Genomic DNA, 144,179 nt, shown 5'->3' on the forward strand with positions numbered 1-144,179 from the left:
AAGCTAGGAACAGAGCTCTTTGGGGTCAAAAGGAAACAAACATTTTCAATTTCATTTATTTTATACTTAAGTGGTAGAAGACGCAAATCCGCTTTTATGAATGTTTTCCAGATTCCTACCATTCAAGACATGTCATAAAGAATGAAATCGGTATTATACCGACTGCAAAGGTGAATTTACGAAGGCAGCACGGGATCATTTAGTCCGTTCGTAAGTACAATTTTGTTGATATTTTACGCAATGCACAACTTGGACCGGATATACTCCATGCTCCGCTTATTAACGTGTAGAATATAAATATCTAAATATGTGTTAACCCGGTTCGGTTTCAATGAACATTATCGGCGATGTGAAAAGAACGGTATGAAATACATATTTTTCTTTGGAAATGAAGCAGTATTTGCAAATATGACTCACGAACCCTGGCGCAGTAGACGTCGATTTAGCGTGGGATATAAATAATGATCATAATGATAACAATGGATCATAAATTTTATCAATGATTATGTAAAACTTTGTTGTAACACGTGTAACATTGAATCCAAGTTACCTAAACTAACGTTCCCGACGCAGATGTTTGAATTACTGGATTTATAATAATGATAGTAATGAATCTATCATGCGATCCTTAGCCAATGCAGTGCATTCAAACAAAGCCTGTGCAAAATTATGTATTTTATTAATGATTACCTAAAACCTTATGACATGAAACATGGAACCCAAAATACCTAAACCAACTCCCCCACCCTGGATGATTTTATTTTTTCAGAAACACTGCAGGCACTCCATTTTCACATTAATTCTCCCCAGTGTTTAACTGTTTAAAGTACTACCGTTCATCTTATTATGAAATGGGAATTCTATTATTTATATCACTTGACAAAAGTTTTCCTCTTTATCTGAAGAATTGTGATCAAAACACCGGATTCTTTGTATCTTTCTATTCGGTCAATCAACAGAAAACTGATTAGCGTTATCTTCACAGTGAACAAATATGTAGGATTGCAGAAAAACAAAATGTAATAAAAGTAAGACTTTGAGAAAAAACAAAACCAAACAACAACAACAATAACAACAACAAAAAACAACTAAAAATAAGAAATTTTATTATCTGTGTAAAGCAGAACCAAAGAACATGTGTTCCGTGTCCGAATGTGACACCTGACTTCATCTGAAGCACAACTAAACGTGAAATGCTTCAAACTTAATTAATTTTAAGAAATACATTCACAGTCAATGTATACATTAATTTAAGGGGGTGATTTTCTACTTTGAACTTTGTTGTTTGTAACTTTTGATGCAACATGTCTTCAACTGAAAACAGTCTTACTGAACTACATGCGTTGACTTAGTTCGAAATCTTACGCCAGTATCTGCTGTCGGAAACAACACATTCTCTGAATATGTGTTCAAACACACACGATTGAAGGGTGTTTGTCAAACCGATTTACGCTTTCCCGTGATGAATCCGCATGATTTATGTGGAAACAGTTCTAATTTGGTTAACATGTATATTTTTATTGGGTCGTTTACATGCAAAGCAAGAGCAAACCACCACCATCCAGGACAAAACCGGAAAATGTCTCACTGAAGAACAGGACATTTTGAAGAGGTGGACTGAATACTGCTCCGAGCTGTACGGTCACAGAGCCACGGGAGACCCTGAGGTACTGAACGTCCCTCCAGCAACCAACAACGACAACCACCCCATCCTTCGAGAAGAAGTGGAAGCAGCTGTAAAATCGCTGGAAAAGGGGAAGTCAGTAGGAGTGGATAATATCCCAGCAGAGCTGGTCCAAGCAGGGGGAGAAGCAATGATCACAGCCCTCACAACCATCTGCAACAAGATCTGGCAGACAGGGGAGTGGCCAACACCATGGACCCAGTCACTGATCATCACTCTCCCCAAGAAAGGCAATCTACAACAGTGCCGGAACTACCGTACGATCAGCCTAATAAGCCATCCCAGCAAAGTCATGCTAAAGATCCTGCTAAATAGATTGAAGCCACAAGCAGAGAAGATCATCGCAGAGGAACAAGCAGGTTTCAGACCAGGGCGCAGTACAACATAGCAAATCTTCAACCTCAGGATACTGTGTGAGAGGTACCTCCAACATCAGCAAGACCTCTACCACGTCTTCGTGGATTTCAAGAAGGCGTTTGACCGAGTATGGCATGCAGCTTTATGGGCCACCATGAGGTTGTATAACATCAATGCCAACCTGACCCGAGTGATACAGAACCTCTACGACAAAGCCACCAGCGCAGTCTACTTCAACAGTAACATAGGGGACTGGTTCAGAACCACAGTCGGAGTGAGGCAAGGCTGTTTGCTCTCACCAACTCTCTTCAACATCATCCTGGAAAGAATCATGACTGATGCACTTGAAGACCACAAAGGAACAGTCAACATCGGAGGCAGAGCAGTCACCAACTTACGTTTCGCCGACGATATTGATGGCCTAGCAGGAAAAGAAGAGGAGCTAGCTAGCTTAGTGGACCACCTTGATAAAACCTCTAGTGACTATGACATGCAGATCAGTGCAGAGAAGACCAAACTGATGACCAACAACACCAATGGCATCAGCACTGACATAAGAGTGGATGGCCACAAGCTAGAAACTGTCCACAGCTTTAAATACCTGGGAGCAATTGTGACAGATGAGGGATCCAAACCCGAAGTACTCTCCAGGATTGCACAGGCGACAGCAGCACTCACAAAACTGAGGTAATCTGGAACGACCGGAACATTCCACTCGGCTCAAAGATCAGACTGATGCGTACCCTGGTGACACCAATACTCTTGTATGCATGTGAATCGTGGACCTTAACAGCTGAAATAGAAAAGAGAATACAGTCCACTGAGATGAGATGCTTTCGAAGACTCCTGGGCATCTCCTACAAAGATCATATCACGAACGAAGAAGTTCGAAACAGAATCAGGCAAGTCATTGGGCCCTACGAAGACCTGTTGACCTTGGTCAAGAGACGCAAGCTCAAATGGTATGGCCATGTCACCAGATCATCAGGGCTTGCCAAGATATTCCTGCAGGGCACAGTGCAATGGGGGAGAAGGAGAGGCAGACAGAGGAAGAGATGGGAGGACAACATCCCAGAATGGACGGACTTGAGGTTGAGCGATACAGTCAGGAGGTCAGAAAACCGAGAGGATTGGAGGATGCTGATTGCCAGATCACCTGTGGCGCCCAAACGGTCCATAAAACTATGGGATAGGTGAAGGGATAGGTGGTTACATGCACAGTAGTAACACAGAAAAGCAGAACTGAAAATTAATATACGACATCGATTGCATTTAAATAGTTGAATAGACTTTTTTTTTCAGAAAATGAGTGTATGTGCTGCAGAAGATAGATGTGTTGACCACCTGTTGCAAGTAAAGAACGTGTAGTGTATTCATGAATGTGCTTGCCTTTGAATGAATAAAAATACGTCAAGAGGAACGGGTTGTTTGCGTCTGTCACGCGGGTTTTTTGCGTAATATTTCAAACTTAATGTACCATTTTTACTGATGATCAATGTTTTATTATCACAACGAATGAATATAGATCAGGTCTGTATGTACTGGATTTTAATCAGGTATGTACTTATTTGTTTCTGATTGAAAACGGAATGGGAAGCCCAGAGTGGCATAAGGCAGTGCGCAACTTTCAGATAAAAAAACTCACATGGTCATACTGCCCGGGACATGCAGGTGTTAAGGGAAATGAGCGAGCTGACAGACTTGCTGGTAACGCAACACCAACGAGCGGCCTACATCTAGGAAAATCGGAAATCCTCAGAAAAGTCAAAGAATATCAAAAAGAACAGGTACAAGGCCATCACACCATCGATCGCCTCAAAGAAATAAAAGCAGAGAGAGGGAGCGGCCGTAAGTCTAACATGAAAGGTAGAGCACGATGCTTTGCAAATCAAACAAATATCGGCATCATTTCCAAACCAACATTGCGCTAATTTCTTCAAAGAGGAACAGAGTCTCTATGGGCTTTTCCAAATACAATAGACTGAGCAACACACTAGACGCCACGTTCTTGGCATCAGAGATCTTTTCCCATCCCTCTTGCAGCCAATCAGTGGCAGCCTCTGTGCGTGTGTGTATGTGTGTGTTTGTGTGGGTCTGTGTTTTTGAGTGCGTTTGTGCATGCGCGAGGGTGTAAGTGTACACAAGTGTCAGGAGAGTTCTGTGCACGTGCGTATGTGTGTGTGTGTGTGTGTGTGTGTGTGTGAGGGGTAGGTGGGGGTGCGGGAGGGAGGGGGGTAGAGGATGAAGTATGTGAGTGTATGCATGCCTACACTGTGGGAGCAACATGATATTGGAACATGCGGGTGTGTATATATATATATATCTTTGTATATATGTGTGTGGGGTTGGGGGTGGGGGATATATGCGTATGTGTGTGTGCTTGTACAAGTAAGTGTTTATCTGTGTGTGTGTGTGTGTGTGCCGTGGAAGCTGCGCTACGTAGCCTAGAAATGAGTGTGTGGAGGAGGGGGTAGAGGAGGTGCAGGGTCATGTGTGTGGCGTGCGCGCGTGTGTGTGTGTGTGTGTGTGTTGGGGCTCATGCACGTTTATGTGTATTTGACTGTGCTTTCATATCTGTAAAACTGCATGTTTGGTGCATATCTGTTATGCATGTGTGGGTGTATGTGTGAATATGTGTCTTCATGTTTTACATTTATTTGCTTATTTATCATCATTGTTGTCTTATTTATTTATTTATTATTATTACTATTACCTTTTTTATATTATAATTATTATTTATTTATTTATGTACGCTTATCTATTATTTATTCACCTTTTTTCTCTCTCTCTCTCTCTCTCAAGGCCTGACTAAGCGCGTTGGGTTACGCTGCTGGTCAGGCATCTGCTTGGCAGATGTGGTGTAGCGTATATGGATTTGTCCGAACGCAGTGACGCCTCCTTGAGCTACTGAAACTGAAACTGAAACTGACCACTTCATGTTCAGACACATTGCCATATCACAAAATGGCGCCGAAATTTTGGATGTTTTTAATAATTTTCAACACATTTGAGACACAAGAACAAACCATATTCTCACAAAATTGTTGCAGACATTTCTCTAATGAATTGCAATCCTAATAACATGTGAAACATTTGAATAATCATTGTAATCTATCTATGTTCCCGTCCACCTACAGCGGTCAAGTTTATAACAGCGTGATCAGTATGATTTATTCTATTTTATCGTGAAAAGAACGGTTTTGTTGCAGACATTTTGACCATTTTTGTAACTGTCCTGGACTGTTGTGTGTATACGCACGTAGAAGATCAACCACGCACGTTAAAGACCCTGTAACCCAAGTCAGCGTTCGGTGGGTTATGGAAACAAGAACATACCCAGCATGCAAACCCCCGTAAACGGAGTATGGCTGCTTATATGGTTGGGTAAATAAACAAAACGGTCATACACGTAAAATGTTACATGTCTGAATGTGAATGTGTGCATGCCTGAACATTGAAATCTGATTAGATGACACAGGAAACGAATGATGAGCGCCTATTGGCAGCCGTCAGTCGGTTCTAACTAGGAAGGCGGCCTGTTGTGCAAATGACACTGCGTTTGTAAAGCGCTTAGAGCTTGGTGTCCGACCGAGGATAGGCGCTTTATAAGTATTCATATCAAATCAAATCAAATCATATGAGCTTGTTGTTAAGGGGTGTGGCGGTTCAGTGGTCTCCACTCTGCAGGGGACGTTCGCTCTGTCTGGCTTCGCGACTAAGCGATTATTGTTGTCAATGGGTGGCTTGGTAGGTGTGTCCTGCGTATGTTGAATCAGAACAAGCACTTCTGAAGTCCATCGATGTGCGACGCAAGTTCTATGGTGTGTGGTCCATCAAGGATCTATACCGTTTCTTGGCGACCTAACATCATCGAGCTCAATAGTATGGAGGGGAAGAAGGGAGGCCGGCCGCGAGCCAGCTGGCTGCCATCTTGCTGGGGGCTACTGCCTGCCGCGTGCACCTCTTCCTCTCTCTGTGTGTCTCTCTAATTAAGCTGGCAAATCAGTTGTGGCTGAAACTTACTTTGGTTTTAATGTATATAAACAACTGGACAAGAGAGAGAGGGAGAGAGAAATTGTAAAATGTTTAATGCGACGAAAACTTACAGGAGGGAGGAGGGCAAAGATAGAAAACGAGATGAAGGTGATGGCACACACACACACACACACACACACACTGTTTTCGGCTGTTGGTTTCTCGTTTGTTTTGTTGTTTGTTGTTGTTTTTTGTGGGACCTCTAACCTCCTAGCTATTTTTTCCCACTTTCTTTTTCCCCTCCCTTTTCTTTGTCACACACACACTGACGATGTTTTTTGGTGTCTGTTGTGGGCCTCCAACCTCCTATTTTTCCCACTTTCTGTTTTTTCCCTCTATTTTGTTTTCTGATTTTCTTTTTTCTTTCGTTTCCTTTTTTTTTTCTTTTGTTTTCTGACTTTTTATTATTATCTTTTTAAAGTCTGCTTTCATTTTCTTTCCTTTTACTTCACCCATTTATGCACAGTTCTTTGTCTGCCTGTCTTTCTATTGATAGACAACATTTGTCGACTTAAGTGTGCGATTTGCTACATGAACTTTGTCCAAGACAAAGCTGCTGCTTTTTTTTTTTTTTTTTTTTTAAGTATGTTTTTCAATTCATTTTTATCTTTTTTTTTGTATTGTTTATTTATTTATCATTTTATTTCATCCTTATTCATCATTACCATTATCATTTCATTTTATTTCTTTTTCATTTCTATTTTCTATTTCTGTTTTTATTTATTTATAATTATTTTTTTGAATATTCATTTACTTCTCTCTTTATTTCTTTTTCTTTCTTTTTTTTTTCTCCTCAAGGCCTGACTGAGCGCGTTGGGTTACGCTGCTGGTCAGGCATCTGCTTCAGTTAGCAGATATGGTGTAGCGTATATGGATTTGTCCGAACGCAGTGACGACTATTTGTCACAGTTGCTTTTATTATTATCATTATTGTTAGTATTATTATTATTGTTGTTGTTGTTGTTGTTATTGTTGTTATCATAGTTGTGTTTTTTTAAAATCATCATTATTATTATTATTATTATTATTCTTGTTGTTGTTGTCGTTTTTATTATCATTTGTTGTTATTATCATTATCAACATCATTAATACTGTAAACATTATTATCATTACTCGTTATCATTATCATCATTATGGTCAAGACTAAGAGGGAAACAGAGAGAGAGAGAGAGAGAGAGAGAGAGAGATGTCAAAAATAAAAGATCGTTTGTTTGCTTATATATATATATATATATATATTTGTATAACAAATAATACTCATTCTCATACCTATTGTCGCAGTTTATTGCCAAACAGCGATTAAATATTTTGCAGAAAATGTCTACACTGTACTACTGTCCAGCAGTGAAATGTACGCTGTCAGCCTCCAGCAAGATGGAGAACCGGCTGTTTATGTTACCGCGGCTGCCACCCTTCCCTTTCATCTCAATGCCAAACATCGATAGTCCATTGTGGAGCCGAAGTTGAAAACTGGCAGAAGAACACGGTGTATCGTCCCCCCCCCCCCCCCCCCATTCCCCCCCGAGGGAAATTCTGGGACGCCCTCCGCATGCTGCCGCTCCCCCCCCCCCCTTCACCCCCCCCCACCCCCATCCATCCCCCCCTCTTCCTGACATCACCGAAGCATCTGTCCCAAAACGTTCCCCACCCCCATCCCCCACCCCAACCCTGAATTTGTTTTGCATTTGCATGCGTGCGCGTGCATTAAAGTGTGTGTTTGTGTGTGTGTTGGAAATGGTGAGAAGAGGGAAAGAGTGTGAAAGGAGATTTTTATTTTGATCACTTTATTATACTCCGTCAATGCCGGGAAAAGCACTATTGGTTTTAAGATGTTTTGAAGAACATTGATTATCGTGTTTTTTGTTGTTGTTTTTAATTTGTTTTGTTTTTTCGCTAATAAAACTTCCTGGAGTCGAATCGCGCTCTGGGGTATGGGTTGAAAGGCACCGTACCTAATTTTTCCCCAAGTCTGTGTGCCGACATGTCTATGCATTAAAATCTCATGTTCCTACAGGTCTGTGGCCACTGCTGAACACAAGACCACAACCTTAATTTTAGTCCTTTGCGTTATTTTGTAATGTCTGTCCATTATTTTGTTAGGCAGGGTTGTTGTTGTTGTTGTTTTGTTGTTGTTGTTTTTACCGCTGCGTGCCTACCACTGACCAGTGCTGACCACATCAGTTCACTAACTGTTAAGTTTGCATTACTTTGTGACGGTTTTGCAGTATTTGGACTTCTCTGCGTGATTTGACTATTAGCTGACTACTACTCATTACTGCTACGAATTACTGACCTTTACTTGCCAACACTGACCGCTGCGCAAGTGTCCATATTTCGTTTATGTCTGTTTGTGCATTATTATCATGCCGTGGCATTTTTTTTTTCATCGTTAATTGACCACTGCTGACCATTACTAACGTCCATCTAGAAACTGTTCAGATTGTATTTTAGTGACGTTTATGCAGTATATACTTGGACTTTTTACAGGATTTACTGACCGCTACAGACTTATGCTATCGTTGCTGACTTCTGCGGACAACAACTGACCACGAAATTTTTTTTATATAATTAGATTAGAATGCCGCATTTGTCATGTCAGGCAATATAAAGTGTTCTTGACTTGGTATTACTGTTTACAGACAAGTACTTCCACAAGCCAAGACTGTGCAGCTTGAGTTATGTCAGCGCCTTTTTGAATAGAGGGAACATTCGTATGCAATAATGAATTTAGTAATTTTGACCGGTTTTGACCACTGGCTGCTGCTGACCACTGCTGACTACTAACAGCTACCAAATTGAAAGTATGATGAAAAAGACATAGATCAGGGGGAATATCTAGACTTGGGGGATAGATCTGATGGAACATAGATAAGGGGTAGGCTAAAAATAAAAAAAGGCCGTAGGGACCATTGACCTGTATTTTCTGATAGCATGCATCTGGAGGAAACATACAACTGGGGGAACACCATGCACACATGCTCCCAGTTCAGCTCTTTCAAATGTCTATCATGTTCATCCAGGCAATACACTACTCATAAACTACTCAAAGTATTTATTTCAGTTTTGGATCACTACTGGATGTGCATTGCAGGGTTTGGTTTGTGTGTGTGTGTGCGTGTGCCTTTGTTCCTTGAGGGATGACACTTCCCCTTGGACCAGTCATGTCTAGAGTTTGTGGTCTGTGTCATGGTGATTGCACCTGTTGCTTGCTGTGCTTCTTTTTAACAAACTGGCGCTTTTCAACCCGTACCTCAGAGCGCGATTCGACTCCAGGAAGTTTTATTAGAAAAAAACAACGAAACACAAACAAACAAAAAACACGGTAATCAATGTTCTTCAAAACATCTGAAATCCAATAGCGCTTTTCCCCATTTACAGAATGTAATAAAGTATTCAAAATAAACAAATCTGTGTTTTCTCCAGATCTCCTTTTACAATTTTTCCTCCATTTCTCATTATTTCCAACACACACACACACACACACACACACCACCGCACAAAACACACACACACACACACACACACACACACACACACATCTCATTTTTTTTCACTTTAGATCTGCATTGGGAAAAGACAAGAACCCAACTTTGATGACTAAGGAAATAATTTTGATTAGAATACATGGGACTTCCTACGCTTTCTCACACATTTCCCACCCCTCTTTCCCCACAATTGAGAAAAAACGTGGGAGGGGAACGACCACACTTTCTAACAGTCTCAGAAATCGTGGGATAGCGAGAAACCGTGGGCTTACAGGAGGAACGACTGGAAACAATTTGGACGACACACCGGGTATGACTGGACTCGGGATGAACGGCGTAGAAGTAAATGCGTGCAGGCGATGACGCAGCAAAGTACTGATGCAAAACATCGAACATATTTCGAGTGTGAGTCTGTTCTTCGTGTTGGGATATCTGCCAACGGCACAGACCTTGCGGGTCCTCACGGGGCTGGGGTGGGAGCGTGACTTGCTCTGGGTGTTGTTGGAGACTGACTTCCTTGTGACCAGCATGGGAAGTGTCTTTGGGCCTTTGGGGGTTACTTGATTTTGTCTCACCCGTATGATACAGAAAAACTGTCCTAAATTATGTGAATTTCACATGTCCTATTACATCTACTTCTGAGGCTCGTCACAGTTCCTGTCAAGTTGAGGGACGGGCGTTGTGCGGTGTCATTTTCAGGGACCGCGGTGGAGGAAGAGGAGTGGGGCGGGAGAACGTTCAGACTCCGTGACCTGGCGATTTTTGTCGTCAGTGGGGGGCGGGGTTGGGGTCATGCACACAGGTATCCTGCATACTATATGTTGATTGTAGTGTGGGTTCTCACGAAGGCTGATCAAATATTGATCAGTGTGCCGGCACTGGGGCTGCCAAGCACGTTAGTGAGCATGCAGTGCACGCACAAACTGGACGACAGGAATACTGGTTCTTTTTAATGAGCCGCATGTTTGTCTTTGATTTTTTCATAATAAAAATCATGTCAGAGTTTACAATGATAACAACGACAACAACAACAACAGTTCTTAGATTGAAAACAACTAACGTGGAACAGAACCCGTCTCAAGGCTGACATTCAATAAAGGGTAATAATTTGAGTTTTCTTTTTTCAAACAAGAGTAGTTTCCGTAATGAACACAATATCGCATCACATCAATCTTACCAGGAGGTCAGCAATGTGTCCTGCTGACGTAAGAACAAGACTCAACCCGGAACGATTTTTATAAATCACATCACGTCTTTTGCACACGCCCTTCACGAATAAGCTGAAACAAACGCGTGCATACATTGAAAGACAAACCCACGAAACTGTTTTCTGTTTTATTTTGTTTTCAATTTAAACATTTTTATGGGGAGAGATGGAGGTTGTACTACAGAGAGAGAGAGTCCGTCTATCATTGTGCCAGTCATGCAGTCGGATCCTCCCTGAAACTCCCTTATCGAAATGCCACACCCAGGTCTCTCCTGTGTTCTCAATTCCAACAAGAATAAATCACTGGCTTGATTCAAATTAGCTTGAACATGTTTTCAGAAGCCATTCAATTTTATTCACCAAGAATATTCACCAAGAATGTTTAGGGTGTGAAAACATTATTTAAAAAAAAATTAATTAATAAAAAGCACACACACGAATCTATCATGTTTATTTAATAATAAACGAAGTCCATATGTGTTGAGGGGGCTGGGAAATGAGACTGTGAGTTAAACCTAGCAATCAAAAGTACGAAATTCATGACGACAACGATGATAAAATGAGGGCATGCGTGTAAACCCGGTTGTTATCGGAGGGGGTGTGCGCGTATGATTCCGTGTGTGTGTGCGCGTGCGCGCGCGTTCGATACATATCTTCATGTGCGTGCATGCAAGTGCACGCGAACGTGTGTGTGTGTGCGTGTGTGCGCGCGCGCGTTTCCTACTTATCTTCATTTGCGCGCATGCACGGTTCATGCGTCCGCGTATAGGCATGTCTGTCTCTCGATCTGTCTCTCTTTTTGCAAGTGCACGCGAACGCGTGCATGTGTGTGTGTGTCTGTGTGTGTGCGTGCGTATGTATGTATGTATGTATGTACGTACGTGTGTGTGTGCGCGCGCGCGCGCGCGTTTGCGTTTGTACGTGTGTCATGTTGACAAAACTGACCCTGATGCTTCTGTTCAGTCATGTGTTGTTGTTTGTTTGTGTGTGTGTGTGTGTGTGTGTGTGTGTGTGTGTGTTGTTTTTTGCTGTTGTTTTTTTTTGTTCTTGTTGTTTTTTTCTGCCCCCTTATCTGCACCCTTTAAGTCGGTGTCATTTCTTCCACGCCGCTCATTCCGAGTGCCCAATACACTGCCACACCCGGGTTCGTCTGTCGCAGTCTCATACATATCTTCATGTGCGTGCATGCATGTTCGTGCGTGCGCGTATATATTTGTCTGTCTCTCGATCTGTCTCTCTCTTTGTAGGTTAACGCGAACGCGTGTGTGTCTGTGCCGTGTGGGCCGTGGGTGTGCGTATGTATGTGCGTGCGTGCATGCCTCTGTGTGTGTGTGTGTGTGTGTGATGTTGACCAAACTGACCATAGTGCTTCTGTTCAAACTATTTCTTTTGTTGTTGCTTTTTTTGCTGCCCCATTATCTGCATCGTTTAAATCGGTGTCATTACTCCCACGCCGCTCATTCCGAGTCCCTAATACACGGCTGCACTCGGCCACGGCCACACGTCTGTCGCAGTCCCAGCGCCGGCAGCCGAGTCCACAGGGAACCATCGATGTTCGGTCGCCAGGAGGCCATACACTAGAGGAGACCCTGTACTGCTGCTGGCTGAATCACGTCGGTGGTGTTCTGTGGTGCCTGTTCTAAATCAATGTACTTAAAACATCACCTGCTGACGACAATATTGGCAGAGTCGCCGGCAGAGCCTGACTGAGCGAACGTCTCCAACAGAGTGGAGACCACCATCTCGTCCCTCCAACGACAGCCCCCCATGAATCCGGTGACACTGAAGACCTCGACAAGACCTACCCCAAGCGGGGAAGTGGAGGGGTATCGAAACTGAGGTCACCGTGAGACCAGGACATGAAACGCCATGTGATTTGGGACTCATGACAAACAGCAAGTACCCAATCATGACCAAGATCAATGTCAGCGGACCAAAGCTGGAAACAGTGAAGCAGTTTAAGTGCCTTGGCGCCATCATAAGTGAAGGGCACAATCATAAGTGAAGGGCACCATCATAAGTGCCACATAAGTGAAGGGCACCATTATAAGTGCCATCATAAGTGAAGGGCACCATCATAAGTGAAGGGCGCCGTCATAAGTGAAGGGCACCATCATAAGTGAAGAAGGGTCCAAGACCAAAATAATGACAAGAGCTACGGAGACTGCAACATCAGTGGTAAGACTGAAGTCCATGCGGAGAGACAAGAACACCAGTCTCAGAATCATACGGAGAGACAGGAAGATCAGTCACAGAACAAAGTGAGTCCTAGACTCTTACAGCGGAGCTTCAGAGACGAATACAAGCAGTGGAAATTACATGCTTTAGGAGACTACTTGGCACCTCCTGCAAAGACCACTGATAACAAATGGAGAAGTCAGAAAAAACCATCAGACAGTACGTTGGTCGGTATGTATGATTGATAAATCGTTAAATGAATGAATGAATAAATAGGTAGTAGATATAAAATGAATACCAACTGACGACAGTGAAAAAAAGGGAAAAAAAAGTTGGTATGGCCACCCGACAAGGTCCGACACGCTGGCTCTGAAAGACCACTCTTCAGGAAACCGTGCATGCAGGCGAAAAGGGACGAGACAGACACCGAAAGAAGTGGACAGACAACATCAGAGTGGACAAAGAGGAGCTTTGCCAAAGCCAAGTCCCTATCCCACGACCGCCAAAAATGGAGAATGTTGGCGATGCTTTCAGCACTGCAGCGCCCCCTCGACCAAACAGGGTTCGGGACTAATGACACTCAGTGGTAGTGCCCTAAACATTTTTTTTTAAATAAGTAGTTATTCACAACTACATTAGAAATGAGAAGCAGGAAGACGCAGGCAGGTGAGGTGAGTATATCAGTATTGTGCAGGCTTTCCATCGCACGGCGGTGTTTGTGCAAATGTGCTTGTCATCTTGTGGGCATACTGGGGTAACAGAGAACATTAAATTTTGTCATGTGACTTTCATCGACTTTCTAATAATCACCTGACAGATTTCTGGGTCTTTATTTACTATATTATGGTGTAATTATGACCCGATGCTCATAGCAAGTATACCTAAGTAATATTTATACAAATCAGTCATATCAAGGATGAATTAAATTTTGTGCTAAAGCTTTTGTCATCATTAATTATGGGAGTCATTCAGTAATCCAGCGCCATTTATGTGTGAGTTAGATTTGTACGTGCACCCTTGACACTCCCCTCTCTCTCTCTCTCTCTCTCTCACGCGCGCGCACGCGCACACAGGCAGCACACCACACTACACACCCATACCAACTGCCCTCTCCAGTTAAACTTCCCAACACTCACACAATGAACAACTGATTTGTCCATTTAATCCACTTCTATGGTATGGATGGCAATAACAAAGAACAAACGTCCACGACTTTAAATAAATCAGTCTGAGCCGAAAGTTAAGGGAAAAAATAGTACTCGCATTAATGTCCCAATAACATTACCATGTGTTTGTTCTGTATTGTCCGTGTGTTCTGTGTGGCTTGTTCAGGATTAAAAAGGCTATGCCAGTCTTGAATAAAAGCTAATTTGTGTTTGCACATTTCTTCTGTCTTTGCTGCTGTGTGCACATGTCAAATGATCGGTATAAGGACAAGGCTTGGCGCTTCCTTTTTTGAGGAAGTGTCTGGGTTTGTTCTAATGTACCTTTTATTTACCTGTATGCTAGCTGAATCGGTAGCGTAAGCAGCATTGACCTACGTTATGTACTTTGTGTGTGTGTGTGCGGTGTGTGTGTGTGTGTGTGTGTGTGTGCCGTGGAAGCTGCGATACGTAGCCTAGAAATGAGTGTGTGGAGGAGGGGGGTAGAGGAGGTGCAGGGTAATATGTGTGTATGTGTGTGTGTTGGGGCTCATGTACGTTTATGTGTATTTGACTGTGCTTTCATATCTGTGAAACTGCATGTTTGGTGCATATTTGTGTGAATGTGTGTCTCCATGTTTTACATTTATTTGCTTATCCATCATTGTTGTCGTTTTTATTTATTTATTTAATTTTTATTATTATTATTATTTTATAATGAAATTGTTATTTATTTATTTATGTGCGCTCATAGTTGACTTCATCAAGTTTTTGCGCCTTATACATATTAGTAGTAGTAGTAGTAGTTCTTTTTTATGTATTTATCTATAATTTATTCACGCTTTTTTTTTCTTTTCTTTTTTTTCTCTTAAGACCTGACTAAGTGCGTTGGGTTACGCTGCTGGTCAGGCATCTGCTTGGCAGATGTGGTGTAACGTATATGGATTTGTCCGAACGCAGTGACGCATCTTTGAGCTACTGAAACTGAACTGTTTATGGAGAGAGTTACCACTCTTTACTATTGTCCCAATAACAGTTTTCATCTCACAATAATATTGTTTACATTTCACGTTATGTGGGATCTGGCTTTTGGGGGTGTTTTTCAAGGTGGTATTATTTTTTAACTCTTCATACAAGTAAGATAACCTGTCTCCAAACAAAATCTATGTTCCATCACTAAATCTGAATAGGGTCGCCATTTAACAGAGAGATCCCGATAATTCCCTTCCATTAGGTGTAATTGTTTTTCTGTTGTAAACTTGTGCATGAGTTCAGCAATGAATGCGTGTAAACCTGGTTTAACCTTATCAATCCTACACTTACACATAAAGAATTTTGCCCATAAAACTATAAAATAATCTGATCAGTAGTTCATGTCACGCGAATATAACGTAACCAAGCATAAAGAAAACATGATCTTTTTTTATTATATAAATGCAGACAGTCATGTTAAACATTAGTACGCACGGACTGTTTAACATACTGCAAAGGCTAAGAATACTTTTTTTTTTTAAACACCACCATAAAAAACAAAACTTCAAGATATCGGTTTGGAGTAAATTGATGACGAAAGGCTGCATGTTTCGGACATCGCCAAATTCATTTATATTACAATTTCTGCATATATTCTTTCTAAATTTTCTCAAAAAAACATAATGGTCGACCCTATTCTGTTTCATCAAGCTTAATAGTTAGCAATGACTTTTTTTTTCTTAATTCTCTTCTTCTTCTTTTCCTTTAAAAAAAAAATTGTTTGTTTTTTGTTTTTTTTTTTTGTTTTGTTTTGTTTTTGTTTTTGTTTTTTTTTAGGGGGGAGGGGGGGAAGGGGGGGGGGGGGGTTCCAAATGTGGTTGGTCTGGTTGCATTGTCGGAAACTTCTCTTTGCAAAAGGCAGATTTCAAATGTTTACATATAATTCACCTGTGACTAAAGTTTCAAGCGTTTCGCGCAATGGTTGAATGAATAATTCACCTGTGACTAAAGTTTTAATCGTTTCGTGCCATGGTTGAATGAATACATCAACCAAAATGATTTCAATATCATGACACAGTGGCACCGGTAGAGCTTCTGGTTTCCAAACATACTGATAACTTGACCAGTGTTTGATATGTTGCTTATGCAGAGGGTCCCAAAATAACCTCAGACATAAAATCATTCTGAGGGAATTGGACTCTATATTTGATTTTTTGTGGGTGGGAGCAGAAAAGGAAGTAATAGAACAGATAATCCCAATTTTGTGCGCCACACAGGAACAACACAAAACTGAGGGAACAACTACACAAAATAAAACTCCAGACGGAAATACTGGCGAAATGATTTATTAATTAATAATACAAACTGGAATTCAGAATCTTAAAAGATGACTAGACTTAATGTATCAAACAATGCAAACACAACAAATGAACTAGTGAGGAATTCAGGCATAAAAACAAGGGAGATGCTGACTGAGCAGAAATGGATTTGGTCCTCTTAACAAGAGATGGCAGCCTTAGCTCAGCTAACAATGCAGCAGCAGGATGAAAAGGCAGAATTGAAGACTGCACTCTCGTTTTACAGGTAGCAAACAGGAAGCTGATTTCAACTAGAGAGAGGAAACTGACTGGCAGACTAATACAAATAAATAATGCAATATACATGAAACTGTAGCCAACCAAGCCATTCCAACGGTGTCAGATGAACCAGTCAAGAGTCCCTGAAAGATGCAAAAAGAGGAAAGGAAACCAAGCAGACAGCAGAAGAAGGCCTGCATACCATAGGCCAGTGTGGCCTTCCTGGCAAATACAAAGTGTGGTGCCTACAGTCTATGCTGATACCAAAGCTCCTGTGGCCTCTCCTGATATATATCAGCTGCAGCACAGTCGAGTCGATTGAGGCAAAGATCAACAAGTACACACACAAATGGCTTGGTGTCCCACCTGGTCTCATTGACGTGGCACTCTACTGTCACCAAGCAAAGCTGAGGCTACCTCTGAAATCCCTTGTCGAAGAATACAAGGTAGCGAAGGCAAGACTTCTCAGCATGCTCGAAGACTCAGGAGACAGTGTTGTGAGATCCAACCAACCCAAGCTGAAGACTGGCAGAGAACGGAAAGTCAGGGAGGCAGTCAGTGCAGCGAAAGACAGTCTTAAGACGAAGGAAATGTTAGGACACACCCAAACCAACAGACAGGGCCTGGGATCGACTAAGATGGAATGGTGGTTCAAGGCAAGGGGGAAAGCAAAAAGAGACATGATCATACAGGAGATCAAGAAGGAAGAGGATGATAAAAGAGTCTACAAGGCAGTCCAGCAAGGCCAGCAGAGGCAGTGGAAAAATGCAGTCCAAAGAAGCCTCAGCTGGAGCGACATGTGGAATATGGCCTTCTGAGGATCTTCATCCTAAGATCGGTGTACGACCTCCTTCCCTCGAAAACAAACTTGGTGAAATGAAAGCAAATCAGTGACCCTGCGTGCCCACTCTGCCATGGCAAACAAACAGTGGACCATGTCCTCAGCTCATGCAAAGCGGCGTTGAGCCAAGGACGGTACACACGGAGGCACAATCAAGTGCTAAAAGAAATTGCACACGTGGTGAGCACTGTCCAAGGAGCGCCAACCCCACCAGAAGTTGCAGTAGCGTTCCGCTCTGCATAAAGCAATAAAGTCTCGCCAGGAACAGCTGTAACATCCAAAGCATGGAAACGTGGGCTGCTTGATGGTGCCGAAGATTGGGAATGCACAGTTGACCTAACAGAGGGGAAGAAACACCCCGAAATCATCAGCAAGAGCGGCATGAGACCTGACACTCCAAAGCAACGAAACAAGCGATTCTGATTGAGCTCACTGTGGTGAAATACGAAAGCAGAGTGGAGGTAGCCCACATCTTCAAGACCGAGAAGCATGCTAGTCTAGCCAGCAGCCTGAGAGAATCTGGCTTCCAAGCCAAAGTCCTCCCCATAGAGATTGGTGCAAGAGGGTTTGTGAGCGCATCTGCCTACAGCCTCATGAAACAGCTGTCGATTTCTGGCAGAGAGAGGACACGGGCTCTCAAAGCAACCGGCGGCAAAAGCTTCAGAAAAGAGTTCCAGCTGGATCTGGTCGAGGAGAAATGAAAGTAAACTTCGTAAAGGAATAAATTTTCCCTACTCAAACTAGGCGTACGATAGCTCAGTGGGTAAAATTTCCGCCAGAAAAGGCCGGGTGACTCAGTCCTGAAGTGGTGACCACCCTGGAGGCGCAGGTTCGAACCTGCTGAGGACCAGGAAAAAAAAAAAAGGGCAGCAATACAAGGGCATCCAGGAGTCATGACCTGGGTCAGCCCGGCCCCCTTAAAGTGTAAGGAGTTAAGGGCCGAAACACTTGACTGAGGGGGACTTTTTCTCTGAAGACCTTGTACTGTTCAGCTCTCCCTACTGACAGTTTCTTATCACAAAAAACATGAAACTTTCATCTTTTCTCATACACACAGACCTCAAAAACCCTTTGTGTCATTGGTCTGATTCTAATATGTTTTTACTTACTATAAAAGGGCCTCAAAAAGGTATTCGTGATTTTTTTTGATTTTTTAATTTTAAAATTTTTTTAATGTGATATCTATAATGAGGTGGTTCTGGTAGAAAGATAAAGTTTGAGAATGAGTTCAGAGTTCAGAGTTTGTTTATTCCCATTAACTCTTTTGAGTCATAGAGAAACAAGGAAACATGACAATAACAGGATGACGGCCACAGAGGAAGAGCGAAGATAATTTAAAAAGAAGAAACAAAAGGGGGAATAATACAAATGGGGGGAAAATAAAATGAAATAAAAGGCCAAATGTAATCATCAGTCTGGTACAATGCAATAGAAATAGACAAATGCACAGATCACAACTTAGATTTACAATACGGCTCTGTATCTGACTAGTTGAGCCTGTACTGGGAACTGGGGGGTTAGTTGGAGCACAGCAGTAACAATGACATGGTGTAACAAAATAAAATACACAATAATTTGCATGTTATTTTAGCACCCATTTGCCAGTAATACTGGGATTGGTTTGATATATACAAGAGAAAAAAGATATTTAAAATATGTATATATATGATCATGCAATTACATATGGATATGTACGGGATGCCGTGTCAAGATTAACACAAGTCATTGTTCTAATTCCTATTCAATAAGTACAGTTAAGGCATAAGTGGCAAAGAATCCGGACTGAAACTGGCTCCTAACGGAACACATTAAAACCTTCTTTAATGAATTTAGCCAAATTTAGTAACTTTTTCTTACTACTAACAGACATTACTGTTGCATATTTGTGGAAGTTGGGACGTGTTCTGTAATACTTAGGTAAATACTGATTGCGGAGATTTTGAATTGCAGGACATTCCATGACAAAGTGGTATTCGTCTCCCACTCGATTCGTGTCACAAAGATGACACAATCTTGCTTCTTGTGGTATGTTCATGTGTCTCCCTTTCTCAACTGGTAGTTTGTAATTACTTGTTCTGAGTTTCAACATTGGGATGCTATAGCACAATGGCAAAATGTCTAGATAATCTTCAAAAGCTATTTGGCTTTTAAATAAACTGTAGTTATAGGCTTTTGTAGAGTTACGACAAGTTTCTACCCATTTTTGTGTATAACTATCTTTAAGTCTTTGGGTCAGATTGTTTATCAGCCATGCGGTTGATACAGATTGTGGATAGTACCACACAAAAGACAGCCCATTTTCATCTAGAATCTGTTTGATTTTAAGTAACAAGTCATTTTTGTGTATCTGTAAATTAAAACATTCAGTTAATGTGTTCAGCATGCGAGAGGAGAATTTTTTTTACCAGTCAATGTGTCAGTGGACAATTTGTGCCAGAATTTGATCGTTCGGCAATATACATGCACAAACAGGGGGAAACGTCCTGTTTCACCATAGATGAAACAGTTCGGGGTGCTTTTCTTAAGCTGGAGAATGTATTTACAGTATTCCAAGTGTAATGATTCGGCAATGTCAACGCAGTTATTACCCCAAACTTCACAACCATAAGTTAATACTGGCATGACAAGTGAATTGAATACGTCTAACTGGCAGGAAATAGGGAGCTGAAGTTGTCTGCTTTTTCTTAACAGTGCCATCATTGCCCGTCTGGCCTGATCTTTTAATTGTTTCACAGCTATGTTAAACTTACCACTGAAACTGAAAGTAAGTCCTAGGTATTTAAAGCAAGTAACGTGTTCTAGAGTATTTCCATTAAGTGTGAACGGGTACTGGTAATTTAGTTTCTTATCGCAGAATACCATTAACTTTGTTTTGGAGCAATTCACACTTATTTTCCAGTCATTACAATATGCTTCTAATTCGTTTAGCACCTTCTGAAGCTTAGCTTCTGAGTCAGCAAATATTACTGTATCATCAGCATACAGAATTAGCAAATAGTTTGAGGTATTCATGGCTTATCCCCATATCGACAGGGGAGCAACCATTCCTGGTAAGGTGGGTTTCCACATCATTCACGTACAAAGCAAGCAAAAAGGGGGATAGGTTTTCACCTTGGCGAACACCTTGGTAAATTGCAAAAGACTCAGAAACGGTACCATTTGAGGAAACGCATGAAACAATTCCTTTATACATGTTCCTGACAATATTGAGGAACTTGCCATTGATCCCAGAGCGAATGAGTTTTGTCCATAAGCCTGTATGCCATACTTTGTCGAACGCTTTCTCATAATCTATGAAAGCACAGAACAATTTTTTTTCTTTCTGTTTCTCATTATGTCATTCAAACATTAATTTTCATTACAAAGATGTGATCAGTTGTGGAATGGTTAGGTCTAAAGCCAGCCTGGTTTTCGGAAAGAATATCTAAGGTATCAGAAAAGGTGCATAGTCTTTCGTTGAGTGCAGCAGTAAAGAATTTAGCACTGCATGAGAGTAATGTGATGCCCCTGTAATTATTCGGGTCGTTTTTGTCTCCTTTATTTTTGTAAATAGGGACATTGGTACCAGTAAGCCAGTCACCTTGTAAGGTGCCAGTTTCAAATATTCTATTGAATAAATTACACCAAAACTGTTTTAATTTATCAAAGGTATGATAAATGGCTTCATTGATAATTCCATCAATTCTGGGGGATTTATTATTCTTTAGCTTTTTAACAATGGAACAAAGTTCTGCTTCTGTGAAGCTTTTATTTAGAATTGTTTTTGCTTCATCTGATTCAATAAATTCTCCCAATAATCTGTCAGTTTCTTCTTCCTGTGAGAGTGTGGTCTGGTCACTTGTATTTATTTTAGAAAAATTTTCAAAGTGTTCCTTGAATTTGTCTAACGGAATTGTTGTTGCTTGTTTATGGTTCTTCCCATTTATGAGAGACCAATAGCGTTTTGGATTACGTTATTTCATTTTTATTATATCATTAACTATAGATTTTCTGTACCTTTTTTCAGCTTTTCGAATTGTGGATTTGCACTGTTTACATGCTGCTTTCATCTCTTGTTTTAGAATTACATTGTCCTTGTCGTTCAGATGAGCGTTTCTGAATGTGTTGTATCTTTCTCTACTTAGTTTACATGCTTGGTCAAACCAGGCCTTGTTAGTGTTGTGTACACATTTGGTGTTTGTTGAGGGTCTTGGAGCTGTTGATTTAAGCATGCCATACTTGTCACATCTCCAAAATTCAGAGCAGAAATGAATGCAGAGACACTTCCATACCAAGGCAGCGACCACCTCCCGGTAGCTTTCAGTCTACAGAAACTGTCCGATAAACCCTGTATGAAACTGTGTGATCCATTTCAGTATGAAACCAAAGAGACAACCGTCATCGAAAAATTAAGACGCAGAAGAAACAAAAGAACGGCACTGAACAGGATGCAAACTATTCAGCCCCCATGGTGGAATACCGACACAGAGAGAGCCTGGATAGAAAAACATGCGGCTGTCAAACTTTGGCAAAAAGAAAGAACAAAACCATCTCCGGACAAAGATATTGAAACAAAAATGAAAGAAAAAACTAAACAGTTTGAAGTCATTGCTCAAGAGGCCAAAAATGACAAGTGGAAACAGTTTTGCGAGGCACTCAGTTATGACACAACATTGACAGTGTTCTGGCAATTTTATCGTCGCATGGAAGGGAAAACGTGCACAACAACAACCCCAGACATGTTAGACACTGACGGAACCAAGCTTAAGACAAATGAAGAAAAAGGATCTGCCTTGCTCAAACGTTTCATACAACAGAGTGATCAAAGAAACTTAGATGAGAAAAAGAAATATGTTGAGGAGTTAAACCAAACCCTTATGCAGACTGGACCTGATGATGACTTGACAATGGATGATCTAAACGAGGCAATAGCTAAATGCAAGAAAGAATCGGCTCCTGGCCCAGACAAAGTTCGTTACTCAGACATCAAGGAGCTATCGGAAGAAGACAGAAGCAAACTTTTCAATCTATATCAAAACAGTTTCCACAATGGACAGGTGCCGGAGGACTGGACACACAGCTTCTTAAAACCCATACCAAAACCAGGAAAGGACCATCGTCAGGTAAGCGGCTACCGGATCCTAACCATGCAAAACATTGTTGGAAAGCTCATGGAACGCATGATAGCCAGGAAACTTGCAAGGGATCTTGAACACAGGCACATTCTCCCTTCAAATCAAGGTGGTTACAGAACAGGCAAGTCCACATGGGAAAATGCAGCTGCTTTTGCATATGAGGTGTATGAAGGATTTCAAAGAAAAGAAGAAACACTAGCAGTAGCAATTGACCTTGAAGATGCCTACAATAAAGTCCAGTTTGCGCACCTCATGGAGCTGCTACTAAGGTATGGAGTAAGTTTGACACTGACAAGATGGATAGCAGCAGCGCTTCAGGAAAGAACCGTCGTCCTACGCCTCGGAGATTGGATGTCTGCACCTTCTAAACTATCCATGGGACTGCCACAAGGGTCTCCACTCTCTCCTGTCCTCTACAATGTCTACACGAAGGGCCTTGCAGACTTAAACAACAATGGAATTGCTCGGGTGCTTACCCTTGCGGATGACGGCCTGGTCTTCAAAACTTCGAAAAATGCTCAGGAAAGAACTGAAGCCGTCCAGAAACAACTAAACAATATTGCTCAATGGTGCAAAGACACAGGATCTTCCATCAATCCAGCGAAAGCCCAAACGTTGCTGTGCACCCTCAACAACAAAACCGCGAGCAAATCACCACCTTCTGTGTCATTCGATGGGATTCAAATTGAGAAAACTGAATGCCTACGCTACCTAGGAATACACTTCGACAGGATGCTGACCTTCAGAAAACATACGGAAAACACTGTTCTCAAATGCAAAAAGGGCCTTTCAGTCTTAAAAGCAATGGCAACCAAAGGAATTGAACAACGCCACCTCTTCCTGCTATACCAATCACTCGTCCTCAGTGTGATCGACTACGGACTTGGGCTAACAACACCGTCTCAAAGCAACCTCTTAAAATTAGAAAGAGTTCAAAATGAAGCTATGAGGCTGATCCTTGGAACAACAAAAGACACGCCCACAGAAACCATGCGATACCTGCTTGACCTTCCTTCAGTGCAGGCCAGAAACAAGTTAGAACAGGTCAAGACCTACTTCAAAGCATTAGAAAACCCTCAAAACCCACTGCATGACGCAGTCAAAGAACAAAAAGGCAGCCGTCTAGGACGAGGAAGATCATGGATGGGGCAAGCAGAAGACACAATCCAGCTAGTATGCCGACTTCAAGACCTGAAAGTAACAAAAGAATGGGAGAAAAACCCCGAAAACCTCAACCATCTATTCAACACAGTCATTTCACCCACTCTAGGAAGACATTGTCGGGAATGGCCAGAGGGCAAAACTGATGCGGAAGTGAAGCTGCTTATAGAAGAAAACAGTAAAGAAGAGGACATCATCATATACACAGATGGCTCAGTCACCAAAGACCAGTCTGGCTGGGGATTCACTGCGAAACAAAATGGAAAAACAATTTGGGAAGAGAATGCTGCCTACAAAGTCACAACCTCCAGCCTAACGATGGAAGTTGAAGCTGTGACACATGCCCTCCAGTGGCTATCGTCCTTCCATACGCCCGGAAACCAACATGCCATGATTCTAACCGACTCAATGAACCTCATACAGAAAATTGAAAACGGAATGGGAAGCCCAGAGTGGCATAACGTAATGCGCAACTTTCAGATTAAAAAACTCACATGGTCATACTGCCCGGGACATGCAGGTGTTAAGGGAAATGAGCGAGCTGACAGACTTGCTGGTAACGCAACACCAACGAGCAGCCTACATCTAGGAAAATCGGAAATCCTCAGAAAAGTCAAAGAATACCAAAAAGAACAGGTACAAGGCCATCACACCATCGATCGCCTCAAAGAAATAGAAGCAGAGAGAGGGAGCGGCCGCAAATCTAACATGAAAGGTAGAGCACGATGCTTTGCAAATCAAACAAATATCGGCATCATTTCCAAACCAACATTGCGCAAATTTCTTCAAAACGGAACAGAGTCTCTGTGGGCCTTTCCAAATACAATAGACCGAGCAACACACTAGACGCCACGTTCTTGGCATCAGAGATCTTTTCCCATCCCTCTTGCGGCCAGTCAGTGGCGGCTGTGTGTTTGTGTGTATGTGTGGGTCTGTGCTTTTGAGTGCGTTTGTGAATGCGCGAGAGTGAAATTGTACACAAGTGTCAGGAGAGATATGTGTACGTGTGTGTGTGTGTGTGTGTGAGGGGAGGTGGGAGTGCGGGGGGAGGTGGGGTAGAGGATGAGGTATGTGAGTGTATGCATGCCTACACTGTGGGAGCAACAGGATATTGGAACGTGTATATATATATATATATATATATATATCTTTGTATGTACGTGTGTGGGGTTGGGGGTGGGAGATATGGGCGTATGTGTGTGTGCTTGTACAAGTAAGTGTTCATCTCTGTGAGTGTGTGTTTGTGTGTGTGTGTGTGTGTGCCGTGGAAGCTGCGATACGTAGACTAGAAATGAGTGTGTGGAGGAGGGGGTAGAGGAGGTGCAAGGTAATGTGTGTGTGTGTGTGTGTGTGTGTTGGAGCTCATGTACGTTTATATGTATTTGACTGTGCTTTCATATGTGCTTGTACAAGTAAGTGTTCATCTCTGTGAGTGTGTGTTTGTGTGTGTGTGTGCCGTGGAAGCTGCGATACTTAGACTAGAAATGAGTGTGTGGAGGAGGGGGGTAGAGGAGGTGCACGGTAATGCGTGTGTGTGTGTGTGTGTGTGTGTTGGAGCTCATGTACGTTTATATGTATTTGACTGTGCTTTCATATATGTGAAACTGCATGTCTGGTGCATTTCTGTTATGCATGTGTGGGTGTATGCGTGAATGTGTGTCTTCATATTTTACATTTATTTGCTTATTTATCACCATTGTTGTCTTATTTATTTATTTATTTATGTTTTATTATTATCATTTTATTAGTATTACTAATATTATTACTACTACCTTTTTCTATATTATAATTATTATTTGTTTATTTATTTATATATGCAAGCTTATCTATTATTTATTCCCCCGGTTTTTTGTTGTTGTTTTTTTTTGTTTTTTTTGTGTTCTCAAGGCCTGACTAAGCGCGTTGGGTTACGCTGCTGGTCAGGCATCTGCTTGGCAGATGTGGTGTAGCGTATATGGTTTTGTCCGAACGCAGTGACGCCTCCTTGAGCTACTGAAACTGAAACTGAAACTGTCGCAAGTGTTCAAGATCACCTTTTTCATGACATCATACATGTCATTAACATCATCATCATTCATATTATTTAAGGATAACATGTCATCATCACTGACAACAAAAGCATCTTTTACGCCAATCTTGCGTTGGATGGAGGCAACTCTGACAAAAAGGGAGGTTATTCCGGTAGATAATTGGTACCTCAATACACAGTTGTCTCTCTTACACTGGAACCGAAACAAACACTCAGAGGTGTAAGCAGAGAGACCAACCCAAGGCCTGATTTTTTTTGATTTTTTTTTCTGCCCAGACCGAAGCTTGAAATTAGCCTGAAATTTTTTTTTCTTCCCAGACCGAAGCTTGAAATTAGCCTGACATTTTTTTCTGCCCAGACTGGAGTCTGCATTTTTTTTCTGCCCAGACTGAAGCCTGAAAATACTACACGGGCTCAAGTGTGACAAAACCGGCAGTCAATTACAGTTTTATTCAAATAAAAGACAAATCACATTGTTTTTGTTACGGAAACAATCTATAATACAATTCTGTATCTTACTGTAAAGAAAAATATGCAAGTGGTACTCTCAACTGTCCACAAGCATCACTTCTTTCAGAGCTGGAGCTACTGAGGAAAGAAAGTACCCGAAGTAATGTGTGTTGCGTGCGCGCACGCATGGGTGGGTATGTGGGTGTGTGCCGGCGTGTTTGTGTGCGTGCGTGCGCGAGCGTGCGTGTGTATATGAGTGTGTGTGCATGCGTGAATTGCAGGTTTTCAATGCAAGCCTCTGTGTGTGTGTGTGTGTGTGTGTGTGTGTGTGCACGCACATAGTGTGTGTGTGTGTGTGTGTGTGTGTGTGTGTGTGTACACGTATAAGTGTGGATGTGTGCGTATATGTGCCGTGTGCACGCGTCTGTATATGTATGTGAGCAGTGGTAAAATGTGTGTTAGTGTGTCCAACTGTGTATCATTATGTGTGGTGTCTGTCACTGCGTGTGTGCATACGTGTGTGTGTGGATGTGCGTGCGTGTGTTTGTATGCACGGTACATGTGTGGATGGTGTTTGCATGTGTGTGTGTGTGTGTTTGTGTGTGTGTGTGAGCACACGCGCGTTTACATGTGTTTGCGCGCGTCAATATCTGTGAATGTATGTAAGCAATAGTAAAAATTAATGTGCCATGAGAGTGTGCACATTTGTGCGTTTGTCTGTGTATGTGTGGTGTCTCTGAAGGTGCGTGCGTGTGTGTACGTAGTTAAAAGACAACGGCGATAGTGAAATGAATCGACGTCCAAAATTAATGACAAAGGCCGCACACGCATTTGAACAAAACATAACGACACTAGATGCAGGTAAAGCGGACGTATACTGACTGCAGCAATGATAGTGTAGCCGCATAATCGACCGACGTGTTCACATAAATACGCAAAAAACAAAAACAACAACAACAAAAAGAGGTATTGATGTCAAGTGCTACGAAAGTTTTTCCTCAGTGAGGAATTCTTCAGCTTCAGTGACTGACGAATACGTATGGCGGTTCTTGGCATTTGCTCTGTGTGTGTGTGTGTGTGTGTGTGTGTGTTTGTGTGTGTTTGTTTCGCGGTCAGCAAAATCGTAGTTTTTCTTTACTCGGACACAGCTGCCCACCGTGCCGTAATCTGGGGGCTTGAATCGTAGAAACTACGGACGAATAGTAGAATTTGGCAGTTCGATGTCCAAATGAGGGACAAGCGGCGCATTGAAATTCAGTAATTATCATCATGCAAGTGATGTAAATGATCTAATTAACGTACCAAACTGCAGCCATGATGGGTATTGCGGCATTTTTGCCGACGTAATTTCAGAAACAGACTGAGTCAATTCCACAAACTTTTTGTCACAATTTATTGCTACTAAGTGATTGTTGCGAAAAGTGACAATGCTTGCAGCCCAGAATTAATGCAGAGTGTGTGCGTTTGTGTGTGTGTGTGTGTCACTTTGTGTGTATGTCACTGTATGTGTGTATGTGTGTGCGAGCATGTAACTATGCGATTTAGTGTGTGTGTGTGTGTGTGTGTGTGTGTGTGTGTGTGCGTGCGCGCGCGTGTGAGTTCCATGTGTGTGAGTGTGCATCTGTATAATGCTTATGTATACGAGTCCGTCCGATGGTAAAATGGGTGTGGGAGAGCGCACGCGTGTGCGTGCGTAGTATGTTTGTGCACGTGTGCATTTTTCCACCAGCCAGACAGTTATACGTAGGTATAGGCGAGAAAAACGTGCATAGTGTGTATGTTTGCACACACACACACACACACACACACACACACGTCCGAGGCGATACTTAAATTCTATTTATGTCCGTGGGCCGTAGGTACATCGGTACGCTTCCGAACACTGACAGGAGAAAATCGTATTTTGTTGACTCACTTGTGTAAACAAAGTGAGTCTATGTTTTAAGCTGGTGTTCGGTTGTGTGTGTGTGTGTGTGCGTGTGTGTGTGTGTCCATGGTAAACTTTAACATTGCCATTTTCTCTTTAAATTCTTTGTCAGTTGACACCCGGGCAAATTTGGCATAAAAATAGGAAAAATTCAGTTCTTTCCAGTCATCTTGTTTAAAACAATACTGCACCTCTGGGATGGGCACACACAAAAAATTTAAAAAACAAGAGAGGAAAGGCCTTCAAGACTCACTTAAAAAAAAAAAAAAAATCTAATCGTTAAAATGTGTTCTGTATTTGCTATTATAAAGCTTCGGGTTAAAAAAAAAAAAAGAAGAAAAAAAGTCCTAACCAGATTCGAAACCCACGTGTTCGGGTGAGAAGAAACTGTCTTACCCATTACACTATTCTGGCTCCTTAACTGACGTTCTAAAATTTAATATTTGAACATACTTTTTTAAAGGGCGATAAATCAATTGCGGTATTCGCAGTGAGAACGCTGTTTAAATCATATTATTCTGGTGTGTCTTGGGCATTCAAAAAATCTTTAAGGGCAATAAAAAAAAATTCTTTTTAAGTCCGCGGTAAAGGAGACGTGGCTATTGCCGCAATCACACTGCAACATTTAGCCGTTTTCTCTAGATCTAGATAGATGTACAAGTTTAGTTACACCCGCCGGGAATGTAGTACAACACGGTCGATTCAATTTCTCTTTCATGTTCATTCTAGTTTTATAGTTTTAAAGTTGATAGGAAAATTGAGTATTTTGTTAAACTAATAACATGTAGAGTTAAGTACAAGTACTTCTAAACGTCGTAAGAAGTGAAAAGGACTTCATTTTGAGAAAAGTCAAGACTGGAATTTTTTTCGTTTCATCGTGATCAGTTCAAGGGTATTAACTCGCATGGTTTACACTTTTTAACTGTGAATTCCGACTGATTCTGTGGATATTTTTATGGCAGTTTGGGGCATAATCCAGTAAGTGATGAGGCATTCACAAACCTTTCTCTGAATAAGTATTTAACGGTCTCCTTCTCCAACTTTCCATCACGTTATCGTGTATTGTCCATTGAATATAGGATTGAACGGACAGGTCAACAACTTGAAACAAAATGGCGTCGTTCACGTTCGCGAAGAATATGAGCACGCGCTTTGAATGTGTATAAATATGTGTACGCAACTGATTTTTGCCCATGACCTTTAGGGCTCAGCCAATAGATCTGTAAAGTCCACTCGTCGTATTGATTTTAGTATTTTCCGAAAAAGACCACTTGGGCAAATGAACATAGTGAAAGCCCTGTACACTGAGAGTAAAACACACAAGCTTTTTATGTATTGAGTATAATTTCAAAACGTAATGTTTAAGATGAGAAAGATCGTTTAAAGCAAATTAAGTCCCCTAACATTAATTACAGATTAATTTCCCTTTTTTATTATCTGCACCAAAACGTTTGCAAAATAAATAAAACTTCCATGCTTAGCAAAAGAAGTTCCTGTTTGAACAAAAAATGATAATAATGACTGCTCTTGTTGTTGTGTCAGAATATCAGATCAAAGTGCCAAGTTTAGAGAATACAAAAAATATAAATATAACAGTAAATGCAGTTTGCATATAATTTGGTTTATTTTTTATTTTTTTGTGCCCATCCCAGAGGTGCAATATTGTTTTAAACAAGATGACTGGAAAGAACTGAATTTTTCCTATTTTCGTGCCTAATTTGGTGCCAACTGACAAAGTATTTGGAGAGAAAATGTCAATGTTAAAGTTTACCACAGACACATACAGACAACCGAAAACCGGGTTAAAACAGACTCACTTTGTTTACACAAGTGAGTCAAAAATGAAGCCAAATTATATGCAAACTGAGTTTACTGTTATATTTATATATTTTTTATTCTCTAAACTTGGCACTTTGATCTGATATTCTGACACAACAAGAGCAGTCATTTTTTGTTCAAACAGGAACTTCTTTTGCTAAGCATGGAAGTTATATTTATTTTGCATGTCTTTGGTGCAGATAGTAAAAAGGGGAAATTAATGCTATGGGGCTTAATTTGCTTTAAACTGATCTTTCTCATCTTAAACATTACATATTGAAATTATACTCAATACATAAAAAGCTTGTGTGTTTTACTCTCAGTGTACAGGGTTTTCACTATGTTCATTCGCCCAAGTGGTCTTTTTCGGAAAATACTAAAATCAATAGGATGAGTGGACATTATAGATCTATTGGCTGGGCCCTGAAGGTCATGGGCAAAAATCAATTGCGTGCGCATATTTATAGATATTTAAAGCGCGTGCTCATATTCTTCTCCGGGAACGCAAACGACGCCATTTTGTTTCAAGTTGTTGACCTCCCGTTCAATCCTATATTCAATGGACAATACACGGTAACATGTGATGGAAAGTTGGAGAAGGAGACCGTTAAATATTTATTCAGAGAAAGATTTGTGAACGCCTCATCACTTACTGGATTATGCCCCAAACTGCCATAAAAATATCCACAGAATCAGTCGGAATTCACAGTTAAAAATAATAAACCATGCAAGTTAATCTTTCCCGTACGTCGCCTAAAATTTTGCGCGCCGTACATCGTGGGTGTGCAGAAACCCATGGTTTCTAAGAAGGAATGACCCCTCGCTGTACGTCGTGGGTGTGCAGGCACCCATGGTTTCTGTGTACGAACTAACCCTTCGCTGTACGTCGTGGGTGTGCAGGCACCCATGGTTTCTGTGTACGAACTAACCCTTCGCTGTACGTCGTGGGTGTGTAGGCACCCATGGTTTCTGTGTACGAACTAACCCTTCGCTGTACGTCGTGGGTGTGTAGGCACCCATGGTTTCACTGAAGAAATAAGACCTTGCCGTACGTCGTGGGTGCACAGTAACCCACACCTGTCCGTAAAGCAAATTTGACTTTTCTTCAGCAGACTTGCATGCGCAGTTTCCACTTGTGCGTGTAGGCTATTTACTCCAGTGCTTGACCAGGTGCATTGTGAATACGTTTTGCCCGTGAGAAGAGAGTGTTGTTTTCTCTACTTTGAACAGATTAGGATAAGAATAAAATTTCTATATCAACTATCTTTCTTTTTTTAGCCATAGTCGGGTTTTCTCTACTTTGAACAGATTAGGATAAGAATAAAATTTCTATATCAACTAGATTTTAGATCAATTGATTTCAGACTTACAAAAATATCCAGTTCTTAGAAAGGCACTTTAATTCCAACTAGATAAAAAGCTATCAATCAGTTGCTCCCGATCATTCTCTACAAGAAAAACAGTTCATTCAATATTGTTGAAGATATCTAGTGCAATAAATATTGTTTTCTGAAATTAGTTACAACTTTAGAGTAAAACTTACCGCAGACTTGAACCGGGATACGATCAACAAAAGACAAGGTCACTCTGATCTCTCTCTGTAGCGAGCCCAAGTGACGTCACGTCGACAATGCGTGGCGCGCAAGCTTTGCATGGGTGGCTCCACACCCACGACGTACGGCGTGCAAGGTTTATTCTTTGGGAGTATGGGTGTCGTCACACCCACGACGTACTGGGACATTAATTGATTAATAACTTCTTTGTTTATGTATAAAAGAAAATAATGTTCAGTGGATATGTAGTAAACTATATTATGGACAAAGTCATGAAATTATGTGGAAGTGGCTTCAATATTACTTGAGTTACAGAGCAAAAACACTTGTCTGGGTGATTTCACACCCACGACGTACGGGAAATTGAATTGATGAAACGTAAAAATTTCCAGTCTTGACTTTTCTCAAAATGAAGTCCTTTTCACTTCTTACGACGTTTAGAAGTACTTGTACTTGGTTCAACATGTTATTAGTTTAACAAAATACTCAATTTTCATATCAACTTTAAAACTATAAAACTAGAATGAACATAAAAGAAAAATTGAATCGACCCTGTCAACCAGGTGTAACTAAACTTGTAGATCTATCTAGATCTAGAGAAAACGGCTGAATGTTGCAGTGTGATCGTGGTGATAGTCACGTCTCCTTTACCGCGGACTTGAAAAGAATTTTTAATTGCCCTTAAAGATTTTTTGAATGCCCAAGATACACCAGAATAATATGATTTAAACACTGCATTCTCACTGCGAATACTGCAATCGATTTATCGCCCTTTAAAAAATCATGTTTAAATATTATATTTTTGAACGTCAGCTAAGGAACCACGATAGTGTAATGGGTTAGACAGTTTCTTCTCACCCGAACACGTGGGGTTCGAATCTGCCATTAGGACGTTTTGTTTCTTTCTTTTAACCCTAAGTTTTATAATAACAAATACAGAACACATTTTAACGATTAGATTTTTTTTAAAGTGTATCACAGGTGATATTTCTATATGATATTTCTATACGCTTGCGAATCCTGGACCCTCACTGCAGAACTCCAGAGAAGAATCCAGGCCCTGGAAATGAGATGCTTCCGCAAGATCCTGAACATTACATACAAAGACCACATCACAAATGAGGAAGTGAAAAGAAGAGTCCAAAACGCCATTGGCCCATTCAAAGACCTGCTAACCACAGTGAAGGAACGCAAGCTCCGCTGGTATGGACACGTCACACGATCAGACGGCCTAGCCAAGACCATCCTGCAGGGTACCGTACAAGGAAGGAGGAAGAGAGGCAGACAGAGAAAGCGGTGGGAGGACAACATCAAAGAGTGGACGGGCCTGCCATTTGCCACAACTCAAAGGGCCGCTGAGGACCGAGGCAGGTGGCGCGAGCTGACCAGGCAGTCATCCATGGTGCCCCAACGACCCACCCACGGGTCAAGGGATAGATGAGATGAGATGATCACAGGTGAGTCTTGAAGGCCTTGCCTCTCTTGTTAGTATGTTATGATAAAGCGTGCACACACAAGACGTGAACTGTAACTACTGTAGTGAGGTTGGTTGTCATAATTATGCGCCATGCAGAACAAACCGTTGAAGATGCAAGAGCCACTGCGCATGTCAGTCTCCCGTAGTTTTCAAGTCATCGATGCACGCGCAAGTAAACGACACACTGGTTTTGACAGATCTGAATCTGAGTTCTTCTGTGACACTTCTTAAGTTCGAGTTTCGTCACATGCAAAATGACATCCCTGTACACAAACCTGACGGAGAAAATCAAAAGGAGCGACCAAGCTACACAAATATTAATTGATGCACGGCATGCCGGAAATACGAAATACCAAACAAATTTCTCCATGCCGGAAACACCCAGAACAAAATTTCTCCATGCCGGAAACAACTCAAAGTCAAGATGTTCTGTGCCGGATTTCCGGCATATGCCGGATGACTTGCACCTCTAAACACTGTTGTCTTAATTGTCTCTTAGAAATACTAATTGAAAAACTATACTTTGTTTGAGATAGGTATTACACATACTTTTGTGTTACTCAGCCGACACTTAATTTGAGCTAAAAGCTGACATATCAAAAACAAAGAGACATGAACATTTATATTGTACTAAATTGATTAAATTGGTCCAGATTCCATTCATACTTTAATTCTTAGAACTAAAGGACATTTCCTGTTTCACCAAAAACAAATCAGTTCACAGTACTCCTATTTAAACGGAAAATGCATAGCATACTCCTACGAAATTTTCAGTGGTTGTGAATTCTTAACGAAAGACGATTTTTCATTTCCCTGTATTTCACAACCGTAAGTCAGTGCTGGTTCAGCAAGTCTATCAATTAATCTAAAACTAGCTCAATTGGAAGATGTGTTTTTTTGGATCGTTTGCCCTCTATTTGGCCTTATCAAGACTTTCATTCTGAGTAAACTCTAACCGTTGGGTTACGCTGCTGGTCAGGCATCGGCTTGGCAGACTAGTGTGGTGTAGCGTATATGGATTTGGCCGAACGCAGTGACGCCTCCTTGAGCTACTGAAACTGAAACTGATCTAAACCTAAATATACGGTAGAATCAACCAGTTCAATATTGCCATTTCCATAACAAAATTTGCTATCTATAGTTTACCTTTTCGTTTTCGAAAAAACACAATCTTCGTTTTTCAACTTGTTCACTTCCCATTTAACATTTGCTGAAACCGTCTGACAACAGAATGGGTCTAATATCATTCGCATAAATTATAAGAGTACATGCAAAGCTAAAAACTTTTTTTTAAGGTCCAACAGCCATTACGGGTGGGCAACACACTCAACACAAACTAAACTCAGTGGAGAGAGAGAGAGAGAGAGAGAGAGAATACCTAACATATTATTTACAATTTATTACTAGAGTCTACTTCCTCTAAATTTTCTTTCGGAAACTTCTTTACTGAATCATGTCTATCGTCGCTGATATTTCTCAATATGTGTTGCAAACGATTGTTTACTTCCATACTCGTACGCTTGCATGACAGTCCAGCCATCGAAGCGTTTGCCCCGCCACCCTCGTTTTCAACACCGAACCATGCGTCGACAAAACCGTCGCCAAAAATTACTGTTGGGTCCATTGGCCAAGGGCCAAACATTTCAAGGGAGTTCACTCAATTGCATCCGGCGAAATCACAACTTTCCAAGAGTAAGACCTGTGTTTGTTATCTTGTTAACTTTTGTGTGTTAAATTTGAATGTATTCACGGAATCTTTTAATGAATCCTGACAGAGTAGTGATTTAATTTGAAACAGGAGGTATATCTCGTGAGACATTTGTGTTTTGTGGGGTAATACCTTGGAAACTTGTTATATGCACCGTCACACACTGGAAAGTTAGTTGGGATCTCAACCGTTGATGTTATACATGTATGTAAATTGATGCGTATCGAACATTCAAGACGTGACTCACACAGTCACAGTACTAAATAGAATTACAATACGCGTTATAATAAGAGTTGCAAAAAAATTTTTATCCAATACACGTACCTGAAAATGACCTGGACACAAAAAATCAACTAAAGTTTACAACGATTACAGTACATTGTGTATTTGTTGCAGTTAACAAAGTACAGCATTGCAGATTATGTACGCAAACTCTGTTGGGTGTTGGCAGATTTGTTTTGAAGATTGATTTAATTTCCAGGTTCATGTAGACAAAGAAAATTATAAACTGCATCCATAATGTGCAGACACTGACAGAAATTTGGACTCAAAGTATGTCCAACTCTAGATGACAGTTTTTTGTTCTGAACTACTTTAACAAGAAGAATTGAAGTTTCAGAAATGATTTGGTACACATTTCCACTCTAAATTAGTGTGATTCCACATGAAATAACAAACCGCAAGAAAATAGGAATGTGTTTCATGACTATCAAATATGACTCTTTATTCTCATGAACAGGACTTGAGTATCAAAATCAATATCCAGCAGTAATTTTGTGTTGCTTTCTACTCTGTCTTGGTCATTTTAGCCAACTCATTTGGAATGAAATCAAAAAGGTTGCTAGATATTAAGAAAAAAAAAGTGTTTGTTTTTTTGCACATGGAGTACCATTTTCTAGATTTAGCAAGGTGGCACTATGGCTAAAGATGCTTATAATCTGCCAGTACAGTGTCCGTGAGGGTCTAGGTTTGGATTCTGTTCTCACCCTTTCTCATTAGTTTGAAAAATGAAACTGTCTACTCTGTAGTGGTCATTCAGATGAGATGATCAACTGAGGTCTTGTGTGCAGCATGCATTTGGCACACTGAAAAAGAAACCATGACAACAAAAGTGTTGTCCTCTGGTAAAATTATGTAAAAGAAATCCACTGTGATACATACACAAAAATATATGCGTGCACTCGACTCTCAAGACCTGACAAACGTGTTGGGTAATGCTGCTGTCAGGCATCTGCCTACCACTGTAGCAGATGTGTAAAGTACATGGATTCATCCAAATGCAGTGACCACATCCTTGATAAACTGAAATTGAATCTGGATTAAGAATTAGGATTGTGCACAACTGATTCCAGTTACCAACTGCAAGAGGCAGCACCCTTGAACTAGGACTTAACCTCCCATGTCTTATTGAGAGAAATCCCAATATTAAAAAGAAAAAAAAAGATAAACCTGTTATGAGCATAAATCAAATGCTGAAATGGAGATCTTGTCATTATCTCCATGACATCAAAACACACACACACACACACACACACACACACACACACACACACACAGTGATAGTGACATGCACACACACACACACCACCCATTCGCTCACATAAATTCTCTCTCTGAGTCTCTCTCTCTCTCTCTCTCTCTCTCAGGTCTGACAATTAAACTGTCCTGCATCCTGCGTCTCTCTCTCTCATACATATTCTTGATAGAAAGGGAGATAGTTTTCAGTATCAAGTTTTCAGTATCTTTCATTGCTATTTGAAATGTTTCTCCAAAGAGTTGCAGTATTGTCTTGTTTATTTTTCCTCACAAATTACAGTGTATTCAGTTTTATTGTTTGAATTTTACCATCTCAGTGATTTTTTTCCTTCACATATGGAACTATTATTTTTGTTTTGCAGAAATCTGTTTTGATATTGTTGGTTGTCTCCAGTCCTTTGGCTGAAGGTTTTCTGTCTGCAGTGTGTTCATCACTTCATGTCCACCTCTTGTAATCAGCAACAACTGTGACGCGCAGGTTTGTGTATATGTGCACACTTGCATGTTTTTTGGTGTGTGTGGTTTGTGTGCATATATCTAGTTCCTACATTAGTTGAAATAGACATGTTTTTTTTGTATTCATATTATGTCTTTTTTATTTTCTTTTTTTATACATGTATGCATATCACTAAAACACACACACACACACACACACACACACACACACACACACACACACACACACACACACCTCTCTCTCTGTCTCTGTGTTTTTACTTTCTGTTCCATTTGATCTTTTTTGCACCATTTTTGTTCTGATTAGTACCTACTAAAGTACTATGTCACTAGAGCTTTACAGCTAATGACATTAAGCATTTCAGTATTCAGTGCTCTCTCTCTCTCTCTGTCTTTCTTTCTCTCTCTCTCTCTCTCTCTCTCTCTCTCTCTCTCTCTCTTTTACACACACACACACACACACACACACACACTCTCTCTCTCTCTCTCTCACATACAAAAAATATATACTGCTAATACTGTTAGTGCATCATAATGAAGATCATGTTCTGTTGAAAAAGACATTGAATAATTTTAGTATGTGTCATTTTCCATGATTCATTTTTATTGAAGAAGTCAGTATCAAGATGGTGTGGAAAATTGTTCGTCAGTTTTGTTTGCTTCATGTGTGTTCCACAAGGTGAAGTTTGCTATTTTGTTTACAGCTTTTAACTGAAAGAGTCAATTACAACAGGCTTTCAGTTACCTGACTGTGTTAGTTTCTGTTGTTTCAGGTGTTACTGTGTGGAGAGAAGGACAGCTCAGACAATGTACAGAAATAACCTGGCCTGGCTACGTGGCCGGGAAACAGGTGTGTCCCCATCAGTGGGTTCGCGAGACAGGTTGAGCAACATGCTGTACAGTTCTGTCAGTGTGGTGGACTTCTGGGATCCATCCATGTCATGTCAGGAAAACCATCGTGGCATCTTCAATTTTGATTTCTCCACAGATGGGTAAGTACTAGGCATTGTTACAATAAAGAACGAAAACAAACACACATTTGTATAATTACAGCATATAAGGAAAAACAATCCACCTCTTTACATAATCAATTTTTTAGAAATTTTAATGTTCCTTTGTTTTTATATTTAAAATGATGTGGGTGGATGTGTGGGGCTGGGAATTTTTGTGTGTTTCATTGTTTGTGTGTTAGTTGACTTTTCACATTCACAAACACAAAGTCTGTGTGCTCATCTTCATCCTCAGTCCATAAGCTTGGGTGTCACTGGGGGGACATGAGGGCTGTGGAGAGTTTTGTTAATCTGTTGTATGCAGATGACACAATTTTACTTTCAGAGACGAAAGAAGGATTACAGCAGTCCCTCAATGTTTTTCACAAATATTGTTTAGAATGGAAACTAGTGGTCCATGTAAAGAAAACTAAAGTGATGATATTTAATTCTACAAACAAGCTAAAGCCTGTTTTTAAGTTCGGTGATGCATGTTTGGATGTTGTCGATTCTTTTAAATATCTTGGCATCGACTTTAGTAGAAACGGAACTTTTTTATAAAGCTAAAAAAATGATTTATGAACAGGGCCAAAAAGCTATGTTTTCGTTACTTCAGTCAGCCAGAAATCAAGATTTACCTTTACATATCATTCTGGACATGTACCAGTCTATGATTGTTCCTATTTTGTTGTATGGTGCAGAAATATGGGTTTATGAAAATGTAGATATACTTGAAAAATTAGAATTGAAATTTTTGAAACGCTTGTTCAAACTGAACAGAAATACTATGACCCAAATTGTTTATGGAGAAACTGGTATTTATCCAATTAGTGTGTTAGTGAAAATGAGATTAGTTCGATTTTGGACCAGCTTAGTAATATCAAACACAGAAAAATATTCTGGGAAAATATATTTGATATTACTTGACTTATATCGAAATGGTATTTATTCTTCAAAATGGATGAGTTGTATCAGACAAATTTTAATAGAAGCAGGGTATGACTGTGTTTGGGATGGTCAATTCTTCTTGGAGAGGGAATCTTTCTGCAAGAATGTCAACATTGCTTTGAGAGATAGTTTTCAAAATCTATGGAGACATGCTCTGGAGGCGAGTAGTAAATGTTTGTTTTATCGAAATTTCAAAAGTGGATTTGGTAGAGAAAAATATATAAGTCAAATGCCTGATAATTATGTTATCAGCTTCTTCAGATTTCGCAGTAGTAATCATAAGCTGGAAATAGAAACAGGGAGACACAAAGGCATACCACGAGGGTTACGGTTTTGTAAGGTTTGTAACATGTCTGTGATTGGTGATGAGTTTCATTTTATAATGGAATGTCCCAATTATGATCAGTTACGAAATAGATATGTTCCTAAAAAATATTTGTCTCCAAAATCGGTTTTTAACTTTTGTAATATGCTCAAAGGAGGCAAAAAAGTCATTTTAGCTGTAAGTAAGATGATTAGATTTGCAAATGTTGCCTAGTTATACTTTTGGAGTTAAAAGACATTTGTGTTTTCTCAACTTTTATGTGACATTGTTGTGTATTTGGAAATGTTTGTTATGGGCACGAAAAGAGTATTTTGCAGTTATCCTCCATACTCCAATAGGAGTGAAAGGATAATTAAAACTTGAAACTTGAAACACATGACATCACACACGGTTCTGTTGGAGGCTGTCGAGAGAAGATCCAGGAAAATCATCCCCATCCAGTCCTTGATGTTAGACCAGCTCTTGTGTTGTCGTCTGCGTTCCTGTCCTCCATCCACAGTGCCTTGCAGGATGTTTTTTTTTACTCTGTGAAAGAGTGTTGTCTCTTGCAGTATGTTTCAAATCAAGCCAACTTTCATCATTGGACAGTTGGCAGAAGGGGTTCTTTGGGGGCCACAAGTGTCTTGACAAAGCCCCATGCATTGTTTGTCTTGTATGCTCTGTGCATGAGATGTGGAGCAGCTTCACCAAGCATTTGTTTTTGAAGTTCTGTGTACTAATTCTACATAAACTTAAAATGTATGGCTTTTTTCTGATGATGTACGAAGTAATTTTGCCTCCAAACGTTTTGTCAGGGTTTTGGATTACATTCAAATCATGATTCATACACGCACAAAACTTCACTTCTTCTTTTTTTAATGTTTCTATTTCATTTTCCCTTGTCCATTCCCAAGTTTGAGAATGGTGGTTTTTTTCCAGTATAAAGAAAACGTACCTACCTGTTAGGGTTCTTGTTCATTTAGATATTTAAAAATTCACAATTTTTTTTGTCAGAAAACAACTTTTAAGCAAATTAGATATTTCAGTGTCTAACTAAATCTGTTGATGTTGAAATTTTTTGTTCAAAAGTAGAGATGAAGCCATTAATGATGAAAAACTAAACAGTCTGGTTTTGTTGAAAGGGCGGTGCTGGTGGCTGCATGTGAGGGTAAAAGCTTCCTGGTATTCGATCCCAACAATCGCAAACTGCTGAAAGCACGCAGGAGGGCTCACACTGATTGTGTCAACTGTGTCAGGTCAGTGATAGTCTGCACCACATCACAGCTAGGTTCCATAAGTGTGCTCATGAAAAGATACTCATTTTTCATTTTATTTATTTTTCTTTATTTTGTTTTCTGGAGACTTATGTGGTATCATTAATTTACATTCTCGTTCTTTTTGTTGTATTGCATGTTTATAATTATATATATGGAGAATTTATGAATGACATTAATATATATGATTTCATCTATGTTGTTGTTATATACAGTGCTTAGGTATTAACCTAAGCTTCAGTATTTGCTGTCTGTGTTTACATATGTCTGTATCATGTCAGGGATTTTACTTTTTGTGTTTTAAAGTTGATGTTCCAAAATATGTGCACCAGTCAGAAAGCTTGATTTGTCTGTTTAAATTACTAATGAGGAGCAAAACCCAATCATGCTTTGTATGGTCATTCCAGGTGTTGAGTGTTTTTGTGTTGTGTACTTGATTTAAAGATTGATCAGTCGTACATGCTTTGGATGATAACGCTCAGGCCATGTAATGAGTTGCCATTTTGATCCCTGTTGTTTACTCGGAAAACGTGACATAAAAACCTGGAGGGGAATAACTGCATAATTAGAATACATGGGAAGTTTATCAATCAGTGTTCATGTTTACAAACAAAGCAATTGTTGCATCTCACTTTTGAAAGTAAGCAACACAAGATTTTTTTTTTTTTTTTTTAACTCTATTGCTTTGGCATGGAATTAAAAGTCCGATCTTTTTGGGCTCAGATAATTGGGCCACTCCTGTTAATCTATGGTGTAGACTCAGTGATGTTCTGTGGTAATGGTTTTGGACAAGGGGCAGGATTTTCAGGTCCAAGGATGCTTGTGCTGGATGAGGGTGTCCTTGTAGGCCCACTCTGAGTTGAGTAAAGCAGAAACTGTCAGCTACATCTATAAACTGCACCATCTTCTGTTCAGACATTGTTTGAACGTGGCTCAGTACAAGAGGCAGTGACAGTGGCTGGTTTGCAACCGTCTCCTTTGGCCAGTTATACACGGATGTGATCGCCAGTTTCCATGGGTGGTAGTGGATGTGCAGCTTTGTCAAAATATATCTTTGGAGTGGACTGAAGTTGGTGGTGTCTAGAAATGACTCCGTTTGGGTCAGTAGTCTTTGGCTTAAACTGCTTGGCATTGGTCGGAAAAATGGAGCCGAGTTGTCGACCTATCAGCATTTGAGCCGGAGATGCTAGATTGTCCATGGGAGTGCTGCGGTGCTCTGGTATGCTGAATAGAGGATTGCGACCATCAGATTTGGACTGTCTTAACTGTCTTCTTAGCAAGGCCATTTGATTGTGGATATCCTGGACTGGAAGTGGTATGTTAAAGTCCTAATTGAAGCAAAGGTCTTGAAATCTTCTGCTGTGAACTGAGGTCAATTGTCATTTATGACAGTTTCAGGTATGCCATGGCGGCAAAGTGAACTGACAGTTTTCTGATGACAGTGGCAGATGTGATGTTAGGTAGTTTTTAAATTTCAAAGTATTGACTGTAGTAGTCTACAGTTACCAAGTAGGTTTGGCTGTTCCATGCGAAGAGATCTACTCCCACTTTCTGCGAAGGGCGTGACAGAATTGAATGGGGTACAAGGGGTTTTTGGGATTTGATTTTGTCTTTGACATACAGAAGGGGCACATGGCAATCTGTTTTTTCAGTTTTTGTTGCCATACCAAGCCAGAACAGAATGTTTCTTGCCTGTTGTTTGGTTTTCTCGATTCCAAGGTGGCAGGTGTGTATTTTCTGAATCATTTCTGTTCGAAGAGATTTCAGGATGATTATCTTCTCTCCCTTCAGGAGAATGCCATCGACAGATGCAAGTTCATCTCTAAAATTCCAGAATTGAAGATGTTGCTGTTGCAGTCTTGTCATTTCTCTGGCCAGCCATCTTGGTTGGTTGATTGGAGAACGTGGAATTGAGGGTCTTCTGCAGTAGTTTTATGGATTTACTGCGTTTTGCTGTCCCTGACAGGCATGTTAATGATGCTGTGTACATGAAATTCTGGATCTTCCAGGTTGTCATTCGTTTCAGTTGACAGGTATTTGCTTGAAAGCATATCAGTCACTGGGATGAGTTTGCCAGGAATATTAGTAATGTTCAAGTCATTCTTTGCAGCTGCAGGAACATGCGCTGGAGCTTTGTGTGGTGGGGCTTTGTTTCTAGTGGGTTTTTTTTTAAAAGATTGATTCCTAAGGTTTGTGGATCAGGTAAGTTAATCAAAAGATGCACATTTTTTCCCCCTAGAAGATTAAGGTTGTAATTACTGTTATTTTTCCAAAAGGGGTTATCTGTTGCTTCTTTCATGAAGCCAGGATTCTCTTTATTGTAAAAAGTTTATCTTCATTTGTTTTCACAAAACAGCTAGTATCTGTAGAAAACTTTAAATGTACCCAGATCCAAGACCAAACTTTTATCTCTCATGTATTGAATACCACAATTCTTTCTACTTAATAATTTTATATATATATTTCTATTTTTATTTTTATATAGCACTATAATTCAAGCATGAGCAAGCTCTAAGCGCTTTACAGTCCAGTACCTAAAGTGAAACAAGAACAGAATCATTAATATTATAAAAACACAATGCACAAAACCCACAAAGTAACATACTCTCAATACTACAACTGTTACACTCCAACACACACACACACACACACACATGATTAAACAGCTGAGATAATAGCAATTTTCACTTACAATGCATACATGTAAAATGGAGCATAACTGTAATTTGCATGCCATAGATTTTGTAAAAATTGTAAAATAAAGTGGTGCCTTGGTGAGTGATTTCTGTGCTGTCATCACCAAGGGTTTGTGGTCAGTAATGACATAGAAGCATTTCCCATCTATATAGGTAGGTGTGAAGCCACTGCACACCAAAGACGACTGCAAGGAGCTCTTGCTCAAAGCATCAGAGAGAGACTTTGATGTCTATGCGATGGTTTTTCCATCTCACAGATGGCTTGCTCAAAGTCCTTTGATGCTGGCATCCACTTGTAGTTCAGGCATCTTTGAGGTATCAAAATATGTCAGTGTTGACTTCTCATACACTGCTGCCTTGAGACTATTGAAGCGTTCCTGTGGTGGCTCTCCCACTGGAATAGTGTGTACTTTTTCAGCAGGTCCTGCAGCACTGATTATTTTTCACTCACGCATGCATTTTTATGGGGTCTGTTCTTCTGCAGCATAGTATGTCATGTCAAAGAAGGTGATGGAGTTTGCTTTGAAGTTGCATTTCCCAAAGTTGAAGACTAGGCTGTTCTCTTCTGCAACCTTCATCAAGTTATGTATGACTTGGTTATGCTGGTCATCTTCAGCATAGACTGCAATATCATCTGCACTTCTAACTCTCCATCAACCTGGTCCATGATCTGATCAATCTTCAGCTGGAAGATGTCTTTTGACACTGACATGAAATGTGGTCAGTCATTTGGAATCTGGGTCTAGTTGGACAGCCAGTAGCCAGCCTTGGCATCCAGTTTGAAGACATTGGCCCCTCTGAACCTGTGTGTTAGCTCTACTACTTAGGGGATCCTGTGGTGTGGGCGTTTGAGGGCTTTGTTCAGACATCTGGGATTACACATATTCGAAGAGTTCCGCCTTTCTTGTGAGAATATGCCAGGCTAGATAACCAGTCTGTTGGTTTCATGACACATCGTATAATTCCATGTCATCCATTTCCTCCTTGATGGTAACTTTTAGGGCAATGGGCATTTTCCTTGGGGCGTCTACATGCAGTGATATGTCTGCTTTGGTGACCAGTTTGACTTGTCCAGGGAATTTCCCTGATTCTGCCAAACTGTTTGGGATACTGTTGTTTGAAGTCATCCACTGATCTTATGGTGCCCTTCTAGTTGTGTGTCCCTCTTGCAGATTCTGATGTGTTAACATTGCAATCCAGAGTGATGACCTTGAGGATTTCTCAGGATGGGAAGCCAATGATAGCAGGGCCTACAATGTTGATGATGTAGATCTTCATGTTCTCCCTTCCAGAGACCTTGAATCTGCGCGGCATGGAATGTCCGTGCCAGAGACAGAGGCATAGGCAAATTGGATGTCATAAATAAACCTGTTACGTGGTGTCAGCCCTTTGTTTACTTCACCTCTGTACTTCTACAGTAAACACACACACACACACACACACACACACACACACACACACACACACACACACACACACACACACACACACACACACACACGCATGCATGCATGCACGCACACGCACACACGCGCATGATCATGTGCGCATGTGCGCACACACATTTGCTGCACTGTCAGCATGCATGGTATGGGAGCACTGACATGTTGGCCACTTGGCATCAGCTGTGCAGCCATTGGTACAGTCCATTCTGTTTATTAGTTTGTGGGACGACTGCCACGATTTCTCTCAAAGTGAAAGGAATTGTGGAATTATGAGAAAGCATCTCCAGTGATATGGTTTTTGTAGACTACTTCAAGTATGCGTTTTTCTGCTCTGTGAAAAAAACCTCTGGATTGTTTTTTATTTGATCCATAAATGGCTGATGATTTAATAATCTTTTTCCATATTACGGACAGAAGTAAATATATAGTTCCCTTCAGGATCTTTGCATACCTTCTTTAATTTGAATTCAAAATCATTATTGAATAACATGGCTACTCCTCATGAGTTTAATTTCTGAGAAGCTAAGTTGCATTTGTTTCCCCATTTAGGTCAAATGTATTATTCAGTCTTTGAGTTAAAATAGGTATCTTGCAAAAGATGAATTGAATCATTTTTACTTCTTCTTGACAATTCATAGAAATAACCTTTATTGCATTTTCCGTTAAATGTATATGCCGTTTTTCGTCTATCCATTTACTGTCAGTTATTGTGTGGTTTGATACTATACTGTCCAGAATATCAACAAATATACAATAATGTCCTGGAAATTCTTCTTTGATAGAAACAACCTCAGTAAATAACTGTTAATAATAATAATAAACAACAAAATAAGTATGTATATTTTGAATGTGATCACTGCAGGCATTGTCAAAGTAAGTATGAATGCATAACAAAAAAAGCAAACATCACAGTCACCTTCGCAATCGTATACATGCATGTACAATGGAGTGTTGGCCTAGAGGTAACACATCAACCTTGGAAGCAAGAGAATCAGAGCACACTGGTTTGAATTACACTGGCAGTCGCCAGTATTTTCTCCCCCTCCTGTAGACCTTGAGTGGTGGTCTGGACGCTAGTCATTCGAAAGGGACAGTAAACTGAGGTCCTGTGTGCAGAATGCATTTATCACACGCAAAAGAACCCATGGCAACAGAAGGGTTGTCCCTGGCAAAATTCTGTAGAAAAATCCACTTTGACAAGAAAACAAATAAAATTGCAGGCAGAAAAAAATCCTAAGAAATGGGTGGTGCTGTCAGTGTAGCGACACACTCTCCCTGGGTAGAGCAGCCCAAATTTTACACAGAGAAATCTGTTGTGACAAAACAAAAAAAAGTGATATATATATAATAATATATATAACATATACATGATGATAACTACAAAGACAAGACATAAAACAGGCAATCATATGATAAAAAACAATAGGAATTTCCATGGTGAATCTGCCAAGGGCAGTGTTAGAATCAAATCGAAGTAAATAGATCAGACAGTCTTCAAATAATTGACATGTTTTTACACAAATTCAATTAACACTCAGTTCTAAAGCACAATATTTGTTCATAATATTGAAATCCTATTGCATTCATGAATAACATTTCATAAAGCAACCATTAAGAATGAATTTAGCTGACACAAATCCTGTGAACGTGAGCTTCTTCACAAAGATACACACAGAACCATCATATCCTGGATAGCACGAGTCTGCCATGTTATTTCAGTGTGAGCTCCTCCAGAATAATATGTACAAAACCATATATTACATAGCATATGCTTGCCAGGACTGATGCATCTATAAACAGCAGATTAAACAAAAGAAAAAACAAACAATTATAACTAATACAGTAATACTAATAGATACAAATAAAGAGGAACATTGTTCTTTCACAAAATACAGAATCCAAAAAAAAAAAAGAAAGAAAAGAAAAAAAAGAAGAGGAAGTTGAGAAAAAGAAAAACCTGTTGTTGATTTGTTGATGTTCTTGTCACAATTAAAAGAAAGGAAATACAAATTCTGGACAGAATCACATAGAATGACACTGACTACAGCATAGACATGTTTACTGCATATGAATATTTAAAGTGGATATTAAATTAACTAGAATGAATACAAAAGTGAAATTGAGTCGACCGTGTCTTAGTTTCCCGGCAAGTGTTACTAAGCCTGTTAACATGGATCTCACAAGATAGCCTCCCTCCCCTGCCTCTTCTTTGTCTTCAGTTTCTTCAGTTTTAGAGTTATGCATGCGTATAAATGACTGGTATGAAAGCGCTTAGATATGTCTCTGCACAAGATTCAGCGCTATATAAATACTATCATTATTATTATTATTATAGATTTAGAGAAAATGGATAAATGTTGCGGTATGCTAGAGGTGATGGCAACATCTCCTTTACCGCGCAATTTAAAGAATTTCTTAAATGCCAGAGATATACCAAAATAACATGATTTAGACAGCTTTATCACTTCAAATGCTCAACTGATTTATCACACTTAAAAAAAAAAACATGCTTTAATTTTAATTTTTGAACTTCATTGGTAGATGCACAATAGCACTGTGACAAAGACTATTTCTTTCTACCCGAATATGCTTGGTTCGAATCTGCTCCTATGCCATTTTTTGTTTGTTTTGTTTTGTTTTTTAACCCAAAGCTTTATATAAAATACAGAACACATTTTATTTTATTTTATTTTATTTTATTTTTTAATTCTTGTATCACAAATGAGTCTTGAAGGCCTTGCCTCACTTGTTGCCTTTCTGACAAACACATATCCCACAAATTAATTATATGTGACTGTATCTGTTCCCATCACAAAAAAAAAAAAAAAAAAAAAAAAAGACAAGAAAATTGAAAAAAAAAGACTATTTACTAGAAAGGACAGGTTGTAACTTTAACCATCATGTCCAGTAATATAAAGCACAAAGAATGTGAAGGCATTACAGTGCACCGATTTCTTCAATGGCAAATGAATTATGAGACACACGTGTTCCCAGACACAGCAAAGACAAAACTAACAGGATACTCAAACAATCATCAGGCATAGGTGGTCTTGAAGCCTAAATACCCCCCTGATTAATGTACTGTGATGTGGATGCTAATTTCAATGAAAATATGTGTCCATGCTTTTGTTTGTTTGTGTATGTGTGTACTGTGTGTGTGTGATGTGTGTTGCTGTGTATGTGTGCACATGCGCTCATGTGCATGTATCTCACTTTCTACATGTTCATGTCAGCCCTCCTGCAAAGTCTCTCTCTCTCTCTCTCTCTCTCTCTCTTTAATTTTTTTTTTCAACAAGATTTGAAAGGGACATTCACTGGTGTCTCTTTCCACGTATTCTGCCAACTCTTTACCGTGCCTCCTGGAAAAAGAAGTGTGTGGAGATCCTTAATTGACTCCTCAATCTTGATCAGAATCATAAGGAAACATCACATCCCTCTGATAAAGAAAGGGAAAAAATTGATGAAGTTGAACAAAAAGAGGTGTTGAATCAACAACAGGCTCACCTAGAATTTAACTGGGTGACATTCCATAGATTCAGGGGAGGGGGGATGATGATGAGGTGGAATTTTCATGTGAGTTGTGAATGAACCACTGGGCTACCATGCTGGATTTGCAGAGCATGCTCCAACAAGCATTTACATCATAAATATGTGTAATACTGCACAGGCTGATTCTGTTCTTTTGTTCAGAGAGACTTATCAGCTTCCTAGATCTGTTTTGAACATGTTGCTATATGTCAGTGTGTTTCCAACAGATTTCTTGATACACGTTCCTTCGTGACATGCTCTGATGACACAACAGTGGCATTGTGGGATCTGCGCTATTTGAAGAACAAAGTTCGAGTCTTCGCAGGTCACACCAGTTGGGTGAAGAATATCGAGTATGCTTCTTCCCTCGGCCTGCTTATCACCTCTGGCTTTGATGGAGCTGTGTACTCCTGGAACATCAACAAGTAAGTCTCTGACTTACCTACTTTCAGTTATCCAGTAACATCTGAAGCACAAAGACATCATCATATTCAGTTCAAAGTAGAATAAGTCTGTTTGTGTGTTGGGGTATATCTGCAAGTTTGATGTTTTTTGTGTGCATGAATGTGTTTTAAGATCAGTTTTAGTTGTGTTTTTTGGGGTGTGGGGGGGAGTGGCTGGAGGGGGGAAGGGAGTTGCCCAATGGTTATTTCATGTTTACTTTTATCCTTTGGGTCTCTATTTCAGAGCGTCAGTCACTTTACCTATTAATTTTGAAATGATATATCTGCTGTGTTAACATTTTAATGAAGAGCCATCCACATGCTGCTGGCCAATGAATTATTCCCTGCAGATAAATGAACAGAACAGTGGAAAATTCTGCTTCCTTTCTTTTTGTTATCTATAAATGATGTAATAAATTTAAACCTTAATAAATGAACAGAACTGTGGAAAATTCTGCTGCCTTTCTTTTAGATGTATAAATGATGTAATAAATTTAAACCTTAAAGTTAGGGTTTTATGTACAACAATGAAGACTTAAAAGTTAAGGTTTTATGTAAGCAGTTGCATTTTTTGTCTTGCTGTAATTGCACATCTGGGGATGTGAGCATGATTAGAATACAGATGGTATGCATAAGGCTGGAATTCCCAAGCATAGAATATGAGCTATTTCTGGCCTCGAGTTAAAGTCAGTTATGCCAGTACATGAAGAAGTTTTGAGAAGACGGGTTTGAATTTTTACTGTGTGAAGTGTTGCTTTTGCTGCTGGTGCACATCATTACACTGATAGGTTTATTGTATGGGGTGAGCTGTCAGAGGTTTATTGTATGGGGTGAGCTGTCAGAGGTTTATTGTATGGGGTGAGCTGTCAGTCTGGAGCTAGTTTGTCTGGTTTGGAAACTTTTTCCAAATGTATTGAAGGTGTTTTTATCTCCTGGTATGGAAGCGTGTATAGTGGTATAGTGCCATGTGAAGTTAATATTCCGTGGCAGATCTTGGACAGGTCATTTTAATATTTGAGAATTTTAATAGAATATATAATGTATTGAATTACAGTGTACAAGTTGTTATCTGTGCTCAACTCATTGAAAACTCAAGAAGCGGATCTTTAATAGTAATGATAATTAAAATAATGCAGACTGATGCCCATACGTGGTGGACAGGGAGCTTGTGACATATACAATAAAAGTTACATACATATTTTCAAGTAAAAACAAACAAGCACATAAACGCACACACACACACACACACGCACGCACGCACAACACACCACACCACATCACACCACACCACACCACACCACACCACACACACGCGCACACACACACACACACACACACATACACACATACACACACACACACATACACACACACACACACACACACACACACACACACAGCTAGCAGAAGTTCAAGAAGCATCAAATACGGAACAAATGTGTATTTTGAGAGACTTTTTAACTGAACTGGGGAATCAGAGTGACATTCAGAGAAGGGCATTTTGTTCCACATTTCATGGCCAAGACAGAAAGAGTGCTGACTTTGGGATTTTTTTTCTTTGAGGAATTCTCAGCACTTTGGAATCAGCAGCTGAGCTTAAAAACCCAGGAGTATAAAGTTCCTGTAAGTCACAAAGGTATGTAGGTGCGGTATGGTTAATAACATTAAAACACATAGTGTCTTGTTCATCACATATCTGATATCATGTGAAAGCTGAGCAGCTAGTGTAGTTTCTCAAGTTAAATTACATGGCTTTGCAGCTCAGTTCTGGATTTTCTTGAGTTTTTGAAGGAGATTGTCAGGGATGCCAGACAGAGGAGAATATAATGGATATGAGAGAGGACAAGAGGAGTTAGAAAGGTTTTGTTGGCTTGAACATTGAGGAAGTGATGAATTGTACTGATTCCTTTCAGTTCAATCTAGGCAGCCATACAGATTTTGTAAACATCTCATTGTCAAACATGTCACCCAAGTCACAGGTGGTTTTTACATCTGTTCTTAACATTTTTATATTGTTTTTTATATCAAATTGTTCAAGTTTACTGAAATAGACCTTCAGATCTGGTTCTCTATAATTAAGATTTCTGTTTGAAATAGGGTACGATGCACCAGCCCTTTTTCTTACTTCCAGTTTTTATTGCCTCCTCTGATCTACAGTTACTGATTCAAAGTCAGTGTCATGCAAGGAAACAATTCAGCAGTGTGAAATGCATGCCTGGCTCATGATCATCAGTCAGAAATTAGATTATAGATGACGACTTAGGAAGGTATTCTCTCTCCCCTGACCCCACATTCATTTCTGTTAATTGATGTTCTAGAATAGAAGATATTAAAAGAAAAAGAAAGATATTGCATGTCTTTTTGTACAGCTACTCCAAGGACGAGGAGTGCAAACGTTTGTTCCACACAGAAGGCTTGATGCGCTGCAAACTGACACCAGATGAATCCAAACTTGTCCTGTCAACCTCGCGGGGTTATCTGATGGTGGTTCACGATCTGGACCTTCTACAGCTGAATGTCAACATGGACAACTACAAGGCGGATCTTACCAGTGGCTCTCGCTTCAGAGCTACCATTGCCAATTTCTATGCATTGTTCAAACGAACCAAGAACCGCTTGGAGATCATTAATGAGTTTCCAGAAGGGAATGATGCAGAGAATATTGCATCTTTACAAGTAAGTGGAAATTTTATCTCTCCCTCTCATGTGTGACTCGGTCAAGTAGAAAATAAGGATGTGTTACTCTGTATCCCTTGATGCTGGGGCTCTTTTCTGTATCATAGTACCCCCACCATATGCAAAATATATGCTAGAACTTCCATTTTTCTGTAACTCTCTGTTTCTGCCTTTTTTCTTTTTTTTAAAAACTTTTTTCATATCACCTCTTTCTTTATCATCTTCTGCCTCCCAGGTCCATTTACATCTGTTTATTTCGGAAGTAACTACTGTTTGGCTCACGTTTTTTATATATATGTATATGTGTGTGAAGAGTTTTTAAGACTGAACATTTTCCAGTAGTAGTAAGCTGACACTCCAAATATTTAATATTTTCTTTATTTCAGCTATTTTGCCATCATAGATTGAATGTAGAATTCTATATATACATACTGCTAAACTGAACTGATTCCAAGGTATCTAAAACGGCCTGGGTCCCACCAAAAATTCTTGTCACCCAGGTAGTGTGTCTTATACTTGTTTTTGTCTATAATACAGGCAGCTTTAAGAACAGTAAGAATTCTAACAGCTTAAACAAAGGATTCTTCACTCACTTCGATCTAGGTTCAGAGCTGTATCATCAGCAAACTGTGCTGGCCTGATTGCTTCATTGATATGGATACCTTTTATTTTTCTCATTCTCATGCAATGTACCTGATATCTGTGCACACAAACAAATACAAGAAAGGATATAGTTGGTTTCCCCGCCTTACACCATGATAAAAAATAATACCGGACAACGAAGAATATTTGTTATTATAATTATTAGCAATGCATGTGGAAGTGTCTGCACATAAAGCTTTTAAAGGTTTTATTCTTTCTTTTTCAGGGCCAAAATTTTATTCAAAACTTTTGAAAATAAACTTCAATGAAATACCATCTAATGCCTTATCAAAGTATACCAACAACAAGAGATACAGCAGTTTCCTTTCATTGATTAACAAATTTAGTTTATCATGTACAAAAAAAGAGAAAAAGTCAATGCGATCTGTGCTGTATGGGTCTTTTTTCAGTCTACTGTCACTAGTAAAGTTGTGAATAACAGGCTGAATGTTATTTGTTGGCCCTACATTGATCCCCTCAAACACAATAAGGCCACGCATCCTCAGCCTCTGCCTTCACCCCCCACCCCAACCCTCCCCCTCTCCCCCACCACCCTCCCCCTCCTTTGTCTTCCCCTTCTATGACTGGCCACACTTCGTCCAGTTCCCTCACCTATATCTACCTCTGCACCTCCCCTGCATTGGCTCAGTGCCAAGAATGTTGCTCCCACTGCTACTACTCCGGTCAGTGGCACTGTCAGTCATGTGGGCAGAATATGCAATGTACAGCATCACTTACTGATTATAGATCTTGCCAGTCTCTTCATTGCTCCCTTTATTATCTGTCGAATTGTTTGATAAAAGTTCATCACTGTCTCCTTCTTCTAGTTGACACTTCTATTCTCTCTGAACATCCTCCCGAAACCTGGAGGGGGTCAAGCTGGTGTTCTCTTGACCCCTTCCCGGGGGGGTCACTACCTTGTCGTGGTCGGGAGGCTTAGTGGCCAGTGATCGAGCGAGCTATGTCGGCGGGGGCATCAGTGCTTCTGGGGGTTTACTGTTCTAGTCCCAGGTCTTAATTGACAGCCTACATAGCCGTTGTAGCTGTTTAGGCTGAATAAGTGGTGGTGGTTTTTTTTTGTTTTTTGTTTTTTCTTTTTTTTGTTTTTTTTTTACTGATGCCCCTGATTCCTATGCTGAACAGGTCGTGAGTGAGGCCCAAACTAAAAGTGACCCACTGTCCCTTTCGCTATTCTCTATTCTTCTTTTTACCGCCTCTTTTCTGTCCTCAGCTCCCCATCAAGCCTTCTTTTCCACATTCTTTTTTCTCTGCGGCCTTCTTCAGGCCCGCCGTGTTTGCCGTGCGGCGCGACCTGTGATGGAGGGGAATGAGATCCTGGGGATTGAGAGAGCACGCTGCTCTCAACACATCCATTTGGCTCGGACCTCTCCTAAGACAGGCGGCACACATTGGCTCGTGTGTGTCAATCGGCTACCCCTTCATGGGGCTGGGTCAAGACTGGCAGTTTGGAGGCTAACGAGGATAACCCCCGTAGTGCTCAGTTCTCTGTCCCCGGGAGCTGGGCTAAACTTTTAGTCATATATCCCTCCCGAAACCTGGAAGAGGTCAAGCTGGTGTTCCCTTGACCCTGGCCCCTAAGTTGGACTCCATGGTGTGTGGGTAAGGGAGGGATGAATTTACGATTATATAAACCATGGCTTCCAACCAAATACACCCCCCTAAACTTGGGAAAAGGAGGAGACCCGGAACTGACGATTAGGACTCCGATTCGGAGGTCGGTGAGACCTCTGGATTTTGGCCGTCGTGGCTTGTGGTGGAGGGCGCTGATGATGACCAGCCCTTGTTGGCTCTCAGCCCCTTCGCTATCCAGAAGGGCTTCCAGTGTCTGGCAGGCTCACTGAAATCTGTCAAGAGGCTGAGGAGCGGAGCATTTCTGGTGGAGACAGTGTCAAAAAGGCAGACACAGCTTCTGCTTAAAGCGACCACTTTTGTGGATAGGGCGATAAAGGTTTCCTCTCACAAAGGACTGAACTGTTCGAAGGGGGTCATCAGATGTCCGGAGTTGAGAGGAGTGTCTGAAGCAGATATCAAGAGCGAGCTGTCCTCTCAGGGAGTGACCGACGTTTACAGGGTGACAGTAAGGAAGGGGTCGGACAGAGTCCCGACCAACACATTTTTCCTCACCTTCTGCTGCCCGAATGTCCCCAAGGACATACGAGTCGGATACCGGCAGGTGAACGTAAGCCTGTACGTGCCGTCCCCTTTACGATGTTTCAAGTGCCAGAAATTTGGACACGTGTGGGACCGCTGCAAGGAGGAAGAGGCGTGTGGCACCTGTTCAAAGGCGGCGCACCAGGGCGAATGCGTCAGTCCGGCCCGTTGCGTGAACTGTGAAGGCGGCCACCCGTCCTCATCAAAAGACTGCCCCACCTGGAAAAAAGAAATCCAGAAGGTGAAGACAGAGAAGAAAATTCTTTCTTTGAGGCACGTAAACAAGTGGAGGCCGCATTGCCTAAGGCTTCTTATGCTTCTGTCATCAGAACCAGGAAGGTAGATGTTGCAATCCAGACGACGTCCACAGGGACGCAGACGGATGACTTACCCACATCGGTAGAACTGTTGGCCTTGGGTGGAGGCGCTGTGTCCACCCCTTCCCATTCTGTACGGTGGTCCTCAGGGGCTGCTGGGCAGGAGCGGAAAGCCCGTCCCCCCCAACCCCCCGGCCCCCCTCGTCCCGCCTCTCGTCTGCCTGCCTCTCAGGCTGGCAGGAGTGCCCAGAAACCCCCCGTACCTCCAAAACTCAAGGAGGGGAGGGTTGCGGCTTCGGCAGGGTTGGGAAGAGCCAAAGTGGTGGATATTCCGGCTTGGTCGGAATCAGACAGAATTTTAAGTACCAAAAATAGATATGCGGTCTTGGCCGACCTTGAGCCACCGAAAGCAGAGGAGCAGGGGTAGCGATGGATTAGGCTGCTGCTTTTGTTTTTTTTTAACCTTTCTAACCTTTCTTATGGCAGTGATCCATTGGAACATCCGTGGGTTTTACGCCAATTTCCAGGAACTCCAGCTGCTTTGTCATGCCTTGAAACCTTCAGTGCTGGCGCTGCAAGAGACTCTGCAAAGAGATGGCAAGGTTTTATCTCTCTCTGGTTTTAACTCCATTTTTAAACCCGCTCAACCGAAGCAAGAGGGATTGACGGGAGGTGTCGCTCTTTTTATACATAAGTCCCTTTTATACAGTACAGTTCCTTTAAGCACCCCTTTACAGGCGGTGGCAGTCAGTCACACTTAAGAAAACCATCACTGTCTGCTCTCTGTAACCTTCCTCCTTCCGTCCGTGTTCTGAGGCAGGACCTCATGAACCTGGTCGACCAGCTCCCACGACCGTTTCTACTGTTGGGTGACCCCTGCTCTGGGGAAGTGAGATGTCATCAGCCCGAGGTCTTCTTTTGGAAAACCTTCTTTCTGATATGGACCTATGCTGTCTTAACGACAAGTCACCCACTTATTTTCATCTGTCCTCTGGAAAGCTCTCGTGTTTAGATCTGTCGGTCTGCGATCCATCGTTGGTCCTGGACTACGAGTGGAGAGTGCACGACGATCTGCACGAGAGTGACCACTTTCCTGTCGTCCTCCACCCCACAGATGGGGAAGGTGACTCTCTGCCTGACCGCCTGAACTATGACAAAGCCGACTGGGGAATTTTTACCACGAAGTTAAGAGCGGAGCTGCAGGAAGAAACAGTCTTAAAAAGCAAGGATCCTGCTGACACTCTGACACAGATCGTTTTAGATTGTGCCAAAGCAGCAGTCCCATCGTCTACCTCCAAGCCTCAGATGCCAAGAATGCCCTGGTTCAGTGCGGAATGTCAGGAGGCCCGTAAGTCTCGGAAGAGAGTGCAACGACGCGTTTTTCGGAGACCGGAGACCGATAGCGTTCGAACCCATCAACAGCTGAGGGCGAAAGCCAGGTATGTTTTTAAAAAGAGCCAGAGAAAATCATGGAGAGATTTTTGTTCTTCCTTAACCTCCAACACACCCAAGAAGAAAGTGTGGAGGGTTTTGAAAAAAATTAAGGGCAAAAACGTCTGCCCAACTTTTCACCATCTTAAACTCTCAGACGCTCTGGTCACAGAGAAAAAAGCAGTTGCCAATTTGCTTGCCTCCACAATCGAACTGAATTCTAGATCTGCCAACAAATCTGCTCGGTTTCCCAAAACCAAAAACCTGAAAGAAAAATCACCCTGCAACTTCTCTTCTGACAACACAGAGAGCTACAACCTTCCTTTCACTATGAATGAACTAAAATCTGCCCTTCAGACCTGCACGGATTCCTCTCCAGGAATGGACGAGGTCCATTATAAACTCTTAAAACATCTTCCCGAAACCTGTCTGGACACCCTGCTCAAAGTTTACAACCACATCTGGATCACAGGCTTTTTTCCACCCTCCTGGCGGAAAGTCCTGATAATCCCAGTGCCAAAACCGGGAAAAGACCCCTCAAACCCCTCCAACTACCGCCCAATAGCACTGACCAGCTGCATCTGCAAACTGATGGAGAAGATGGTCAACGGTAGACTGATGTGGAAACTAGAGACCAACGGCCTTCTGGCGAAAGAACAGTGCGGTTTCCGCAAGCATCGCTCTGCCGTTGAGCATCTGGTTCGTCTGGAAACCACTGTAAGAAATGCCTTTGTAAATAAACAGCATGTGGTGGCCATATTTTTTGACTTCGAGAAAGCTTACGATACCACCTGGAAATTTGGAATCCTCTTGGACCTGCACAAGCTCGGCTTCCGAGGACACCTGCCCCAGTTCATCCACAATTTTTTGCAAGACAGACAATTCCAGGTGAGGGTCGGCACCACCCTGTCCGACATTCACGAGCAGGAGCTGGGTGTCCCGCAAGGGAGCATTCTGTCGCCGGCTCTCTTCAGCATCAAAATTAATGACATCGTTCAATCGGTTCAGAAGGGATCGGACAGCTCGCTGTTCATGGACAGTTTCACCCTGTATGCAACTGGCAGCACGTTTGCCAGCATCCAGCGACAGCTTCAGCTCTGCGTTGACAAAATCCAGTGTTGGGCAGAGGAGAATGGTTTCACCTTTTCGTCCTCCAAAACTGAGTGTATTCATTTTCACAACTTTCGCCAGTTCTATCCGGACCCTGAAATCCATCTGGGAAAATCCACCATCCCAGTGGTCAAGGAAGCCAAATTTTTAGGGGTTGTTTTTGATCAGAAGCTGAACTTCCTCAGCCATATCAAACAGCTGAAAATGTCTTGTCAAAAAGCCCTGAACATCATCCGAGTGGTGGCACACACGGACTGGGGTGCTGATAGGAGAACTCTCTTGCACCTCTACAGAGCCCTGGTACGGTCCAAACTGGACTACAGAAGTGTAGTATACGGCTCAGCCAGACTGTCTTACCTGAAACTGTTGGACCCTATACACCACCAAGGACTCCGTCTCAGCTTAGGTGCGTTCCGCACCACCTCTGTGCACAGCCTGTATGCAGAGGCGGGGGAACCGCCTCTCTCCAACCGCAGACTGAAGCTGACCGTAAACTATTACTTGAAATTGTTTTCTGAACCTACAAACCCTGCTTACGACGTTGTATTCAACAACCCCTTCAACAAGAAATTTAAAGACAATCCAAACTGCATCCCTCCTCTTGGACTCCGCATTCAGCCGCACATAGAAAATGCCGATCTGGATGTCGGTGGCATCTCAGACTTCTCCAAGTTCCCCAACAGCCCTCCGTGGACCTTTAGAACACCGGAGGTCCAATTCGATCTGGCCTCATACCGTAAAGACTCCACCAGTTCTCTGGCCTACAGAACGTACTTTTCAGAACTCTGCCACAAATTTCCCACTTTCCAAAGAATCTTCACTGACGGTTCCAAGTCAGAGGACAGAGTCGCTGCATCTGCGTTCTGTCCCGCCTTTCCTGACTGGCCCTCAACGGAACACATCCTGTCTGACAGCTCAGTGTACACTGCGGAACTGACCGCACTGGTTCTGGCGGTAAAAATGGTTCTCTCTTCGAAACAAAAGAGATTCATGATCTTTTCTGACTCCTTGTCAGCCCTGGAGGCAATCGCCTGCAGGAATATCACTCATCCCAAACTGCTGGAATTTTATGAAGCTTTTACTCTCGCAACGAAGAAAGGATACAAGGTTGTGTTGGCCTGGGTTCCCGGACATGTTGGCATTCGTGGTAACGAAAGGGCAGACCTGCTGGCCAGGAACGCTGTAAAGAAAAAATTATTGAGATCCTTTGTACCATACACAGACATGAAGCAGAAGGTGAACACTTATGTTTAGGATCTTTGGCAAGAGGAGTGGAACACCCAGACGGACAACAAGCTCTTTCAGATCTGTCCAGACCTAAAAGAGACCCTCCCTTCAGGGGTGAAGAACAGAAAGGAGGAGTCTGTGCTGTGCAGACTGCATGCGGGGCACACTTTTTTTTACTCATTCTTACTTGTCGAAGGGGGAAAAGGCCCCTCGATGTATTCCCTGTGATGAGCCTCTCACCTTGAAACATGTGCTCCTTGACTGTTGGGATCTGCATGACGTTAGACACAGACATTACACGGCGGTTTCTTTGAAGACCTTGTTTCGTGATGTCCCTCCATGGACGCTGATGGACTTCTTGAAAGAAATGAACATTTTTAATCAGATTTGAAGGTTTTAAACTATGGAAGTGTTTTTTTTAAACTTTGAGTGGAAAGTTTGAAGTGGTGATTTGTGGAAAGTTTGAAGTGGTGATTTGTTTTAATTGTTTGTTTTTTACCCTTGTAGTAGTTATTAACGTGGCGATAGCCTTGAGATGGCCTTAGTGGTCGGCAAGGCTCTAAGCACCATAATTTCATTTCATTTCATTTCTCTCTGAACATCAGGTAAAGTAAGCAGTTTTTATCATTTTGGTGCACCTCAATCACAGAGCTTTTAGCTGGGTGTTGCCATTTTGCTGAGTGTGTGACAAACAAATCAAAACACAGCCAGTAACCCAACCAAATTGTTCAAATAAAGGACCATCTTATGACATACATGGGGTTTCTAGCTATCAGTAGAATCCAGAAAGAATCCCCAATTTAAAGCAACCAGTGTTCTTGTCAATACAAACCAGGGAAAAGTCCTGAGTATTTCAGTGACGAGTAATTTCATCACTATCGAGGCAGTAAACTGGTAAGTTATCACATCATACAGGCAGCCTAGGGGTTAACATTACTTCTTCTTCTTCTTCATTTGTGGGCTACAACTCCCATGTTCACTCATATGTACATGCCAAATGGGCTTTTATGCGTATGACCATTTTTACCCTGCCATGTAGGCAGCCATACTCTGTTTTCGGGGGTGTGCATGCTTGTGTCCCTAACCCACTGAATGCTGACATGGATTACGGGATATTTAATGTGTGTGTTTGATCTTCTTCTTGTGGAGGAATTTTGTTTAATGTCCCGTCACACAAATCGGTGATTGAAGACATTTTGTCAAAGTATTTATGAATACATTTGAGTATTATTGGTTAGAAGGGCTAGGAGATGTGAATGAATGGAGGGTTGGGGGAAACTGGGCAAATGATGGTGAAATGTGGGTGAAATTTGAAAAAAAAAAAAAAAAAAAATCTAAATACAGTTACAGGAAATTACTTAAAGGACTTCGTAAAAGAGAAGTCGTTAAACTGAAAAGCGAAACAACTGATAATGAATGCAAAAAGTCAAAAACATCAACATTCTCAGTCACTTGTGAAGACACACTTTTGTGTACATAAGGCTTCATCAAGCTACAGTCAAAAATTATATGCTCAGTTGTCAGGTTACTAAAGCATATGCACTTGACATTAGAACAATATTTGGTCCGTAATGAATTTGATAATAGTCTGAGAGCTAAACTCAGAATTGGTCTGCGAATCGGACCAAAGTCTGAGAGAGTCAACTGACGAGGTTTTAGACTTGAATTCAAGCACCTATAAAAGTCTCTTTCTAGTATATTGCTTATTTCCTTGTATGACAATGGGCAATATACTTTTATACTATCTATATGATTTTTTGCTCCCCTTTTTGCTGCCCTGTCTGCTTGGTTGTTATAAAGGAATCCAGTGTGGGATTGTATCCAACAAAAATCAACATTTGTACCCTTCACAAATAGGGAGTGCAATAAATACCTAATTTCAAACAATAAATCTTCTCTTTGATTATTCTCAAAAAGGAGCAAACTTTTTAAAATAGATTGAGAATCAACACTTGTGTATACACACGAAGGGGGTTCAGCGAAAGAAGGTCTGCACGTGTTGACATGGAGATCGGAAAAATCTCCACCCTTTGCCCACCAAGCCCTGTTTCTGAGATTCGAACCCATCTTTATATGCGGTCTATATTAATTATAGATGTTTTATTAGAAAAAGAAACATACATGGATCAGATCTATGGGCACTGGCTTTTGACAAGATTTGTACTTTTTTGTTCTGGCCACTTCGTTTTCAGACACATTGCCACAAAATGGTGCCAAAATTTTCGTAACATTCATCACAGTAACAGATTCACACAGAATTGTTGTAAATATTTCTTTTATTCAGTTGCAGTCCTGATAACATGTAAAACATTGGAATAATTGTAAACACATGTGCATGTTGAATCAGAGACCCTCATTTGCAACGGTTCTGGAGACTGACCCATATATATTATATGCGTGTGTGTCTTTGGTAAACTTTAATAAATTCATTTTCTCCTGGTAAACTTAAACAAATTCATTTTCTCTGGAAATACTTTCTGTCAAGACCAAATCTGGCTTAGCTCTTACCAGTTTGTGGAAAATGTTGAGTTTAGCTAAAATCACCACACTGGCGTCGTTCAAAACTGATCTAGCAGACACTCACCAACAAGCAAACTACTCATATTATTTACCAAATGAAAGACTTCAAATACTCTCTCACATAAAATCCATGTTCGATTGATAACATGAATCAGAGATAATATTAGCACACAGAAAGATAGCATCCATTACCATCAAAAACGTTGAAAATCTCCACCCCGACATCATTCAACACACAATATGAGACACTCATAAGCATGCAAACCACCCATATTGTATATCAAATGAAAGAAATTGAATAAGTTTTCATATGAAATCCTTTTCATAATGATGTAAGCCGCTCATGAATGGCATCAAATCAAATGGGTTCTCACACATAAAAATATATGGTAAACTGTGTACAAAAAAACAAAAACAAAAACAAAACAAAAATCTACAAGCTGCATGGTCAAAATCAATTCAGTTTTTCATATAAACTAGAAAATAATATACCAGAAACAGTTCTTGTTTTCTGTTGACAGGTGTGTGACATTTTTAGTACTTAGCAACATAGTATTCATTATCAGAATAAACCTTAAAAATCAGCATACTACAATACCAGTAGGCAAACACAGACCACCAATTACAAATTACACAGATTAGTTCTTACTTTTCCACACATAATGATGAGCTGTCACAGGACTACTAAAAATGTCTAATTTAACAGAATCAGAGTAAAGGAAAAGTTTTTGAAAGAAAGAAAAAAATTATCTTTAAAGTCATGTATATTTTGGCAATATATGAATCATCACCAACTGTTCAGCCAAAGTGACATCCTAGCTGTGTGACGGAAGACAGTTGTCTCTTTCTGAATACAATAAAAATGTGTTACATGTCATACAGGTTTCACACTTCACAGAAATTTCTCTTTCTTCTTTTTCCAAGAGGTAACAGCAGTTACAATTCCTTCTAACATCACTCCAGACATGGCGAACAGATATTTTTCAGGACCATGTTATGCATACATATTAGTATATTCACAAAGTGCGGATACTAATTTCACAGAAAACAAGACATTTTGAATAAAACTTGCGGCTGTGGTGAACTTTCTTGTATCTTAACATGTCCTGACATCAGGTAAGTAGAATCCAGGCTCACGTGAAGGCTGAAATGAAGGCACTGGCTGGCTTGGCCCTGGATCTGTATGGTCATAACTTCCTGCTCTGAAATCAGATATAAAACATAATAGATATAAAATTGAATAAAAGAGTTTAGTCTAAATACTTCAGGTCTGCCCATTCTCAAACCAACCAGTATGGTGAGAGCACTGAAAGTTCTGAACAAGTCTGTATCAGTATCACAGTTCATGAACAAACATAAACAAATGAATCACTTCCCTAACAACACTTGATGTTGTCAAAATATAGCCTTGAATTTTACAAGCAATCATTTCAAATGTGTAAAACCCTGTAAAAAAAGAAAAGAAAATACAGTGCTGATACGCAAGGAACAAATTCTGAGATCCAGAAACATGACCATGAACAGAAGAGCAACATTTACATAGATTTTTGGCTGGCACTGGGCATCTATCTTGGATCGATGTGCAGCAAACAGCTCAACGTCGGTCCGGAATAATTAATGGATGTGAAGTTGAATTCTAGGTCAATGAACGTCTGTGTGGACCTTCCTTGATTCTTCAGTTTGTCCTGCATGAACTTTTCACAATGGCTAATAGAACTACATGCAGAAAAGTCCAACCAGAAATCAGACTCTTGATCCACAGATTGGTCTTGTGACCGTCAACACATCCTATGTTCGCCATATCTCCCACCAAAATTACCAACAAACTCCCACTATTTTTTGTTTTTGTTGTGTTTACCGATGAGCTCCCACCAAAATCATTGTATGTAACGATTACTGATATCGTTCAGTGACATTTTCATCTGGAACTCCGCAAAACACCGAGCTTCATATCCATCAAGGATCGATGCCCAGCAACTTCGTAGATTTTTGGCACGACGTACTTTCTCGCACGAACCTTTCTGGCTCAAAAACGGGGTCTGGTCAGATTTCGCTACTCTGTGCTTTCAGTCCCCGCTTCACTGTCGTCATCAGGGTTCCAGTTGTCAGAAAACTTACTTTCTGACATTATCAGGTCATTATCAGAGTCAGATGAACTCATGGGTGAAGAGAAAATAAGCAAAAGCAAGCACAGTGTGAAGTCTTGGAAACAAAGAATTCTAAGATGGTGGAAGTGACACATCAAGCAGTTTTTTTCCGATAAATAAATCTAACACAGTTTCTACTTTTCTGTTTATTTTAGTATTGACAGAACTCTAGTGATACTGAAAAATAGTTCTGAATACATGAGACAAGAAAATAGTTAATTGTGTCAGAAATATACTTCGGAATTTTCCATTGGAATTTTCTATCGTACATTCATGTGCAAAATTTATGGGAGCAAACTGGTGGGAGTTAAAGATAGAACAATTTAGTTCTTCCCACACATTATCAGGATAGTGCATTTCGGGAATCAAAAAGTATTTCCACATTCATCATGCTGGTTTTTTTGTGTGTGTTTTCCCTTTTCACCAAACTTGGCATTTTAATTACATTACTTATTGGCACATTGATTAGTAGCAGTCATTTCATTCTTTTTATTTAAAATTGTAACTACTACTTTTTAGTATGGAAGTTACTTTGAGTAAGGAGCAGTAAAATTCTGCCACATGAATATGAGTATACTGTCAGATTTTTTGTTTTTTTAACGGACCTCATTCATCATTACATTTCAAAAAATGACGGACGGCACAGAAATGCTATTGTTTATCCAGGTACACCCCCAGGGATGGTGCATAGTTTCAAGGAACACCAACAAAGAGGATGTTGCAGAGGTCAGTTATATTGGAGACTGTTAATGATCTGTGAATAATGTCTGCTGTATCATTGGTGTTTTGTTTTTTTTAAAGAGAATGAGAGACTCTGTGTGTGTGTGTGTGTGTTTAAACTTTGTGGTGTCTGTGTTTGTGTGCACATACATTTACTTGAAACAAATGTCATAATAATTACCCATGTTTATCTGGCTTCATAGCTGTTGATTTCTAAATGGGTTTTACACTTAAGTGAACCCTTTCGTTGCCAGGAAAATGAGATGTAAGTGAAATCTATTTGCCAGGGTTTTTTCCACAAGAAACGGGTATAAATTTTCAAAAAAAAATTCTGTGTTCTTTGTTACTGGAGAAAGACCCATAAAAGTATATATTTTCTGAAAGATAAATGAATAAAGAATACAAAACACATGATGTTTTCCCATTTTATATATTTTGAGTGACATACTGTTGTTTTGAAATCAGTGTTTTATTTTTTGTCACATTTTCAACATGTTCATTACAAACATTAGTCAGGTAATTTGCATTAAAATATATTTTCTGGACAAAAGGATATCTGCACACGCAAAATCATACTAGAATAACCACAATAAAAATTTTAAAAATTTAAAGAGATAAATGCACAATGCATTTTGACTTCTCCAAGTGATACAATGGATGTGAGGCCACGACCCCTTAGTCTCCACCACCCTCCTCTTCACCCCTCTCACAAGGTCACTTTATCCAGTTCTCATCAGACCACATTGGCCGAGTGCCAAGAAAATCGCTCACACTGTGTCCTGCTAATAATTCGGTCACTTTCTGTCGGCTGCTACAGCTGTACAGCTGGCATCACTCACTGGTAGTCATATCTTGGCCACTCTCTTGATTGCTCCCTTTATTTTCTATCAAATATTCCTATAAATGTTCATTACTGTCTTCTTTGAATTTATGCTTCAATTCTTTCTGAGCATCAGCTAAAGAAAGCAATCTTGGTTGGTTTAGTTCCCCACTATCGCATATCTTGAGCATGGCGTCAGTCCGACATTTTGTTGAGCGAGCGAGGAAAAGAACCAGACAAACACTGCGACAATAACCCAACCAAAACATTCAAATAAAGGACTGCCTCATGACGTAGATGGTGTTTCTAGCTATGAATAGCATCTAGAAAGATTCCCCAAGCTAAAGCTACCGGTATTTTTGTCAACAAACTGAATGCAAACCAGGGAAAAGTCAGAATATTTCAATGATGAGTTATCTCATCATTGTGGCAGCGAAGCGTACATGCTTGTGATGACGAGTTATCTTGTCATATAGGCAGCCTAGGGGTTAAAAAAAAAAAAAGGTTTGCTTTCAAGAAGAAAAAGGTACAAAACAAAATGATAAAAAGTGACATGTATAGACCTAGGGTCAATATAAACAGGCTGAATACAGCATACAAACAAACAGATGAGGAGAGAAAGGAACATGTATGAGTGACAGCTTAGTTTGAAAGACAGACTAATTTATTAGAACTGTTTGCATTTTGTACCAAGAAACTGTCATCAGATCTATATATGGTCCTTTGTAGTCGGCTGGGCTCTAAACCAAACTTAACTGTATTAAATCCACACCTTTTGGCTAAAATGATTTCAGGAAATTATTCTATTAAGTTTGCTGTTTTTTGTTTCTTTGTGTGTAGTAAGTGTGTGACTGACTGGAAGGGGGAAAAGCATTATCACATGGTTATCTGTTGTTGAATGACAGTGTTTGTACTGAGTGTCTGTTTACTTGAAGTGGGAAACCCCTCAGCCATTACTTGGTGAAAAAGAAGAAAAGTTTGGTATTTACTGGTAGCTAGCTGCATTGAGTCCAGGGTTGCTTTGAAAACTCCCAAGATGAAGATCTAACCTTTTATAGTGAACACTAGTATTCACATCAATACTTGTGAAAAATTGAAACCCTGCATATTTTGTGGAGGCCCTGGATACTGTTAAAAAAACACCATTCCTGTTGCTGGAAGACATTGGTTTATTTTTGGCTCACTTGTGTAAACAAAGTGAGTCTATGTTTTAACCTGGTGTTCGGTTGTCTGTGTGTGTCTGTGTGTCCATGGTAAACTTTAACATTGACATTTTCTCTGCAAATACTTTGTCAGTTGACACCAAATTAGGCATAAAAATAGGAAAAATTCAGTTCTTTCCAGTCATCTTGTTTAAAACAATATTGCACCTCTAGGATGGGCACCAAAAAAAAAAAAAAAAAAAATGAAGCCTAATTATATGCAAACTGCATTTACTGTTATATTTATATTTTTTGTATTCTCTAAACTTGGCACTTTGATCTGATATTCTGACCCAACAAGAAGAGCAGTCATTATTATCATTTTTTGTTCATACAGGAACTTCTTTTGCTAAGCATGGAAGTTTTAATTATTTTGCAAACGTTTTGGTGCAGATAGTAAAAAAGGGAAATTACTCTGTAATTAATGCTAGGGGACTTAATTCGCTTTAAACTGATCTTTCTCATCTTAAACATTGCAATTTGAAATTATACACAGTACATAAAAAGCTTGGATTTTTTTTTCAGTGTATCACAAGTGAGTCTTGAAGGCCTTGCCTCTCTTGTCTTATTGATGTTATTGTTTGCTGTATATTGTTTCCCTCTTTGTACTGTAAATAAGTCTGACAACTCTTTGCTTTCACCAACACTTTATATGCACGGATTCAAGCAATGACAAAAAGGGTCTTCAGTGTATCTGAAACATAATGAAAAAGATGATGGATAATGAAACAAATAATGCATGGCAAATTGAATGGAATGTGATGAATGATAGTATTATAAGTATGTCTAGAGTCGTAATTCTCTATGCCCTCCCCGAGTCTTTGGAGGGAAGTGAGGAAGACTGATAATGTGTAGTGTAATGAGAGGAATGGTTAAAGGAAATGGAATAGTTAGTGTATGAGAAACTTAGCACACTGGTGGTGTGACATTCAAGGAGCAATGTGTCAGGTGTGTGTCAGGTTTTCGTGCCAGTCTTTGCCAGTCTGGCGGAGCGACGGACGTGGCGATTGCCGGGTGGAGGATCAGTTGCATCAGGCAAGGGCCACTCTTTGAGGCCAGGGGCATTGTGTGGTCTTAAGGCTTGAAGGGCTTTCGGGGTACCATTGGTGGCATGCCCTGAGGGAGTTGAGGTGGTGAAGGTGGGGGGAGTTGGCGCGGCTCTGGGGGTAGGTGGTGGACACAGGTTCCCAGTCATGGTGGTCTTGGGGGTAGGCGGTGGACACAGGTTCCCGGTCGTGGTGGTCTTGGGGGTAGGCGGTGGACACAGGTTCCCGGTCTTGGGGGTAGGTGGTGGACACAGGTTCCCAGTCATGGTGGTCTTGGGGGTAGGCGGTGGACACAGGTTCCCGGTCGTGGTGGTCTTGGGGGTAGGCGGTGGACACAGGTTCCCGGTCTTGGGGGTAGGTGGCGGACACAGGTTCCCGGTCGTGGTGGTCTTGGGGGTAGGTGGCGGACACAGGTTCCCGGTCGTGGTGGTCTTGGGGGTAGGCGGTGGACACAGGTTCCCAGTCGTGGTGGTCTTGGGGGTAGGCGGGGGACACAGGTTCCCGGTCGTGGTGGTCTTGGCGTCAGGAAGTGGGCATGTTGGGTAGGCCTGAGGCATCGGTGGTATAGCTGCAGGAGGAGCTGTTCAACTGGGCTGAGAAGGCTGTCTCATTGTTGGTGTTGGCATCTGAAATGCAGGTGGACCAGGAGCCATGAGTAGTGGTGTGCAGGGAACAACCGGTAGGTACTTCCGGAGGAATTTTCTGTTGCGCAGCGTGACTCATCCTGAGCCATCCACTCTCACCACGTACTGATCAAACTGGCGTACTTCTACGATGACACCAGTTTTGTCCCATCTGGTAGGATTAGGTCCAACTTGGTTCTGGATTCGGACACAGTCTCCGACAGTCAGGGGAGGAAGTGAGCAGGTGTGTTCTGACAACCGTTCGGCATCACGCATGTGACGGTTATGCAGGGCTTCTTCACGAGAAGCCAGAGTCTCACGCCAAGTGGAGTGTGGCTGGTACTTGCCGGGATGGATGGGAATAAAGTCTCGTATTGAGCGGCCAAAGATGCACATGGCTGGGGACAAGTGTGTGTCCCGGTCAGGGGTATTTCTGTACTGTAGCATTGCGTGCTGGAAACTGTCAGTGTTGAGGGATCCATTGGCGTCAGTGTTGTCTGTAATGAGGCGCTTTACTGTCTTGATACCGACTTCGGCATGGCAGTTGCCATGGGGAAATGCAACGAAGCGATTCTGTGGTGCACTCCCCAGTTGTGGAGGAAGGTGACCGTTTGGCGAGAGGTAAACTCTGGTCCTCCATCCGATGTCAGCTCATCGCTGATGCCATAAGTCACAAAGATGCAGTGTAGGGCGGTGATAAGTCCCGCTGCGCCATTTGAAGCTTCCTCCACAATAGGCCAGGTACTGTATCTGTCCACAGCCACGAGGTAGGGGTGGCCGCGGTACTGGAAGAAATCAGCAACCAGGCTTTGGAATGGGTAGGCAGGAGTCATTGGAGGCATGGGGGGTGCGCTTGGCTGTGAAGGTGCCATACAGTTGCAGGATGAGCAGCGTTCCCACATCTCAGTGATGGCTGGGGTCATGCCAGGTCAAAAGAAGGATGTCTCTGCTCTTGAACACATTTGTGTCACACCCTGATGCGCTGAGCGTAACACCTGGAGAACCTGCTTGCGGAGGAAGGTAGGAATGACAACTCTGTCACGGTACAGGATAACTCCATCAAAGCTGGTGAGTCCATCACAAAACTGGTAGTACTGCCGCAGCTCTGAGGGGACTTTGGAACAGTCCTCTGGGAAGCTGTCCTCTATTGCGTCCATGAGTTTGGTCATGCTTGGGTCGCTGGCAGTAGCAGTGCGGATCATGTCCCATGTGACAGATTGGACAATCTCGGTAACCGGTGAAATGTAGTCGTTGTGAGAGCATGTTGTAGTGTTGTCATCTCTGGTAGAGTGGATGGTTGCTAGGAAAGAATGCAGTAGATATGGGTGGTTGAGCGGCTCAGTTGGATGGGTCATGGCGGAAACATCGTCTGGGAGGTCCGGTGGTGTGGGTTGTCCGACAGGGTGGCGTGAGACAGTGTCGGCTGCTGCATGGCAAGCGCCTAGTACATGAACAATGCTGAAGTTAAACCATAGGGTTTTTTCTTTCAGGTTGCGCAATCGAGGGTTTGGGATGTCATCCAGTCAGCGGTCACCAAATGCTTTCAGGAGAGGTTTGTGGTCAACTGCGACAATGAAATTGGTACAGCAAAGGGTGAAGTGGCGTGCCTTGTCCAACCCATCAGCAACAGCCAGTGCTTCGCCCTCCACTGGTGCATAGCGAGATTCTGCTGCTGACGTGAAGCGGCTCCCAACCAGGGTGATCTTCCAGCCAGACTTGCAGCAGAAGGGGCGGGAGGATGAGCATGCGCAATGTTTTTGGAACAGCCAGAAGCCAATGCCATCTTTGCTCCAGTCAATGGCCAGGCAGGTCGGCTTGGTGTTGTCAAAGATCTCCACACCTCTTTGGATCTCATCACTAATGAGTGATTTGGATTCCTCAAAGAGTCTATTCAGTTGGTCTGTCCATACAAACCGGGTGCTTGGCTTGAGAAGTTCCCGGAATGGCAGCATTCGTTCGGCAGAAGCGAAGGCATAGGAGACTTGGTTGATCAGACCGAACCAACTGCGGATGTCAGTGATGTTATTAGGGGTGGGAAAGTCACAGATTGCCTGAAGATAGCGGGCACAGGGTCGCACTGTGGTAGGGTTGATCTCAAATCCAGCAAATTCGATGGTAGTTTGGACAAAGTTGAACTTTGTGGGATTCAGAATGATGCTGTTGGAACCGCAGACGTCAAGCCATTGGACGGCCTGAAAGAATGCTTCCACGATGGTGTTAACCACATCAAGGTGTCGTCGATGCACTTCATTTTCTGGAGGATGCTTGAGACAATTTCATAGAACCGTTGGCTGTAGCCGTCCCCTGAAGCGATGTATCCCTGTGGTGCAACGCAATAACGGAAGCAGCCCCAGGGCATGATGAAGGTGGTGAGGTGGCAGTCCCTCTCATCAAGGGCGATGCTGTGGTAGCTGTTCCAAGCGTCAAAGACAGTTTTTTCGTGTGTGGGGTGGTACTGCATGGGCTTGGTGGAATGGGGAGTGGGTGTGATGTGTCTCGCGGACCGCGTGTCGGTTGAGGGGCTGAAGATCGACAGTCCATTAAGGTTTTCCAGACTTCTTGGGGCATACCACCATTCTGTAGCACCAGGTGACAGGTGTACCAATGGGGACAGGTTCAACAACTCCAAGTTGAATGTCGCAGTCAAGACCTGCTTTCACTTCCTCTCGCCAGTGAACTGGGACAGGTGTGGGAGTGTGGTGGGTGACTGGTTTGGCATCAGGGTCAACCATTCAGTGGATCGGTGGGCCGGACATCTTGGGGAGTTGCTGATGTTCGCAGACATTGAATGTTCTGGAACTGTAGTATTCTAGTAGCCACTTCTCCAGGCGTCCATGGTTCTCCTCAGTGGCCTGGAATGGTAGTGAAGTGGGAGGAGGGGGTGGTGTTTGTCGTAGGGGGCAGCCGCATACGTTCTGAGTCATTGATGTAGGAGATGTTTCCAGCGGGGTGCAAATATTCCCACAGCTTTCTCCAACCATGGGGAAGTGGGGAGGAGTCATCCAGAGAGCGACACAGGCTTGCTTGGAGAGGAAAAGTTTGTCAGTTGAAGGGGTGATGTAGACGATTTGACGGGTCTAGCACTTTGCAGAGGATGAGGCAGTCCCAGGTATGCATAGGGTCAGGGCACCGATGATATCTATGGGGCTGCTGTTAGCGGCAGTCATTTTCATATTGATCGGTATAAGGTGGCACTGGTCTAGGCCCAGTTTGGATAGGAGGCTTGTCCCAGCCAGGCGTGACTGGCATCCAGTGTCTGCCATAGCGTTGTGACGGATGGCTGCGGTCGGTCATGAGAGAGGAGTGGGGAAGCCCAATGCCTTCGCGTCAGCTGGGTTGGCTTGAACGAAGGTAGTGACGAAGGGGTGGGGATCGGAATTGCGTTTTACCCAGGCATCACAAAGTTCATTGTACACATGGTGGTCAAGAGTTATTGCTTGAGTGGAGGATTCACCAGGGAGGTCGACCACAGGGCATAGGCTGTTGAATACCGCAGTAGCGTGGTCTTCCATGTCAGCTGCGTTGGCTTGAGCTTGTCGCTGGGGACGGCGTTGCTGGCGGCAGACACTCTCATAGTGGTGCAGGATGCACTTGTGGTTGTAGGCGGGGCATATCCTCATGCGTTCCTGTACACGATGTCCATGGCCATGTTTTCCACAGTGACTGCAGGGGGTAAGGGCAGGTGTATCACGGGGCTCACTGGATTTGTTGGCCAGGTGGTACCGATCCTGGGCGCCTGTATGAGCTGGAGGCAGCAGTGGTTGAGGTGGTGCTGTGGCTCAGGAGCCAGCTGGCTGAGCGTTTTCCACTTTCTTTTGCTTCGACGTATCTCAGGGCTTCTTCCAGGGTCATGTCCTGTTTGGAGTCACCCAGGATATCAAGGCGGATCTCTTCGTCCTCCATCCCATGTATGAGAGCATCACGGACTATGACGTCACTGTAATCAATCGTGTTATGGCAGGTCTCCGAGGGGCATTCCACCTTGAAGTTGCAGACACCTGCCTGCCCTCGAAGACGGGCAGAGAAGGCCCTGACAGGTTCGTCCTGGTCCTGGCGCATCGGTTATAACTGTAAGCGAGCGACCATGACGTTTTCTTGGCAGACAGCCAGGGACTTAATGTTACTGAGGACCATTTGCTCATCACTGGTGGCCAATGCACCGAATGTGTGTGTGAGACCTTTTCTGAGGGTCTCATCGCAGCACTCAAGAAGCTGGAAGACGACGTCGCTACCCATGAGACGAGTGGCTTGTTTATAGTCTCATCTCTGCTCAAAGTAAGCCCACTCCTCGCTAGTTCCAACTGCGGAGATGACGGGGCGGCATACCTTCTCGGGTGAGGCTTTCATGGTAGCGGTCGGTTGCGCATCCGTTTGGTGGGCAGTGGCACTGTGAAGATCGATAAGGCGGGTCAGCACCTCCATTGGAGTGTTTGCAGGCCAACTTGTGTCGCAGTCAGTTGGGGACAGGGTATGTTGGCCATGTTGGTCTTCTAACCTCTTTTTGTCATAAATAAGTCTGACAACTCTTTGCTTTCACCAACACTTCATTTGCACAGATTCAAGCAATGACAAAAAGGGTCTTCAGTGTGTCTGAAACATAATGAAAAAGATGATAGATAATGAAACGAATAATGCATGGCGAATTGAATGTAATGTGATGAATGATAGTAATATAAGTATGTCCAGAGTTGTAATTCTCTATACTGTGTTTTGTTTTTGGTATTGGTTGTTTGCCCTGTGGATCCAGTTACAATCCTGTCTGTTGTGCAGTGGACATGTGTGCATGACATCCACACACAGCCATCATTGGTGAAGGAGGAAGAGGGGGAAGAGCAGATGACAACCCACTTGCCGTCCAACAGCTCTGTTCGGATTGGGCCTCCATCCAACTCCAGTGCCCGCACCAACCCCCCACGTGTGAGGTGGGGTCCACCTTTGTTGCGCACACATCGACCATACTTGGGTTCGTTGCACCCTGCATTACCTCAAAGAGCAAATGGCCAAGAACATGCAGCTGTTGTTTTCAGGTCCCTTCCTGGTGTGTCTGCTGGAATGTCCTCACAGGATGAAGATGAACTGGACACAGACAGTGATTCATCTGACAGTGACACCTCCTCTGTGGACTTGACAGGATGTGGCAGCAATGAGTGTGGTGCCTGCTCTAGGGGTGAAACAACTGTCAGCCAAGGCTTGTACAAATACTTCCTTGGGGCTCAGTGGAATGACCCTGGGCCTTCCCGGATAAGAGTCAGGCATAGAGCTGGCAGCAGTGATGTGGACATGCCAGACAACCCTGTGGATCCAGATCAGCAGCAAAATGAAGATTGGCATGCGCATAACCAGGTGCAGCGGAGTACAAGACTGCGGTTACCTGGCAGGCAACGCTTAGCTACCTTCAGACATGAACACCATGTCAGGCACTCCTACCGAAACCGTGTTGTTCCAGCATTCAAGAGAAGCTATCTAAGTCAGCCACGTCTCATCTACTGCCAGCAGGAACCCAATGTAGGTCGAGGGTTTATCAAAGAGCAGTGCTTCAGTTCAGATGGTCGACTGATTGTGTCGCCCTGTGGCAATGGGGTCCGTCTGTTGGCATTTGACAATCAGTGTCGAGAATTGTGTGATTGTGACCCAGTGGTGGCCAGACAGCCCCGGCCCCTGCATGAAATGAGGGAACTGCGCAGTCACCCTCATGTGGTGCTCACCACACGCTTCTCCCCAACACATTCTTTGTTTGTATCAGGCAGTTTGGACGGTTCTGTGGCTTTCATGACACCTAGTCCCTGACCAGTGCAGCCCACATCAGCTCCTGAATATCTTCAGCCGTCTTTCAGCGGTAAGAAAGTGGCTTGCGCACTGTGCTGTTGATACTGGTCAAGGAGTGTGTGGTTGTGTGCATGTCAGAGTGTGTGTGTGTGTGTTTGTGATTTATAAATGAATGTTTCAGAGCTTTAACTGTTTTTCCCCCCTTCATTTTTTTGTTTGTTTGTTTGTGTGTGTGTGTCGTTCTTTTTTCATTTGTCTTTTTTTTAAAATAACAGAAGACACATTAACATCAATAATATGTGTATCAATAATGATTACACAAAACATAATCATTTACTGTCTTTGCTGTTGAGCACCACAAAAGGCTAATTCACAAGTAAGAAGATTTTTTTGTGTGCTTCTTTGTCTGTCTCATTGTTTTTCAAAAATGTTTTTCTTTTTTTTCTATTTGTTTGTTTGTCTGTCTCTTTGGTTGTTGTTTTTATTCATACTGACTGATGGATTTGATGGATTCTCCCATCAGACCGACGGATGAGTAGGCAGGCAGGCTTATCCTCTTGTGTGTGTCCTCTTATGGGAGAAGAGGCTGATTCTGGATGCGCAGCACTTCCTACAGGTGTTGCAAGGGAAAACGTTTCCAGAAGTTGAGGCCTGCTTCGTTCGCTAATGCTTCTCCTTAATGGCCAGCATTCTCTTTATGCGACTAGAGCACAGCATCCTCCAGCGAGAGCGGTCAAGGGCATCAGTTTCCCAAGGAGCAATGTCTATGTCGCAGGCTTTGAGGTTTGTCTTCAAGGTGTCCTTGAAGCGCTTGCAGAGTCTTCCAATTTCGTGGTGGCCTTCCTTCAGCTGGCCATACAATAGCATCTTCAGGATCCTGCTGTCTGTCATGCGGACACATGTCCTGTCCAGCGTAGCTGGCACTGGATCAGCAGGCTTTCGATGCTAGGTAGGCCGCTCCTCTCTAGGACCTGGAGGTTGGAGACCCTGTCTTGCCACTTTATGCCGAGGATCTTTCGTAGGCATCTCTGGTGAAGCTGCTCAAGTTGTTGAATGTGACGGCAATACGTCGTCCATGTTTCACAGCAGTACAACAAGGTGGTGAGCACAACAGCTCTGTAGGTTTTCATCTTGGTGCTGAGCCTGATGCCTTTGTTGTTCCACAGCCTGTTGTTGAGACTGCCAAAGGTGGAGCTGGCCTTGGCGATGCGCAGCGTCACTTCTGCATCAAGGGTTCCATTGCTGCATAGGATGCTGCCCAGGTAGTAAAACTTGTTGACTGACTTGATCTCTGTGTCATCGATCTTGATTGCAGGTGGGGGGGAGGCACTGGCATTCTGTGAGCTAGCTGTTTAGTACATGGACTCGGTCTGGCTGAGGCTGATGGTGAGTCCAAAGCGCCTGCAGGAAGCTGAGAACCTGTCCATAATGAACTGCATGTCCTCATGAGTGTGTGCAGCAAGCGCGCAGTCATCAGCGAAGAGGAACTCACTCAACAGTGCCTCAAACACCCTGGACCTGGCGTGGAGTCGCCGCAAGTTGAAAAGTTTGCCATCTGTGCGAAACTGAATGTAGATGTCCTGGTCACTGTCTTGGAAGGCGTCAATCAGCATGGCAGAGAGGAGAATGGAGAACAGTGTGGGTGCCAGGACGCAGCCCTGCTTCACTCCATTTACCACAGGGATCGGATCCGACATGTCAGTATTTTCCTGTACTCTCGCCTGCATGCCGTCGTGGAATGACGCAATCAGCTGGATTAGGCTCTCTGGGCAGCCGAACTTTAGGAGGATCTTCCACAGACCATAGCAGTTCACCGTGTCGAAGGCCTCAGTCAGGTCTACAAAGACCATGTGGAGCTCCTTGTTCTGCTCACGGAACTTCTCTTGCATCTGGCGTACGGCAAACACCATGTCACATGTTCCCCTGCCTGAGCGGAAGCCGCACTGGGCTTCAGGGATGACTGTGTTGGGGACATGGTCAACTAGTCTGTTCAGTATGATGCGGGCAAAGATCTTGCTGGCGATGCAGAGGAGAGAGATTCCACGGTGGTTATCGCAGGATGTTTTGTCTCCCTTCCATTTATAAATGTGGACAATTGAAGCATCCTTGACATCCTGGGGGACCTCCCCTCTCTCCCAGATAGACTGGAACAGGGCGGTCAGCTTGTCTGTCAGCACCTCGCCTCCATACTTGTAGATGTCAGCCTGGATTTCATCCGCTCCTGGTGCTTTTCCTGACGTTGTCAGCTTCAGGGCCTTCAGGGTTTCAGCTTTGGTGGGAGGGGCAGCTAGCGAGTCATTGACTGGTAGCTGTGGGAGGGCTGCAATTACCTCATCAGATACGGACGAGTCCCTGTTGAGGAGGGTGTTGAAGTGCTCTGCCCAGCGGGCAAGGATGTCTTTCTTGTCTTTCAGGAGGGTGGTCTGGTCCAAGGCTCGGACAGGAGTTGTTCCTGTGACTCTCGGCCCATACACAGCTCAGAGACCATCATGGAAGGTCTTCATGTCGTGAGCATCAGCAGCAGACTGAAGCTCTTCGGACTTTCTCTCCCACCAGGTGTTCTTCATCTCACGCAGCCTCTTCTGTATGAGTTGCTTGGTTTGCAAGAACTGGTCCGTCTTCCTCTGGCAGTCTTTATTGGAAATGTGATCCTGATGCCGTATATGCAGTGTGTTCAGGAGCTTGGAGATTCCAGAGTCGTTCTCGTCAAACCAGTCTTTGTGGCTCCTCTGTACAAAGCCGAGTGTGTCAGCTGCTGCTCTGTACACAGCATCTCTAAAGGTGCTCCAAACCTCTTCTACATCAGTCGATGCAGGAATTTCTTGGAGAGCTACTTGGATTTGCTGCTGCAGCACGTCCTTGGTGATAGGGAGGCGGTGGATGTTCAGCTTTGTAGGGGGTTTCTGCCTTGCTGGTTGGAGCTTGCGTGCAAGTCTGATGTTCATCTGTACCAGGCAATGGTCTGACCAACAGACTGCTCCTCTCATGCAGCGTGTAATGGAAACATCACCTCTGTCCCTCTGCCGGACAATCACATAGTCCAGCATGTACCACTGCTTGGAGCAGCGGTGCATCCATGTGTTCTTGTACTTGTCCGCTTGTTGGAAGAGGGTGTTGGTGATGGTCAGTCCATGCTGCGCGCAGAGCGAGAGCAAAAGCAGTCTGTTGGAGTTGCACTTGCCAGTGCCGTGCTGTCCTAGGACTTTGGCCACGAGGAGAAGTCCATGCTGACGTGGGCATTGAAATCCCCAAGGATGATCAGCCTATCCTTTCTGTCTACTGCTGAAATGGAAATGGTGCAGCTGAGTTCCTTGTAGAAAGCTTCTTTGATGTCATCAGGGTTGGTCATCGTCGAGGCATAGCAGCTGATGACTGGCGAAGTGGTCCTTGGACAGCTTCAGACGCAGGGTCATCAGCCTATCGTTAATCCCATGTGGAAGGCTGTCAAGCTGTCGTGCAAGTTTGGTTCGTATGGCAAAGCCCACGCCTGAGGTTCTTGGGGTGCCATCTGGCTTCCCAGTGCAGTAGGTGTAGCCCCCTCCAACTTCCTCCAGCTGGGTTTCACTGGCAAACCTGGTTTCACTCAGGGCTGCTATGTCCACCTGGTCGCGATCAAGCATTCTAAGAATGAGCACTGTGCACCTTTCATACTAGCTGAATCATGCCGCATATGACAACTACCCATCATGGTATATTTCACTATTTTATATTTGAGACAAGTTGCTTTTTGCAAGGAAATCAAATATCCCATTCTGTGCCCAAGTTGAACTGGTCAGATTTCTCAGGAGATTGTTGTACTACTTGTAGCCTTAATCTTCTTTTTAGGGAATTCAATCAGAATTGATTAAAAAAAAAAAAAAAATGTAGTGTAGGAGTTAATAAGTGTAATGTGCTTAAGTTTATGAATAAAGAATTTTGCATTTAATAATAATAATGTAAGGTCTGTTGATTTCTCAGTCTTTGCACTTTGTAACCAAACAAAATACCTAAGCTGCTGTCCACAGTGGCAACATTTGTTGTGCAGCAAGGATGCAGAATTCCCCCCAGACTGCTGTACTATATTATGACAGTTCCAAAAGAGGTACTGGATTATTTGTTTCAATAATATTCTAGACTGCAAAAATTACAAAGTGGAGAATTTATGTGCTTAGATGTGAAGGAACTTCTGGGTATTCATAGTATGTTGAAATAATTGAAACCACCTCATTTGGGTGTCTGTCTTATTTTTTAAATTTATAAAGTTCACATTTGGCCTGTGTGTGATATCCTCCACATTTCATATCTCACTGAAGTGCTGTACATAATTATGTATTTTTAAAGTGCTCATCTGATGACTGTATTACATTAGCTTTAGTATCTAGCTTTTATGCATTTTTATTTTCTAAATGTCCAGTCCTGTTTATAAAAACTTCAACTACCACCACCACCACCACCACAAGTAACAAACAGCAAAAGAAGAAGAGGGGAATATGAACTGATGAAGGTAACATTTTGAGCATGAATTTGACACCAGGTTGCTTGTCATTCAGCGAATTTCTGGTTTGGTTTTGTCTCCTGGTTATATTGTTTATCATGTGAACTGCATTTAATTGTGTGTGTTAATTGTATTTTACAGGCTGGCAAGAGGCAGCAAATGGCTTCTCTGATTCAGCTAAACAAGACGGTCACAAAGTGTTATCAGGACCAAGATGGTTCATGTAAATGACTAGTTCTGAGTTCCTTTGATTTTGATAGCTGGAGGCAGTAAACGCTCCTTGCTTTGTTATGCTGTGGCCAGACGCGTTGAAGAAAACCTTGGTTTTTGCTGCAAGTTTTTCTGTTTGGATGTTACCAAAATGGCAAAAGTACAATAGTCTGTTATATATTATTTCCTCTTTTTTTTTCTTCTTTTTTTTTTCTTTTTTTTTTTTTTGGTGTGAGTGTTCTACTATGCTATTGGTATTTGGATAAGTGTAGATGTTACCCTTCATTGCTTTTGCATACATATAGATATTATGAAAGGGACTGTTGCTAATGGAACTCTGTGTGTGTGTGTGTGTGAGAGAGAGAGAGAGAGAGAGTGACCTTCTCCACAGACAAGAAGTATGATGTCTGCTAAGAGAGGGACTGTGTGTCTGTGTGTCTATGTATGTGAGAAGTATGATGAGAGAGAGTCAGTGTGTTTGTGCATCACTGTGTTTGAGAAGTATGATGAGAGATAGAGTGTGCATATCACTTTATGTAACTTGTAAGATTTATGGTGAGACAGAGTGTGTGGCACTGTTTGTGAGAAGTATGTGAGAGTGTGTGTCACTGTTTGTGAAGTATGTGAATTGTGAGAGTGTGTGTGTGTCACATGTGTCATTCTCTCAATCTCTGTAAGAAGTATGATGAACTGAGGGAGACTCAGTATGTGTTCACAATTCATGCAGTCGCATGTCAATGTCCACAAAATGAAGCTTGATGAAAGTCTGTAAATTTTATTTACGATAAAATAAAATAAAGTAATATATATATATATATCATTATTATATGATAATACAACATAGAATATGAATGAAACATTGATTACTGATTAGGTAAGAATAACATGAAAATATATATAGATTTAACCCTCCAGGTCCATTTTCAAAATATTGAATACACATAATGGATGTGCAAAGGCAAGAGAAAAGAGTAATCATTGCTTTGACCATTTTGAATGATCTGTTGGAGGTGGGGGGGAGGGGGGGGGGGGCTTGATTCCTTTATTCCACAATGTCACTGTCACTGGTCCTGTAACCTGGCTTGGTAATAGGGGTTGCTGCACTGCTGAATGCATCACCAACTGTCTCCATTTCTGGCGGTCATGGGATAGGGTATGAGTTCCTCTTTTCTCTCCCTAAAAAGAGGGCACTTCAGACATAAACAAAAGGGAGGTAATTAGAATAAGGGAGGTAACTAGTCATATGTACTTTTTTTTTTAACTTTTTTTTTCATCCGTCCTTTTCAGACCAGTCTTACGCTTATGACAGGAATCAGATGCCTGTCTGTGTCTGGGTACAAGTAAGACATTGGTATGTCATGTTATTGGTGGGGGTGGGACTGGCTGCTATTGTATTAGTTCTACAAGAAAAGCAGTTTTTACTATTCTAGACCTTAACCCTTTCAGTGCATAAAAGATGTCAGCTGACGTCCTACACAAAATGTTGCCAGAGAGCTTGTTAGATATCAACTGACGTCCTGTATCTATTCCAATTTTTCCTTAATCTGAGTTTGGTCTAATGAACACAAACAGACCCAGAACGGTTAGTTTAATGTGTCTGGATTATAACATTTTATGTAATTGAGCATACATTAGGTGGAGGACACCTTTCTTCTCATAATGTTTTGCTATATGTATTATGCAAGCACACATGAAAAGTGGGTTTGTCGAATGCAAAAAGAGCAATGGAAACTTCATCCAGCAAAGACAATGGTCTCTGTCAACAGGATTTACACAACTTCGCAGTCTGTGCAGATGATTATTTATTGTAATAACAATGAGAGATGTATAGATCTATCTTGTCTGATGGTTCATTTGAACTTGAAGATGCTGACAATGACAGTGACAAAACTGACAGTAGTACTCAATGCTTTGTCCAGTCCATCTATCCAATCAGACATCTGTTTTGAGCAGGTGACATTGACTGACAGTATGGGTGCAGTACTTTCATGTAATTTGAGAAGAGGTGGAGAAGAGAGGGAGGAATCGTGTAAGACAATAGGTCAGAGACCAGACAGGTGTTGGAGTAGGAGTGGCCATGATACCTGCTGCCGTAACAAATTGGTTAGCGTCACGGTCTGATGGTTTGGAGGACATGGGTTTGAATCCTTGCGGAGGTGGGGGCGCTCACTCAGTCTGACTCCACGACTTAGCCATTATTGTCGTTGATATGGGGCTTAGTAGGTGGTGTCCTAAGTATGTTAAATCAAAACAGGCACTACAGTTCTGAACATCACCAAAGTGACTCAGCAGCAGTGCAGGGTCTCCTCTGGTGTGTGGCCTCCTGGGGACCTAACATCAATGGTTCCCTGTGTACTGCCGATGCTGGGACTGCAACAGATGAACCTGGGTGTGGCCATGTATGGGGACTCAAAATGAGCGGTGTGTGAGTAATGCCACTGAAACAGTGTAGATCGTGGGGCAGCACAAAAAAAAAAAGAGTAAAGAGTGGCCATGACCTAGCGAATTGTCTTTCACAGTGTTCATCTGGCTTAAACTGGACAACAGTAAATAATCCACAACAATTTTTATGAAACACAGGGCTGACAGGCAATGGACGAGAATCACATATTCTTATTTTTTCATGCTTTTTGTCACTGATTAGTTGACTGACTGCTTTTTATACCAGGCAAACAGGATGCACAGCAGACACTTTATTGGCTCTATTGGAACCAGGAGGGATTATGTATTGCATCAAAGAGCATTCCCCTCTAAAGGGGGACGCTCTTTTTGTGTAAAAACAAAAAGCAACAACAACAACAAAAAAAATTGACTGTTTCTGAGAACATGATTTTATCTTGACAGAACCCTTGTTTGTCATTGTTGGGACAGTTATTTACTTATGTTTTACAAGCTTTGTGATTGTTATCATAAATGTGTAACCTGTTTTATTTTCTTCTACAGGTATAATCTGCTAAAATTTCCAGTTGTATTTTGTTTGTTTTCTTTTGGGATGTCATTCCGTTGAGGTGGAAATAGACTCTTTTCGATGCACAAAATTATGACCATCACTTTAAAATGCCTGAATAGTAAAACTACAATTTAAAAAAAAAAAATATATATATATATATATATATATATATCAGGTGTCCCAAAAAAAGTGAACCGCTTTTTGACAAGAATTTTCTCAGTGATAGAGAATCCAAATTCATTGAAAAATTTCACACAGTAACCTTAGGGTATCATCAACAAGTCTGCAAAATATCTAAAAGTTCAGACGCAAATTATGTAAGTATTGTCAAATTCAAAACTATGTAAAAAAATCCAATATCAGAGGAAAACTCACTTATTTCAATTTATGATCAATGTGGCCTCCATCTTCCTCCAGGACCAAACGAAGCCGTTTCTTTCAAGCAGAAATGCTTTTACGTATTTCTTCCACTGATATCTCCTCCCATGACATAATTATCCTGTCCTTTAACGCCTGCTCGGTCAGTTTTTTTCTCACTCCCCGGTAAACTTTCTTCTTCAGAGAGTCCCATATGGCATAATCCATTGGGTTACAGTCAGGACTTTGTGGAGGCCATTCATCCTTCTTGATGAATTCTGGTGTAGCCTCCAGATAGGCCTGGGTTACCCTACTTGTGTGTGAAGGAGCCCCATCTTGATGAAAATGTACCGTAATTGTTTCTAGGATAAATACGCCTACAATCCGGGAGAAGATTGTCATCCAATAACTGAATGTAGCTTTCACTATTAACCTTGACTCTATCAGTGTCAGTAAAATGAATGTTTGTTTTTTCCTTTCCAGGATGCTCCAACTGAAACCATTATCTTTTTTGAAAATGTAGAAGTCTCATGATAGAGGCGAGATGACTAAATTTCTCGTTTCCGTTTCCCATAAGTGCAGTCGTTTTGGCGATTTTTAGCAGTCTCTAACATAATCTTTCTCATCTGTGAAAATGATCCTTTTCACATCAGTGGCCGAGTAGTGGTCATTCAAGTTACGGCAGCAAGTTTTTCTTTTCCCTCAAACATTTTGGTCCCTCCTTGATACCCGTATCCTCTTGAAGGGCTTCAGCTCCAGTTCTTTCGCCATTCTTTGCACAGAAGACTTGCATACTTGTAAATCGCTTGCAACTTCTCTAGTCTAAGAGATTTGTGGGTCCCTGGTTTCTCCTCCTGGGATTGAATCAGTTCCTCAACACAGTCCTTGTTCTCCTCCAAACATGCAGTCTTGGGTCTTCCACTGCCAATTTTACATGCTACTGACCTGTAGTGCGTATTTTAGCGATAAGTCTCTTTACAGTGACATAACTCCACCCCTTGCCTGGAAATTCCTTTACGATCCTTCTTCCACCCCGGCCTTTCTCCTTGAAACAGTTTTCAATGGTAACCTTGTCACTTTCACTCAAAGGCATGGTTGATCCTTCCAAACTGAAACTTTGGACAGAACTGATTTTGGATACAGATGACAATAAAAAAAAAAAATCAATAGACTTGACACCCAGACAGGCTATTTTTAGACTGACACTGATTGACAGATGCCAACACCTGGCTGCTGGCATGAACATGATGAAGGTCACATTGCACAGCTCTGATAATGGATTTTTTGACATGCTGTTTTGAATTTGACAATACTTGCATAATTTGTGTCCAAACTTTTAGATATATTGCAGACTTGTTGATGATACCCAAAGGTTACTGTGTGAAAATTTTCATTGAATTTGGTTTCTCTATCACTGAGAAAATACTTCTTGTCAAAAAGCGGTTCACTTTTTTTTTTGACACCTGATACATAAATAAAAATTGGGAAAAAGGCTCAGATTCAAAATCTGTATTCACTTTCCTTTGCAAAAACACTTAACATTGCTTCTCTGTAATTCTTATACTTTTTGTACTAGATTATAAAAAAAATTATTACCTCTGAATCATCAAATTCCCTGGCAAGGGGACAGCACATTTTTGCAAAATTCTCTGGCACTGAACGGGTTCATTTATTTTGTGGCAGGCAACAAATAAGCCATCAAACTCACAAGAAAACAAACAAGCCATTAAAATGATTAATTAATATGATTGAATATTCTACAATTAATTCTATTGTTGGAGCGACACCTTGCTTACACTTCAGTGAACTGGGTAACATTACTCTCTTTGTTCTTTGTACATGAAAACAGTTGTGATGAAACCACCTCAAATTACAATTTAAAAAAATATATAAAAAAGCTGGTGGTCAAAACATCTTGTCTCATTCTTTCTCCATCCAGTCCCATCTTTCTCGCGCTCTTTTACTCTCCCTTTCTTTCAAAAGACTCTCTCTCTCTCTCTCTCTCTCTCTTACACACCTGTACACACATGACTGTATTGTATATGAGCCATTGTGACTGTAGATTCAGAAGTAAATCAGGAGAAGCGCAGTGATGACAAAGATGGATGTGGCATGCAGAAAGTGACCGTTACTGCTGATGTGGGCGTCAAACCTTTCACCTGGAACACCTGTACACACCAAGCACAATACCATGTCAGGCCCCATAGGAAGTGCTCTGATTTTTTTTTTTTTTTTAATGTTTTTCTTTTAGCCTGGTGGCAGTGATGCAGACACTGACAATCACTGAATCACACAAGTGTTTTGACCAAGAGCAGTGCTCTCCAGATTGTCTACAGAAAATGCAGATCCAGTTTTCCACACAGTTGTTCTTGGTTGGTCTTTTTTTTCAAACATTTTTATTCAATTTTTACATTATTAAACACACACAAACATACACTAGTAACCACACACACATACACACACACACACACACACACACACACACACAGAGAGAGAGAGAGAAACAAAAAGAAGTACTACTACTAACAATAATAATAATAACAATAATGATAATAATGATAACACAACCACAAGAACATGCTGGCAAAGATTAATGAATCAAGATCAAATATAAGGTCGCCGGGTGCAGTCAATGGAATCCAATAAATTGTAGGTTGTCAACCTCACAATATTTAACACACATATTGCCATACTTTAAATTGCATAGTAAGATACAAAATATAGTAATATCAATATCAAAACTGTACAGACATAATATATATTCCTTATTTCAATTTGTATTCAAAAACAAGGATTTGCTGATAAAGTAATTATAAAGAAAGTTTTTCCTAGCTATATATTCTTCAACTGTATATTATCTTTATTCAAATTTTTTTATGAAACCTTGCAGAACAGGTACAGTGCTGTTGATCTTGCATTGGTACAAGTATTGCTTAGCCAGCAACAAAATGAAATAAAAGGTGGGATCAGTGACTATATTTTTGTCATGTCCAAGTATGACTAATGGTTCAGTTAATTGCAAATTTTGAGCATTTGGGCATCTTTCGTTAATTAAATCCATTCATTCTTGCCAGAAACTTTGGATGGTTGTACACTGCCAAAACATGTGTCTAATACTATCTTTCAGTGTGTTGCAAAAACTACATAGATCATTGTTAAGTACACCCATCTCTTTAAGCATAACATTTGTCCCAAGGCATCTGTGCACAATTCTTATCTGAAACCATTTCAGTTTAACATCCGGAATCTTACTAATGTACAAAAAACATTTTCTCCAGTCATGAACAATGTTGAGGTTTTTTATCCCATTTTGAACAACACTGTGGATGAACACCATTGTCTATAAGTATGTCATGATAAAGCTTTGAACCTTTACATATGGGCATCAATTTCTTGAAAAATATAGACATATTCAAGCATTGATCATTATCTATGGTTATGTTCTTGTTTTGAATGTACTCTTTTATTGCTGATATGTAACCGGCAAAAGTAAGAAAATTGATGTCGACATGATATTTTCGTTTCAATTCTTTGTAAGAAATAAAATGTCCATTTTCAGGCAAAAAATGTGCAACACAGTATATACCTTTATCTATCCATGCTTTTCCCCAAATAAATGTTTTCACTATTTGTATTCTTCGATTATAAAATACTGGTTCTGCCAGAAGTTCAACAGAGTTATTACAATCTATTTTATAGAAAAATTCTTTGTATGCATTAAATACATCTGTCCAAAAAGTATTTGTTTGAGAGAAAGATAATGTTATTTCTGGCCCGTATTTCTGGATAACATTCAGCACAGGAAAATTAGCCATTGCAATGTTTTTCCGTTTATGATGCGTTTTACCCACTTTCCATATCCAAGTCAATTTTAGAGAGGATGCATAGGTTTTTAATTCCGGTAATCCCAGGCCACCATTTCTGATACTTTTATGCGTAGTTTTTCTATTATCATTCTTTTTGTTCAACACAAAACTATTATAGTGATTTTGTAAAATGCGAAAAAAAAATTGTCAAGTGGGTTAGGCAGTAAAATCCACCTGGTTCTTGCTGACGCTGAAAAACAAAATCACTGAAGTTCTGGGTTTGGGGGTGGGGGGGGCTGTTTGTTTTTTTGGGGTGGCAGGGTGGGGGGTTCAGTTTTTTTGTTGTTTTTTTCTGAAAGTGAGATCATCCTAGTCTTGTCAGTAAACCTGAAAGATTAATGTTCCTTGTCTGATGTATTTTAGGAAAACATTTGAAATGGAAAATTGTACCCTGGTATTCCAGCACTGATTTGTTAAAAAAAAAATTAAATAAATAAATAATTTTTTTTTTTTTTTTTTTTTTTACTGTTGTTTTGGGGTGGGTTGTTTTTTAACTCTTTTTTAATTCCTCAGATACATATATATCATGTTTTGGCTTGAATTATTTACCATGCTTATAGTCACAGCTCTTCTTTATGAAATGCAAGTAATTTGTGTGTGTCAGCGATTTGAACACTTCATGAAGTAAAAGCAGTCTTAGGTAGTAATTTGTGTACCCCTCTTTACACAGAAATCCAAGCTCATATGCAGAGACCTACTGTTTGTAAACAGGAAAGTCAAAAGATATATATATAAGGAACCACCTGAAGAAACAACAAAAATGATCATGTCTTACACAATAATTGAACACACATGAATAAAAAAAAAATAATATTTTTTTTAAATGTAAACAAAAAAACAAAAAAAAACTTTTCTTTTTTTTTAAGTATCACATGCAAGAATGCATACATGCACACAGACGCACACAAAAACACACAGAGAGAAAGTTGTAAAGTTGATGTTTTGTATGCAATACAGGGTAACGTAATGGCCCTACACAATACAGAGGGAACCTGTATACATGTTGGGTTACTTACCCAGCTGTACACCGTTGCAGCCTGTGACACTGCAGATGCACCACACCTGCCCATGATGCCAGCTGTAGCAGCCATCAGCAGGAAGAGGGTCTGGCAGGCCATACAGTGAGCTGCTACACCCCCGGTGCATCACTGCTTGGGGACGACAACACAACATACAGATGCCATTCCCTTCACCACAGATGGTCAAAAATGATAATGGTAATAATGATAGCTTAATTGATAAAGTGCCTTTCCATGTAAAACATACTCAACTGCGCTGTACAATGTCAATACCAACGTTTAAAACATGCATTTAAACACTAAATTGAAAAAAAGAAAAACTTGCATCCATAGACCTTTACAGTCAGCCAACCAAACACTCAGCACAAAACACACACACACACACACACACGCAATCGTCACATGAAAAAGCCTAGATTATGCAGTATCATTTCACAATACCTAAAAACCACATCACAATAGTTAAAACTAATCCTGATTAGCTCTTGGCACTGGTCACACATGTCACAATACAATAAAAATTTGCATTTTAAAATGCAGAATTTAAAAGCAGTCACACCTTTCTTCCTCCAACAACACATCACCATATATACAAACAGGCATGCATTTGTATGCATAAGTAAAAATAACAAATGGGGTTCCTATTGATAACTTTTTATCCACTTTTCCACCATGTTGAAACTTATAGTACAGATGTGACATGATGGTCTCAAAAACTGGGGAGAGCTGGTTTGCATTGCCGAAGAGTTGAAATTCATCAAAGATCATGACCATGCTGGGATTTTTCATTAAATGTTTTATTTATAGTTCAGACAGGCACAACAGCCGAGTGGTTAAAGTGTTGGACTTAAAATCTGAGAGTCCCAGGTTTGAATCTCAGTAACGGCACCTGGTGGGTAAATGGTGGAGATTTTTCCAATTTCCCATGTCAACATAATTATGTGCAGACCTGCTAGTGCCTGAACCCCCCTTCATGTATATACGCAAGCAGAAGATCAAATACACACGTTAAAGATCCTGTAATCCATGTCAGCATTCGGTGGGTTATGGAAACAAGAATATACCCAGCATGCACATCCCCGAAAGCGGAATATGGCTACCTTCATGGCGGGGTAAAACAGGCATACAAGTAAAAGCCCTCTCGTGTACATACAAGTGAACGTGGGAGTTGCAGCCCACGAACAAAGAAGAAGAAGATTTATAGTTCAGATCATATCTGTCAGACGGGCGCAATAGCCGAGCGGGTAGAGCGTTGGACTTTCAATTGGAGAGTCCCGAGTTGGAATCTCGGTAATGGCGCCTGGTGGGTAAAGGGTGGAGATTTTTCCAATTTGACAGGTCAACATATGTGCACACCTACTAGTGCCTGAACCTCCTTCATGTGTATACGCAAGCAGATAAAATACGCACGTTAACGATCCTGTAATCCATGTCAGCGTTTGATGGGTTATGGAAACAAAAACATACCAAGCTTGCACATCCCCGAAAATGGAGTATGGCTGCCCACATTGGTGGGGTAGAGACGGTCATACATGTAAAAGCCCACTCGTGTACACATGAGTGAACGTAGGAGTTGCAGCCCACGAACAAAGAAGAAGATAATCTGTCAGAAAGGACAAACAGTTGTGGTGGGGGGCTTGAGGTAGTGAAGGTAGGCCTAATTGTGAACAGTTCTTGTACCACCCCACTTCAAAGTGTTCTCACCCACACATTTCACAATTTAACATCTGCTTCGACCTCATTTGCATACCATAATGAATCTTCATTTCCAAGAACCAGTCAAACATCAGCTATTTCTGGCTATTTCTGCATTCTTCTCTTTACACACCACTGCCGACCTAGTTCTCAAACGTGCTTACACAATCCTAGATTTAATCAAAGGAATCATCCAAATAGGACGTGAACTTAACACAGTTTAATTAAAAAAAGCAAATTTGACTGGATGTGTTGAATGAATTGTGCATTACTTGTGCTGGGAGAATTTAAAATACGTTGGTGACAGATCAGAACATAAGTTTTGACAGGAATCTCCAAAATAGTGTCATTTGCAATTGGACCATGGGGTATTTTTACGTGAGTGTATTTACGAACGATGTTTCATAGTTACTGAGCACTCTCAAAAGGATGTGTTTGGTGTGTGTTTAATTTGTGTGTGTGTGTGTGTGCATAAGTGTTCATTCAGCATTGATATCACTGACTGTGAAAAGCACGTACGCGCATACATACACACACATGCGGGCGATCACACAGACATGCGCGCACACACACACACACACACAAACGTGTGCGCATGTACATGTAAACGCCGGTGCGCGCGTTTTCCATCCCTGTCGAGCCCCTAAGGCCGTGGGTTCAACTGCTTGACCCTCTGTTCATTCAGCAAAGGCTGCAAACGTTTGCCACATTATGCACAAAGTAACATTGTTGCGATTGAAACAACTTTGTAGCAATTGACGTCAGTGCTTTTTCTGACAAAGCCGACGCTGCGGTGCAGACAGTTCATGGCAAGAGTCAGTTTATTTAGATCTGAGATCTATAGCCAGATTACCAAAGTTACACACGCACGCACTGACATCTGAATTGAATGCGCGCACACACACACACTCCCTCTCTCTCTCTCTTCAGTTTGGAAAAAAAATCACATGAATGCACTCACGTATACACAAACTCTGTTTTTTATTTTCTCTCTCTCTCCTTCACACTTGCACATGCGCACACATGAGCCCTCACACAATCACACAGAGCTTAATAATACGCACATGCGCGCGCGCCGCACAGAGAGAGAGAGAGAGAGAGTTTCAGTTTCAGTAGCTCAAGGAGGCGTCACTGCGTTCGGACAAATCCATATACGCTACACCACATCTGCCAAGCAGATGCCTGACCAGCAGCGTAACCCAACGCGCTTAGTCAGGCTTTGAGGAGAAAAAAAAAGGTGAATAAATAATAGATAAGCTTACACAAATAAATAAATAATAACTATAATGTAAAAAAAAGGTAGTAGTAATAAAAAAAAAATTTAAAAGGTAGTAGTAAAAAAAAAAAATTAATAACAAAAATAAATGAAATAAATAAGAGAGAGAGAGAATTGTATTTAAAGCAATGCACATACATGCACACATACAAACTTGTACTTTTTCCTCCCACCTTCCCGTCTGTCTGCCCCACCTCTCTCTCTCTCTCTCTCTCTCTCTCTCTCTCGCATATACACACAGAGTTGTATTGAAAACACACACACACACACACACACATACGAAACAAGATTTTATGGTTTGAAATTGAGAAAAACCTTCAGCTTCAGGGGGCTTCGACCCCAGACCCCCACCAGGGGCATTGCCCCATGGCCCCTCACCTTTCAGACTCAATCACAATTTCCAAATCTCATGCCTGCCTGTCTAATTCAGTAATTCTTTTGTAATCCCTTATATACACCACTCGGGCACGGTTCATGACGAAAGTGGCGTCACTGACAGGTTAGTTCCATGACAGGATCTTGAGCCACAACAGGATTGACCCAAGATTATCCTTTTAATGTTTTTAATCATTTAATCCTTTTATTTAAAAACAATGAATTAAACCCCCTTACCACTCATTTGTCCATTTCACATTGATTTCGTTTTAATGCACGGACACAGCCCACAAGATCTTCTGATGTCACAACTGTGAAAAGACACATCAAATGAAACTTCTCTTACAACTACTACACACTGGTCTATCACCTTCCACCTCATGGTCACTGTCCAGTGCATTGTGCATGACGCAGCGACCTGTGCAGTTGCCGATGTACGTCCTAGTGACGTCCACCTGGTCATGCAGGGGGCACTGGCTGTAGTAATAACCCTGGTAGTAACTCTGGCACTCCCAACACTGCAGCACCCTTCGGGGCCCTTCGCCTGTACACACAATAAGTGAGGTTCTGAACACTTTATTTGCTGACCCAGTAATTTTTTATTGCACTTCATTTGAAAAGCCCCACATGCTCAAAATGCATGAACGGGTAGGGAAAGGATGAATATTGTGCTGTTACACTGATGAAGGGATAGAGAGCTGAGTATCAACCTGCATACAAATATCATCTGCTGAAATGATAAACCTCAAAAAGAGTGCAAATGTAATTTTCATGCATCGTACAGGGGCTGAACAATGTATCACAAAGATGATGGAGTCTCCCTTCGTTGCTGCATAGGGTGCTGCCCAGGTAGCAAAACTTGTCGACTGACTTGATCCCTGTGTCATCGTTCTTGATTGCAGGTGGGGGGTGGTGGTGGTGGAAGGCACTGGCGTCCTGTGAGCTAACTGGTTGGTACATGGACTCGGTCTTGCTGAGGCTGATGGTGAGTCCAAAGCGCCTGCAGGAGGTTGAGAACCTGTCCATAATGAACTGCATGTCCTCATGCAGCAAGCATGCAGTCGTCAGCGAAGAGGAACTCTCTCAACAGTGCCTCAAACACCCTGGACCTGGCGTGGAGTCGCCGCAAGTTGAAAAGTTTGCCATCTGTGCGAAACTGCATGTAGATGCCCCGGTCACAGTCTTGGAAGGCGTCAATCAGCATGGCAGAGAAGAGAATGGAGAACAGTGTGGGTGCCAGGACGCAGCCCTGCGTCACTCCATTTACCACAGGGAACGGATCCGACATGTCAGTATTTTCCTGTACTCTCGCCTGCATGCCATCGTGGAATGACGCAATCAGCTGGATTAGGCTGTCTGGGCAGCCGAACTTTAGAAGGATCTTCCAAAGACCACGGCGGTTCACCGTGTCGAAGGCCTTAGTCAGGTCTACAAAGACCATGTGGAACATTATGGAACACTGCATTTAAACACACATTTGCACATGTACACATGCGTTCATGCACACACTTAATATGCACGCACATGGTGCATGGTGAAAAAAAATCACATTTGATGATTAGGCATGGAAGTGTGGAACAGATAAGCATAAGGTGGGGGAATGTGGTGGAATTGAACCATGTCAACAGATGCCATGACCAATTCACATGCTACTCCGGTCTCATATCTCAATCCAAGCAAACACATTCTCCATCATCATCATCGTAATGACAGGATTGTCCTTTGAAGCTGATGAAGACTTCAGTGTCTCCAAAGGTGTGACGAAACTCCAGACCTTGAAGCATACAGCTGTTCACAGTAAGGGTAGGACACAGGTGTGGCTGGGATGATCTCATCTTTCAGGTCTGTCCAATACTCAAATTGATTTCTTTTTAGAAAAAAAAGGAAAAAAAGAAAGAAAAAGAACAATATATAGAATAAAGAAGAAAACTTTGATTTCTTAAGAGAAAAAAAATGCTATTGACTACAATGGCACAGTTATGGAATGCCGGGTATTGGTCTTGGTTATTGTCTCGTTTTGAGTTGATTATGAAATGGGCCATATGTATAATGACTTATTATCACGATGTTATTGTTAATGTTTACTGTATTCAAATTACTGTCTAGCCCCAGATAGTTGTGTCTCGAAGTTCTGGACTTTCTGATACACTGCCCCTGCAGTGCTGCTTGCAGGAAGGGTTTTCCAGCTGACCACTGGGGTGTTTACTTTCTGTGACATTTTAGCTGCTTTCCTTGGGAAGAGTTCGAAGCCACGGTACAGTGTCCTCCACCCCCACCCCACTCTCCTTTTTTCATCTATATTTCCTCCTTTTTTTTCTCTTTTTTTTTTACGTTCTTATATTGCAAGTGTCTGTGTATACAACTAAGGTGTATTTTTGGACAGAACTTAGCCAGGGACGATTTTTGCTAGGTCTATGCTGCACAGTATACCTTAATGTTTTACGTCTCTTCTTCTTCTTCATTCGTGAGCTGCAACTCCCACGTTCACTCGCGTGTACACGAATGGGCTTTTACGTGTATGACCGTTTTTACCCCGCCATGTAGGCAGCCATACTCCGTTTTCGGGGAGGGGGGGGGCGGGGGGGGGGGGGGGGAGGCTGTATGCTGGGTATGTTCTTGTTTCCATAACCCACCGAACGCTGACATGGATTAAAGGATCTTTAACATGTGTATTTGATTTTATGCTTGCGTACACACACGAAGGGGGTTCAGGCACTAACAGGTCTGCACCTGTGTTGACCTGCGAGATCAGAAAAATCTCAACCCTTTTCCCACAAGGCGCCGTTACCGAGATTCGAACCCGGGACCCTTAAATTGAAAGTCCAGCGCTTTAACCACTCGGCTATTGCGCCCATCACGTCTCATCTGAAAGACTAGTACCCAGACTATACAACAATTGAAAATGAAGGTCTAGTGGAAGGGACTGAAATGCCAGTCAATGAGGAAATCAAACACAGGAACATGCTTCTTAGGCATTCTACCAGTAAGCTACCCTTTAACTATATGGTTGAATAAATAAAAAATCAACATACGAAATACAAAAATCCCTTGTAACATCGCTACAATTCCTCATGGTGCACCTCACCTGTCACCATGTAGGGAGGTAGCACAGTGTCGACAGAATACCCATCCCGTGCACTGTTGTTACTCTTCGCCTCCTCCGCAAACTGCTCCAGGGTCATGTTACTGGCCTTGCCTGGTCGTCACATCAAATGTGTTTCTGATTAGCATCAATATTGACACACTATCGACTTCAGCACACGATCGACCTTAGAAGACGATCAACAACAACAACAACAATTTCGATCCTGTAATCAATATCCGTAATTGCGACCTTTTGCTAACCTCGATGAAAAAGCGAAATGTGACAACTTTCTGACAGGTCACCGCTAGCGTTCGGAAATTAGATGGTTGCAATGCCTTACAAGAGCAGCACATTTACCTCAAATGGATAACAACCAAGAAAACATCGGAACTGCCTGCACATTTTCCACAATATGCTGGCTTGAAAGCAGAACGCACGAAATGTACTTGGACTCGCAGTACACACACACACACACACACACACACACACACACACACACACACATATATATATATATATATATGTATGTATGTATGTATATATATATATATATATATATATATATATATAACACAATGGTTATACTTACTGCAGTTCTGAAATAAGTTCTTCACAATCTTGTATTTTATTTATTTATTTATTTTATTTTATTTTATTTTATTTTATTTTATTTTTTACTTCAAATGACCAGAATCGTGCACGTGACATATAGTCTGATCACTGAAGTGCACCAAGGCTGCGTTCAGTTGCGTCACCCTTACCCATCCTAACACCGTTACAGCCGTCAGTGGAGCAGAGGCACCAGAGCTGGGAGCGCGCTGTCCAGGTGTAGCAGCCCTGTGTGGGCAGAGGGGCCGGCAGACCCCACTGGTCACTGGTGCAGCCACGCTGTATCACTGCCAACACCACCCAGCATCCCTCGTCAGTTAGGTCTCCCACCTCCTCTCCTCCCCTGTGCCCTTCACACACTACATTATTTGTGGTAAAAAATTAACTACAAGGAATGCGCATCCTGCAAGATAATGCAGCAGGTCTATAAACAAGTTGAAATGAGAGACTGACAATATATCTGAAAATAATCCACCTGGCGTTGTTGGTATTCGACTGAGATCGACTGAAATACGTCTGACCGACACTAAGATTAGTGTGTAGGGTTGGTTGGTTTTTCTTCACTCATACATGTAGACTGGCAAGGATTCCAGGTAAGAAACAGATTTGTATATGTTTCTAAAATTCAACACTTTATCATCTGTTTGAAGCACTTTTTTCACTGAGCTGGCTGATTTGTACAATGGTAGGCTGCGTTTAATAATGTACACCAGTGATATGACTGAAGGGCCGAGGGCTGGGTTAGAAACGCCATACAAAATTCTGTTTCCCCGATGGGCGTATCAGGTTAAATCATTCAGCTGCAGGATCAATTGTCAGCGTGCTTATCACTGACACTGAAGGATAGGACCTATGCAGTCACTGCTGCTGACTCTTACAGTGAACTATATTAGACATCATAAATCACTGCTCAGGAGTGAGAAGAATTGTGAGAAAGAAGATCAACCAGTAAAGTTAAATCTTTGTTGCGTGTCCATGGTAAAACATGCAATTGATTTCAATATTGACTCATTTGGGTTTGGGTAGATCATTCTCATATACTGTGATTACCTGTAATTATATATATGATTTATCTACATAATTAACTTCTAAATGTGTTATATTGGTTTGTTGTTGTTGTCAGTTGTTGTTGTGTGTGTGTCTGTGTGTGCTGACGTAAAATACGCATATACTGTTCAAAGTGAATTTTGAAATATCCAGAAGATGACAACTAGATGGCGTGACGAAGCAGTTCGTGTCATTGGCTGACAACAGATTCCATGAGATGTGGGTTCGAACCTTACCAGAGGCAAGTATCATGCGGATTTTTTTCAGCGCCAGCCAGCTGCTACCCAGAGGTGAGCGTGCTGTGAGCTCAACGGGTAGACTCGGACCACACTGTCTTGTGTCATCCACTTCATAGGCATGGCTTTGTGATTGTTATTCAAATATCCAGACCAACACTGGAGACGTCTTAACCCTTACGCCACTTGCGGCGACGCCCGCCGACTGTAGGGGTTCACCACAAAAGGCGACGGGCCTTCGACTGCAGGGGTTCGCCCTGCAGGCGACGCCCGCCGACAAAACTATCAGAGTGACTTCCCACGACGCTCTTCAGGGCTCTGAATCACACAAAGTCAAATATTTACATAAGGTGAAAGGTCAGTTCTTCACCTTCAGCCTCGATAGCTTATTGCCTTTGTTCTTGAACGGGACGTGTGATTTTCACCGCGTGTTTTGACGGCAAACGAAGCAAGTTCAACTCCGATCACTCAACACTCGGTATGGACGCTCAAACCAGTACTTCTAACGAAATTAGTGCTTCACGTCAGTATACTTTAGCTGACGCTGTAAATATTATTATGAATAAAAGTCCAAACTCTCAATTCGCTGCTGATAGTAACTCAGTGGAAGTGTGTTTTATCGCCATTTAATCCCAATGACGAAACACGCTGACAGCACTGACGAAGAGGAAGAAAGCCGTGCATGGAAAAGGCAGCGTGTTACTGCTTTAAGGGGGCTGCGATGTGCGAAGATAAAAATCGGTTTTCACAAGCATTGTTAACAATTTGCAACAATCTCTTTGCCGGCATTAACATAAAGAAAAATTCAGCGAGATTGATTGAGTGGTTCCAAAAATATTGTAGTTTGAGTACAGCAACCCCCATGTGTCTCCGTCGATCTCTTGCACAGGCAGTTTCTAGCTGTGCTCTGGCAAAACTGCCCCAGTTTCACTCTGTGCAGGCTGACTGACAGAAACATCTGGCCTGGATGACATCGGTAGACTATGAAATGAAGCGCAGAGGACATCGTATTTATGCAGTCTCGAACTTAAATGGATCTCCATAACAGCGTCCACATCATCCCCATTCTCTGGGCGGGGTGACTATCCCCAACCCGGCAGGTCCCAAGGTGGCAGATAGGGGAACGGCCCCCAGATATGAGGGTTAGCTGCGATATAAGTCAGGCTTGCCTGGTCGAATAAGCAGTCCTGGACCTGAAATGGCGATGTTTCTACCAGGATGGGGCGGGGTAACAGATGGCACTGTTACACCATATCAAATTCCCCATATGTCCTATGACGGGTTCATCATGTGAGTAAGAGGCGCATAAAAACCTCTAGCCCCGGGGAAGGAAAACCTTGGAGAAACAAACCAGGGTAGGGGATGCTCTTAAGCCTTGGTCGGCAAGTCGCCTACAAGAGGGAAACTCGGACAAGAAAACTAACGCCAAAGTCGGATGTACTGGACCCCTGGCGCGTAATGGCAGTACAACGCATTTACGTCATGGACGCCGGAGAACCTCAAATCTCGAGAGATGGTGCTCTACCAGTGGAGTCCCACCGGGCTAGTAGAGTGCTGGGCCCTGTACCTCAAAAGTGCCCACCCCATGCTACTGGTGGTCACCCCGTCCCGTTGCGAGGAGCCAGGCTTCAGAGGCGGAGGAAAACTGCAAATGGCCGAAAAACATCTGACCCCGGAGAAACCTCTAGACCACATTCTCCAGTGGAATGCAGAGGGCGTCTGCCACAAAAGGATTCCACTTACTGAAAGATTGTATGCAGAAAACATCGATGTGGCCTGTATCCAGAGGACACACCTGAAATCCAACGACAGGTTCAGAGTCAGAGGTTACCAAACCTTCAAGATGGACAGAGAAGGAAGATCAAAAGGAGGAGCGCAGATACTCGTCAAAAACAGTTTATCAGCCTCAGAATTTACAGTGGATACAAATCAGGAAGCTGAAATCCACGGAATCAAGATTACAGTGGACAAGACTGTCATCACCATCTTCAACGTGTACTGCCCTCAAGACAAAGAGCTCTCTTTACAGAGAATGGACATACTATCAGAGAACTGCTTGGTAGTAGGTGATTTTAACAGCCACTCAACCTGTTGGGGTTACAGTGATAATGACTGAAGAGGAGACAAAGTGGAGGACTGGCAGATAGATAGCAATCTGCTTCTGCTGAATGATCCAGAAGACCCACCAACCTTCTTCTCTCGCCGATGGCTCACCACGACCACCCCAGATCTTGCCTTTGCCACTGAAGACCTTGCCCAAAAAACCAGCAGGAAGGTACAAAGACAGTTGGCAGCCACAGACCAGTACTACTGACCATCAATTTGCAGTATACACCAAGCGATGCCAAGTCCTTTCCCAGATGGAATTACAAGAAGGCGGATTGGGAAATGTTCAAGGGCCTCTCTGACGAGTACTGCAAGACCATCAAAATGGACGTTTGGTGTCATATACTGTACCATGTCAAACTGATGCAAACTAGGCCTATCGGTTTGCTCTGCTTGGCCAAATTTCGCGAGGCTAACAGTGAAAAGACGAGCAGTCCTGGCCCGGCCCGCTCTCAGCCAATCAAACGCCTCTAAAATCTATAAGCGCTGAATCATTCCTTTGGCCAAGGCTCTCCACGCCATCTTGTCAGGTTTACGCTCTGTCTCGTCTTACGCTTTTTTTGGCTATTAAGTGTATTCATTTGGCCTTATTTTGCTGCATGTGGCTTGTGTTTATTGTATTCTTACATTCTGTGTGCTCGATTCGACTCGGCACCCTCGATTCGTTCGTTTTTCTCTACCTCTAAGTCGATCCTGTCTTTCCTTTCTCTGTTGGGGGTCGGATTTTCGCTGGCTGCCTAAGCGCGGGTTCCATGCCTCGTGTGCCATACCACGAAGGCAGGGATCATGATGCTGGGACTGAGACTTGGCAAGAGACTCTCCCAGGCCCGGAGCTCATGATTCCTCCCGATACGGACCGCGGCGATGCGTCTTTAGACGCTGATCGCAGAGGAGACTCTCGTACCAGTAAAACGGTCATGAAGGGGACCGGGGGGAAAGAGGTACGAGCATCGCCTCCCGAGGTGTCCCAGCGTGAGGCAGGGAGAAGGGGGAGTGGCAAGTCCTCTCCTGGCAGTGGGGATTTGCAGCTGGGCGCGAACTCCCAAGGGGAGGCCGCGCCCGGCCGTTACCCGGGTCCCCACTCGGAGACGGCCCTCATGGGCCCCATTGTTGTTCCCCCTTCTCTGTCGATCCCCCTCCCCCACCTCCTTTTGGGGGGGGAGAAAAATTTGGTTCCGGGGGGGGGGGGGGGGGGGGGATCTCTACTTTGCCCACCCCGGACCAAGCCACCCCAGTCTCCCCACGGGAGGGGATTCGGGGCGCGTGGCAACCTGCTCTGCAGGTCTTCCCGCTATCCAGCCGGTCTCCCCTGCTGGGGGAGGCCCGCGCGTGTCAGGCGGTTCCGGGCAGTCAGCCCGCTCGTCTTCGGGCGGGACTGACACCCAAGTCAGACCTGACCTCCCTCCGACTTGGCCAGGTTTTTCCCTTCATGGAGGTCAAGGCGCCAGTGACCCTTGGGGTTCGGGTCACAGTATGGCTGGTGCCCACGGGTGGTTACCCCCATTCCACCCGTACTGGGGCGCACCTATGGTGCACGCTGGATGGCCGGGAGTACCAAGGGCCAATCCCTTGTCCGCTCCCCACCGGACCCAACCCAGCACATCTCACAGGGTGACACACACAGTCCCGACAAGTGGAATCGACTTCTTGTCGGTCAGTTCGAGCTCCTCGACCAATATTGCCACTCCGTCCACAAATTGGGCCTCTGTCAACCCACAGGTGACCTCCACGGTCACAACGGCCTCCTTGTCAGGACCGATGGCTGCTGAGGGGCCCTACTCGGCCCAGGGGAGCCTGTGGTTCCCACCTACCCAGCCCTTGGTCCTACAGTGAGATGAGTGGGTGTTTGTCCCCTCACAGCACTCGTGGGTCCCTCTTGCATCCAGGGACACCCTCTCTGAAAAGGTGTGGCACCCACCATCCCAAGCATGGTTGGACCTACAGTCCACATGCTCCCCACCCGCTTCAGGTGTCAAGGACATAACAGCTGCTCCCGCTGGGCTGACCACAGCTCACAGGACGCCCCAGTGGGTACATCCACTTGGGATGGCACCCAGCAGGGGATGGACGGCGAACAAGAGTGGGAGCCCCTGTCTTCAGATGAGGACGAACAAGCAGATGAGCACTCTTCGCCCACATCCCAGGGGGACAGATTGAGCCCGCGCCTCCCTAGGGACCAGCCTGAACCAAACTCGGACTTTGCCGAGCTCGAACTGACCCTCCCCAATAGGGTCAGGTATGCCGAATCAGTCTCTCAGGCTACTTTGTTACCCTTGACCCTCCTTACGCCATGTGACTCTAACTCCAGAACCACAAGGTGACTCAGAGTGTCAGAAATGGTGCAGGAATGGCTTAATTAGCCAGCCCGCACTGTCAGGGGTGCTGCTTCCATCCCTCCTCCAAGCAGGGAGTCCCTCTCTGCCCCGGGCGCTTTTTCCCCAGGAAAGTTCCTTAAAGATTCCTCCAAGGGAGGGGTGTGCTCCTGGTACACACAGGACCACCCTGCCTACAGGGAAGCAGAGCCCTCCGCGCAGGACAGGATGTTGGTCTCACAGCGCACACCTTCCCCACTTCAGCTACCCTATCCTTTAAAGCGTTAGCAGAGTGGGACAAATTGGCCCGCCGCTGCCTCCTCGAGGTTTCCACGGCTTATACCTTCTTCGACGCGTTCCTCCACAGGGTCAATGAGCTGTGGAAACAGCGTCCGGTAATCAGGATACAGGGTCTCCTTCCTCTGTCCTGCCTGGCTTCTTCACCGACCAGAGGTTACACGCTTTTGGCAATAGGGTAGCATCGGCTCTCACGGCAGCTGCAGACACAGCTACCAGCCTTCACTTCAATACTGTGCTAGCGCGGCGTGATGCCATTCTCCGCCTCTCCAACATTCCTGTGCAGGAGAGGGCTGCCCTGCGGTCAATCCTAGCACAGCAGCACTCCCTCTTTGGCCAGTATGCGCCCCATTTTGTCAGCCACAGGGCAGAGACAATCAGGGAGGTGGCCTCATATATGGCCCACACCTCCCAGGGGCTCCAGGGTTCTATGCCATTGAAGAGACCGGCCACCAGGGTCCCTCCATATACCACGCCGCCTAAGTCAAAGCGGCTTACGCAGAATCAGCAGCAGAGGAATAAACCACCTTATGTCCGTCCAAGCCGACCGGCCATGCCCAAGGCCAGAAAGCAGCACCCCCAATGACTGGGCCCCGATTCAGCACTGCCAGTCGTTCAGCTCCTCCAAGTAGGAAACTTGTCCCGGCATGCACATCAGTGGCGTGCTCTGGGACTCAACGACGGGATTGTATCAGTGCTAGAGTCGGGGTACATGCTGCCTTGGGCGGAGGACCGCCCCCCTCTAAGATCCACTCCTCCTTCTTATGTGCCCAGCTCGACGGAGCAGGAGAGCGTCTTAGAGAAAGAGATATCGCACCTACTCCTCATAGGGGCAATATCTCAACTCTCGGACCCGGGCCCCAGTTTTTACGGCCGGTTGTTCGTGATTCCAAGGTCTTAGGAGGGTGGAGACCAGTTTTGGACTTGTCCCCCCTCAACAAATTCCTCCCCAAAATCAAATTCAAACATGGAGTATAATACAAACTCCTCCTGTTACAACAACAACAGAGCCACCAAAAACTTAACCAAGCCATCCTCAAGCAGCCTCAAAGGCAATTCCACGTAAAAGGCATATGACAAAGTCTGGAAGGATGGCCTCCGGAGGAAGCTCCAGAAGAGTGGTGTGACTGGCTGTATGTACCAGTGGATCTCGCAGTACCTGAACCATAGGAGGCCCGAGTCCATGTCAATGGAGCATACAGTCGGAAGAAGACACTGAGAGAAGGAGTTCCTCAAGGTGTCCTCAGCCCTACACTATTCCTCGTCTTTATCAATGACATCGTCAAAGATATGCCACGCAAAGTCCAGGGAGCCATCTATGCAGACGATCTTGTCCTATGGTGCTCGGAAAAATACCTCACAACTGCCAACTACAGACTACAGCAGGCGCTGAATGTTCTCGAAAGCTGGACAAAACGGTGGCTGGTGACAATGCCAAAAAGACCACTTACACTGTTTTCAGCCTCTCAACCAAAGAACAGAAGGCCAACCTGCACATCAATGGACAAACTCTGCTTGCTGAGAACCCCATGTACCTGGGAGTCACTTTTGACAAACGCCTGACGTGGAAGAAGCAAGCAGAGAAAGCAGAATCAAGAGCAAAAGTACGACTTGCTCTCATGAAGAAGCTGGCAGGAACAACATGGGGCGCAGTCCAGGGTGTTTGAGGCACTGTTGAGAGAGTTCCTCTTCGCTCATGACTGCGCGCTTGCTGCACACACCCATGAGGACATGCAGTTCATAATGGACAGGTTCTCAGCCTCCTGCAGGCGCCTTTGACTCACCATCAGCCTCAGCAAGACCGAGTCCATGTACCAACCAGCTATATCACAGAACGCCAGTGCCTCCCCCCCCCCCCCCCCGCCCCCCCACTTGCAATCAAGATCGATGACACAGAGATCAAGTCAGTCGACAAGTTTTGCTACTTAGGCAGCACCCTATGCAGCAACGGAGCCCTTGATACAGAAGTGACGCTGCGCATCGCCAAGGCCAGCTCCGCCTTTGGCAGACTCAGCAACAGGCTGTGGAACAACAAAGGCATCAGGCTCAGCACCAAGATGAAAACCTACAGAGCTGTTGTGCTGACCACCCTTGTTGTACTGCTGTGAAACATGGACGACGTATCGCCGCCACATTCACCAACTTGAGCAGTTTCACCAGAGATGCCTACGAAAGATCCTAAGTATAAAGTGGCAAGACAGGGTCTCCAACCTCCAGGTCCTAGAGAGGAGCGGCCTGCCCAGCATAGAAAGCCTGCTGATCCAGTGCCAGCTACACTGGACAGGACACGTTGTCCGCATGACAGACAGCAGGATCCCTAAGATCCTTTTGTATGGCCAGCTGAAGGAAGGCCACCGTGAACTTGGAAGACCCTGCAAGCGCTTCAAGGACACCTTGAAGACAAACCTCAAAGCCTGTGACATAGAAATCGCTTCCTGAGAAACATACCCTTGACCGCTCTCACTGGAGGATGCTGTGCTCTAGTGGCATAAAGACGTTTGAAAACAAGAGAACGCTGGCCATTAAGGAGAAGCTTGAGCGAAGGAAGCAGGGCTCAACTTCTGGAGACGTTTTCCCTTGCAACACCTGTTGGAAGTGCTGCTCATCCAGAATCGGCCTCGTCTCCCATATGAGGACACACACCGACAGATAAGCCTGCCTGCCTACTTATCCGTCGGAAGACTCCATCACACACACACACACACACACACACATATATATATGTGTGTGTGTATATATATATATATATATATATATATATATGTGTGTGTGTGTGTGTGTGTGTGTACATATATATACATATTTACACACACACACACACACACACACATACATACATATATATATATATATGTGTGTGTGTGTGTGTGTGTGTGCATATATATACATATGTACACACACACACACACACACATATATATATATATATATATATATATATACACCTCTCTCTCTCTCTCTCTCTCTCTCTTTATATATATATATATATATATATATATATATATATATATATATATATATAGATATATTCTGACACAACAACAAGAGGAGTCATTATTATCATTTTTTGTTCAAACAGGACCTTCTTTTGCTAAGCATAGAATTTTTATTTATTTTGCAAACGTTTTGGTGCAGATAGTAAAAAAGGGAAATTACTCTGTAATTAATGCTAGGGGACTTAATTTATCACAAGTGAGTCTTGAAGGCCTTGCCTCTCTTGTTATGTTATTTCTTGACACAATATTACAGAAAGTATTAATCACAAGCTCCAAATATGGCAAGAATTCACCTTCCAAAAAATGAAACCATGACCAATTCTTTTCTTCAAACATCGTTAGAATTTGATCTTCGGTGATTAGTGTCTTTGATAATTGTTCAGGGGAAACAACAGACAGAGAAGCACTGATAACATGAACTGTGATTGTAAGACAATCACCCAGACCAACAAAACACGTGTCCTTTCACTTCTTATCCCTGCTCCTCTGGTTAGACCTGGTGGCTACCTCGGGGGAAAAAAAACTAATCCATATCGTAGACATTTCATATAAGTTACTGGCAAGTTCTTGCTGATAACCGGTTCCTCCCTCTCCCTCCCCCCCCCCCCCCCCCCCTCGCCTCACACACACACACACACACACACACACACACAGCGTTCCGGGGTGCGTGCACACATGCACAGCGTACTGAAATGAATACAAAGTTTGTGAACAAATTATTTCTGCTACTTTGTGCCATCGTATCTCTCTGAGGTCAGCTCTATGTTCCCCAAAATTTTCTTTCAGCCAGGTCTATGTTCCCCAGAATTTACGTTTTTTGGGTCTTTGTACCCCCAGGTATACATTCCCTCACCGCTGACAACTATTAATCATAACCCAAAAGTGCTCAGACTGCATTATGTTGTCACATCTGCGCATTGTTGTGTCTCGGCAGGCGTTTGACCGCTGCCTGACCACCACCGCCGACCACTGCTGATCACTATCATTTTGTATGCAATATTGGGACGTCTTGCCAGGATTTGACCATTGGCTGACTACTGTTGACTACTGTCGGTACCACAAAAACCAACGCAACACTCTTCTCTCTCTCCACCGCCAATGAGCAAGTCAAGCTGAAGCTCCAGGGACAGGTCTTGCCCCAGACGGATATACCAACATTCCTTGGCGTCAAGTTGGACACCCGCCTGACCTGGAGGCCCCAGATTGAGGATATGGAGAGGAGAGGCATCCGCAAGCTAGCCCTGCTGAAGAAGCTGGCCGGGACGACTTGGGGAGCAGACAGCAGGCTTCTCGCCAGGGTCTACATGGGAGTGGTCAGACCCACCATGGAGTACGCCTCAACCTCGTGGGGCACAGCCTCCAAGACCAAGAAGAGCCTGCTCGACAAAGTCCAAAATATGGGACTACGCCTCATACTTGGAGCCATGAGGTCCACGCCGATCCATGACATGGAGAAAACTGCTAACGTCGAGCCCCTGGAAAGAAGACGCGACCTGAAAGTCCTGATGCAGGGAGAGAAGCTCAGAAGATTGCCCTCACACCACCTACACCACAGACTGGAGCAACCCACCAAGAACCGTCTCAAACGTCAGAGCCTCAACCACCAGTATAAAGCACTCAGAGCACAGCACAGCGATGTTCTGGCGGCAAAAGGGGAGCCTTGCACTGACCTTGCCTTGCCTGACTGGAGGCTCGACCAAGAGATATAGGCCACCATCAGCCTCAGAGTTCCTGGCATCACCACCAAAGACCAGCAACCAGCTACTCTCAAGATCCTGACTCTGGCCATGATAGAGGAGTCCTACCCAGCCAGCTCTTGGACCCATGTATACACGGACGGATCAGCGGAGGAAGCCACACACAACGGAGGCAGTGGTGTCTACGTCAGATTTCCCGATGGAGAGCACAGCAGCATCGCACTCCCTGGAGGAAAGCTCTGTTCCAATTTCAGAGCTACGTTCTGGCCATTAAAACAGCAGCAGAATTCCTCTCCTCCTGTGGAAAGCCCCTTGGCAGCATCTCCATCTTCACTGACTCCATGTCCACACTCCAGGCCCTTGACTCCCCTGATGCTGGTCCACTGATCCAGTCCCTTAAGGCCTCCCTTGCAACCCTTACCCAAACAGCCCCAACGACCCTCCAGTGGGTGCCTGCCCATGCAGGCCTCCCAGGCAACGAGCGTGCAGACCACTTTGCTAAGGAAGGAAGCCAGCTCACACAGCCAACTGTTCTTGCCACGTATGAGGAAGCAAAAACTCTCCTCCTCCGCAGATTCCGAAGAGGCTGGGTCACCCTGAACGCAGGCTACCAGGCACACCAGGATCCCATCAGGACACTGGAGAGAAGACACCAGACTACCATCTACCGCCTTCGCACAGGACACTGCGGCCTCCGAGCACACCTGAAAAGGATTGGAGTGGCAGCCACATCCCTATGTGATTGCGGCCAGGCTGACCAGACCCCATTCCATATTCTCCAAGACTGCCCCCCTGTATGAGAAGATGCGGCAGCAGTCCTGGCCTGGGGGTGCTGACCTCAACACCAAGCTCTGGGGGACGGTAGCCGATCTTCGCCGGACGTCCGAGTTTGTGGCATCCCTCGGACTTCGACCCTGACTGCGTAGCTGTCGAACGCAAAAGAAAGAAAGAAAGACTACTGTCGGCCATATTTGATCACTAGTTACTTGCCACTGCTGACCGCTCTGTCCACAACTAAAAGATCTTCAGATTACGTTGTTTTGTCACATTAAAAAACAAACAAACAACCATTATCACTGACGCCCCGGTAGGTTATTTTTGTACAAACTGACCACTGTTGACCACTAACCACCTCTGACCACCAACCACCACTGACCACTGATGATCACTGACCACAGCTAACCACTGACCACAACCGACCACTACTGTTCACCACTGACTGCTATTTACTGACTGCTGATTACTATTGACGGCTGACCATTATTGACTGTTGACCACTACTGACCGTTAACCACTGCTGACCAGTGTTGACCACTGACACTGCTGCCCACTACTGACCATCGTTGCCCACCACAAACCACGACTGATACTACTAACCACTGATCACTGCATACCACTGGCTACTACCGGTCACTGACCACCGCTGCCAACCACTGACCACTGCTGACCATTGACCACCACAAACTACTGACATCCACTGATCACTACTGACCACTGACTACTGCAGAGCACCACTAACCAGCACTAACGCTGCTCAGCACCACTGACCACCGCTGTTGACCACCAACCACCACTGCTGACTACTGACCACTGATCACTGATGACCGCCACTGACCACTGAACATTGCTGACCACTACCAGTGACCACCGCTGAACACCACTTACCACTGACCTCCACTGACCACTTTTGACCACTGCCGACCACTATGGACCACTGACCGCCAATGGCCACCGCTCACCACTGATCACTACTGACTACAGCTGACCACTGACAATAGGTGACCAGCACCCAAACGTGAATGTATGGTTAAATTTTTTTATAGATTTGAGGGAACATAAACCTGGGGGAATATAGACCTGGGGCAACATAGCCATGGGGGAACATAGACATCCTCCCATCTCCCTCTGTTATTTGTCCGCTTGTGTGTGTGTGTGTGTGTGTGTGTGTGTGTGTGTGTGTGTGTGTGAAAAGTACCGTCTCTGTAAAGCTGATTACCTGCTTTTGATTTTCTCTAGATATTAGCATATGTTGAATTTTTGTCAATGAATTAATATTTATTGACTGTTTGAAAAGAAAGGTTGAATGGTTGTAACAAAGATGGGTAGATGACTGTAGTATGATGAAGGGATGACACGACGTCCTGTACCTTCCACCCCGGAGTTGTCCATGTAGTTCCGCATGAAGCAGAGGCCGCTACAGTTGCCGATGAACACTTTGCTGATGTCCACATGCCCCTGCAGAGGACACTGAGCGTAGCTGACTCCCGCTGCATAGTTCATACACTGCCAGCACTGCAGTGCTTCTGGTGAGTCCCCATCTGTGAGGGTAGTTTCAGTTTCAAAGTGTGTGTGTTTCTGTTTCAGTGTGACAGCGTGCGGACTGATCTGTATCAGTATCAGTAGCTCAAGGAGGCGTCACTGCGTTCGGTCAAATCCATATACGCTACACCACATCTGCCAAGCAGATGCCTGACCAGCAGCGTAACCCAATGCGCTTAGTCAGGCCTTAAGAGAGAGAGAAAAAAAAAGGGTAATAAAATAAAATAAAAATAAAATAAAAAATGACAAAAAATAAAATAAAATAAATAAATAAATGAAAATAAATAAATTTGAAAAAAAATTAAATTAAATTCTTCATTTTAATAAATAAAGTAAATAAAATAATAGATAAATACATAAAAATACTACTACTAATAATAATAATATTTAAAAAGCGCAAAATCTTGATTAAGTCAACTCTATGCGCGCACGAACGCACGCACGCACACACACACACAATGATGACTCGATAAATAAGCGAATAAATGAAAAAAACACGCAGACACACGTTCACACATACACACACACATACATGCATAACAGATATGCAACAAACATGCAGTTTCACAGATATGAAAGCACGATCAAATACACATAAACGTACATATTTATCAAATTCACACACACACGCACACACACACACACACACACACACACACAGATATAACACTCCCCTCCTCCAATACACACAGAGAGAGAAATACTGATACACTGTGGAAAAACAGTGACAGAGATGCATCATTTTCATATGGTAGAAATGTCCCATATAACTGGAAGAAGGAACCTCCCATTTATCAATCAACACTACCACATTTATGCACATATTTCTGTGGAAAAATTGACCTGAATCAGCATCTGTTGTCATCAGTTTCCTTTTAAAAAATGAAGCAGTTAAGTTGATCAGCTTGTTTGACCATAAACAACAGGTTACTAGGTATTCTCCTTCAATGACACAGGGCTGTATCGTAATATGTATCTTGTTTTTTTGTTTTTGTTTTTTGATTTTTCACATTTAAGAAGTTTCAGTATACTGAGATACACTTTCCTAAAAAGACAAACTAACAGAAAGAAATTTCATCATCGAGTGTACTGACCCCCCCCCCCCCCCACCCCCCACCCCCACACCCCCCCCCCCTCCCCAAAATCTTCTTTTTTTTAAATCAATAAAAATTAAAAATAAAGAAAAATTATGAATGAATTACGTAAATAAAAGTTTTGAGTCTATTTCATTTTTTGATCAAATTATGAAACCTGTCAGACCTCTGTCTAATCAGAAGCAAACCAGCAAAAACTAATAATATTACTACTACTAATGATATTGATAATAATAGTAGTAAATATAATAATGATAATAGTGAATGCAGATAACAGCATTGCACAAATGACATTTTGATACATCATAGTGAATAGAAAAAAAGTACAAGTGAATTGACTCGCATCTTTCACTCATGTTGTACATTTCTTCTAGGTTGTTACAAGACGTTTGTAACAGAACCAGTCAGCCTGAAACCAATTATATGTCATATTCTTTATAGCAATATAATTTTCTGTTTCATACTTAGACTTTTAAGATAATTTATTAAACTGTACCCATTTGGGAGCACTTGTTTTGTTTCTTTTTAATTAATTAACAAATTTATTTATTTATTTTATAGTTTGTTCCACCTGTTGACAAAGTTTCTCTGAAGAATACAAAAACCTTTCGTGGTCTGTTTTAGCTCTCTCCCTTTCACACACAGACATATGCAAGCAGGCAAAGCAGCACGCATAAATACACACAACTTCTGCACTTGAACGCCTGCCAGTACTGACGCCAAAGTTCTCTGATCTTATTTGGATTTGGATTTTGCCTGAAACAGGTTTTCAAGGCCATAGCAGTGTGTGCAACAGTAATTTTGTGGTTCGGTTCAGAAGATCATTTTGTCCCAGGCTCACATAATTTACATTCTGACCAACATAAATTTTGAACAATGAATAAAGACTCTTCAAATAATAATTACTTAAACTTATTTAAACTTTCAGTTATGAATATATAATATGTTTTGATGGTGTTATGTTGTAGAGTGTTTTCGTGCAACTTTATAAAGATTTGTGTGTCCCACAAACTGGCAACATGCTTAGTTAGAGTTTCACAGAGAAATACTGATACACTGTGGAAAAACAGTGACAGAGATGCATCATTTTCATATGGTAGAAATGTCCCATATAACTGGAAGAAGGAACCTCCCATTTATCAATCAACACTACCACATTTATGCACATATTTCTGTGGAAAAATTGACCTGAATCAGCATCTGTTGTCATCAGTTTCCTTTTAAAAAATGAAGCAGTTAAGTTGATCAGCTTGTTTGACCATAAACAACAGGTTACTAGGTATTCTCCTTCAATGACACAGGGCTGTATCGTAATATGTATCTTGTTTTTTTGTTTTTGTTTTTTGATTTTTCACATTTAAGAAGTTTTCAGTATACTGAGATACACTTTCCTAAAAAGACAAACTAACAGAAAGAAATTTCATCATCGAGTGTACTGACCCCCCCCCCCCCCCACCCCCTTATAGTGCATTATGGATACATTATACACAATCTGCTTTTCAGCAGACTTTCCTCCAAACAGTTCAAGACAGCAGAAAAGAATTTTGATTATATATATTTGTGATAGGGAATCGAATTTTGCAGTCATTGCACAGATTCAAGGATGACTGGTTGGTGAAGTAAGTCTATGTTTTTAAGCAAAAGAGGGGCACAGAAAGAAGTGTAATTCAAAAAGGGGATGGGGAAGGGTGTTAATTCTGAAATAACATGCACTTAAGGCATATGTTTCATATGTCATCCTTTTCATTACATGTGAGTAAAACCAGCTTTTATCCCACCACTCTTTATGCACAAGGCACACTCGCATACACACTGACAAAGTTTTTCAAGCTTGCTACACATTGTTGTTGTTTGTTTGTTTGTTTGTTTGTTTGTTTTAATTTAAAGGGGCTGGTTGACCAACTTCTGCATCCTATTTTACTAGCTGCTTTGCATTTTTGTTGAATGAAATAACTGGCTAGAAAAAGAACAACATTGTGCTCTGATTTAGAAACAGAGCATTTAGAAGCAACCAGTGTATGTTGTATTTTAATTTGTATTTTATGATTGACATCATGTCTTATGTATGTAGTATTCAGTTGTCCAAGTTTGTATTTTTAATTTTCATGCATGTTATCATATACCCAGGATGAAATGATAAAGTGTTACAACATTCTTTGACAGATTTCTGTTCACTGCTTTATTTTGCGAACATTCCTAAACAACAGTCAATCAAATAATTGTATCAGCATTATGATTATTATCTCCCCTGATGCCCAATGTAAGAAATGAATATTTCGCATCAAATGAAGTCTGCTTCTTTATATGCGGAGAGATGAATTTAAAATTCCATGCTTTGATGTATGTTTTGTTTTCAAATTCGTATTCTGATACAGGGTCTGTTTTGAGTGCTATAAACTACAAAACTTTTACAAATTGCTTTTTTATGTATGTGTTCATGTTTTGAGCATTGCTCCTTTGTTGTTGTTTTTTCCCCACATAATCTATATCCAGGCACACATTGATACATATCAAGATATATATATATATATAAAGAGGATTTGTTGACAGAGTGTGAGAAGGACGTTATGTCAAACGTCTGTATGAATTCGCCTTCTTTGTTATTTGTCCTTCATCTTTAGGTTTAAATCTGAAAATATTTGGTTCAATCTTATTTGGAGTTGACATTGTATACGTGTAACTGCCATATGATATAAGCTACATTATATCTGCTGTTGAAGATACATTAAAATAAAGCAGATGCCTGACCTTCGAATTAACCAATGCGCTGATCGGGCCTTGAAGGACAGATCCACCTTGATATTCTCATACCACCGCGCATCATATAGGCTTATTGTACCACACCACATCACACTATGCCAAACCACACCACAACTAACACACATACTACACCTCAGCGCAAGGTACATGCACAACACCTCAACGTGGCATATGACAACTGAGCCAAACCTGAGAACAACACAGCCGGCAGAATACCAACTGGGACAAATCAACACCCGCAGACTTAGAGAGGGAGAGAGAGAGAAATTGAAATATAGATATATGTCCACAACACCACACAGACAACTCGCCATGTACGACACAGCACAGTACAGCACAACATGACCCTTTATGCAGCATGACAATGATAAATCACTAGCAGCAGCTGCTAGAGGAATTTGCCATTACACCTGCATGCAGTCAGGAAGAAGAATAAGTATAAAATATGTTAAAGGTAAATCACCCCAGTGCAGTCTCCACAACCCCCCCCCCCCCCCGCCCCGCAACCCCCTCCTCCCCATGGCCACCCCCCCCCCAACCACCCCTCCTCCGCCGTCCCCCCACATACCTGAGAGGAAAGAGTGAGGTAAGATGCCTGTGCCATCAGGAGTAACATCTCCACTGTCCTTGTTCCTCTGTTCCTCCGCGTAGTTCTCCAAGGTCACGTTGCCCGCCTCCCCTACACGTGACACGTAGGGTATTCATCATCAGCATGTCATATACCCCTTCACCGCCTCACCAAGCATCCTTTTAAATGTACTTTTTATGAGGTAGTGGGTGGGAGAAAGTGAGTATCGAGTTGTCAAAAACTAAAAATTGTAGACCTTCTGAAAGACAGACTGCTGTATGGCACATGAATGACTGAGATAAACGCTCCATCAGAATAGTCCATACTGAAATAAAGCATTCATTTTGCAATGAAAAAGTTTAAGATCATAAATTTAAAATCATGTGTCCAAGCGCGGTTCCAGCGGCCGGTTGTGGGGGAAAGGGGAAGATTTTTTTTTAACTGAAGAAAAAATAAGGAAACATCTGCAGATGATTGAATAAGAACCCATACAGTTTACATAATAAGAGAAATCTCACCACAAACATGTCTATAAAACTGAACGCTAACAATAAGAAACTGCAAAGGAGACGATTTAAGGTAAAAACATAAGTTGCTCGGAATCATCATGTAATCTGTATAAATTTCCAAATGCAAAAACAAAGAAAACGGATTATAAAAAAAAAATTTTTTTTAAACACAACTTGAAAAAAGCGTCTATCAAGTTTTAATCTTTCGTTAAATGCGTTGACAAGATGAGATCAATATAAGGATGAATATCATAATTTCAGTAACAGCAGGAACAGAAGCAGCAGTATTAGTAGTTGTGGTTGTTCTCGTTTCACCTTGCTGCTCGCTCGTGTCGATAAGACCAGATCGTCATTGGTGTGTGGGTGTGCGTGTGCGTGCGTGCGTGTGTGTGTGTGTGTGTGTGTGTGTGTGTGTGTGTGTTTTGTTTTTGTTTTGGTTTTGGTTTTTTTGTTGGTGGTGGTGGTGGTGGTGGTGGTGTTTTTGTTTTGTTCTTCCAACACTCCCTGATGTTCCACTCACCCATCCTGACACCGTTACAGCCGTCAGTGGAGCAGAGACACCAGAGCTGGGAGCGCGCTGTCCAGGTGTAGCAGCCCTGTGTGGGCAGAGGGGCCGGCAGACCCCACTGGTCACTGGTGCAGCCACGCTGTATCACTGATCCACAAACGTACGGACAGTTATCTGCCCTTTCATTGACAGCAGTTTGATTCCAGTGTGTGTGTGTGTGTGTGTGTGTGCGCGCGCGCGCACTGAATGCGTGTGTACGTGCGTGTGTCTGTGTGTATGAGTGTGTGTGTCAGTGTGTGTATGTGTCAAGTCAAGTCAAGTCAAGTCAAGATTTTATTTCATGATGGTAAATTGAATAAGCAACAATTGCTTGTTTACATCAAGCCATCAATGAAAATAATTAAAAAAAAATTTAAATTAAAGAGAAGGGAAAAGAAAGAAAAAAATAGAAGAAAAAAATAGGGGAGAGAGAGAGAGAGAATAAACAAGCAGATGAAGAGCAACAACAACAACAAAATGCATATATATATATACAAGAATATTGTGATAAAGAAATACAAAACTGCATTTCCATTTCACACACACACACACACACACACACACACACACACACCACTGAATACAAATTCTCGGACACAATTACACCATGCCCATCCCATGCACATGCACATGTTCCCCCATTTAGTGTGTGTGTGTGTGTGTGTGTGTGCGTGTGTGTGTGTGTGTGTGTGTGTGTGTGTGTGTGTGTGCGAAATGGACTGGTCAGGTGAGAAAAACGGAGCAGACACACACACACACACACACACACACACACACACACACACACACACACAAAATCAGTATTGTTCAGGAACTAGGACCGACTTCATCCTCGATCGAGGTCACTACCATTCATTTAGAAGTGACCAACTGGATTCCGACCAGTTTCAACAACTGGAGTGTTACCAAAAATCACGGCAGTGTTAGTGACCACCTACGCATAACAGAAAGACAGAATTTAAAGCATGGCTGTTTTCCTCACTGGCTTTCAAAATGTGAGACATTTAGGACCCTTCCAAAACTTTCAGATTTAGTTGCAGTGTCTTTAAGATATCGTCACTGTGTATTGAATAACCAATATACTCGTTTTAATTGTTTGTTTTTTACCCTTGTAGTAGGTATTAATGTGGCGATAGCCTTGAGATGGCCTTAGTAGTCGGCGAGGCTCTAAGCACCATAATTTCATTTCAACCAATATACAGTGACTAGTGAGTATATTGTGTTATTATGTGTGCGCGTGTGTGAATCCTAGCTTGCTTGTTTGTTCCCTGGTGGTAAGTAGGTATACGGCCGTGGAATTTTTCATGCTCCAGTGCTTGCTTGCACGTACGTGCACGCTACACATAAACAGGTCAGTCAGCTCACACGAGGGGTCCGCGGGATGTGTGCGCGTGAAGCAGAGGCCTTGACAAGGTGCCTGGAAGGCCTTGTGGGTGTCCACAGTGCCGTTAGCAGGACACTGCGGGTTGACGGCATCATGTGGGCCTCGGCTGCTGCACTGCCAGCATCGGTTTCCTCTCGCGGGGTCACTGGGACCTTGCAGAACAGGTTAATGAATTCATCTCAATAAACACACACACACACACACACACACACACACACACACACGCACGCACGCACGCACGCACACAAACACACACACACACACACACACACACATATATATATATATATATATATATAGAGAGAGAGAGAGAGAGAGAGAGAGAGAGAATTTGATAAGTTGTGAAGCAATAATGAAAAAAAAAAGTGAATAAATTTTGGCCAATTTTTTATTCAGTCAGTGATAGATACAGAGAGACAAAGTAAACGAATACCAGTCAACCATTTGATTAACCCGATAGTTATTACACAAAGAAAATATAGTAAGATGAAATTAACTATGAATGAATGAATTAATTTTAGAAATATGAATAAATGAACAGACCCTAAATGGTGATATTGGAAATCACAGAGATCAATATTACGAATCAGTCCTTTAGAATTAAGTGGGGGTGTGGGAGGAGGAGGGGGAGAGGGAGAACTGAAGGGTTGCAAGAGAATTTCGATACTCTCTCTCGTTTTGCTGGCTGTGTGTGTCTCTCTGTGGTTAAATATGTTATAGTGTGTCGGGCACCTATGGTGGAAGCGTGGGATTTTCCCAGGACACACTATTTACTGATGGACCCCACCTTCCTACCTTCCTACCCTCTATCCCTTCCCCCCTTCCCATGGCCGAGTGCAGAGGGAGCAAGTTATCATGAAATACTAATTCTCTTCCGATACATTCCCCTGCCCTTTTCTCTTTACTTCCCCTTTCATCAACCTAAACCCTGTTTCCTCCAGTTAACCCCCCCCCTCCTTGCCCCCCCATGTCGATCTCTGGCAGGATGGCCACCTCTCTCCCCCCCCTTCCCCCCTTCTCCTTGGCAGTGCCGGGTTCTGTGAGAACTGAAGCGTTGGATGTGCAAGTCTAGCACTGTTGATCCCAGATTGGTCTGTTAACTTCAACCAATTGGGAAGGTTTTGGGTCGGAAGATAGTTTGCATATGGCGCCAATTGGTGAAGAGGATAAATGGATAGGCAAGTGGAGTTTCTTCCTTTTTCCTTGCTTGGAGCAGGCCGGGAGAGCCGGACGGGCAAGACAGTACTATAGGGGTCGTGTGCTGTTAAAGTTAGAGAAATAAACACCTCAATTCATCTTTCTAAAAGACCCTGCTGTGGTACGAGGAGAGAGTGGAGTGTGCACCTGTCCTCTGCCTGTTATCCTACCCCTTCCTTCTTCTCCTTCTACCCCTACCACTTTAATTAACAACTTGGCGTCGCCGACAGGATAAGCAAGTGAGGCGTGTCTCTTAGCTTTAGCAGCACATAGCCCATCACAGCCCAACCCAGCCTGAGGATGACCATGCCTACTATCACAGCACAGCAGTCCCCTATGCAGTGGTGTGCGGCACCCACACTGCCAGTGTTCACTGGTGAGCCAGGCGAGACGTTGGCTGAGGACTTTGTCACTGAGGTGAAGAGGGCCCTGGCCGCATACCCCATGGGAGACGAGATGGCTGCATACTTCATCTACAGCCATCTGCAGGGAACCGCACGTAGGGAGCTGATGCTGCGGACCTGGAGGACACCAACACCCCAGAGAAGGTGACCAGCATTCTGCTCGGGGAGTTCGGTGTTGGACGGCGTGTCACCACACTGCTGTCCATTCTTTTCAGCAGGGTGCAGCAGCCGGAGTCCCTCATGCACTACTCTCATGCTCTGCGCAGCATGGAGAGAACCATCCAGATGAAGACGACTGGGGCCCTCACATGCTGAGGGACCACTTCATCAGTGGCCTCAGGAACGCCTTGCTGAAAAGGGAGCTGCGCCAGGTAGTGAGGCGGGAGCCTCAAACCACCTTCACCCTGGCCAGAGATGAAACCCTGAGGCTGCAGAGAGAGTTGGAAGAGAACCAAAACAGCAACAGGCCAGGGAACAGATGGCACAATTGGGGGACAAACTGTTGTTGTTAGAGGGAAAAGTCAAGACCATGCAGATGCTAGTGTCAGGTCTAGTTGGTCAGAGAGATGAGATTTTAGTTAAGAACAGGGCTGTAGGCAAAAGGAAAAAAAGGAAAGTCAGGAAAGGAAAAATCCAGTCAGCAGTAGTGAATAGGATTTCCCCAAACCACAACATGGGTAAGGATTTCCCCAAGGAAAGGCACAAAGATTTCCACAATAAAATGGAAAAGAACAGAGGCTTTCCCAATGGTCTCGGGAGGCAGGATCGGAGTCTGAAAGGAGAAATTCCAGTCAGGAAAAAAATAGGTGATTGCGATGAAGTTGATCCTCGCCAAGGTGAATGGGTGCTGCTGCCCATGCCACCTGATCCAGGAATACCTGGTACATGTGCCGCAAGGGAGGGGACAGGTGATGGAGACTGCCAGGATGCAGTCAAGTCTCACAGACAGTCACACAAGCTGGTGTTCGCTGGTTTGTGTGGGCCCAGCACTTGGTCTCATCCAAAGCCTGGGGTGCACAGATCTTGTGCAGGTGCTACGGCAAAGATGCCAGTTCAAATTGACAGGAGGAATAAGGTCAGGAAACCAACAGGGTCAATACTCACTGTCCATGGTGTGAAGACTCAGGCTGTTATAAACCATACTACATTGAGTAGAATGGCGGCTGTTGCTGGCTAGTCTCATATTTTGTGTTTAGGGAAACAGTACGTTATGGTTCAAAGTGGAATTCTCGTGCTGATTTTCATGTTTTATGGTCTTTTTTTTGTTTGTGTGTTGCAGGTACATTGCAAAATGTCAAGGGTGACATAAACAGAAAATGTATGACAGGGACTCCTGTAAGACTAGGTTGCGTATTGTTTTTGGGTTTGTTTTTGTTTTTGTTTTTTGTTGTTTTTTTGTTTTGTTTTTTGTTTTTGTTTTTGACATGCTGCAGGATGGTTGCTGTGTGTCCAGGGTGACATACATCAGAGGATGTATGGTGACAGGGATTCCTGTGCGACTGATGTCCTTGGATGAGTATTGTATTTTTTGACTTGCTGCAGGTTAGTTGCTGTATGCCAAGGGTGACATACGTCAAAGTATGATGACAGGGTTTCCTGTGAGATTAGGATGCATGATGACAGGGTTTCCTGTGAGATTACCAACATCAAACTCAACCCCATTTCCTCCTCACCCCCCTCCAATCCCCCTTACTCCCATGTCGATCTCTGGCAGGATAGCATCTGCCTCAATGGTCACCGCATGGTGTGTTTATCATAAGCTGTTTGGAGCAGAATCAGAGTTAGGCGAGCTTTCCTCCTCCTTCCCTTCCTCTTTCCGGTCCCCCCCTCCCCCGCCCCCTACCCCTCCTGGCCACCTCTCCCCCCCTCCCCTTCCCTTCTCCTTGGCAGTGCAATTCATCTTACTAAAAGACCCTGCTGTGGTACGAGGAGAGAGTGGATTGTGCACCTGTCCTCTGCCTGTTATCCTACCCCTTCCTTCTTCTCCTTTTCCACTTTAACAAAAAGGTTAAAAGTCCCACCGCCTTTCACGGCCATTGAGGGCAGTAAATTCATATTCACTGTGTCTAGGACTCGGCAAAGGAAGGCAGGGACCCGAAGACCTCTCCTCAGTTCTGCCGCCTTAACTTTCCACTACTGAAGTCAGGTACTCATTCACCTGGGTAGGGGAAGAAAATCGGAACCAAGGATACATCACCAGGCCGAAACGGACTCTCGATGATCAGTGATGGTCACTAAATCAGAAATCCAACGTCTAAATGATTCAGCCACACAACTAAGATGTTTGTACAAACCCAACTATAAATCCATGCAATAAAACACACACACACACACACACACACACACACACACACACACACACACACACACACACACACACACACACAGACATTAACTGACCTTGACCTGCTGTGAAGACAAAGGAAATATTACACATAAGAACACAAGCCCTCAGGAGGTAGAGATCCATACTGTCCGCTAACAGGACCAAGTGCAACCCAACCTAGCCGTCAACCAGCCGCGATAACTTATCTCACCTGTAGACCTACCCACCTTGTGTATACTGACCCTTCTGTGACAAATCCTTTCTGACTGACCACTCCCAGTCCCGCCCTCGGTGTGCGCGTTATAAGTCCCGGGCGTGGTGTGTGTGTGTGTGTGTGTGTGTGTGTGAGCCTGAGAGAGAGAGATTGTAAATATGAGTAGAGATGAACCAAACCGGTTTTTTGTTTTGTTTTGATTTGTTGTTTTTTTTTGTTTTTTCTTTTTCTTTTTTCTTTTTTTTCATGAAAATGTTACCATAGTGGATTGCTGTCTTTAAAAGGCAATTGTGGACACAACTAATAACGTGCATTAATATGTTTAGGCCAAAACAATTTTTATTCTATCGTTAATGGGCATTATTTTTCCAAGTTCGTTGTTGTCTTTTGAAACTCCCATGATTTAGCCAACAGACAATAACGTTGTTGTTTGTTTTGTTGTTGTTGTTTGATACAAAACGCAGTTCATACAATTGTCTCCAATAATTTTATCGTCATTTATTACGACAAGCACACAGTGGATTTTGCCACCTTTCACATTTAGCCACATATAGATGTGTCTTGTTTTCAGTCGGTTGCAAATGAGAAACAATGAATTATCAATAAATGTTCGTTTAACACCTGTTTTGATTTGTGCCATCAAATTTCCGTATGATCTCATAGGCGTGAACAAAAAACAAAACAAAACAAAAAACAAAAAAAAAAGCCACTCGCGACTCTGCCTTTCTTATTAAAAAAAAAAAAAAAATCTCTATATAACCATATATACCTTATGTCAGTTTTAGATTAACGTTTTTACGAGTTTCCAAAGGCGGAGAGACGATTGTAGGCAGACATTTCAGATGGACTCTTGAGACGGGGTGATTGCTATTATGAGGGGGAAAAAACATCACAGTTTCGCTTACTGTCTGTACGTTACAGATCGAGCTCTGTGGGACACTTATATAGACGTTACAATCAGTGCACCATGGAGGTCAATACAGCCTAACGGTAAGGATTTAAAATTACATCAGGTTTCACGACCGCGTTTGGGATGGCATTGATTGATTCTTGTACGGCGCCTGTCTTCGGTCAGAGACGGCAAGCTCTAAACGCTAGTCAGTGACAAACACGTAATCACTTTCAATGACAGGCCGCCTACCCGGCTGGGCAGAACCAACCTGTGCAGAGCTGCCTACACACACACACACACACACACACGTGTATAGCCGGTTATGTTATCAAGTGCAGGAAAAGCGAGTTGGTTTCTTTCATGAATATTTCTGTTTTTCCACAAATATGCCTATTCCCTGCCTCCACACCCATCCTCCGTTGTTTGGTTTTTGTTGTTGTTGTTTTGTTGTGGTTTTTTGTTTTTGTTTTTTTTCGTATAATCTGTTGTAGTTTACTTTGTTTTATTTCATCTTATCGTATATATTTTTAGTTATCATTAATTTGTTATCCCATCCGTTATACGAACCGTCAGTTTCAGTGGTGTTGCTCTACCACACCGCTCATTCCGAATCAGTCCCCCCAAAACAGCCACAGCCGGTGTAACGTCCCAAATCAACCCCCCCACCCCCCTCTCCCTCCCCCTACCCCCAATCCTTCCATAAGTTCCATGCTGACCACAGCAGAACATTACCCAAAAGTGTTCAGATAGCGTTATTTTTGTCACACCTGTGAATTATGTCTTGGCAGGTTTTTGATCGATACTTGACCATTCTGATCACTGTTCAAACTGCATTGTGGCAGTTTGTGACAGTTATGAAGTATTACGATTTTTTGACAGGATTCGACTATGACCAGTAACTGACCACCACTAGCTACTGACCGATACAGACTATTACTCAAGTTGCCCATGTGGACACCTAACCATAACCCGAAAGTATTCAGTCATGTTTATACATACATTTCACTCCACTGAACTGATATTCAGTCAGTCTGGCGCCGGATCTCTCTCAGTGTGTGTGTGTGTGTGTGTGTGTGTGTGTGTGTGTGTGTGTGTGTGTGTGTGTGTGTGTGTGTGTGCGTGCGTGCGTGCGTGCGTGCGTGCGTGCGTGTGTGTATCTGGTGCCATCAATCCCAAGTGCAAGCTGCGAATGAAATGAGTACAGAATCCTGAGAAGTTCTGTTTTGGAAATCTTCGAGAAGAGATCAGCGGATTGTGTAAGAGCCCAAGTGAGCACCTTCAAGAGCAACCACTAGAATTAGAATTTAAAAAAATGGTTTCCAGAAGTTAGCGGGGTGATGTCTGGGAGCCAGGAGTATGGAGATCCCTCCAGGTTTTTACCGGCTTAGCCTTGTCCACATGTTCATTAGATGGTGTTGTTTTTTCGACGCCGCGAACACACTCTCTCTCTCTCTCTCTCTCTCTCTCTCTCTCTCTCTCTCTCTCTCTCTCTCTATCTATCTATCTATCTCTCTCTCTCTCTCTCTGGGAACACGGTACGAATGGCGAACCTGCGCGCAGCAAGTGAAACGACCTCCTGTTAAATCACATCAGTACGTGTGCTACAGGCTTCCCCGTGCCTTCATCCTTGGCAGACAGGATCGTAAGACATCACGCCTCCTGAAAGACTGGATTTCAGGCAGAGATGTGGACGTTTTGTGTTTATTTTCATTGATTTCATGTCAAAACGATCAAGGTATAGAAATAGAAAACCTGAACTTCGAATGAGAAACATGATGGGTGGTGCAACATGTGGTTTGTTCCTGTCATTTTTGTACTGGGGCAGTTTGCTGCTGCGTCAATGTGGTGATATTGAGCTGAACCCAGGACCCAGACAACCCATGCGGCAGACCCAGCTTGGATCCCAGTCCTCAGCGTCCCCCCGTGCCAGCGCCGACACGTCTACAACTGCATCAACAGTTGCTTCCCAGAGTAAAGACGATTCCCTCAGTTACGTGGTGTCCATGCTGCAGTCCTTGAACACCAAGTTCGACGAGATGAAAGAGGACATCAGAAGTATGTGAGAAGACTACGCTAAGCTAAATGACTACGTTAAGGGTCTCAAAGAAGAATGTGCATTATTACGTACCGAAAACACAGAACTGAAAAACAAAAAATCAAACTTGGAGAAGAGAATGGAAGATATTGAGAAGAAAGCAGATGATCTCGAATGCCGTTCAAAACGCAACAATGTGATCATCCCCGGACTGCAGAGACCCAGCAACGGAACGGCAGACCGGGACCTGGAGGGCAGAGTACAAGACCTCCTCACCGACACCTTGGAGCTGGCGTCAGACGTCCTCTTCGACAGGTTGCACCGGCTGAACAGTAACCCCAACTCACCAGTGATTGGCTGCTGCACCTTTTTCAAAGATAAGTTGAGGAGGAATTTTTGTTTAATGTCCCGTCACACATATCGGTGATTGAAAGACATTTTGTTAAAGTATTTATGAATACATCTGAGTATTATCGGTTAGAAGGGGTGGGAGATGTGGATGAATGGAGGGTTGGGGGAAACTGGGCAAATGAGGGTAAAAATGTGGGTGAAAACTGGAAGAAAAACAAAACAAACAAAAAACCCTCTAAATACAGTTACAGGAAATTACTTAAAGAACTTCGTAAAAGAGAAGTCGTTAAACTGACAAGCGAAACAACTGATAATGAATGCAAAAAGTTAAAAACATCAACGTTCTCAGTCACTTGTGAAGACACACTTTCGTGTACAAAAGGCTTCATCAAGCTACAGTGAAAAATTATGTGCTCAATTGTCAGGTTACTAAAGCATATGCACTTGACATAGAACAATACTTGGTCCGTAATGAATTTGATAATAGCCTGACAGCTAAACTCAGAATTGGTCTGACGAGGTTTTAGACTTGAATTCAAGCACCTATAAAGTCTCTTTCTTGTATATTGTTTATTTCCTTGTATGACAATGGGCAATATACTTTTATACTATCTATACGATTTTTTGCTCCCCTTTTTGCTGCCCTGTCTGCTTGGTCGTTATAATGGAATCCAGTGTGGGATGGTATCCAACAAAAATCAACATTTGTACCCTTCACAAATAGGGAGTGCAATAAATACCTAATTTCAAACAATAAATCTTCTCTTTGATTATTCTCAAAAAGGAGCAAACCTTTTAAGACAGATTGAGAATCAACACAAAATAGGATATTACTTACTATGATTGGTATATCAACAAGATGATTTAAAGCCATAAAGATGGCCACCAATTCAGCTGTAAAAATTGAATGTCCCTTACCTAAATAATATGATTTTTCTGTTTTTAGGTCAGGAATGACAAAAGCAGATCCTGCACTGCTATCATCCAGGACCGAGCCATCAGTGTAAACTTTTAAATGATAATCAAAATTTTCTTCTAATTCAATTCTGACAGATGCTGCTATTATATGTGGAGATTCTCCTTTTGTTGTGTCAGAAGCACATATGTTGACGTTTGCTTTTGTTAACTCCCAGGGAGGGACAGGTGGCACCAGAACACGAGGTGCCATATCATGCAAATCAATGTCTGAAGAATTTAAAATATCTGACATATATGTGCAAATGGTTTGTAGATTTGAATTATTTTGTGCATTTTTTGGAAAATCAATACCAGACCTAATATTTAATTCCTCAAAATCATCCACTGCTGTACATCTCACAATATATTTAGCAGAACTTAATTTTCTGATTTCATCTAGTGGTAGAATACCCGCAAGCTTATAGGCTTCTGAGGTCTTAGTATGCACAGGTACCCCTGAAGCCAGTTTCACAGCTTTACTGTCAATTATTCGCAGCTTCTTTAGAAACGTCGGCGGAGCAGAAAAGAAAATTTCTTGACCATAGGTCAATCTTAATCTTACGAGAGATGTCGCTAAATGTAAAAGAATTTTGGAGTCATGTCCCCAAGGAGAGTGACTTACAATTTTTAAGAAATTTAAACTTTTAACTGATTTAGTCACCATTGAATCAGTGTATTTCTTCCAGTTTAGTTTTGAAGTAAATACGATCCCAAGAAATTTTATTTCCGACTTGAAAAATATTTCACGTCCTCCTAAAAAAAATCGTGGTAGTTTGCTGGGATTATAACCATTATTAAAGTGGATCAAATGTGTTTTTTTCTACAGAAAACTCAAAACCATTAGATTGCATATAGCTACTCAGTCTATCGTGTTCACCCTGAAAATGTTTCTGTACATAATTGATGTAATGTAGGCTTGTCCTTTTCCTCAAGGATGTCTGAATCCATATAGCAATATCATCAGCATATTGAGCCAGCTTGGTAGATGATGAAAAACATGTATGTAAATCATAAAGCATAATGTTGAACAACAATGGAGAAATAATGGAACCCTGCGGGATTCCCATGTTTATAGAGGTTGATAAAGTTACTCCCACTTTTGCTACTATATATCTCCCACTTTAAAAGGATTTAACATAGTCATAAACATGACCCGACAGACCAATTTGTTTCAGCTTAAATAACAGTCTGCTATGCCATACTCGGTCATAAGCTTTAGTAAGATCGAAGAAGGACGCAAGGATACTTTTTCGCTTTGAAAACTGTTTTTTAATTTGGGTAGTGAGACGGGTCAGATGATCAATTGTAGATCTTCCTTTCCGGAATCCAGTTTGAGCTGACGGAATTATGTTATTTTTGTCACAGTAATACACCATCCTAATATTTACAATTTTCTCCATGACTTTCCCAACGTGGGAGGTAACCGAAATAGGTCTATAACTCGAAGCTTCTGTTCGAGGTTTACTCTGTTTTAATACAGGAGTTACAATGGAAGTTTTCCATACCTCAGGGATTTGTCCACATTCCCAGCACTTTTGAAATAATGTATGTAATATAATTATCCAGTTTTCTGGCAAATGGTTTAACATGCTGTAAGATACTACATCCTTACCAACTGACACATTTTTGTTACTCAACAAATGAATAGCGTTCTTTACCTCATGTAAAGTTATTGCCGAATTGATTGTATTATCATTTTGTGGGGCAGGATCTCTATATTTGTCACTGATTTCTTCTTCCTCTCTTAAAGTCTTTTGTTTAGTTGACAAACTATCTACACTGCCTGTTTTAGAATACATACAAACAAATTCTTCAGCCTTCTCTTGAGGGGACAGAAACTCTTTATCTTTTGTTTTAATAGGATAGTCTTGCAGAACAATGCCTGATTTCATTTCTTTCATTTTGGCCCACACTTTCTTCAAGAGGGTACTTAAAGCTAAGGGGAAATTGAGGGGCACTGGTATCTTCATTGGGGAGGACTTTTCGTTCAGAGTGCGCGAAATTAGACATACTTTGACTCCTCATTTGAAGAAAGCTAAAAGTGAAAACAAAAGAGCAACAATGGTTTTCGACCATCTTGTCATTGAGGGCAAGAAATACACTGTAGACGGGGAGGGGAAGTTATTTGAATTAAGATAGGAAGCTGGCCGCTCTTTTCATGAAGACCTTATTAGAAATGGTGATTTTGACCCTGTCCCCGTTGAGTTGGTAGGAGCGCAATGTAATGTGACACCGGTTTTGAACGCTACAAGTAACACTGCAAAAGCACGTGAGTGTCGCAGTGAAATCCCTGACGGTGACGTGTCAGCGGAGTGAACTCGGTCCGTGTCGCCAGGGACGATGTTCGGACTCCGGTTTCGATAAATGTCAGTAATTTACATCGCAAGTTGTTTAATAATGATTCTTTTAAATGTGTACGTTGGAATGTTAACGGATTCATTTCGAAAAAAAGAAGAAGAGATTTTCTTTGTTACATTCGTTCTTTTGACTTCATTTGCATTGTTGAAACCATTATGGAAACATTTCAGTCTGATTTGTTTGATGATTACGTGTCTTTTTATAAACCTGCAGTCAGGTTTACCAAGCACGGCCGTCCTTCGGGCGGAATTGTTTGCCTTATAAGGAAAACATCCACCACATATATTCGTTGTATAGATGTAAATTATTCTAACATTTTGGTCTTTCTAATAAACAGAGTTGTTGGGGTTAACAAAAGATGTTTTGTATGTTTGTGTATATGTCCCACCCGAAGGATCACCCTTTTATTCTTTTTTTTTACATTGATAACGGGATAAGTTTAATTGAAGAATGTCTAACCGACTGTATGCTCACAGTCAATGATGTGTACATTGTTTTGTCTGGAGACCTTAATAGCAGAACTGCTGATGTAACTCCTGAATGTTTGTATAAAAATGATATTGATGCACTTTATTGAAGTTCTCCTGTCAATATAAACAGAAATTCTCAAGACATCTCACTGAATAATTACGGAAAGTTCTTATTGAATTTATGTACTACACTTGACTTATGTTTTTTTTAAATGGTGCATGTAAGGGCGACCTTCAAGGTTGCTATACATTCATCTCAAATTCTGGCAATAGTGTTAATGATTATTTCATAATGTCAAGTGATACATTTGATGTTCTTTGTTCATTCTGTGAGCTTACTGTCAGAGAAAGATTTCATTCTGATCACATGCCATTAGAACTGTCTGTGTATATTCCAAAAGATGGAAATATCACAGGAGGCAAAATAGGTATTTTAAGGTGTACACCATTAGTAATGTACAAGTATTAATTTTGTTCTTGCGTTTTAATTGTTGGCATCATACTGATGTGGGAACTGAAGGCAAGTCGTCTAGTGTTTACAGGCGCCTCTGTGGTTGATGTAGGGACTGACTCCGGAAATGTGTGCCTCCATGGGGCCCAGGTCTCATCCGGTTGTCAGTCCTCGTTACTTTGTAATCAGGGTAATTAATACCAGCTGTTAACTGCTCTGGGATGGAAGGACGCTATCTTTTCGCGGAGATTTCTCTGGAGGAGTAGACTGTCCCGTAAATTCTAAGAAATAGTCCTGGTTATTTGTGTTTATTATTTGTAAGAGAGTTTTGGTTGACGTATTTAAATAATGTACATGAAAAATAGGAAATCGGTTTTGAATGTATGTGCTTTGGAATCTGTGGAAAAAAAACTTTTGGTTAGTCAATAAAAGTAAAATAGAATGGTCCTAGTGAATAATCATGAGGTGTAGTAATTTCATGAACCGCGCTAGAGGAAAGGGCGGAGAGTCAGTCAGTGCCCAACTCCTGAAGGATGTAGGTGCTGAGTGTGTGAGTCAGTTGTGGCAAGAAAAACAGCCCTTCAGCCCTTCAGCTCTTCCGAGCCTACGCTAGCCACCTGCAATATGTTTACAGGTATGTATGACCTCTACCATGTTCTTGTTAGCTGCAAATAAATGTGTTGCTAGAAATTCAAATACTGACTGTGTCTGTATTTAGCTAGTTAATACCTTGTTTCGTCTCAGTGTGACTGAAAGTTTGAGGAGAATATTCGAACCTCTTTGCTGTTGCTTGTAATGTTAGTTAGTGATGAGATTCTTCTCGTCTCACACTGTCATAGGGTATAATCCGCGAATTTCCTTTCGTGTGATAGTTAGTGGAGATGCAGTCTTTCCCCTAACCTGCTTTCACAGCCAGGCGAGTGTCTTACTGCTCTAGGTGCCACTGCGCTTCCTATAATTTATTCTCCTTGTCCTGTTCAATTTCCATGGCCTTGATGTTTATACACGGCCCGCCCGTTGTGTACTAAGAGCCCCATTTCATGTCCCGTCCTTCGGCCAGTTCTACAGCACAGCAAGCCTCCCGACCCGTCACCCGTTGGTTTGCTAAACAGCTAGCCATAAACACCCCCGCTCCCCTGTCTCTCTCCTCAGTTCCCACGTCACGGCAGGCGTCCACCACTGATAGTTTGCCTGACCTTATGTCGGAGCCTGCATACTCTGATTCCGAACGCGACGAAGTGGTTCTAGATTTTACGCCACCACTGGCTAGTCTTAACCACTTCGAAGATACGGCAGAATCCATCTCTTCCCCGTTCGACATCGTGACCAGCACCACTCGGTCTATGGCCTCTCCAGGTTCCTATTCTCCTTCGCCGGCACATTCCCCTCCAGGTTATCAACCTTCCTCCACTTCGCCCCCACCCGTTTCTCTTAGCACAACTGTCTCGTACCGTTACCCCATTATGTCGAGTGGGGCCAGTTACTTGGTACACAACAGTAACGTCAGTGCTCCCCCCCCCCCCCTCCCGATCCCCACCCCCTCAGCCCCATATCCCACCGTGACACCACCTCATGCCCGAGCCTTTCACAGGCAAAGCGGGTCAGGATGTGGACCTGTGGATAAAGCATTTCGAGCATTACGCTGCGCTCCAGGGTTGGCAGGATGCACAAAAACGTGACATCCTCCCTCTAATGCTAAAGGAACAGGCAGTTTGGCTGGATAGCCTGGAAAGTAAAACGGTGCCTGTAAGAACTTTCACTGACTTGAGAGAGGCCTTTGTAAAACGATTTCGGCCACACGAATCCACTCGTTGGATTCGCCTTAAACGTTTTCATGAACGTAGGCAACTTCCACATGAGTCAGTGGAGGAATACTTTTCATCTATGGCGCGACAAGGCCAGCAACTGGGGAAAGCCCCTCAAGAAATCATGGAAACCGTAGTTGGCAGTCTCTTGCCTTCTATTTCACAGTTTGTCATGTTGCATTCGCCCCAGTCTATGGAACAAGCTCTAGACTTGGCCCTCACTGCCTCAGTTTTTCAAGAGAGGTAAGATACGCATGGAGTGGAGGTCACACTGGCCTCGTTCACACGCAAAATCGGATCATTACAGACCGATCTACAGAGGCTGGAGTCCAAACACATTGACCCACGCCCCTTTTCTCAGTCAATGCGCGGCGTGGTCACACGCGCAGCCTGACCCTCGCTATCAGCGGTCATCCTCACATCCCACTGGTCAGCGGCAGTTCTGCCCTCCATTCGCTCGTCAGCAGACCTCTTGCCAGGCATGTGGTGGCAATCATGCCCGAGAGGCATGTAAGCTGAGAAACGCCCTTTGCCACAACTGTCACATCATAGGACACATCGCTCCTGCGTGCTCCCGCTGCAACAATCCCCAAAAGCGGTTTCCCCTCATTTCTTCTAAGGCCAGGACAGGTAGAAATGAGAAAGACAGCAAACAAGACACTGCATCTGTTCCCCATGTGAGATCTTTTTCAAACTGTAGCAAGATCAGACTATATATCAAAAACAACCCCTACATTAGTCTGGTAGATACCGGCGCTGACGTTTCTTGCATCAGCAGTCAGCTGGCCACAGTCTTAGTGAAAGATAACCTTATCTCAATTCAGTCCTGCCCTCTTGCTTTGATGTAAGGTGTTGGTGGTCAGCCCGTTAGAGTCGCAGGAAAAGTTGATGTTCCCCTTAAACTATCAGGCCTCCAAATCTCCCAGTCCTTCATTGTTTTGGATCAGCTCACTTGCCCCTTGATTTTAGGCATTGATTTCCTCACCACTCACCAAGCCTCTCTGAATTTTGCCAGCCACCATCTTCAACTTTACAATGGGCTAACAACAGTCCCCTTTGTGACAGATCAGTCTGATAGTCTGTCAGTTCATGTTCTGCACACTACGTGCATCCCTCCTTATTCAGAGGTGTTACTTCCAGTGCAGGTAAAGTCCAGCTGTCCACACACCTCAGGTATCATTGAACCTTTGCAGACACTGTTGGTCAATAAAAAAGTGATCGCTGCCAGGACACTTGTCACCCTACAGGGAAATCAGACCATGTGTGTAGTTCGGAACAACTTTGCTTCTCCGGTCAAATTGAAACGCCAGGACGTTCTTGGTCACTTTCAGGCAATTTCTGAAGAGTTTGGAGAAATTTCGGAAACCTCTGCCCAGGTCAGGTCAACCAACATTAGCATTGATACAAACGGACTTTCAAAAGCCAAAGCTCTCATCTCTGACTTAGGCATAGATTTGTCCAATTCTGATCTATCACCTGACCAGAAAGACTCACTGACACTTTTTCTGGCCCAGAACAGGGATATTTTTGCTGCTGATATGTCTGAGTTACAGAAACTCACCTTGTGTCTCATACCATAGATAGTGGTGATGCAGCCCCTATAAAACAAAGACCCTATTGGACAGCCCCTGCCCTGAATGCTGAAACAGAGAAAAAGGTCAGTGAGATGTGTCAGCATGGTGTGATCAGACCCTCCACCTCCTCGTGGTCATCCCCTGTGGTGGTGGTGAAAAAGAAAGACGGCACGTATCACTTTGCAGTAGACTATCGCAAGCTGAATAAAGTTAGCAAACCCGTCTACTTCCCACTTCCCAGAGTAGAGGATGCCTTAGACATCATGGGCAGATCAACCATATTTTCCACCCTTGACTTGTTTTCCGGTTTTTGGCTTGATGCACAGTCCCAAGAAAAGTCGACCTTCACCACGTACCCATTTTGGGTCGTTTGCATAGATGAGAATGCCATTCGGATTACAAGGCTCATTTCAGTCCCTGATGAATCGAGTCCATACAGGACTCACTTTCAAAATTTGTCTTGTATTTATTGATGACATTCTATGTCTCTCCAGAAATTTTGAAGACCACCTGTCCCACCTGTCAGTAATTGTTGATTGTATCCGAAATGGAACACACCCTCAGGAAGCCAGCGTCCAGCATCACACGCCAAGCCCTGACCTGGAACCCGCAGGGAAAGAGGAAGAGAGGCCGGCCTCGCAACAGCTGGAGGCGAGATACCGAGGCAGAGCTGATGCAGCAAGGGACCAACTGGACTGGAATGGCCAGAACAGCCCAGAACAGAGTGCGATGGCGAGGAGTCGTCGATGGCCTATGCTCCACCAGGAGCGATGGGAAAAATGATGAATGATCCGAAATGGAGGTCTCAAACTCAAACCAACCAAATGTCAGTTTGCTGCTTCTTAGGCCACATTGTTACCAAAGACGGTGTTTCAGTTGACCCAGCTAAAATTGAAATGGTCAAAAATTTCCCCACTCCACAGTCCCAACATGATCGCTCATTCCTCGGGTTAGCTAACTACTATCGCCGTTTTGTTAAGAACTTTTCTGCGATAGCAGCTCCACTCAATAACCTACTGAAAAGCCAGACAGCATTCCAATGGAATGACAATGCTGAACAAGCTTTCCAGACACTGAAACAAGCCCTCACCTCCGCCCCAATTCTGGCCTATCCTGACTTCTCCCGTCAGTTTATTTTATACACTGACGCCAGCGGTCAAGCTATTGGCTATGTGTTGGGACAGAGAGATGAAAAAGGCCGGGAACATGTGATTGCCTATGGTGGTCGTGCACTCTGTGGTGCCGAACTGCGTTACTGCATCACAGAGAAAGAGACCTTGGCTCTCGTTGACGGTAAACGCCATTTCAAAGTGTATCTTTCCCACTCCAAATTTCTGTGTATACCGATCACTCAGCGATCAAATTTCTTCAGAATCAAAGCTGCTACAGGTCGTTTGGGTCAATGGGCTCTCTTCCTCCAGGCTTTTGATTATGACATCATTCACAAGCCAGGTAGAGTGCACAACAACGCGGACGCTCTTAGCCGCATGCCTCATTCAGTCACTGATGCGGAACCGCCGGAGTATGACCCGCCCACTCCCGCATTCAAACCACCATCCCCCCCCCCCCACCCCCCACAGCCCATCCCTCAGTCATTCATACCCACTGATAGCCCGTCCAGCGTACACCCCTCTGTCGCTACTACCGTCACTGACCACAACTGTAGTCCTTCTAGTACACCTCCCCCACCATGCCCCCCACCGTCCCAGTTATCAGACTGTCCCGTGCCCTTCGGACCCTGATAGAGACGCTGTTGTGTGACACAGCTACAATGACTTGCAGGACATGCATTTACAGGACTCGCAGTGTCGACCGTTCATTGACTACTTGGAGACTGGTCAGTTACCTGAGGGTGAAAAAACTGCTGGTCGCCTCATCTTGGAGAGCCAAGACTATGTCTCACAGAATGGTGTGCTCTACCACCTGTATTACCCTCGGGGTCATGGTCATCGATCAGAACGGGTGGTCAAACAGTTGGTCGTTCCCTTTGCCCTCAGGAACGATGTTCTGTTGTCGTTTCATGATTCTTTGCTGGGAGGTCACTTTGCTACTGAACGTACCTATCAGTCCATCAGATTGCGCTACTTTTGGATAAGTATGTACTCGGATATCATGGCATATGTCAAATCCTGTGACACTTGCCAAAAGGCAAAAAGAGTGATGCATCCCCAGAATCCTCAACTCCATCCTTTGCCAATCGCACCAAACCAACTGTTTTCTCGCTGGCACTGTGACGTACTGGGCCCACTGACACCCAGTAAGGAAGGTTACAAATACATCCTTCTCTTTGTCTGTTCTTTTAGCAAGTGGATAGAGATTATCCCCCTGAAAGACGCGTCCACCACCACCATAGCCAAGTGTTTCTATGAAACCATTATCTGTCGCTATGGTGCACCTGATCAGCTGTTATCAGACAGATAAGAGGACAGAACTTCCTGTCTAAAATTGTGACAGAAGTGTGCAAGATATTTCAGATCACCCGGTTGCACACAAGCAGCTATCACCCCCAGACTAACGCCACATGTGAGCGCACTAACGCTACTATTGCTCAGTCAATCAGAGCACAGTGTGATAAAAACCCACTGATCTGGCCTTCTCTCCTTCCAGGCATTGCAGCAGCACTATGCACTGTGCCGTCTGTTACAGAGTCCATGCTGTTCTCACCCGTTTTCATTCTCTTCAAACAAGAATGCAGACTCCCCACTGATACTGCCTTACACTCCAATGACCTTCCTGCCTCCATGAAACCCTGCATGGAAGACAGCAGCCAATGCTGAACTCATCAAAACCATGGTCAATGATAACATTCTCAAAGCTCAGGAGCGTTACAAATCGCAGTATGACAAGAAAACCAGTCAACCTCAGTTTACAGGTCAGCAGGTGTTGGTGCAAAATTCACACAAACTTCCATGCATTTCAGGCAAACTTCAGCAGAAATATGACGGTCCATACAATGTCACCAAAGTATTGCCAAATGATGTGTATGTACTTCAGCATTGCCAGAACAATTCACTGCTCCTGTCACCAGTGCACGCCATGAGGCTGCGACCATACTTTTCCCTTGAAGACAAGCCCACCAACCCACCAGAGTTCCAGGAACAAATCACAGACCCTGATCCTCTGACAGTCAGGAGGAACAAAGTTCCGATACAGATACTGATGAAACAGACAGTTAAGATTCTTCTTCTCAGTCCACCAACTCCAAGAGTCAGTCAGATGAGGAGGTTTACTTGGTAGACAGGATTCTTGCCAGTAAAGTCCTTAATGGCATCTGGTACTACAAGATCAAGTGGTTGGGTTACAAAAACACCACTTGGGAGCCTGAATCACACATTCCTGATCACCTCATTCGTGAATTTCACATTCACAGGACAAATGCAGGCCACACTCGCAGGAAACCAACTCACGGACCACGTTAAATCGTCTATGTCCTTTAACTCCTTTTCTGTGTTTTCTGTTTGTAGCCGTGTACCGAGTGGTTATTCAAGGGTACGGTACAAAAGAACTAACTAAATGATGATTGACTGAATTAAAGGATAGATGAGAATTCCCATGCACAGGCCAGGAACATATAGAGGCCAGTCACAAATGAGTTTTTCTATTGTTTATTTTCAATAGTTATGAGAACATAAGAAAAGAAGATAAAAACTAAAGGAGAAGAACAGAAGATATAAAAAGAGAAGACCTAAGAAGAGAAGACAGTGCCTGGAATGACACAAACAAATGTCATAAGCACAACATGTCAGCACAAGTGAATAGTAAAGCACATGTATACATATTACATGGAAAGACTATCATTCGGGTTTGGGATACGCAACAACATAATGCATATGTGTGAAGACCAAACACTGACATCAAATGACATTTCTAATACATTTAAATAGCACAGTTAAAGTGATTGAAGTGATGCTGACTTGGTGAAAGTACACTGACAGTATAGATTAGGTAAAGCTTATACTGTGTCAAAGTAACTCAAATGAATCAGTTTATCTTGTAGCACTATACTGGAGTAAGCCGTATAGGAGAGAGCAGCTCTGGTCAGATGACTGACCAGGTATGAAAATGACCACTCATCACTCACTGTGCCAATTTATGCAAGTTAAGCGGACTGCAAAGACCGTCACGTGTGCTGCGAGCAGATCGAACCTAATCTGGCCAAATCTGACAACAACTGTTTCTTACAAGGTGTTCAGTGACAGATTTCTAAATGATTCCTGAACCGATTTACTTTGGATAAGTTGCAAAAGAAAGAGCTCAACACCTACTTTATAATGAGTATAAAATGAAGTGTTGATTATTTACTATGAATTTATAATCTTAATTTAAGTCACCTGAATAGGGTCAGTTTTAACGAGCTCGTCACTGAAAATTACAAACTGCGTTAAATCAGTTTAACATATGCAAACACAAATGGAATAGACATAAAGATGGAATCGCAATGATTCTGCCAGTGTATAATACTTGTAGTTTACTGATCTGACAAAAGATATATCAATTAAATACGGCAGAGCAGAAACACAGATTCCAGCTCAGCCCATAGCGTACCGTGACGCGACACTGGTCGAGCCGTGAGAAGGACAGAATGACGTAAGCGGCTTTACGTTCAAACCAGAAATCGCATAACACATCTGTGTGGGCTGTTGGAGTCCAGTGGGTTAGTTGCGAAAACGTCATCTGATGTAGCTCGTGTGTGAGCAGTTTTGGAGCAAGCATAACGCTTGGTCACATGTTGTTTCTCAATTAACAAGAGTGTTCATTCTACATGTACTGTTGATAATCACATTTGTACCGTCACAAGTTCCCTTGTCAGTGTCGTTGTTCTTGAAATTGTTTGGAATGAAATTAAGAAAAGTCATGAGTTACAAATGTATTTTTCCATATTGGGTTATTTCATGGTGCCACGCTGACGCACCTACGGAAATTTTAGTTTCTGTTACCACGTCTTCTCCACACGTTACAGGCAATGTCAGCTTCTACACGCTGCACATTACACAATACCCGTCTTGCGGTATTCGCTGAAGGTTCAGTCATTACGGAGCTCCGCTTTTACTTTCACTTTTACATTATGAATTCCTAACGTTTGCACTACACTGGGTACATTACGAATATTTACCGGTTGACCGTCAGTGTGTTGCAACATGGTGGAACAAAAGTTTTGCATGTCTAATCCTGTTGGTAGTGGATATCGCGGGTCGATTATCACCCCTGCTGACTTCTTAGGCAGCGACGTTGGCGCCCAGTCGCTTGGTGATTCTTTTCTTCCTCTGTCTCTTGCGATACATCCTGTCGTAATTCCGGGCACAGACACTCAGCACTGGCAGTCTCTCCTGCTTACCCAGTCAGACTCAATGTTATACTTCTATTCTTCCAATACTACTCCATTTGTGGTGTACTGAATGTATTATTATGCATGACTAATGCAATGTTACATTCTTCATGTGATATGCGTTACATACAACGCAATAGGGCTAAGCGCTGGCGGTCCTTCTCTACAATGCCCTGCTCGTTGTGCACCTTCCTTTTTGTCATGTCTTATGGTCATAAGGGTTCAGCGCTGGCGACCCTTCTATTTTTAGTCTACGTACCTTCAGACAAACTACATCAGATTAATGCATTCTGATCGTGGATCATTTATCTGCCTGTGCAAACACAAGACGTGTGTGGAAAATTAAGAATTATTTTTCTAAGATTCCGTACCTTTACGCTTCATTGCTTTCTTACGTAACATTTTTGTGGTGTGGTCGATATATATGATTTATGACTGTTGTAATTGTTCGTCCATCATTTCATTGTTGTATTTGGGTATTAACATTTATTGTGTGTGCAGAAAACCTTGCCATGAGATTGCTGATTCTTCTTGCTCTCCTGAGCGGAAGCTCGGCATTTCAACGGCTGGAATCTTTCAATAGATTCCACTTTGGTTCTTCTTTCAGGCCTCACGGACAGCTCTTTAATGACATAGATACTTCAACGCACACCTTTGAGATCCGCCTAGCCCCCATAGCTTTTCACACATTGCCAATTAAACCCTGTTCCGACAATGCTGATTTCTTTTGTTATTTTAGGTCGCTGATGATCCACCAATTCAATCACTTAGCCATGAACATCTCAAGCAATGTTCAATCCACCTATAATCTCGTGGAACAGATGATCGGCCGTTCTAAACCACCTTCTCTCTCCAATTCAAGATCGAAACGATCATTTTTACCTTTTATCGGTGATTTCGCGAGTTCTCTATTTGGTGTAGCTACCTCTTCCGCCATTAACCAACACAAGCACTATGTCACCAAACTATACAAAATGCAACTGTCCACTGCCACAAACTCTATGGCCTACGTAGATAAATTTTCATCTTATATGAAAACCTCCAATCAAAGAATGGATAATTTGGTGACATCGATTCGCTCTATGCATTCGGAATTAATGGACATAACTCACATGTTGGAACAGGAGGATTTGATGAACTAGAAAACAAAAAAAGGCTGTACTAGCTCTCATCCCCGCACTATTCACCAAGTTACAGCAGGTCACCCATTTAGAACGCAGAATCTCTTCTCATCGGCGTGAATGCTCTGTTACAGTGCAAATTATCACCGATCCTCGTTGATCAGCACACACTAAGACACGCATTGCAAGATATACAGCGTACTCTCTCCCACAACCACCCTGACTTCACAGTTGTTCACAAGGATCCCCGCTATTATTATCGTTCATCCAATGTTTTATACACAGGTCAAGTTGAACAAATCTTGATCGGGATTAACGTCCCCATAGCCTCCACTACCACACGATTCAATATTTATCATGTTTCTCACTTTTCCCTTCAACCACTCCAGTTCGCATGGCACTCTTGTTACTAACCTGCCTGACTTCGTCGCAGTGTCGACAGACCAACGTTATCTAATCGAGATCTCAGCTTCTCAGCTCTCTTTGTGTCATGGTAAGCATAATATCTTTCGACCTGATAAATTCCCCCGCCGTTCATTTTCAGATCCGTCGTGCGCTTCAACCATGATAAAGAAGTCCGGCATTAAAAACCACTGTCAGTTTGACTTTATAGAGTCGGTCATTGTCCCCTCCATTATTGAACTAGATGAAGGCACCCTTCTCCTTACTAACATCTCGGAAGTCATATTCACGTGCCACAATGTTGTTACCAAACAGCCAGGATGTTCGTTTTGGACTCCTGTGTTTCTGTTCTGTCCTGGCTGATAGTTTTTCCTTTTCCCCACGTTTGAGTGCATGCCAACAAAAATCTGCTGTCAAAATTGCCCCCAGTTACGGTGTTAATCTGGCGCTTTTACAACAATTCTTCAACCATTCAAGCGTTTCTGATGTTAATTCTGATCAATGGTATCTATCCAAACTTCCCTATTCCATACCCCACCTTAGCATTGCATCCAACGAGGCCTACAAACGGCATGCCCAGAATGATAAAAAAAAAATGAGAATGAGTCTGAATGTTATCACAGCTCATATGAAACAGGGCAAGACTGTTTATAGGAATCTGTTAGATGGTTACCTGGTATCAGGCGAGTATAATCCACTGCTATCTCATTGGCAATGGTTTCACATCCTTGCCTACATTTCTTGTACTCTCACTATCCTTCTTTCCATCTCCATAGTTTTTATTCGTCATAAAATGCGAGGTCTCCTGGCACTTCTCCCACTTACTAAGCCCCAGCTGTTAGAGCTGTATACCCACCTTTGACCTGGTCCAACCCTGATCTCCCCCAAGCTGACATTGACCCCGCCCGTCCAGACACTGATCCCCTCTCCCGTACCTCCTTCACCATCGTTGATCATTCTATTGTATCCACCCAAGCCTTTATGTGCATCCTGTTAGTTATTGTGATTATTATACACATCAAAATTAATTAGTAGTTCGTTCTCTGCACTATTCTTCTGAGGTCATGTTGGAAGTGTGTGGTACTATCAAGCAGGTGAATGTCTTTCTGTGTGCTGTAGCTAAATGCCCTGGTGACTATTGTATCCCCATTCCAACCTGGTTAGAATCCCTAAATCTTGTCCCCATCCACTGTATCTGGAGTGAACTTCACTTGACCTGGCCTAACCTTATGCTGAAAGACAGGCGTATTGGCAAAGAAATCGCTGTCCCTCGCGTAGTCAGCCTGTCTTTGTATGAAACCTATTGGCTCGATTCTTAAAACAGATTATACGATTTTTCTCAAGATTAAACACGGTGATACAGCCACATTCCTTATACAGATCCTCAACCCACCCTGCCAAAGGAACAAGCAGAATCCGGATCTGTGGAAGCGACAGAACCCTGTATCCCTGATTCCTTCAGGACCACACCACCGGTAATCCTTGACTTCCTACCTGGGTGTCCACTTCCCACATTTCCACCCACCCATGCTGTTGGTGAATGATACCTTCCTACTTTTCAAGTTATATGTCAGCTATGTATTTTCTGGCTGCGTTTGGTCAACCAGATTTTTTTTTCTTTCTTCTTTACCCCCCTTTTTTGGACTCACTTGTGTAAACAAAGTGAGTCTATGTTTTAACCCGGTGTTCAGTTGTCTCTGTGTATGTGTGTGTGTGTGTGTGTCCGTGGTAAACTTTAACATTGACATTTTCTCTGCAAATACTTTGTCAGTTGACACCAAATTAGACATAAAAATAGGAAAAATTCAGTTCTTTCCAGTCATCTTGTTTAAAACAATATTGCACCTCTGGGATGGGCACAAAAAAATAAAAAATGAAGCCAAATTATATGCAAACTGCATTTACTGTTATATTTATATTTTTTGTATTCTCTAAACTTGGCACTTTGATCTGATATTCTGACACAACAAAAAGAGCAGTCATTATTATCATTTTTTTGTTCAAACAGGAACTTCTTTTGCTAAGCATGGAAGTTTCATTTATTCTGCAAACGTTTTGGTGCAGATAGTAAAAAATGGAAATTAATCTGTAATTAATGCTAGGGGACTTGATTAGCTTTAAACTGATCTTTCTCATCTTAAACATTACATTTTGAAATTATACTCATTACATAAAAAGCTTGTGTGTTTTACTCTCAGTGTACAGCCAGCCCCAGGGAAACCCTACGTTGAGCCCAACATCACAGTCAACGGTCAGAGACTCAGTGCGGTGGAGCGGTTCACATACCTTGGCAGCACACTGTCACGAAATGCGACCATCGACGATGAAGTGAACGCCAGGATTGCAAGAGCAAGCGCAACTTTTGGTAGACTCAATACAAATGTCTGGAACAGAAGAGGCATTAGTCTTGAGACCAAGCTAAAGGTCTACAGAGCAGTAGTTCTCCCCACACTACTGTATGCCTGCGAAACTTGGACAGTGTACCAACGACATGCCAAGAAGCTGAACCACTTCCACACAACATGCCTCAGGAAGCTACTGAGCATGAAATGGCAAGACAGGACCCCAGACACAGAGGTGCTCACAAAAGCCACCCTTCCCAGCATCTTCACCATCCTGATGCGGTCCCAGCTTCGCTGGGCTGGACACGTGGCGCGCATGCCAGACCATCGGCTGCCCAAAAGGCTCTTCTATGGCGAGCTGCAACAAGGGAAGAGATCACACGGAGGTCAGAAGAAGTGCTTCAGAGATACTCTGAAAGTCTCTCTGAAAGCGTTTGATATCAACCCTGACTCCTGGGAGAAATCTGCAGTGGACCGTGACAAATGGCGCGCTGCTGTGCACAAAGGTGCCAAGTTGTGCGAGGCCAACAGGACTGCTTCAGCTGTTCAGAAGAGGCAGGCCAGAAAGTCACGGGCAAACAAGCTCCCTGATAATGGTATGCCTGTCTTTGTCTGCCCCAACTGTCAGCGAACATTTCGTGCGCAGATTGGACTATTCAGCCATCTGCGCATTCACAGATAGATTCATGAGCATCCTCCCCCCCACCCCACCACCACCCTCCCCCCATCCCCCAGCAGGATGACAACGATGGTCATCATCGATCTCGATGGACACACCACCACAGGGCTTTCACTGTGTTCATTCGCCCAAGTGGTCTTTTTCGGAAAATACTAAAATCAATACGACGAGTGGATTTTACAAACATTTTGAAAAACTATCGACCAGTTTCTAATCTTCCATTCCTGTCCAAACTCCTTGAAAAAGCCGTCCTGAAGCAGCTCAACAATCACCTTTGTTTCAACAATCTCATCCACCCATTTCAGTCTGCCTATCGTGCTGACCACAGCACCGAAACCACTCTCCTCCACATCCTGAATAACCTACTGCTAGCGTCCGACTCAGGACAGATCTCCCTTCTCACTCTTCTCGACTTGTCAGCCGCCTTTGACACGATAGACCATTCAATCCTTCTTTCCCGTCTTCATTTTACATTTGGTATCAACGGCACTGTTCTAAACTGGTTCAAATCTTATCTCACTGATCGATTCCAGTCTGTCATTGTTGATAATTTCCAGTCTGAACCCGTTAAAATTGAACATGGAGTCCCACAAGGATCTGTTTTAGGCCCAGTGCTCTTCACACTGTACACTGCTCCTCTCGCTGAAATTATCAACCACCATAATGTCAGTCATCATTCTTATGCTGATGACACTCAACTCCAGAAGAGTGATACACCTGAAAAACTGTTGTCGCTCTTGCAAGAAACATCTAACTGCTTCCTGGATATTCAAAATTGGATGACTCTAAATAAGTTACAATTGAACGCGGACAAAACTGAAGCAATGATCATAGGAACTAAACAAAAACTCTCTTCCATTACAACTAATACAATCAAACTTGGCAGTACATCCATCCCTCTGTCCACTTCAGTCAGGAACCTCGGCGTTGTCCTTGACAACACACTGTCCATGCAAACATTTATCAATCAGACATGTCAATCCTGCTACTGTCAACTGCGGCGCATCAGTTCCATCCGGAAATATCTGTCCACTGACACAACATCTAGACTTGTCTTTTCTCTCATTCTCTCTCGCCTTGACTACTGTAACTCTCTATTGTCTGGTTTGCCTGCTTTATCCATTCAGTCCCTTCAGCGCATACAAAATTCTGCTGCCCGACTCGTCCTCAGAAAGAAAAGATCTGAGCACACCACTCCTCTTTTGCAACATCTCCACTGGCTCCCTGTCTCACACCGAATAAAGTACAAGATCAGCACTCTATGCTACAAATGTATTCACAAATCAGCCCCTTCCTATCTCTGTGGCTGCCTTCACCTCTACACTCCATCTCGCTCACTACGATCAGCTTCGGATCCACTCCACTTACACATACCCAGATTCAAACTCTCGACTGTTGGCCACTGTTCTTTCTCTGTCTCTGGACCTTGCAATTGGAATGAACTTCCTCTTTCGCTTCGTCAAGTCTCCACACTCAGCTCTTTCAAGTCTGGCCTTAAAACCCACCTCTTCCCAAAGTAGCCTCCCTTCCCTGCCTCTTCCTTGTCTTTTTAGTTTTTTTCAGTTTTAGAGTTATGCTTGCGTGAGAATGACTGGTGCGAAAGCGCTTTGATTTGTTTATGCACAAGATTTAGCGCTATATAAGTACCATTATTATTATTATTATTATTATTTACAGATCTATTGGCTGAGCCCTGAAGGTCATGGGCAAAAATCAATTGCGTACACATATTTATACACATTCAAAGCGTGTGCTCATATTCTTCACGAACGCGAACGACGCCATTTTGTTTCAAGTTGTTGACCTGCCCATTCAATCCTATATTCAATGGACAATACACGATAACATGTGATGGAAAGTTGGAGAAGGAGGCCGTTAAATATTTATTCAGAGAAAGATTTGTGAACGCTTCATCACTTACTGGATTATGCCCCAAACTGCCATAAAAGTATCCATAGAATCAGTTTGGAATTCACAGTTAAAAATTGTAAACTATGCGAGTTAATACCTTGAATTGATCACGATGAAACGAACAAAATTCCAGTCTTGACTTTTCTCAAAATGAAGTCCTTTTCACTTCTTATGACGTTTAGAAGTACTTGTACTAGAATGAACATAAAAGAGAAATTGAATCGACCGTGTCGTACTACATTCCCGGTGCGTGTAACTAAACTTGTACATCTATCTAGATCTAGAGAAAACGGCTAAATGTTGCAGTGTGATTGCGGGGATAGCCACGTCTCCTTTACCGCGGACTTAAAAAGAATTTTGTATTGCCCTTAAAGATTTTTTGAATGCCCAAGATACACCAGAATAATATGATTTAAACAGCGTTCTCACTACCGCAATTGATTTATCACCCTTTAAAAAAGTATGTTCAAATATTAAATTTTAGAACGTCAGTTAAGGAGCCAGGATAGTGTAATGGGTAAGACAGTTTCTTCTCACCCGAACACGTGGGGTTCGAATCTGGTTAGGACTTTTTGTTTGTTTGTTTTAACCCGAAGCTTTATAATAACAAATACTGAACACATTTTAACGATTAGATTTTTTTTTCAAAGTGTATCACAAGTGAGTCTTGAAGGCGTTGCCTCTATTGGTTTTTTTGGTTGTTTTTTTAAGATAGATATGTTTACCCTCCCATAGCCTAGCCCCTCCCTTCCACCCTATACCACCCACTCTCATAGAATTCAATGTTTCGTAACAATTCCATCAATTGTGATGTGTGTAAGTTTGCGTTGTGTGTTTGTCTTGTTATTTTATCACTGTCCGAATGAGTGCTCTATTCCAATACAAGTTGAAAATTCATGACTCAAGAAATGTGTGTGCTTTTCAAGGACTTCACCGATGTGCTTTATACGGCTAGTCGCCACAATTGATTCCTTCTTGAAATGACCAGTGGTGATCAGATCAGGACTCCATGTATTCTGTGTAACTGTGTTTTCCTTCATCAGTGACATTACTGCACATCCTCAACCCACGTCTTCATCGCTGCGAATCCGGAACCAACGTCTTCATGGACTTTGTCTCACAGTTCATGTTAGAGTGTTTTACATGTGAGAAATACATCAATCCCTGTGCTCTTATGATTTTGAGACAATTCTTATGACATTAACCCTACCCCCAACCTCGTACCCCAGCTTCCTGGCAGCCCCAGCACACTGTAATGGGTATTCCCTTACTGTTCTCCGCAAGCAATGCGAAAAACAGTGAAAGTCGTGCGATTCCATACACGCCTGCCAATCCGCGAAGGCGTGTCACAAGACAATTCGTGTTTTTTTGTTTTTGGGGTTTTTTTTTTCGCAATTTTTTTGTTTCGTCATTGCCACTTGTGATTCGTGTGTAGATGTGTGTGTGTGTGTGTGATTTTTGTTTTGTGTTTTGTTTTTTCTTTTCTCTTTGGTTGAGATATTTAGCGTAGCGATTTTTGTATCTTTTCCTTCTGGCACAGTATATTTGTGCTGTCCATACTTGTTCGAGTTACAACAACAGTCCGTTCTTACGGTCTGCTGTGACATGTATTCATTGTCTTCTCTTTTGCTTTTGTTCCATTATTCCCCATTGGTTTTGGGAATTTGATATTTTGTGTGCTCGTAGTCTGTATACCATTATCTCGCTTTGATAAATTGTATCCCAAATACTATATGAACTCCAGAAGATTCTTTCCAAGGAATGTCATATGCTTGCTCATTCAAGACTGTTTCGTTAATTCATTGTAGCCTATCATTTTTTGTATTTAGATTCTGCTTTTATGGTTCAGCACTGAATGTTTTATATGATTGTGTGTTTATCCCTTCTTATGAATTCATTTTTGTGCATATCAATAATTGACCTATATATTGCTGTCATGAATTATGTCCTATAACATGGATGACAAGCGATTACACCCTCATTTTTCTTCCCTAAACTCTTTTTTTCCCGTCCCCCACCCTCCTTCCCAGGAGATAATGCATTGCACGAGTTAGTACCGAATTCCATTTCACGGACAAGCACTGTCCCACACATTTATATTATGTGCACGTCGATACCTACGGCTTGGATCTTCTTCATCGCCCCATGTCAATGCTACCTCCGTTCCTGGAGCTGCCACTCTCTGTCAGCCATCATCCTACACGGTCTGACTGTGGTGTTCCTGACGGTGTCCTCTGACACAGACTGCTCCAACAGGTCCCTGGCTCTACACGTGGCAGCCTTTCACCCTTGCTGCTACAGGCTGACCCTGCACTTCTACACTTCACATAGAGACTTCTGAACATGATATGTGTTTAGCAAATTGAACTCTTCATCCTGACCATGCTGATCGCAGCCCCATTTTCCGCCTGAAACAATTGGCTGTGATCTTTGAACATTCATTCTGTGTGTCTTTCCACAAACTGTTACACTTGCTGAACTACAGTGAGAGAAGTGTTCAGCAAGTGCACGTCGTCGCAGCAGCCAAGTGCTTCAGTGTTGAGTGTTTGTGTTTCACAGTGACAATTATGACATTACACATTCTGTGCGACACATTGACAATCTTCAAACCACATTCGTCAACAATGCTGCCTCTCCCTTGATTGCATGATCAGTTACTTCCCCTAATCAACGAATCCTTTAACATTCCCATTCCCAAATGGGCTTAAATGGGGAGACTGGGACCACACAGTCGAGTGTCATCCACTTCAAGGATGCGTCTTTGGGTGTGTTGCTCTAATTACCTGACCAACACTGCAAGTGTCTGTATCTCTCGGGCCTGGTTAACGCCGGGATATCATTATGACAGGAAGCGTAGAGTACAGCCTTGTCACGCAGTCCCAAACCAAAATGGACCTCCATAGCAACATCGTCATCATCATCGTCATCCTCCTCCCCCTTCATCGTCATCAATATAAACAAAATAGTCTCAAAGTCTGTGACCTTTCATGCCCTGCTCTCATGGTGACCTCAGTTTCGATACCCCTCCACTCCCGTGCTTTGGGTGAGTCCTGTCAATGTCGTCAGTGTCGGCAGATTCATGGGGGGGCTGTTGTTTGAGGGACGTGGTGGCGGTCTCCACTCTGGGAGAGACGCTCGCTCAGTCTGGCTCCGCGACTAAGCCATTATTGTCGTTAGTAGGGGGCTTAGTAGGTGGTGTCCTAAGTACGTTAAAACAGAACAGGCACCACTGAACACCACTGAAGTGACTCAGCAGCAGTGCAGGGTCTCCTCTGGTGTGTGGCCTCCAGGCGACCTAACATCGATGGTTCCCTGTGGACTGCCGACGCTGGGACTGCGACGGACGAACCCGGGTGTGGCCGTGTATGGGGGAATCTAAATGAGCGGCGTGGGAGTAATGCCACTGAAACGGCGCAGATGATGGGGCAGCAAAAAAAAAAAAAAAAAAAAAAGTACGGATGCCCTCGGAAATTTATTTCCTTGGTCAGCCAATTCCATGAAGGCATGCAGGCTCGAGTCCAGGACAATGGCGAAACATCTGCTCCTTTTGCTGTCACAAATGGTGTCAAGCAAGGCTGCGTCCTGGCTCCAACGCTGTTCAGCCTCATGTTCTCTGCAATGCTTACTGATGCCTTCAGAGATGGCGATGTTGGAATCGACCTAAAGTATCGAACAGATGGCAAGCTAACTTGATGGCAATTAATAAACTTGATAATCATCAAAATATAACTTGCCTGAGGCAATGACACCGGTAGCCTGCTGTACTGTTGTGTTCTCCGTGAGAGCCGGATGCGATGTGCCAGACAACTACAGAAGCAGTGAGGTAGCCTATGTGTCATCAGTCACGTACGCACAATCACTTCGTTCCACGTAGTACAAAGGGATTATTGGTTTGTTCCCTTCTTTTGCGAGTATGGGTCTGAGAGACCCACGAATTACGAATAAGGGTACTTAGTGTTTTCTCTTCTTTGGGGAGTATGGGTCTGTAAGACCCACAACGTAGGAATGCAGGTAAAAATTTTCACAATCACGTAACTGATTAACTAATCAGTTAAAGTGTACATTAATTTACTAAAATGATGCATATGTTGTGACAACAAAAGTCATGAAATTTCAAATTAATCGGACACCAAATATATTTTAAAGGCATTTTTTAGGCAAAAATGGGTCTGTCAGACCCACAAAGTACGGTGAAGGTTAAGAAATCTCTTCAGGAAATCGAACAACACAGACTGGAGATTTAAATGCCTCCTGTGTGACAAGGAAAATCTTTTGTATAGCAAGAAGAGAATATAAACATTTGTTAAAACGCAAAGAGAAGGATTTCAATCGTAACGCATTAGATAAAATTTTGGCTTCAGTGAATAATCAAAAACAGTTCTGGGAAAATGTGCGCAAAGTTTTGTATGAGAAAAAGATTGTAAACAATAATATATCTGTCGATGAGTGGTTTCAGCACTTCAAAAATTTGACAAAGGTACTCAGAATGATGATGAATTGGACGGGGGTGATACTGATTTTTATTTCAATAGACTAATCAGATTTCAAAAGAGGAAATCTTGTTAGCATTTAGAAAGATAAAAACCAGGAAAGCTGCTGAGCCAGATGGAATATTAGGGGAATTGCTAAAAAAAATGCGGGTGAATGTGTTGTTGATTTCTTTCTATTATTTTTCAATGCTTTGTTTCAAAGAGGCATGTTTCCTGAAAGCTGGACTGAGGGAATTGTGCTTCCCTTATTCAAAAAAGGTGATGTGAATAACCCTAATAATTACAGAGGCATTACATTAAGTGATGTAAGTAGTAAAGTTTATAATGCTGTTA

At 42.7% G+C, this 144,179-nt stretch overlaps 2 protein-coding genes across 2 annotated transcripts; one reads left to right on the forward strand and one right to left on the reverse strand.

The window, feature by feature from the left end:
• Positions 1-34,677: 34,677 nt before the first annotated feature.
• Positions 34,678-80,524, forward strand: LOC143293828 (DDB1- and CUL4-associated factor 10-like). Its single transcript, XM_076605109.1, has 9 exons — positions 34,678-34,699; positions 36,614-36,729; positions 37,481-37,699; positions 40,091-40,204; positions 48,119-48,316; positions 50,704-51,010; positions 63,243-63,302; positions 71,758-72,823; positions 77,369-80,524. The coding sequence occupies exons 3-8, from the start codon at positions 37,515-37,517 to the stop codon at positions 72,772-72,774; spliced, it is 1,881 nt and encodes a 626-aa protein (XP_076461224.1). The 5' UTR covers positions 34,678-34,699; positions 36,614-36,729; positions 37,481-37,514; the 3' UTR covers positions 72,775-72,823; positions 77,369-80,524.
• Positions 80,525-80,700: 176 nt separating this feature from the next.
• LOC143294358 (uncharacterized) lies at positions 80,701-94,203 on the reverse strand. The gene is made up of 6 exons (XM_076605811.1): positions 93,953-94,203; positions 92,822-92,956; positions 92,061-92,171; positions 89,346-89,519; positions 85,627-85,758; positions 80,701-82,912 (listed from the first exon to the last, which is right to left on the reverse strand). Exons 1-6 carry the CDS (start codon positions 93,966-93,968, stop codon positions 82,809-82,811), a joined length of 672 nt encoding a protein of 223 aa, XP_076461926.1. The 5' UTR covers positions 93,969-94,203; the 3' UTR covers positions 80,701-82,808.
• Between the last annotated feature and the right edge of the window lie 49,976 nt (positions 94,204-144,179).

This window comes from Babylonia areolata, chromosome 19, assembly GCF_041734735.1.
Source record: "Babylonia areolata isolate BAREFJ2019XMU chromosome 19, ASM4173473v1, whole genome shotgun sequence".
In the NCBI taxonomy this organism is placed as follows: Eukaryota; Metazoa; Mollusca; class Gastropoda; order Neogastropoda; family Buccinidae; genus Babylonia; species Babylonia areolata.

Coding starts and splice junctions, on each gene's coding strand:
- LOC143293828 (XM_076605109.1), top strand. CDS start 37,515: ATGTACAGAAATAACCTGGCCTGGCTACGTGGCCGGGAAACAGGTGTG. Junction 37,700..40,090: donor TTTGATTTCTCCACAGATGG/GTAAGTACTAGG, acceptor TTTTGTTGAAAG/GGCGGTGCTGGTGGCTGCAT. Junction 40,205..48,118: donor GATTGTGTCAACTGTGTCAG/GTCAGTGATAGT, acceptor TGTTTCCAACAG/ATTTCTTGATACACGTTCCT.
- LOC143294358 (XM_076605811.1), bottom strand. Junction 92,172..92,821: donor CTGTAACGGTGTTAGGATGG/GTAAGGGTGACG, acceptor TGTGACGACCAG/GCAAGGCCAGTAACATGACC. Junction 82,913..85,626: donor CTGCAACGGTGTACAGCTGG/GTAAGTAACCCA, acceptor TGGTGTGTACAG/GTGTTCCAGGTGAAAGGTTT.